General features: G+C 36.6%; 2 protein-coding genes across 2 annotated transcripts; one reads left to right on the forward strand and one right to left on the reverse strand.

The window, feature by feature from the left end:
- Positions 1-7,646: 7,646 nt before the first annotated feature.
- Positions 7,647-27,972, forward strand: PROX2 (prospero homeobox 2). The gene is made up of 5 exons (XM_074236278.1): positions 7,647-7,840; positions 16,706-18,355; positions 22,321-22,428; positions 24,515-24,709; positions 26,572-27,972. Exons 2-5 carry the CDS (start codon positions 16,994-16,996, stop codon positions 26,755-26,757), a joined length of 1,851 nt encoding a protein of 616 aa, XP_074092379.1. The 5' UTR covers positions 7,647-7,840; positions 16,706-16,993; the 3' UTR covers positions 26,758-27,972.
- A 15,143-nt stretch (positions 27,973-43,115) lies between these two features.
- Positions 43,116-107,197, reverse strand: YLPM1 (YLP motif containing 1). The gene is given in 23 exon segments (XM_074235715.1): positions 43,116-44,614; positions 44,979-45,162; positions 49,764-49,894; positions 55,125-55,176; positions 58,437-58,517; positions 59,836-59,919; positions 60,973-61,056; positions 61,145-61,321; positions 61,595-61,714; positions 62,566-62,628; positions 63,478-63,632; positions 65,329-65,474; positions 65,947-66,142; positions 70,483-70,572; positions 75,003-75,387; positions 76,290-76,419; positions 82,747-84,966; positions 90,408-91,465; positions 92,276-92,455; positions 94,113-94,346; positions 106,209-106,499; positions 106,501-106,539; positions 106,541-107,197. Coding segments are annotated over 22 exon segments (6,603 nt in total). The 5' UTR covers positions 107,081-107,197; the 3' UTR covers positions 43,116-44,614; positions 44,979-45,015.
- Between the last annotated feature and the right edge of the window lie 931 nt (positions 107,198-108,128).

Here is a 108,128-nt window from a genome sequence, read left to right on the forward strand (position 1 = left end):
GCGGGCTGTGAACAAAGACCAAGGACTATTACTTTTAATTTAGAAAAAACCCGTTATCTTATTGTCTGATCTTATCTCTGGTACTTTGTGTTTCTTCCTGAAGGATGTGATTTCTCTCTGTCTCACTCAGTTTGGATCAAGGTACAACAAGGAAACAATGTAAAGACCCACAAATTGCTTTCTGTGGGGGGGGGGGGGGAAGTAACACTGGGGGAAAACTGTAAAACGCAAATAAAATCTTTAAGAGGGGAAAAAGGGGGGGGGGGGGGGCTAGGTGTCGTAGTGGATAAAGCACCGGCCCTGGAGTCAGGAGGACCTGGGTTCAGATCCGGTGTGACACTTGATAATTACCTAGCTGTGTGGCCTTGGCCAAGCCACTTAACCCCATTGCCTTACAAAAACCTAAAAAAATAAATAAAAGAGAGAGAGAGAGAGAGAGAGAGAGAGAGAGAGAGTGAGAGAGAGAAGACTGAGGCGGAGCTAAAGCCTTCTCTTACCTCCAGCAATTGAGGGCAGGCACCATTCCTTATTTACTTTTTAATTTCTCTGGGTATCTAACACAGAGCGCTGCAAATAGTAGGCGCTTAATAAAAGTTTTATGGATAATTAATATGAGTGAATGGCCAAGAGAACAGCAATGCTGTCTTAGAACAATTGCCTGAATAAATCATTCTCTCCTTCACCTTCTCCTCCTTCACTGTCCAACCATTCACCCACCCATCCATCCATCCATCCCCTCCTCTTGGAAAGCTTTACTCCACTGGTCACCATACTAGTATATTCTTCTTCACCTTCTCCTTGCACCAGTAACAAAACTCAAGGCAGGTTTTTGTGTGTCTTCTCTTTTGACTTTTGAAGCACTTGACTGTCCAACCATTCACCCATCCACCCACCCATCCATCCATCCATCCATCCACCCACCCATCCATCCATCCCCTCCTCTTGGAAAGCCTACTCCACTGGTCACTATGCAAATATATTCTGGTTTTCCTCTCTGAAGGCTATTTCTGTCTTCACTACTTTCTCTTCCTACCCCTAAGAGTGGATGCTGATCTTTTCCATCTCCTCTATAAGAAAGGTTGCCAAATCTTTATCTGCAGCCCTAACTCTTCTCTTATTCTTCAGTTTTGTACTTTCAATTCCCTAGTTATATCTGGATTTCCCACTAAGTGTGAGGTTGTGGGAGAGAAGGTATTGTGGGGGTGGAGGAGGAGAGGTTGTACCCATGACAGCAATGAAGGCATTCAACTTTAGTTTTACTCTGACCAATCTTTCCCCTCCCTTTCTTGACTGCTTATGTTATTAGTCTTCCAGTCACTCAGATTCAAAACCTTGGAGTTCATCTTGATTATTTCTTACCTTCCTTCATCTCATCTCTACACTACCATATTTTCTACTCACATTCTTTGTTACCAGATTTTACTTATTCTGTCTCAAGAATGTTTCTCACATGTCCTTTTTCATTCATACTACCACCACTCATTTGAACTATTTTATTACCTTTCTAGTTTCCCTACCACCGACTCTTTTGTTTTTGATTGGAGTTTTTTTGATCATCAAGAACCATCTACTAAACACTTGCTAAGTACCAGACTAAGTGCAGGGCTAAGAGCTGGAGTTGTTACTTCATTGGTATGGTGAACATATCTGTACAGATCAATAACTATGTCTGATTATTTTATTGTCCTAGATGGCAGCTAGGGCACCAGAAGGGTCTTCCTCATCCAAAGCAACTAATATTGTTTTTTTAACTATCACTTTCTTTCTTATTTTGTTTTTTTTAGATTTTTTTCTGCAAGGCAATGGGATTAGGTGGCTTGCCCAAGGCCACACAGCTAGGTAATTATTAAGTGTCTGAGGCCGGATTTCAGGTACTCCTGACTTCCAGGGCTGGTGCTCTATCCACTGTGGTACCTAGCCGTCCCAAGTGTCACTTTCTTAAGAATTCTTTGACTTTATGATATTTATAAAATTAAATCACTTTCTACTTTTCTTTTCTCTCTTCCAAGTGATCCATTCTTTGTGCTACTAACAGAATGATCTTTCTAATTAATAAGTTTGGTCATGTCATATCTATGTTTAAAAATCAACAGTGGCACCCTATTGGCCACCAAGCAAAGTCCAGACTCCATTTTCCTGGTTCTGCAGGTCCTCTACCACCTAGTAGCACTTTACCTTTCCAGTCTTGTTTTATATTTTTTCAAGTGCTCTGCACTCAAGTAAAACTGCGCTACCCTCTATTGCCCAATTGTACTCTGTTCCACTCTCCATGCCCTTGCTCATACATTTCCTTTCGTCAAAATGTCCTTCTTTTCTATTCTCACCTACTGGATTCCCGCCTGTCTTTTAATAAAGATGATACAACACATGTAAATAAAACTTTTTTTAGTTTTAAGCCCAACTTAAATCTCATCTCTTTCATGAAGTGTCTTCTAATGCTTAGGTAGCAGTCTGCCTCCCCACCCAGGACTTTGCATCTCACTTTATTTGGCATGTCTCCAATGTCATTATCATGTACTTTCTTTATAGTATTATAGAAGTAGAAGGGATCTTATAGGTTATGTGGCAATGCCCTCCCCCTTCATATTCTGGATAAGAAAACTGAGGTCCAGAGAGGCTAAGTGATTTGCCTAGGGCCATACAACTAAGAATGTTTGCCCTTCATTTTCGAAGAAGACCACAACATCAGGGAGATGATGCCATGACAAGCACATGAACTGGATTTTGAGTGAGTGGCGTAATGGATAGAGTACTGACCTTGAATTCAGGAGGACAGGAATTCTGTCACTTACTAGCTGTGTGACCTTGGGCAAGTTACTTAACTCTGATTGCCCCATATCCAGGCTATCTCCACTTGTCCTGCTTCATACCTAGCTACTGAACCCAGATGGCTCTGGAGAAGAAAGTGAGGCTAATGACTCAGCACAGTATCCCCCTCACTCAAATCCAATTCATATGCTTATCATGGCATCACCTCCCTGATGTCCTGGTCTTCTTAAAAAATGACAGACCAACAATACTATTATTATTACATAGCTAAGAAATAGTAGAATTGGTATTTGAATGCAGCACTTCTGATGCCAAATCCAACACTCTTTGCACTTTGTCCTTTGTTACATTAACTCTTGTTTCTCAGTCCTACTATTTCCTAGCTGTATCATATTGAGCCTCTTTTTAAATTATGAAATAGGAGGAAAGTAGCTGAGAAAGTAGCTTGGGTAATCTATTATAGTTATTTATGTTTGTGTCTTATCTCCCTACTAGACTGTTAGCTCTAGCAGGGCAAGGACTCTGAATTGACTTTTTATCTCCCCCAGTATCCATTATAACATTCTACACACAGTAAGATTTAATAAATGTTGAAAGAATGAATAATTTTTTTCATTAATTTCCTACATAAAGCCTCTATTTTAATCAAATCAGATTTCCCATTATTATTTACTGTATTCGCATGTAGCAGAACACCTTTGCTCATACCATTCCCTTTTTCTGAAATGTCCAGTTTTTCACTCTCTGCTTAACAAAATCCTGACTTGTCAAGGATTTGAAATTTTTGTCTCAAACATACCTTTTCAAAAGGCATTTCCCAACTACTTGAGCTCTCTCTGAGGTCCTCTAGCACCCCAGAAGTCCATTTCACCAATTTGGAACATTCAATAAACATGAACTAAAAGTCAACTATAAGACATGTTCAATGCTAAGGGCTGATGATACAAAGAAAATATATTGTGGGAGACAAGAAAGTTCATGATGAAAGCTGATAACAGCTGATGGTTCCATTTGGTTGTAATGTACAATGTGGAAAGTAATAGAGTAAAAATATCAGATATGCTAATTTGAACTTAATGTTCCCCAAAGCAAAACCTAGCCCAAGACTTGAACAAGGTTGATACTTGAATATTTGGTAAATAAATGAATATGAAATTGAGTGAAATAGATTGTGAGTTCCTTTGTAAGTAAGGAATGATGGCTTTTGCCTCTTAATATACAGAGTACCTAGTATGGAACTGCATTCTAGAAAAGCTTACTGGTGATGATGATAACATGAGTCCATTAGATGGAAAAGATTTCAAATTGGATGGGTGAATTTAGAAGTATATTTTTAGCTTATTATCAACTCATTTTCAATCTAACTCTACTCAAAAGTTAGAGGTACATCTACCTTATAGAAAGCCATAGGTCATTGCTCACCTTTAGCTTACATCAATGAACATTTATTGAATACCTTATGTGTTCATAGTATGGTGTTAGGTGAGAAATACAATAAATGACAGTTCATACTTCATGGCTCTTAGAATCTACTAGGGAAATAAGAAAAGTGCTGTAAGCTGAGGACTATAACAGATAATGCAATAAGTGATGATACAAACAAGAATTGTTCAAGGAAGAAAAAGGAGATAGCTGTGATTAAGGTCAAGGTAAATAATGGATATTTCACAAAAGCAGTGAAGTCTGAGTTGAGCATTGAAAAATGTAGAGTATAGTGAACAGGAAGAGATAAGGTATTCTGAATAAGGGAAACTATAAGAAAAGGCATAGGGTTGGCAGTGTTCAATGGGTAGAAGAGAAATAATGAATAGACTAGTTTGACTAGAATGGACAACTTGATGGCTCAGTGGATAGAATCTGGGCCTAGAGTCAGAAGATCTAAGCTCAAATATGGTACCAGATATTTTTTAGCTACGTGACCTTGGGCTAGTCATTTGTTTATCATAGTTTTCTCATCTGTAAAAGGATCTGGAGAAAAAAAATGGCAAACCATTCTCCTATCTTTGCCACGATAAACCCGTGGACTTTATGGGTTGACAACAACAATGGCAGTTCTTGAATGCCATGGAAAACCATTAAATGTTTTTGAGTATGATCAAAGTGATACTTTTAAAAAGGATAACCTAGAGGAGGTACACAGGATGAATTATGGTGGGAAGGAATGGAGGCAAGGAAATCATCCATTCATTCCCAAGTAATTATTAAGGATTTACCATGTTTGAGGCTCTGTGTTTGACACTGTAGATACAAAGATGAGGAAGGAGATGCCTGCAATCAAGGTAGGAGGTAGTAAGCCTGATGCAGAGTGGTGACTAAGGGGAATGGGAAGAAGTGATAAACCTGAGAAACATGGCAAAGATACTCAATAGCATTGGACTGGGAGGAGGTTTTGAAATTGGTTGACTCAAAGGATAGTAGTTACCACCAAAAGAAATAGGAAAAGAAAGTCTGAAGGCAGAATAGGTTTGGTTTTTTTTCCCCCTTTTGTTTTAAGTCAGGGAGAAAGGAAGGACCATTAAGCAGTCTGGAATAAATGGCAAAAGAATCAAAGGGGAGATGAAGGTTTCTCAAAGAAGGGGTATTTTGAAGTCCTTCATTAAATCACCTCTGTTAACACAGGCCCTACATCTTCAGTTTTATATTTGCCTTTTTCCTTTTCACAGAAAAGGTGTGCTCCTTTAAGTTTCCTCTAGGTACTTAATAAATATTACTGAGTGAGAGTTTTATTGAATTAATGAAGGATTGGTTTTTTGACTAATAACACTGACTTTTTGGCTGAAGTTCTTTCATTTGATTTCTTGATTCATGTTAATCATAGTACACAGTGTCTGGCATATATCAGGTATTTAATAGGGATTAGATCAATTGATTCATTGAATCTATCTATTTTTCCAGATCTTTACCTTACTGCAATATACTGAAATCACAAGGTTACTAATGAAATTTTGTGGGATGGGTAGAATGACTCCTGAGGAACTTTTAACTGGTGGGGGGACAATGCATAAATATCAATTATATGCATCTTCACAACAGGACCAGATACATCCAAAAGCCCAAAGAACACAATAATCTAGTTTATACTTATGGAATGTTAGACATAGAAGAGATTTGAAAGGTCAGTGAGTATCCTCTTCGCCTAGAGAGATTAACTGACTTTCCAGAGATCACACAAGTCAATGGAGCTGAGATTAGAATTTAAAATTTCTGTCTCTTTTTCAGAATTGTCCTTCCAAGGAACTACTCATTTTTTAATTTTTAGTTGCTATTAATATTGATTTGAGGCAGCTGGGTGGTATAGTGGATAGGGTGCCAGTCCTAGAGCCAGGAAGACTCATCTTGATCACTTCAAATCTGGTCTCAGACACTTACTAGCTTTATGATCCTGGGCAATTCAAAACCCTGTTTGCCTCAGTTTCCTCATCTGTAAAATGAACTGGAGAAAGAAAAATGGCAAACCACCTCACCAGCTCTGTCAAGAAAACCCCAAACAGGATCACAAAGAGCTGAGTACAACTGAAAGAGACTGAACAACAACATAATGTTGGTTTGACATCTATTTAATTCCCCAAGAGATTTTTGCACTTTCTTCCCCTAAGAATTTTGTTCATGAGCCCAAAACAAGTGAGCTTATGATGTAGAAAATATGGTCTATGGACACATTAATATCCACACAAACACACACCCACACAAATCTTCTAGGGAGACAAATAGACTCCATACTCTATGGCTCCTATTCAGTTTCTGTTTTCACAAAGATACAATCTGCTGAGAAGGAAAATTTATAATGAATGTTGTACTATAGTTGCCAAAAGTTAATATTCCTTTCTTCTGGTACAACTGGACTCCCCCCCTCCGTGTGTGTGTCTGTGTGTGTGTGTACATATGCATATGTGCATTTGTGCAAGTATTAACCAATTACAACAGATAATGTTCCCCTAGAAAATTCAATGACAAAGACATTTTGCAATGCTCATTACTCATTCAATTTTTTTAAGTCAAGGAGAGGGTGATGAAGCTGAGGAAGCTTTGGGGATAAATATTAGAAAAGGCTTCTCCCTAATTCTGTTCCCCCCCAAAAAAATCCTCATGGTTGTTTTTTGCTCAGTTAGTTTCTCTACTCCTCCCATTCAGAGAACCAGATTCTGGAAATCATAGCATCTAGTCCTTTGAATAAATTTGAAATGGAGTATTTTGCTGAGGGATATAGACATATTTCTAAACATTCCAACCAGGACACTGAAGAGAAGTGGACATTGATCTTGAAGGAGATTTGCTTATATTTTCTGAAATAAGAGTATTTCATTTGATGTCATCAATCAGTAAGCATTTATTGAACTGCTACTGTGCGCCAGACCTCATGCTAGGTTTTGAGAATTCAAAGACACAAGTGAAATAGCCCACCCATATCTTCAAAGAACTTACCTTCTATTCATTGACTCAATTGAAAGGGCTCGTCTACCTTTCTCTCAGATAGTGTAGTATGGTGGAATTTGGAATTAGACAACTTCCTTCCAAATCCCAGACCTGCTACTACCTACCTGGGTGACTAAGGACAACCACTTAACTTCCTTGGTCCTTAGTTTTTCATCCATAACATGAGTGACTTAGATGAGAGAATAACTAAAGTCCCTTTTTGCTCTAAAGAGGCCTCCAGACGTTTTTGGAAAAGAGAGAGTCACTTTTCCAGGCTGCTATACTGAACTGAATTAAGCTGAGCTTTGTAGGCACCTGAGCATCACAATCATGGGCTGGGAAAGAGCTCAACTTGCAGTTGGCTGTACTTGATTTGCATATTCATAAGTCCCTCATAGCTGGTTGGCTGCTTTGGAAACGTCTCCTTTGCCTAGCCGTCTGTAAGAGCTTTCAGTGCCAGAGAAAGAGCTCCTCCAGGTCTGTATCAGTGGGCCCTGCCCTTCAGTCTACTTACCACACCCTGGGTAGCATCCCAATTCATCACAGCCACAGGGAAAGGACCTTACTGTGGGGGAAACAGAGGGCAGTTCCTTCTACATAAATTTTTAGTGGGGAGTTTTGAAGCTTCAAGATAGTCTCTCTGCCTCTTCACCTCTGGGTAAGTAATAATCTCTTACACTCAGTTATTTTTTTTTGTATCCTCACAATAACATTGTGAGGTACTTAAAATGAGGGGTCTGAACTAGCATGATTATGATAATGGGCAAATAGTAATATTCTTATTTTATAGGTGAGGAGAATAAGGCTAGAATTTTCATCTTCTGACTCTGTAGAGTCAGCAGAAGTATTAAGGAGGTAGTGTGGTATAATGATAAAATACTGGATTTGGGGTCAGGATAACCTGACTTCAAATCCCATTTCACTTACTGTGTTGCCCTGGAAATGTTTCTTAATCCCTCTCTCTCAGTTTCTCCATCTATAAAATGAGGACATTAGACACTCGATGACCTCCAAGTTTTTTTTCTGACTCTAAATATAAATTCTATAAGCCTATAAAAAGGCTTCAAAGAAATTCATCTCAGACAAGTTTGAAGAAGTCAAATAGTTCCTGACTGTTGATGTACCAATGAAATGAAAAAATTATATAAAATGCAGACTACACATTGCATAACTTCAGAATCAGGGATAAGACTGGAAAAGGCTCTGGGAATTTTGACTGCTCTAGGAACCCTCTAATCCTACATTAAACTAATTTAGTTATCTGAAACAGCAACAATCATAATTTCTAGATGGTAACTATTTCCATTTCCATCACTGGTTTTAAATATGTAAGTAAAATATCCTATGCCATCCAGTGAACTTATATTCTATTGACTAAATCAATAGAAGGAGTATTCTATTTTGGAAGGACCATTTGGAATCTGATTTCTATGTATCTCGATGGAGTTCTGACCCTGGATATTATTGAAAAGGAAAGTAGGTAGTTCCTCTGTGCTCTAAATAATTGGGAATTATAATATATAGAGCACCTTAGTAACTTGACCTTTGAAAATGAAATAGAATCTTAGTGTTGGCAGGAAATATGTCAATACAAATATATATATATATATATATATTTGTACATGTATGCATAGTATACATATGAGTATGTACACACAAACAAAATAATAAGGGTCAAAACTACTTAGCAAATTATATTTTGGTGGTAAAAGTATTTGTAATAGGGGCTAGAGAGGTTTATTTATACTAACTTTTTATAAAGTGGAAGACAAGTCTGGCCATAGGCAAAATTGTGTAATTGGCCAAATTAAAAGTCAAAGAAAATCAAAGGGTAGATAGGGTCTTATCAGTGATCTAGTATAAACTACTAATTTTGTCTATGTGCTCCAGAAAATTTCAAAGGTCATCTAGTTAATAAGTGGCTCCTAATTCTCACTCCTGTGTTCATTCATCCTCCTCTGATATAGATCCCAACTTACCTGAAAGCAAGTAGTCACTATGGTGTTAATGACTCAGTGTCACTAACTTGGAAATCTCCTAAGGGTGTTTTGCACTTATGGCATCTGGGGGAAAGTGAGAAAACTTTGGGATGAGGCAGTCATCTCACACCCCTTAAATCTTATCAGCCCATTCAATTAGGTAGATTCATAGCAGGACTTAACAGTAATGATGAAGCATTAAGACTTGCTCAAAACAGTTCTGGGAAATAGGTGCTATTATTATATACATACATGTTATAGAGGAGGAAACTGAAACAGAAGTTAAGGGACTTATCCAAAACCACATAGCTAGTAAGTATCTAAAGTTGAATTTGAATTCAGGTCTTCTTGATTCCAAGGGTAACTATTTGACACAGTAGATATGGTGCTGGGCTTGGAGTAAGAAGACTCAGCTTCTTGAGTAGTTCAAATCTGGCTGTGTGAGATAAAAATCCATTAAAAAAAATATAGGGACTCCTCTGAGCAAAAAAAAGGGTAGACTCCAGGTCTCACAAAGGTAGTGAAGATCAAGGAGCTGCCCCGAATCGACAGTCAAGCAAGATTATATGGCCTAATGCAATCCCCTCCTCCTCCCTATCGTCCCTCTCTGTCAACTCATTGGTTAGTCGTCAATGTTACATTCTACTTGTGAAAGATCTATCCCAGCAACAAAGAAAAGAATAAGGAATATTAAAGAAAGAAAGAACAAACTATTATTCTTAAACTATTTCTAGAAGCCAGCTCCTTGTCTTCTAAACAGGTGGCTCACTCTCCTGACTTTTGATAAGACTACTTTTCCCATGAGAAAAACCTTGCATTCCAAAGCTTATAAGACTCATCTTGTTTGATGATAAGTAGACTGTTCCTAGACCTTGTGACAAGTTACATTACTTCAATAAAATAGTTATAATCCTGAAGGTTATTCTCACCATCTGGATGGTGAGGTAATATTTTATGAAAACCTTTCATTCTTTTCTTTGTTGCTGGGATAGATTTTCACAAGTAGAATGTAACATTGACGACTAACCAATGAGTTGACAGAGAGGGACGATAGGGAGGAGGAGGGGATTGCATTAGGCCATATAATCTTGCTTGACTGTCGATTCGGGGCAGCTCCTTGATCTTCACTACCTTTGTGAGACCTGGAGTCTACCCTTTTTTTTGAAAAAAGTCAAAATATTTTTTTTTGCTCAGAGTCTCTTATGTTTCTTTTAAAGGAATTTTTATCCCACACATAACTATCTTATTGAAGTAATGTAACTTGTCTTGGAATGCAAGGTCTAGGAACAGTCTACTTATCTAACTAGAGGAGTCTTATAAGCTTCTTTGGAATGCAAAGTTCTCATGGGAAAAAGTCTACTATCCTAGTAGTCAGTAAAAGTATTCTTATCAAAAGCTAGGAGAGTGAGCCACCTTTTTGGAATACAAGGGGCTTTCTTCTAGAAATAGTTTAAGAATAATTGCTTGTTCTTTAATATTTCTTAACCCCAAGAGGACTTCACTAGGAATATTAACCCTGAAATGGTTTTATTGGGAATATTTCACTCATGACCTTGGATACTAACTCTATGATCCTGGGCAAATCACTTAACCCTATTTGCCTCAGTTTCTATTCTGTAAAATGAGCTAGAGAAGGAAATGGCAAACCACTCTAGTATCTCTACCAAGAAAATCCCAAATGTCAAGAATCTGACACGTTTCAAAATCTTCTAAAGTTTTTTGATTCTAGTTCTAGCATTCTATTCACTGCCCCATCTACCTGCCTGTAAGACTTGTTGAGAGCAAGGTCTCTTTGGAGAACTAGATTAACATAGGAATTGAATATGCCAAAAGAACTAAAGTTTTACTGATGAAAGTACATAAGGACTTGCACTAAACCAAAATCACCAAATCCTCTAAAGATCAGTTTGGACTGGTCTCTAAATGATGACAACGATTATGTTAATGATGACCACACAGACTCAGCACAGTCCTGTGCATAGCAGATATACAAGATACATTTGCTGAATGATTATAGGAAAAATAACAACAGATGGTACCTTTTATCCAAAGACTTCAAAGTATCTTGTCATTCTTTTTTGTTTCTACCTCAAAATCCAGAAGAGTCCTTGTTTCTTAAAAACCTACACACTCAGAAACACAAATACCTTCCAGTCACTAGAAGTATTCACATTTCTTGTAGTCCTGGCTTTCTCCTTTGGAACCACTTTAGCAGCAGTTCCCTAGTGTTCCTGTAGCCATAAACTACTTAGTTAGATACTTGCAGGGAAGTAACCTGGGGGAAGTTCTTTCTTAATGATGTTACTGCAGCTACCAGTCTAACCTTCTGGAGATCACAGCTGCTGTGGTTTGATATCTTTACCCTCAGTCAGACTAAAGGAGATTGTCCATTTAGTGTCTCACACACTCTGTGTGTGTCTGTCATTCCATTTCATCTGTGTTTTGCATCTGCTGTCAAGGAAAGCTTAATGCTGTTTTGTTGCTTGTTCATGAGTCCCAACCATTCTGTGCTAGTGGTTGAAATGTGGTTTTTGAGGACGCTACCTTCCCATTGTGCAGGGAATCAATCAAGTTCAACAACAAACATCAGTAAAAGGAAATGGTTTTTGTATCTTTGGTTTTAAATGCTCAAAGATTAGGGTTTTGCTGATAAAGGCAAGACTCATATTCTACACCCTTCTTGTCCTGTGGTTATATGCCCTGGAGAAGAATTATAAATTGTCCTTGTATCCTGATGTATGTTCAGATTTTTTATGTCAGAAAATTATGTTTTCTGTTTGATAGTCTCGCAAATGATTGATTTCCATGATGCTTCCCCACCCCCAATATAAAAAGATCCATACCTGTTCACAGATATTGTATTATACCATTTGTGCTGTCTAGAAAATGCCTATCTTTTCAAAGATTCCCTTTCAATTAAACAAACATTAATATATCAAATGTATGGTGCTAGCGGCTAGGGGAGGGATGAAGACAAATAAGTCATGGTCCTTGCTTTCAATGAATCAGTTTACACCATTGCTTCTACTTCCTTTACTTGAAGAGAAACAAGAACTTCTCAGTCTGGTTTCTGGTCTCATCATTCAACGGATACAAAATAAAAGTTTATTGTTCAGTCATTTCAGTCGTGTCTGATTCTTCAGGACCTCATTTGGGCTTTTCCTGCCACAGATACTGGAGTGATTATAGGTATAGATGTGCAGACAGATGAGGTAGAAATACAGGAAAATATTCTAAGCATATGGAATAGTGAGATTAAAGGTGTAGAGACAAGAGATTATGGCATGTATAAGAGACATTGATCAGTGTAGTATCTTGCTCAATTTGATGAATTCCCACAATCAACTGTATAAGGTTACAGGACATAGATCTTTGTCTAAATAGGGTCTCTTGGGGTGGCTAGGTAGCGTAGTGGATAAAGCACTGGCCTTGGAGTCAGGAGTACCTGGGTTCAAATCTGGTCTCAGACACTTAATTACCTAGCTGTGGCCTTGGGCAAGCCACTTAACCCCATTTACCTTGCAAAAAACCTAATAAATATATAAATAAATAGGGTCTCTCTCTAAAGGGTCCTCTTATGGTAACAGACATGTGATCTAACACTTTGCTTAAGGCAGTAGTCTCCAAAAGTTTTTGATTGAGAACACAATCAATAGATTATTTTTTTCCTAGAGAATACTCACTGAAGATGGAGTGATTATTTTAGCACCACCTGCATAACTGCTGTGGTGAATGTTAGATTATAATTACCCTGAAGGGTTGATGTCCATCTCAGAAGGGGGAAGTTTGGGAATATGTTCAGTTTAAAAATGAATGGAATGGGAATGATTTATGTGATTTTGTTGGAGATTTTTTGTTTCCATGGGGAGGATAGGATGTAAACCATGCTCCCAACAGATTAAAGATATGGAATCAAGTCATTGCTCTCTTGGGGAAGGGGGGAGGAAGATAATAGTACTCTCTCAGCCCCTGTTGAAGTTTAGAGGACAGAACAAACTCCTCTGATTGGGTCTCAGTGACTGAAGCTGCCTGTAAGATATTTGGTGACCAGTGTCACTAGATGGACAAGGGTGTGGGGTAAGGTTTAAGAAGCCTAGAAAGTAGGAGGGGGCCAGGTTATGAAAGGTTTTGAATGCCAAAAAAAGTTTTATATTTGACCCTGGAGGTAATGGGGAGTCATTAGAATTTACTGAATAGGAGATGACATATAGCCTTTCCCCTGATATTTTGACTATATAGGGAGTAAGGACAAAAGAGCATTTAACTCATATCAGAAAAACTGCTCTTACTCTGTAGTTTATAAAATGAGCTGTGAAATAGCTCACCCCTTTTCCTAGCACATTTTGTAGATTATCAAGTAAGGGGAGAAGGAAAATTTTTCCCTTTTTTGCATCCCAAAAAGGAAATAATGCTAATGTCCAGAAGAAGCATATAATAAACTTAAGAGTTCCACTACCTTCTTTTGTTTCATTCCTTTTCTGAGTAGAGAGGTCAAGATCTAGAGTTCTTTAGAATGAACTTTTCCCCATTTACTGGTTATCTTATGATTTTAAATTCAAGAGTCCTTGAGAACACTGGAACTTCCTAAAGGAAGATTTCCTCAGCAGTGTGTTCCTTGAAGAAAGACTGTCAATGAAGTTTCCACAGCTGAAGTATTGAAGTAATCTGTGGGGCCGAAAGGAGAGCTGAACCTTGTTATCATTTCCTTCATACCACCATGAGTTTCTAAGTCAGTAACAATCTGAGGTGAATGGAGATTACTTGTTTAGGAGTCTCCAAAGTGATTTTACCTTCAGAAGGGAATCTAATGAGCTATTTGAGGGATGTGTTTCTGTATTTGTTGTGGGCTTCTGTGAATTCTTTTCATCTTATGCATCTCCTACAAGAAATAAAATGAAGGCTATTGCATAAACAATACCATATTGTATACTGACTGTGTAGATGGACATGCTGCCATATTTAGGTAAACCTACATATGAACTGTATACACATTTGTTTTCCTGGTGTGCTCCAGGTTGGGGCATTAGCCAAAGAAAACCATCTTCTGAGTTAAAAAATGTCCCACCATAGTTAGATAGATCATTCAACCTGTCAGTGCTAAAAATAATATAATACTTCTGACCTCAGAGAGCATAAATGTGATGAATTCTGAGTAATAAAGTGAACCAGGGACATAGTAGGTACTAAAATGCTTCCTTATGCAAGGAAGGAAATTTGACCTCACAGGTATGAGAGACTTGGTCGAATGACTGAAATACAACTGTAGAAAGATGTGCCTTTTTCAAAAGGAACACATTAGATGAAAGGCGTGGGTGCTCATTTTCTTTCTGCTAAAAAACAAAAAAGCTGATATTTCATGATCCTTCCTAATTTTCCTCTTACAGTTGAGGGCATGACCATCCTCTTAGTTACCTAGGCTCACAACTAGGTGTTATCCTTAAGTTCTCTCATCTCTCTTAAAACCAATCTGTTGATTTTATTGTAATATGAGTCCAAAAGTCCATTGTTATTGGACTCTCTCCTCATGGTGAAGATTAATGCCTTGAGTTTGCATGATGGACAGGGCAGAATTGGCAAAAGCAGGAAAAGGGGGAGTGGTTTATTCAAGTCTTTGGACCTGCTTGGAATCTCTCCAGGCTCTTTGGGCTTTGCATGCTTTTGGCTTCCAGCTTCAAAAAAAGAAAATAGATGATGCCAACCTCACTTTGGCTTACTAAAGGGAAAAAAAAGAAGCTGGAAAGAAGTCAGAATCAAAGGAACTGGTAATTTTTATTATATCCCTATCCTCCAGCTTGCTGTACTAAAAACTTAGGGAAACTTCCCCTTGGGTAAGATCTAAGACTCTTTCTCTTGGGTGAGTTCGGTTACTTTGCTCTCAATGGGGAAGGCTCTTTTACTCTGTATTGTCTGTTTTCTTGTGTGTGTCTACACACATACACATCACATATAAGCACATATGTATATGTATCTAAATATATATATATATATATGTACTTTTTCATATGTATGAGAATACTTACCAGAAAATATAGGGAGAAAAAGCTTCCCCAATGGGAAGAAAGGTAACTGAACTTATACTTTTTCTTGTTTGTTTGACTTAGTTTGGTTTTCCTTTCACAATGTAACTAATAGGGGCGGCTAGGTGGCACAGTGGATAGAGCACCAGCCCTGGAGTGTGGCCTTGGGCAAGCCACTTAACCTAATTTGCCTTGCAAAATTCTAAAAAAACAACAACAAAAAACACAATGTGACTAATTAGGGAAATTCGTTTTGTATGACAGTAAAAGTAAAACCTATATTGAATTGCCCATCTTGGGGGGGAGGAAGGATGTCGAGAATTTTGGAACCCAGAATTTTAAAGAATGTTAAAAAAAAATTGTTTTTTCATGTAATAAATGAAATAGTAAATTTTAAAAGGGAAAGAACTGAGAAGTCCAGGTTTTAGGCAAAATAAAGGTAAAAGCTCATCTATCAGAACACAGAGTAGTTCTAGGGGGGTAGTTCTAGGATTTCTGGAGGAGGTGATGAGGCAGAAATTGACTGTCTTCTGTATCTGAAGGGATATTATGTAGAAGAGAGAGAGATTTATTTTCTTGATCCCAGAGGGCAGAACTAGGAATAATGGGTGGAAGTGAGAGAAAGATTTTGGCTCAGTATAAGGATATATTACTTGACTATCAAAGTTGTCCAAAAATGGAATGTGCTATTCTGTGATACAATGTGTTCTCCACAGGCAAAACTCTTTAAATGAAGGCTAGGTAATTATGATAAACATATTGCAGAGAAGATTTAAGTAGGAGACTGAACTAAATGACCTTTGAGATTTCTTCCAACTCTGAGACTGTATGATTTTTCAATATTGCTGCGGCTAGAGCAACAAAGGATTTGCCTTGAACACAATGCATTGTTGTAAACCTAAGATTTTCATGTTACAGAGGCAGTTAACCCAAAAGGGTGTGGAATAGTGAAAATAATCCATTTAAGTAGTGAATACGCAAAAGGTTTCATGAGGACTCAAAGAAAGGGAATTTCTTTTAACTTCCACTTGAAACTATATGAATTTTTTAAAAAGAACATGGGAAGAGGGAAGTTGGTTTATCTAGACTCTCAAGGTTTTTTTGGGGGGGGAGTTGGTTTTTTTTTAGGTTTTTGCAAGGCAAACGGGGTTAAGTGGTTTGCCCAAGGCCACACAGCTAGGTAATCATTAAGTGTCTGAGACCAGATTTGAACCCAGGTACTCCTGACTCCAAGGCTGGTGCTTTATCCACTGTGCCACCTAGCCGCCCCAACTCTCAAGTTTTGAGAAGGTTCCTAGTTGAAGGAGGACAAAATAAAATATAGCATACTCTGCAGAGCAAGACAAAATAGGTAACCACATCTAAAATTAATCAGGAGACACAATGCTTGTAATAAAAAAAAAAGAATTGCACAGGTATAGAAACCCAAAATACAGCTGGCAAAAAAACCTGAGCATATATACAAGTGGCCAAATAGGCTAAGTTTTAGGTGTCTCTAAATTATATTCTCTTTTTTTTCCATTTTAGGAGTTTTCAATGCAGAATTTGAAAACCTGGTCCTGTTATGGTGTTTCTTAGATCTCCAGAACTGAAGAGTCAAAGTTATCCTTCTGTACCTGTTCCCTATCATTCTTATAACTTCAAAAGAGAAAATTCTCTTGTTGATTGAACCAGTATATTACTGAGGATAATCTTACAAGTTTTAGCTCTGAGTACTTAGGAAAAGAGAGACTCTAATTAATACTTTGAATACTGTTGAGTTCTAAATTCCAGTGAAATTATAACTACTTGATAAGTTTGTGAGGAAACATCAGGATGGATCCAAATTTTCTATTTCTTTCTTCTAAGTCTCAGTCATATTCTCACATAGGAGAAACTATGAAAGAAGAAGGAAGCAGCCCATCTTCCAGAGGATGTGGACAAGATTCACCCATTCCTTGGGACCAAATCACCATTTCTAACTTTGTTGATTCTGACTGGTTTTGTGATGAACACATACAAGCTAAAAGGGCCAGAGTAGAAACTATTATACAAGGTATGTCTCTTTCACCAAACTCACTGGTGCCCTCAAGCAATTCCATGGAAAAGGATAGTAGGCACTCCACAGAAAAAAGCAGGGAGAATAAGAGGAAACAAAAACTTCCTCAACAGCAGAATCCCCAGAGGGGAGAGTGGTCAAGGGTCAACAGAGGAAACTGGAAGGAAGAAGGTCACCATTTTAAAGAACAACTTCAAGTGTTACAGGAGCAGCTAAGAAATCTTCAAGAGAGACTCTTCCAGCTTTCTGAGCACAATGTCTTAGCTCAAAGCCAGAAAGACAATGAAGGGGAAAAGGATTCTCTAAAACATAGGAATGGCTCAAACAATGGTCACTGGGCTGTAGACATTAACCAGTTCAAGGATTTCAAAAGGAACTTCAACAAAGGAGAGAAACCCAAAATTTCTGAAGATGAAAGTCAATCTAGGGTTCCCTGGTTAATAACTTATGAAGAGGAAACTCTATCAGAGATATTAAAGAAAGAATTAACTGGGGCTGTGTCACAGGTTGTAGACTCAGTCTTAAGAAAAGTATTATCAAAACCATCAGATCATCAGATTCAACTGGTAAATGGCACCCAAGTGCCAGGACAAGACAGAAAAAGTAGATATTCTACTGCTACAGGGAACACAAGAAATGATCAGCTTTCTTTGGAAGACTCCCAGAATATGGCACAATCACAAGCCGAGGCCCAAATGAGTGCTTTGCCATTGTCTTTGAAGAAGTGTTCAGATTCTCTAGGTCATCCAGTCAATTCAAGAATGACCCAGAAACCTTCCCAGGATCCTCCAGCAAATATAGCTATGACATCTCACATTCAAGAAAAACAAATTCTTAGCCAACTGTTAGGGTATGGACAAAATGGCCATTGGAGTTATAATCCTTCCCAAATCTCCTCCTCTCAAAATACTTCCTCTCCACAGTCTCTAGATCTATCTTGGGGCACTGTTAAACGGCAGACATCAGGCATAAGCCAGCAACAATATCCACTGCCCTTCACCTCTAGCCAAGTAAAAAGTCTGGCTCTTCTTCCAACAGTGAAGATGGAACATGGAAACCTGAAGACCAGCACAGATGCAATTCCTTTCTCTTCTATCCAGATATCCTTTACTGATCACAAGATTAACTTGCCATTATTCCAACAAACTGAAAAAATATAAATAATTAAGGGAGGTCCCCATGAGAAAGCTAACTTCTCTAATAATTTTTCTCATACCTTTTCTTCCATTCTAGTTAGTCTTTAAAGCAACTCAAAGCTTTTCATTGCATTCATAGTCGTATTTCAAAGATCCAGGAAGTCATCTTGTCAAAATAATTCTCTCCATTTCTTATAGTGCCTGGCATTCTGCCATTAGAAATTAAATTCTTTAGGTCCTGAAGAATTTTATCACTCAAAGTGTTCTATTAACACCAGTAGAGTTAATATCTTTAGGTTATTTATCAACTATTGCCCTAATATTTTTATTCAATGCCTTCAATCCTGGCAGCTGTACATAAAGATATACAAGGTTAAAATGCTAGTAAAAAAATCATCATGCATAGAGACAGCATTAATACTTGACAATTCACAGGCAAGTGGATCCTGATGGAACAAGAGACAGTGTAGTGTCAAGGGTGGTTAAGGAGCAGTCATAAGGGAAGGAAAAATGTGCTCAGACAAATTTTACATATGGTTGAATCTGATTACCTTTATCTTTGTAACAGTCTGCCATAGAATAAGTTGTTATTATTCAAATTTTATAGAAAGAAAAAAAGGAAATGATTTTATCTAGAGTCAGACTGGGGCAAAGGCAGCTAGATTTCTGATTTCCTTATCTGTTTACCCTGCTGCTCCCAGAGATTTTTCCAGGTGTAAATTTATTGTTCTCATATAGGCTTTAAGTAGTAAGATGCTTGCAAGCTATTTATATATAATGGCAGTTATGGCTTCAGATGACTCTCCTGGATAAAAGGAGTACCTAAATTCTTTTTTTTAGGCTTTTTTTTTTTTTGCAAGGCAAATGGGGTTAAGTGGCTTGCCCAAGGCCACACAGCTAGGTAATTATTAAGTGTCTGAGACCGGATTTGAACCCAGGTACTCCTGACTCCAGGGCCAGTGCTTTATCCACTGTGCCACCTAGCCGCCCTAGAGATTTTTTAAAACTGGAAGAGATCTTAGTTCTATTACTATTGTCCATTACAAAAGGGCAAGGGACATGTGAGTTGCCAAAACAAGAAAAAAAATTTGAAAAACATAATGAGAAAGAATTTAGGGGGTGGCTAGGTGGCGTAGTGGATAAAAGCACCGGCATTGGAGTCAGGAGTACCTGGGTTCAAATCCGGTCTCAGACACTTAATAATTACCTAGCTGTGTGGCCTTGGGCAAGCCACTTAACCCCATTTGCCTTGCAAAAAAAAAAACAACCTAAAAAAAAATCTCTATCTATCTAACCCTGCTATCTATAGATGCCAAATGGGCAAGTAATAATGACCTTGTTGAGAATCTTTCCCACTGAAGGGTTGTTGGTTTGATGAAAACAGGTAGTAACTTCAAAGTTTGGGTATTCTGTCTCCATGACAATGTCACAAATTAAATTAGGTGATGGAGGTAGCCTAAAGGATGACCCAAGTTAAACAGTTTTCTGTTTAGAAGTGTACAAGTCCATTAATGGAGAAGAGAGAGCATTACCAGCATTATATGAGAAGGATCCCAAAGTCTACCCTAACATGGCATTTTATAAAATCACACCCCTAGAAAATTCTGTTTCATGATGCTATGGTGAGAATGTAGAAGGATGGGAAGGAACTTTAGCGGCCAACTAATCCAACTATCTGGACATGTCAGAAGTATTTCTGAAAGTCTTAGATTGAAGAACACTGGTGGTGAGTAATCTACTCCCTCCTGAGGAAAATTGTTGAACAGCTCTAATGATTTAAAAAAAAAAGTATTTTCTCAGATTGGTTGAACTCACCTACATTGACCTCCTGGAATCAAGAAAATAAAACCTCTTTTCCTAATTAGTTAAAATTTTTCAAATACTTTCTTCAATCCATACATTTATAGTTCCATTCCTTTTGAGGATGACTTTCCATCCCCTCAAAGAAAGGTACCAATTTTATCTACATCTTCTGGATAATTGTTAATTGTCAATATCTCTCCTAAACCAGATATCCAAAACTTAATGCTAATACTCCATGTGTGGCCCAAGCTCAGAGTACTATTATCTCCCTTAGAATGGATGCTTCTATTAAAGATATCTGAGATTACATTGGCTTATTTGACTGCACATCTCACTGATTGCTTCTCTTGAGTTTACCATCCATTATAAGAGCTCTAGTGACATTTCTCCCAACTTTTTACTTAGGTAGCAGATTTTTTGAGGAGATACAAATGCTAAGCTTTCATGTATCCCTACTAAATTTAATCTAGCTATATTGACTAATATTGAGCTACTGAGATCTTCTTGGTTCTAGTTTTGGTCATACTTAAAATTGACAGAATTTCCAGGGCTAGCTTCATGTCAATACCTCATTCAAAGTAGCTGTCAATATGATAATATTCTGAATAATAACATTCTACGCCAGGATATTATAGAGATAAATGTAATCAGATTCATCCACATGTAAAACTTGCCTAATAACTTCTTACTTCCTCCCAAATATCTTCCCACACACACACCAGCTACCACACATTAGAAAAAATATATCCACTCATTAGAAAAAAGTATATTGTCTCATTCTCTTGGGTCCTGAAAATTTAACAGGTCTTAAGAATAGTCAAGTAACACATAAAAAACCTCTGACAATAGTAGGGTCTTAAACAATCTTTTACTAGGAACAATGTCCTCTAGGAGAAGAATAGGGCCCAGGTCAGTAAGATAGCATAGAGGACATTAAAATGAGATGAATACCAAAGAGAATCTATTAATTTCACTGTTTCAGGATTACACAAGGATTACTGTCCTTAGCTGACTTTCTTTTCTAAATTTGATCATAATAATTCTTTATTGGTCCAAAGGTCTTATGGTGGGGTAATTCAACTCAAAAGTGCCCCTTTATTATTATTATTCACTTTTGTTGCTTTCAAATTTTCTCAGAATTGATTATTCCTATATAAAAAAGGAAAATGCAAACATTTAATTCTATACCCCCCACCTGAATACAGGTTACTAATGCAAAATCAAGGTTTGGAACTAAAAGAAATCTTAGAGACTAACTAGTTTAACTCTGTCATTGCAGTAAGTGGAAGGGCAAAGATTTGAATACAGGTCCTTAGACTCCAAGTCTAGATTGGAACCGTTATTAAAATTTCACATTAAGTATCAATTAGACATGGGGGCCAGAATTAATGACTTAATCATTGATACAGATCTAATTTCAAGTTACCTGAATAAGAGCAGGCAGTCTAGTAGTGTCTAGATCTTAATTTTTGGTGGCACAAGTTTCTGAGCTAAATTCTGCATATACTCATGCTAGACTCAGGAAATATTAGGAATCTTAAGAGATCCAGAGTAAGCACTTTAATTTATATATATAAATTACCCTTTTCTTTAAAAGCAACAATAACCAAAAAAAAAGTCTCAAATAGTTTGTTTCTTTAAAAAATGATCAAGAAAACCACTTGCTTAACCTTTATTTTTTTATTTTTATTCTTTTGATTTTTGCAAGGCAGTGAGGTTAACTTGCCCATGGTCATACAGCTAGGTAATTATTAAATGTCCAAGATCAGTGCTTTATCCACTATGCCACCTAGCTGCCCCTTGTTTAATCTTTACTAAAGTTTTAACTATCAATCTTCCTTCTTCTCATGTCAAATGAGTGTTACAGACTTAGAGATGTGGCATCACATCAACCACTGTGTTTGTTGAATACATGAATGCTGAATACAAAACTGAATACATGAAGTAAAGTTATATTTCAAACTTCAAAATGTAAAATTATAAAATTTTAAAAATCTGCATATATAACATTAAACATAAGAGAAAAAATGATATTTCCCATTCATCTGAGTTGGGCAGCAAAGGAAGAGCACTCAATGGCAGGGAAAATAAATACCACAAAGCCAGAACAATTCACAAATAAAGAAGGTCTGATAAAAAATTATCTTTCCTTGACCATGGGGTAAATCCAGGAGGGGTTAAACCCTGGCCACCTGAAGAAAGCCAAGTTGATGTTTTTCTTCACCCGTTACCCAAGTTCCAACCTCCTTAAAGTCTATTTCCCTGATGTTCAGGTAAAAACAACTAAACTCATTTGCATGACTAATGCAACCAGTACACAATTTTGAAAACAACTGAATTTCAAAACTATTAAACAAGTTACTTTGCAAGGGAGAAAACTTAAAGCAGTCCTACTCTTGGAATCATGTACTTTAGCTCCCCCAAGTGGCTAGTGATAGAAACACATGGCTAAGTAGGGCAAAAGAGTTAAGAGTAGACAATAAGTACAAGTTTTAGTGAGCTTTTAAAAAAATTTATTTGAAAGTCTTAGAATCATAAACTATTAAGAGTTGGGAGGGATCTTAGGAATACGGAGCAACCTCCTCATTTCACATTTGAGAAAATTTACTGTAGAGGTCAAATGACAGGACCAAGACTGGAACTGGGACAAGATCTCTGGACTCTGGACAGTGCTCTTCCCACTACACACCACTCTAGTTCTAGTCATTTACCTGAACAGCAAAGTTACAAGAACACAGACAAAGATCGGTAGATAGCTCTGATCCAATCAGGGCTACATGCAGGAATTTTATATAGTGGGGTTACAGACATAGCTTAAACACAGAGAGATAGAGTAGTTTGAATTTTGAACCAAATTAACTAATCACTCTTGAGGAACTGTTACAGTGGCTGGCTGTCCTGATCTTGACTCACCACCAGTCAGAGTGGGGATGCAGGCAGGGCTGTGCTGGCTGGAGGCAGAAGCAGCCGACTTGAGAGCCAATTGTTAAATTTTCAATGTAGGCATACGTACCATGGATATTAGGGAATGTTACAAATCAGGGCTTGATCTAATTGCTTTGTTGATTAAGTGGTAATAATGCAGACTAAGCTAAAAGTATGTGCAATACACTTCTCCCTCTCCGCCCCTGACCCCACCCCACCCAAGAAAGTTGGTTGTTAATCATTTGCCCGCATACCCTTGGAAGAAGGCTATAGGAATGTAGTCCCCTAAGCCTTTGTGGATCAACCCCAGGTGGCCTTTGTAGCTATCTTAACAAATTCTCAAACTACTTAGTTTTCTGCTTTTGACTGGGGGTGGGGAGGTGGGGCAAAGGGGAGTAAGAAGGTATCCCAGTCCATATGTAGCCTCACATGGATCAAAGCCCTCAAATGCTCCAATAAATTAAGGTTAGGTCTAGTAGTCCCACTGAAAAGGTTCTAATCACAACATTGGGGAAAAAATGATTAGAAGACATAATATAATTGGTACCTTTAGCAATTTATATCCATCTCCATTTCCAGTGTTTCAAAATGAGGGTCAGTTGACCAATGTTTGTGTCCATGCATGCCAACCCTGACAGAGTAAAATGAAACCCTGCTTTGGTCTATTGAAAAATATTTGTTTTGTCAATCATCAAAGAAAAATTTATTGAGTGACCTATGTTCTTGACCCTGCCTGTGATAGAAAGAACTGTCAGTCTATCGTGAATTGTATGTCTGAAGCAAACCTCACTTACTGTTCCTTACATGCATTCATCTTGCAGTTTCATGTTGCTGGCAAGTTATTTCCTTGAATCCTATCCCTACACATCTTGTCCATGTCTTATTCTTTTTTTGGGGGGGTAGGTGTTGACAGCAGCCATGCAGTCTAGCTTTGTCCAAGACTGCAGGTAGTGGCTAGGTGGTGCAGTGGATAAAGCACCAGCCCTGGAGTCAGGAGTACCTGGGTTCAAATCCAGTCTCAAACACTTAATAATTACCTAGCTGTGTGGCCTTGGGCAAGCCACTTAACCCCATTTGCCTTGCAAAAACCTTAAAAAAAAACTGTGCTGGTGCTGATCTGTATTTTACTACCTCTATATCCCTAGTCACCTTGGGTACTAAAAACCAACAATAAAGAAGAGTCAGAAAGCCAAAGATAGAAGTAATTCTTTCCTAATGGGCAAGACAATATTGATATCATTCTATTTCTAAATTAAGAATATGAAAAATAACCATAATGCTTGTTTAAATAAAAAAGCAATGCTTTTTAAAAAAATAAAAAAGATGTTTGCATCATCTCATCATTCTGAACTGGGATGTTTATAGTTCCATATTTTAGGGCTTTGTGAGAATGGGGGAAACATTTTAATTTTTGATCTGATGAATTTTTTTCAGTTCAATCGCTGCATCACCTCCCAGCTAATCAAATGGTTCAGTAATTTTCGTGAGTTTTATTATATCCAGATGGAAAAATTTGCCCGACAGGCTATCTCTGAAGGAATCACAAACTCAAATGTGCTGAAAGTTCCCAGGAACTCAGAACTCTTCCGAACTCTCAACATGCACTACAATAAGGGAAATGACTTTGAGGTAAGCTGTCTCTTTGCTTTGTACAAGGTCTTATAGTCAATACTTGTGTGATGATATTGAGAGTTTAAAGGAATATGTTTCCTTCCTTACAGGTCCAATGGAATGATATTAATTTTAAATTATTTTGTCAAATAAATTAAGAGAATATAATATTGTCTTTCTTTCTAAATTTGTTTTTTTGAGGGTTTTTGCAAGGCAATGGGGTTAAGTGGCTTGTCCAAGGCCACACAGCAAAGCAATTAAGTGTCTGAGGCCAGATTTGAACTCAGGTACTCCTGACTCCAGGGCCAGTGCTCTATTCACTGCACCACCTAGCCACCCCTAATATTGTTTTTCTCAAGAGATCAATGGGAGATTACTAAGAATGATCTAGACATAGTTAAACCTACATATTACTGCTGCCAAAGACCAGGAATGGGAGTGGAAAAAAACTCCATTTCAATTGTCACACTGTGTTTAGACCTTTGTTTAGAAAACATCATGGGTCCAGAAAGAGAAAGAAATCTACTTTAATCTTAATGTTTATGCAATATTCAAATTCCCAATTCTTTAGGAACTTTTTGAAGAAGGCACTCTCTGTGGTATACCTTAGTGATAAAGCTGCCAGCACAGGTGCACAAATTGACCCTGTTTGACTCATGGTTCTGAACAAATTTCTTAAACCATTGACAATTCATTGACAACATGTTGTTTTCCCTGAGTCATAATTGATCCTGTAATTAATTCTCCCCCTTTAAAAACCACATTATTAATTATTTATTCATCAATCAATCAATCAACTTTGATCATGATTACAAGCAGGTTATCTTAGCTCTGGGAGAGGAGGTACTGACTTCATTTGGCAAGATACTGAAGAGTTTTAAAAAAGATTTTTGGAAACTAAGGAATTCAACTAGAATTTCTTTCTTTTGTCTCAAGTATGTCATTCAGTGCTATAATGGACTTAAGGAATCATCTCATCCAACTCTTTCATTTTACAAACAAGTTAACAGTTCCAGAGAAGTAAATACCTCAAGGTCATATAGAACTATCTTGGGAGCTCTCTACCCTCAATATTTTATAGATTCTCTTAAATTCTGACTGCTTCTCAATATATCAACTTGATTCTTAATAAGTTTGTTTTGGCTGGCACATGGAATAGTAAAGCTATTTCAGATGCTTGATTTATTCAGTTTACTAAAAAAACAAAGGAGTAAAAATGTATGTGAAAAAAATGTCACATCTCTATACTTTGGGAGAACCATTTGACAAGCAGAGACCAATGAAGCCCTGGGTCCTCAAATCCAGAATTAGTGGATGGGGCCTGCTCACTTATAGTGACATTTTAGGAATTTGGGTTCCTTTTCTGGCTTGAATTAGATTTCTGGGCTTGTCTCCCAGTTGGCATTGGGAACAAAGAATTCTGGAATACTCAGGTTAGCTTGGAAGGGAAGGAAATGGGGCTGAGGGGTAGAGGGTATGAACAACCAAGGAAAAAAACTGTTACTTTAGATATTTTTTTATATCAGATTTGTAAGAAACACTGGGGGGGAAGTCATGGCCTATGAACCACAGATTTTTATATGATAGCAAGATATTATACTTGCTTACTAAAATGCTAGCCCACCTGTAGGTGATTTACAAATATGATAATCTGGAAGGCTGTTTGTGTGCTCACAGGGAAGATTCTTGTGGCCACCTTTAGTTTGAAATTATTCTTTGGGGCCTATTGAAGGGGATCCTGGAGTTAATTCCCACAAAAGTCAAGGAGAATCTCCCTTCTTCAGTAGGCCAGTGATGCCCATCCCAACACTCACCATGGAATGTATATTTTGTAATGTATGTGGTAGCCTTATCATTCTTTCATTTCTTTGCCTTGGCAGGTCCCAGACCAGTTCCTGGAAATTGCCAGCCTGACACTGCAGGAATTCTTCAATGCTGTCACAGCAGGGAAAGACTCAGACCCCTCCTGGAAGAAACCCATTTATAAAATCATTTCAAAACTGGACAGTGATATTCCTGAGATATTTAAATCTTCCAGCTGTCCACAGGAGTTACGTTGGAATTAAGAGTCTACTAGAGTAAGAGAGCTGTCCTTTTTCAAGACAAGAAATGTGGAATAATGTGTCAGAAAGATAGTGGCCTGGACTTAACATGCATTTGTATTAAAGGGAAAAGTATATAGCTTTACTCACATGGGAAAGCAAAAAATAAATAGAACTATTACCATTTCTTTGCCAGTATCCTCTTCCTGAGTCTCAAAAGATTTAATACTATGAAATTACATCAGTTAAGTATAACTGACTGGCTTCACACATATCATGTTGGATTATTTTACATATGGTGTTTGAAATTTAGTAATCCACAGGATTATATCCTGGTCTTCTTGACATGGATATATTCAATGAATATATTCAATAAGGATCCCACCTCTATGGGATACTGAAACAAGATAGAAGTCAGTGGTATACAGCCATGGCTAAGGCCCCAGTACCTAGTGCTTTAGCTGAGGAATCCAAGCCACACTTACATAGCGTTTCAGGTCAACTTGCTGCAGGAACTTAATGAGACTTTACAGTGTCACAGACCTTAAATGCACTCACTACTATCAGCTGGAAAACAGCCAATCAGCCAGGGGCTATCAAAAGTCTCTAGTATCCACTGCAGTTGAGGCCCAAGGAGGTGGCTTTTGGTGATGGCAATCCCCCACTGCAAACAAGGTTTCACCAAAGATCTCAGGAGCTTGGCAGCACTGCACGCTTTGTACTACGGCATTCTCCAGACCACCTCTGCAATAAAGAAGAGAAAACCAGAGCTCAAAAGCTACTGCAATATACTGACTGGGTCCACCTGGTAGAAGTCTGCGCCACACCAGAAGTCACAACGACAAGGATGGCTTCAGCAGTTTAGTTTTGCAAATGGCAATGGAAGCTTGACTACTTCACAGGGATGCACTATTTCCTATCTTTGGCACAGACTGAAGAATTTATGAAATCAACCTTCTGGGCCACCACAAACTGCTGACTTGCTCAAAGCATAGAAGCATGTCCTCTGCAAGGCTAATCTTTTCACAAAGCAGTATAGATTCGTCACAGGTCTGTAAATCTAATGTAAATCTGTGACTTAACTATTTCCCAACACATACCCTGCCCCACCTCTAAATGTAGCCACACTTGGCTGCTGCTTCTGGCATTGTTGTAGCACATGAAATAAAAAACTGGCCATTGAGGCCAGCTTAAATATTTGGTGGATTTCTCAAATATAAAGAATTTAGGACCCCCTTTTTTTTTTGCAAGGCAATGGGGTTAAGTGACTTGCCCAAGGTCACAAAGCTAAGTTATTATTAAATATCTGAGACTGGATTTGTACTCAGGCCCTCCTAATTCTAGCCAGGATAGGTGCTCTATTCACTGCACCACCAAGATGCCCCTAGGACCCTTTTCTTTGAGAAAAGATAGATGAACTTCTAAAAAACTAATATTTCAAGGTTATATGCCTTGTTAATCCAACTGCCTTCAAATCTCTTGATGCTTTCCAGCTATAATACCTTTATAAAAACACATGCCAAATAGAACAGTTTAAAAATAAGAACTAGTATTACTCTGAGCATGGTCAATCATTCCACTTTATATAAATGGTGCAACAGAACACAATGTCTACTGAGAACTTGCATTACAAAGTCATTCATGGGAAATGATTCAATTCACATGACTATCTCATTTAGAGAGGTCCTGTTTTGAATCCCAAACCTGAAATTCATTAGCATTAAAGACTAACACAAAACTACCTCTAGGGTAGTAAACCTTGTCTCTGAAATGATTCAATTAGATGATGTGTACGAATCAAAATTGAAACCATTTCTGCACCCCACAGTGCTTCCTGGAATTATTCCATAACCACAGAGCTAAGAAAAGAAGAATGTATAAACATATCTACTAGGCCAACAGAAGAATTCAATTTTATTGCATTTTCCTTTTTTCTGCCATATAACGTTCTCTGTTGGGAACACTTATTAAGTGTGAACTGAGCAGGTTATGTTCTTCTAACAACCCAAATACTGCTAATGAACAGCTCATTCTTTCCATTAAGATATAATAGGCAGCTATTTTCTCCCAAATTGGACATTTTTACACATACATACTTTCCTCAAACATTTTACATTTGTTAATTTTTTTAACCACAACTTTCTGGTCTCACTGGTGCTGTTTATTCTGATTTAATGCTCAACTAGGAGTTAAATGATGGTCTGTGCAGGAAAAAGCTTATTACAAAGAACATTTATAAAGACTTGTTTTCGAACAGCATGTATAGCTGTAAACATGACCTATATAATGAGGCTGACAATCACCTCCTTTGATCTTATTAGAGCTCTTCACTTTCCATTTGAGGAAGGCAAAATATAAAATGTTAAGATGACAGTTTATATGTTCCTGTTAAAAAAAAAATCAAACCAAAAAAAGAGACCAATTAGGACCTTCTCGATTTGAAAAAAAAATCATGTTTTTCTAGGTTTATGCTGGCAAAAATCAGAGCATTTCAACCAACTTCTTGGATCCTCTTCTGCTGCTCTAATACTTTAAAATTTTGATTTCCTAGGTGTGCTTCTACAGATGCAGATTACACTTTTTTGATAACTTAAAGAGTTGATAGGGTTGAAAAATTCATCACTGGCAGGCATCGTGCTGATGAATCTCTCCAAATTCGTTTAGGTTGGTCCTCAGATGACCTAATCCATCCCTGAGCCCATAAATGAAGCTTTTGCAGTTTGAAAGTATCTACAGGAGCTTGTGCTCTGCTAGTAACTTCTAAAAACCCAAGGTTCACTTCCACAAGTTATTATGTGAAAGAATCTTCACATATCACCTAAATTTCACGGCTAATGGACTTATCTTTTTCTGTGAAACTAATCTTTATTGTCTGCTGAATTGGACATTCAAGTCATGATGCTTTTTTAGTATTTTGTGTTTAACTGTCTAGAATCTACTTCAATAGCAACATCCTCAATGACAGCTGTACCAATTTCTGATCCTCATAACCTCTGTTCTGTGTCCTCCAAAACACAGACTGGATTCAGGAACACAGAAATCTACGTTTGACTGCTGTTTCAAAACTCAGTGAATAGATGTACAGAACCCACACATTGCAGAATAAAAAGAACATGAGAAACAAGAGGAGAAAGGTATACAATAATGGAAAGGGTTGGGAGGAAAAAAAAGGGGGGAAAACCCTGATAATTAGGCTAAAATCAGAAACATATTCCTTCCAGAATGAAGGTGAACTTATGACTTTTGTTAGTCAAGTGTGTCAAAATAATTGATTACTGTTTCAAGAACTGACATCTTGGTTAAAATACCTAGTTTGTGGCAGTATGTCAAGACAGTTGTTGATTGATTCACTTCAAGATAAGTTAAAGATGTTTCTAGTTTCTCAAAATATTCATTTGGAGGAAGGGGAGAGGGCTCTGACCATTCTATCTTGGAGATCGGTGTATAGTCTAGTAGATAACAATGTTGGAATTAAGCAGACCTTAGTTAAAATCTTGTGACACAGATAATCTATATGATCACTGAAGCCACATCCCTTAAACTTATTACATTATAGATAAACTCTGATCTGGATTAGTGTGGGAATTACCACAATTTTCACAGATCTTTGATATAAACTGTACACATGGTAGTACAAGGACATCAGCACTAAATAGTCAACAGCTTAAACATACTGTTTGTGTATTACTCTGCATGTTAAAACAAAAGAAATATGCTTCCTTGAAGGTAAAATTTGTTTGACAATAAACATGGCCCAAGTTGCAGCTGCTTCTGAAATCCACAACTCTTTAGTGATCAAAGTCCAGGTAGTCAAATTCAAATGTCAAACACTTATCCTATTTGATGAAAAAAAATTGATGAAATTTTGAGTCTAGGCAATGAAAAGAGAATTCAAAGATAAGACATTTAAATGATTAGCTGAGATTATAGAAAACTGTGGTCAGGAACTAAGGCTTTGTGATTTAACAGTTTACTGATTTTTTAAACTAAAAAGCATTTTGTCAGGTCATAGGTTTAGTACATTAGTCTACTTTTCACTTTCCTCAATTTTTCAGCTATTTCTTTCCTATTCCTGCAGAAACAGGAATTAATTCTTACTCTCTCTTTCCCACTATGCAACTTTTCTTGGGAAAATATCCTAATCATGATTTTATTTCTCAAACACATTTTCATTGCTAACACCGTTTTCAATTTTAGCTCACAAATTGAGCTGCCTTCAACTCATAATTTTGAGGATCAAACTCCTTTAGTTCTATATCTTTGCTTTTCCTTCTCAATGAATTCCCTTCTTTTTATTTCTAACTTCAATGTTTACAGTACATATCAGCAAACAAAAACCATTAACTAGCACTGATTGGAATTAAGAACTGGACTTCTGTCCTTGTTTTGAAATATTAACTATATTTGTTAGCTTAATTGAAATTAAATTAGGAGAGGCAGACTCCTCTAGTGGACAGAGCACTATATTTGGAGTCAGATAACCTGGTTCAAATCTTGGTTCTGCTACACCTGTATGACCCCACATCCACTGAATAAGCTGATTTGGTTGGATTATATTTTTTTCATCTTTCTATGATTAATTATCCTATCAGCAGTACAATTGAAGTGATTTGGATCTTTAAAAAGTTGGATCAATGCTTTTTTGGTTCTAAGTTTTTTTTGTGTTTACAAGGTTCAAATTTTCTTCTATCTGGTTTCAAAACTATCTTCACAGAAAAATTAGCTTACAAGAACTATTCTCTTTCCCAAAGTACTTCATTTTATTGTCACTGTCACCAATTTATTCTAAACCCAGCTTCCTGAGTGACTTGTATTTAAATATTCTGACTCCCTTATTCAGAATATTTATAACTGCATTACATGGTTGGAGGCTAATCAGTTCCTAAACAGATTAGAGAGTGATGAAGATATCAAATGCTTAACTAAGTTCCCACTATTTTAAATCATAAAAAGATAAACTGCATCTGGCAGTATTCACTATTTATTCTTTACTTTCTCAATCTGCCTTTGGCATTCATTGCAATCTTGATGTTTTAGCATCTCCATACATGGCACTCCCCATGTCCCCATTTTTTGGCCTCATAAAGGAATAAATAATGTCATTGAGGTTGGACTTACCATTACATAAATGACAGAAATTTTTTTCTCTACTGGGAGAAAGCCAATGCTATGCTTTGCAAAAGGCTAAATGGTGACAAGATTAATTTCTGGGGAAGATGAAATGTCGAAACTTTCAATGAAACACACAAGTACATCATTGCTAGATTGTACTTTATTGGCATCAACTAGATATCGTTAAAAAAAAACTTAAGAGCTAGACTTACCATAGAGAAACACCTAGTCCTTACTTATGTTGATTTTCTTTAATTATTGCCCAATACATTTTTAGTCTATAGAGCGGTAGTTCAAAAGGTACCTTTCTATCTTAAGCACTATAGCATGTATTCTCAAATATGCTTAAACATCTTCATTCCTTGTATATAGTATGCAAATACATATTGGTTGTGAGATTAGAAATATACTTTAGAAACAATAATTTTGAAAATTAAAAAAATTAAAATTTCAAGGAAATCAACATTTAAATGTATTATGTCATTGCTACTAAAAGAAAATCTTAGTGAACATTTAAGAGGTACTATTTTCTTAGCTTTTTCAAACACATTTATGACTTCATTTTTAGAGTCAAGAATTAAATGAGTTTTCTTATACCTACCATGCTAAACAAACACCAACATTGACCACAAAGCATTCAGTGTTAACAACTCATTTTTCTGGAAATCCTGCAGGGTTTTTAATGTTGAAAAAGTAGGTCATTTTTGTATTTTAAGTGAGTATTTGTCAAGCAGCTTTCAGGTGACTGAAGGTTCCCAAGGATAGGATACCAAGGCAGTCCACCAAAAATATTTGTGGGAATGCTCAATCATGGTTAAAGTACATGTTTATCAGGTAATAATTTATGATGTGGTTTAAAAATAAATATTTTGCTCTTCCCCTATTAGTTCTTCTCCACCTGTACAAAGAACAGTCTTTCATATAAAAGCAAAGATGACTGACAATGAAAAATTTTCAAAGTTGGTGCCAAGGTTAGTTGATGAATATATTGAAATACTTGCCTCCTTTTCTGCTATTGGTTCCTGCTGTCCAATTTCTGTGTAGTCAGAAGTCTTGGAGACAAGATGACTACTAAGAAAAGCTAATGTCATGTCTTGGGGGAAGGAACAATTGAGTCTTCATTGCCATCGATGTACTCTTATTAAAATCCTTAAACCACAAGCCTCTAATATAGAATTGTCTCAACAAGCTACACTTTAAAAACATTCTTTGATGTAATCCATATTATCACATTGGGGAAAATGGATGTGGGTTGGCCAAGAATACAAAGATAAATAACCCTATCAGACAACAGTTCTCTTCTATAATCAAAGATTTATCTGGTCCTCTGTGCTCTTCCAAGATGTGGCCTTGGGCAAGCCACTTAACCCCAAACAAACCTAAAAAAAACTACATAGCTCTAAAATTGTTTTCAGGTTGGGGCATACACATGGTCTGGATAAAAAGGTAAAATTAATGGTTGGCTTTATTTGGACACAATAAGCCAGCATCTTACTTTGCTGAAATTATCCCTTAGCTAATAGACCCTTTTAGAAGATACATTAATTCTTTCAAGACTATGTTAGTTTTATTTAGCATAAAACTTTTGACTTATTCAGTAGACATAAGAGCTGAAGTAATTCCATTTATAACAGGTACCTAGAAATCAGAAAATTGGCCCTTGAAAAATTCAAGCCAATAATCCACTCTGGTTAGAGCTGTAATGAGAAACTTCAAAGTCTGTACCACAGATAATGTTTTATGAGCTTTTTATTTCTTATCATTTCCTTCAAAATATTTCCGTTGGAATCACGAAGGGATGGTGAGTCAGATATGGATTCTTTTAAAGATCTGTGATTTCTATGTGCATCCTCTGAACAACAGATGATGAAAAATGCAAAAAGCTTCCTTCTCCTATCCTTTCAATGAATCCTCCATAAAAAGTCCATTCATTCAGTGTACTAGAGACCTTCTTGTTTCACTCTTAGTATCAGTGTACAGCACCATTTATCCAACTGTTTGCTCTCATCCATGATAGAACAACCAAACTTTTCTAGTCAAACATGACTTACATAATGAATGACTCTGAGTTACATTTTTAGTTTCCTTTTCATTAGTGTTATAGTAATTTCATAAATACTGGCCTTTGTTCTTCATCAGTTTGTCAGTCTTCTAATGTCTTAGAATTCCTGTTAGTCATCATTTTTTAGAGTAGCATGCCACTATAGAATATCATTTGTTCATTTCCCAATTAATAAGCAGCCACTGATTCCAGTTTTTTGCTTTCTGAAAAAAATCCTGAGGAGTATTTTGGTTTAGGTGAGTCTCTTCTGTCTTCAAATTCCTTGGAATATATGTCCAAGAATGAGATCACTGGTTCAGAGTATGACCAACACAATTTAATGGCTTTTCTTGAATAATTCAAAATCCACAATGTATCAGTGTCTGCCTTCTCATAACTTTTTAAAAAAGATTTTTGAGTTTTACAATTTTTCCCCTAATCTTACTTCCCTCCCCCACCCCCCCACAGAAGGCAATTTGCCAGTTTTTACTCATAACTTCTCCAACACTATTTCTCCTTTATCATCTTTGCCAATTTGAAGGATGAGGTGAAATCTCAGAGCTGTTTTCATTTGTATTTTCTCTTATGTGCTTCATAGTGTTAATTTCACACTTTGAAATTTTCTTATTGCTTTTCTTACATCATAGTAATTTTTAGTTATTGGACTCACCATTATGCCTCTTGCCCTTAAGTTAAACAAAAACTTACTCATTTAAAATTCTTCTGTATTCTCATAATCTTCTGTATCCTCATTTCTCCAAATGAAGGCAGTCTATTTATTTCTTTAGGGTCAGTCATTATGATTACATAGGATTAGACAATTTTTATTTTCTTTTCCATTTCTCCAGTTATTCTTTATATTCCTGTTTTCTTCACTCTGCATCAATTCATACAAGTCAATCATGTATTTCTTTGAATTCCTCACATTATTGCTTATTATATTCATTATTCATATGGCATAATTTATGCAGCCACTGCTCATTCTGTAAGACCCCACTCAGTTCCTTGCTACCATTTGGCATTTATAGGACAATTTTTCCCCCTTTGATTTACAGTATTTATGCTATATGCTGAAGAGTGAGATCTCCAATTTAAAGGGTAAGAATAGTTTAATCTCCTTTCCTACTTAATTACAAATTGTTTGCTGGAATGGCTGAACTAATTCTTCATTCCACCAACAATGCAATGCTATGTCTATCTTTCCAGTGCCCCTCCAACAGTGAAGATTTCCTTCTTTAGTAACTAACAATTTGGCCAGGAGGGTGTGAGACAAACCTCGGTTAAATTTTTTTTCACCTCTAATTAAGATTTTGAGCAAGCTTGCATATGATTAATGATGGTTTGCAATTCTCTCCCAGGAAACTTTTTTCTTTTCATTACTCTACTGGAGAAATGACATTTTGGCTTATATGTATGTCAATTTTTCCATATTATCTTGGATATCAGACATTTTTATTAGAGATGTTTTAAGCAATTTTTGCTTTATTCAATAGCTTCTCATTCAATTTGCGCTAAGTTTTTACATAAATCATAAATATTTTTCTTATGAACACTTTTGATTCCTTCTTTCATTGAAAAATATCCATTTAATCATATTTATTAAAGATACGTTCTTTTTATTTTCCCCTTCTCCTTTAATACATTGTGATTTTGTCACTTATCTACTTCAAGTCTATTATATAGTATATGGCATAAGGAACAAAATATTTTCCTGTTTTCCTAGCTTAACATATAGGGTGTCATTTCCCCAGCAGTATGTATTTATAGGTTTATCATACTGGAATACTAAGTTCAATTACTTTTGCATTCTTCTTGTTTGGTTTTCCCCCACTGATCTAATTTTCTATTAATTTTCCTTAAGATTTTAATTATATTAGGGGCGGCTAGGTGGCGCAGTGGATAAAGCACCAGCCTTGGAGTCAGGAGTACCTGGGTTCAAATCCAGTTTCAGACATTTAATAATTACCTAGCTGTGTGGCCTTGGGCAAGCCACTTAAACACATTTGCCTTGCAAAAAACCTAAAAAAAATTTTTTTAATTATATTTATTGTAAATTCTATGTTATTTGACAGATTTCTTCAGAAATTTATATTTTTCTATCACTTAACCATTATTTTTTATTAAAAATGCATTGAACAATGATTATTTGAGGGGATTTTGTATTTTATTGACATTATCTTGATCAGTTATCAGTGATTTTGGGATCTTTTTGAGCTTTTGAGTTCTCCCCTCTTTTGTCAAGGTTGATACTTTGTCTCTTGCTTTACTGCTATAGCTAGCATTTCTCCTACTATGTCAAATAGTAGTGGAGATAGAAAGTATTCTTGATTTACTATTGTACTTATTGGAAAAGTTTCAAATATTTCTCTGTTGTCCTTGGCTTTAAACATATACTTTTGAACCCTGCATCCATTGAATAAATTCCACCTGGTCATAACAAATAACTTTAAGGGGTTATATTTCTGTTGCAAAAAAAAAATTGCATCATTATACCGATCTCCTGCTGTAAGGTTTCTTTTTTTTGCTTTATCCCAAGGGCCAAGTCCAGTGCTTTTCACCACAGCACTGATTTGATTCTTGATTCAGTTTTTCTTAATGGCCACCTCTTACATCTATAATTTTTAGTTTATTTTTCTTTTCAAACTGCTTTAGTTTTCTCATTTAAAATTTGTTATTCCTTACAATGTATTACATCACTTCTCATGTCCAAGCCATAACAACCTATCTAGGTTCACCATTCATTTCTTCTTTACCACTAGCTTTCTGAAGTTTTGAGTGTCTCAATATTATGAAGTACAATGATTTGCAGGCACCCAGTGCATCTCTATAGGATTAATCCACACTTTTGCTGGAGATGGAAAAAAGATATAACATTCTTCACCCATTTGTACCAACCACTCCTCCCCTGCCCCCATTACGGCACAGAAAAATTTGGGGGGTAAAGTTTTTTTTCTCTTGGGTAAAGTATCAACTGGGATTTTTTTTTTCGATTTAAAATAAATCCCTTCAAGATATCTAAAAACAGATTTCTGAAGGTTTTTAAATTGTGTTGCCTCTAGTACCAATTTCTTCTGGATATCTTTGATCAGACCTTGCTATTCTTCCCTACATCTAAGTACTATGGCTATTATCTCATAGTATACTAAATACAGAGGTAGCAGAGTCAAAATATGTAATTCCCATTGTTGTCAACAGAAATAGATTACTGAAAATTACTAGAGATTTGTTCCATAGTGCAGCTGTTTATTAAAATGCCCTCCTGGTGTCTTCTTTAAATGCTCTCTGGATGAACTGAGTTGGCTGAATCTCAGGTGAAGCTTTCTGTAGGCTCCAATTATTTCTTAAGGTACTACTGTTCATCTTCCCCCATATTATCTCTTTTAATAAAACTTTTACTAATTTCAAATCTGTCCATCTGCCATGCCTCTTGACTTTAAAATGTTAACATGTTTTCTGACTGGAACAGTGTTTGATGCCTCAGGGCATCCATCATTTACAGAGCTGATAGCTTATCTAGTCAATTTTGGGCTACTCTGATCAATTTTGTTGTCCATCTCTAGCCTTTCTTCTAATTTGATGACTGATAGTTTCTATGTTGATAGCCAGCTTCTTTCATGATGTTTTTCATGCTTGTCCCATCCAGTACTTTAAATCTTTCTTTGAAAGTATTTAGACATGACTTCCTGTTGTATAAGCATGAGATTGATCATAAAATCATTATCTTTTCTTCTTATTCCTTAGTCCAGAGCCACATTTCCTATCAAGGTTTTTTCCTTGTCTTCCCTTTGCAATGAAATAACTAAACACGAGTTTGTTTACTCATTTGGAAGACTCTTGTCACTTTCTTCATGGATATTTGTTATTTTCTGTGAAAATGCTGGCACAAGAACTGCAATTATCTTCATGGAGATCTGACTGTTCATATTCACCATATGCACTACAAAGGGATATGGTCAAGTGCCACTATTATTTTTCCTTGACTTTGGACACATGATTAAACCAATTCCATCCACTCTAGTATAGTCTTCTAAAGAGGATCTGAAAAAGAGACTGTGCTATTTCTTCACTTCAAACTTCTTTAATTCTTAGTAAGAATGTCAGTACAGATGTGGATGGCTTCCTAAAATAGTCTAACTCCTTGGTAAGACTCTACTCTGATGTTTCACCATCATGGGATAGAGACACTCTCAAAGCTCCCAATGGCTCTTTCAGAGGATTCCAAGTTCTAGTTAATATAACCAAGCAGAAAGAATTTTGAGTATAGGCCCTGAAATAGACTGTGTCTGTAGTCTGAGGGCAAGTTAAGTATGAAAATGTTCAAGTGGTCAGCAATCAGGTCATGATATTTTTGGCTACTTCATGTGATAATATTGACTAAATACAAAATGATCTCAGTCTTGGGCAATCCTCCGGCTTCTTCAGTGGTGATAGCAATAGGAAAAAGGGTAGAGACTACTAAGAATTAAACAGTTCTTAGGTCAACTACAAACATTAGTATAACCATTTCTTACCATACAATAACTGTCCAGCAACCTTTGAGTTGACATATAGTACTAGAGCTTTATATATTGAACACTTTTTAAATCTCAGAAAATTTTTACACTAACAACTTACCAATTCAGGTGAGAGAACTAGGGTCAAAGCTTCAGTTTATGAAAAAAATGAATTTCTGATCTTATAAACTTAAATCCTTTTAAATCAATAAGACACATATACAATGAATGATGTATGCTCTGCAGAGAAGCAGAAAGCTCACTGAGTATTTATGTCTTGGCAGATCAACTCTAATTGGTAAAAAGTAATGAACATATATGACTCAAAGAAGCTTTTCATTATTCCACTAGCAAATATCCTGAGTAAAGAATTGCCCCACTTATTAGAAATCCAAATTCAGGGGCATAGAACAAATTACAACATTAGTCAGGAGGAAGCAGTCACAAAGGGAAAATAATGAAAAAAGACACATTACCTGAAATATCTATTTTTTCCAGTCCATCAAAACACAACACACATCTACCCCAAACCATATTTATTTTAATTTAGTTATTAATTTTTTTCAGTCTAAAATATTTTCAAATCTGTTTTTATCAGTTATTACCGGAGACTTCAAAAGGAGGGCAGTGAAAGTTTGTAAGCTGCAAAGAATTTAAAGTTAGGTTCTTATACATACTCATACAATGGGAATTTATAAAATAGAAAACGAAGTACAACAAATCACAAACTTCAAGAAATACCAACCTTCAAACTGCTAGTTGCCAGAGCTTCCATTTTTCCAAGGCAGAAACAACATAAGAGAATGGCAATTTGACAGCAAAATATTGAGGTCAAATTTATATCCAGGCATAGGTCGGAGCTGCTTCATTTAACCAAAAATATTATTTTCTTACTTTAGAACAGGAACATGCCTATTTACTAGAGAGTACTGATAAGTTTCCTTCTTAGATGCAGAATGCTATAACAAAGTGTGTGTAGAATTGAGACAACTGGAGTAAACACCATTAAGACCCTTAACAGTATTTTCACACTAAAGGAAGCAATGAGCGAAAGTATCCTACTGCAAATTCTATGTTAAGTGTTTTTTTGTTTTCTGGCACTTAAGTGAAACAAAATTTATCAAACCCTGTGATATGAAGGAGAAACTGCTTTTTTAAAAAACTCAATTTGCACATTGTCATTTCTAAAATAACTAGAATTATATTATTTCTCTTTAACCTTTCTCTCCAGTGTACACACACACACACACACACACACACACAGCACTTAAACTTGTCACCTCTCTGATTCATGCACTTTCAGACATCTGAAGTTATTACTATACTGAAAAGGGGAAAAAGACAAAATATGGAGAATTTTTAAAGTATCTGTTAACTAACCTCTAAGTGTTAATTTTGCAATCAAAATGTATCAAGCCACTGAGTGAAGTGGGAGAAAAATATATGATAAAAAGACATGGCAAAAAGTGATTACATTAAGAAGTTGGGTATTTGCTTTTCAAAACTAAGCTACCTGAAATGCTGTTATGTGCATGTTATTCCATTTGATTTTTCGATATGAAATCCACTAGGTCTATGATTTGGTGTTATTATGAGGAGTAAATATCAGAGATTTTCTTAAATACGCATTTATTAGGTGATGTATTAAGAAGTAGGCCCAAACATGTTATGTTTTGGGAGACAATCACGATATCATAGACTTGCCATAATATCTCAATCTATATTTTGAATATTGCAAAAACCAGTCTTTTGGTAAATTTATAAAAGGGAGTCGACTCAAAAGCAATGTCTTTCCTAAGTAAATCAGTCTGGACTAATGTTAAGAACACTGGACTAGGAGATCTGAATCCTATTCTTGACTTTACTACTACTTAACTATGTGACATCAGGTTAAGTTTTTTTTATCTTTCTGAACTGAATTTCTTACTATAAGATAGAGGAGGAGTAGAGCTAAAAGGTTACAAAGATGCCTTCCAGTTTCAACATTCTTTTTTTTTTTTAGTTTTTGCAAGGCAATGGGATTAAGTGGCTTGCCCAAGGCCACACAGCTAGGTAATTATTAAGTGTGGGAGGCCAGATTTGAACTCAGGTACTCCTGACTCCAAGGCCAGTGCTCTATCCACTGCGCCACCTAGCTGCCCCCAGTTTCAACATTCTAAAGAGAATATGTCTATTGTGACAGAAAACTGAAGTAAACATAGCAAAGTCCTAACTGTCTTTTCTCTGTATACAGGGAAAAAAAAGAAAAAAAACAAAGAAAAATAAATTCTAGTTACATCTGGAGGGGACAGAGACCCATTCTGTCAAAAACAGAATAAAAGTCTCTTTCAAGAAAGGAACATTAATTAAGCTGGAAATACAGATGATTTCAAATGCTCAAATACAGTAGAAGATTCTTCATATTTTTTTTTTGCAAGGCAAATGGGGTTAAGTGGCTTGCCCAAGGCCACACAGCTAGGTAATTATTAAGTGTCTGAGACTGGATTTGAACCCAGGTACTCCTGACTCCAAAGCCAGTGCTTTATCCACTAGGCCACCTAGCCTCCCCGAGATTCTTCATATTTGAGAGACCGTATTACTGACAGGATTGACTAGCTTAAGTAGCAAATATCTACCTCACGTTCAAACCTGTAGGCCCTTTTTGGAATTAGATCTCAAGGTCAGGGGCAGAGGGTTATCAACAGGGCAGGATGAAACTGTAGAAGAAAAGAACAATGCAAACCCTTATGGGGCATCCAAGTGGAAGGTTTACAGTCCAAATGGAAAAATTCAGCTGCATATCTTGGCTAATTCATTTTGAAATGTGGCATTTCTACAGCACTTGCTCCCAGAGTTAGCATGCACTTTTCATCATTGGTAGAAAAGTTGGAGTTAATGCATTCCTAAAGAAAGGAGGTGTGAGGAGGGACATTAAAACTTCTCCATTTCTCATCCATTTGTGAACAAAATATGTCAAATATCAGGTTCAAACTCATAAAGAGGAAACAAACTTCTAGTAAATTTTGAATAAAATGGATGTCAACATTAAATTGGTTAGTGTGGACAAATGACTTATGTCATCCATCAGTCATTAAAAGATAAGGGCAATACCAACCTCTCAGTAATTTCTCAAAAGAAGGTTAAGATTTCTACTCTAACAAAATTTATTCAGAGATTTATTACATGTGAGATTAAATGTATAGCTAAGTAATGGACTACTTAATTCATTTACAATTTAAAGATGTTAGGATTTCCCATCCCCCCATTCAACTTATTTTGCATTGTGTGACATTGAGAATCCATGTAATAAACTGTATATATCTCTATCTATCTATCTATCTATCTATCTATCTATCTATCTATCTATACACATGTCAGATTCTTAGGGCCATAGAGATTTTAGAGAACTCTATGAGAGGTAGTATAACAACTTGAGTGTAAACATCCAAAACATGAAGACTGGGGTTTTAAGTCTTTCATGTACTAGTTGTGTGACTAAGGAGATGTCACTTAATCTCTAACTGCCTCCAGATAAATCTATTAAGACCATAAATAGGAGACACTCTTGAAAGGTGAAAAGAGATTCTTCCCTAGAAAAATGAAACACAGATCTAGATCCCATGATCCCTTCCCCCTTCTCTCTCTCTCTCTCTCTCTCTCTCTCTCTCTCTCTCTCTCTCTCTCTCTCTCACACACACACACACACACACACACACACAAAACACACACACACAAACATCACACACCCCTTCTCCCAGCCAAGGGTACCAGAGAACAGGGTCTTGGCACATATGCTTCTTGTTGGATTAAGTGAATGTAGAAAAATTTAGGTCTTAGCTCAGTCCTTTCCCAAATATGTTAATAAATCTGAGTTAGCAACAAAGTGACACACACACCAATTTCACGTTATATTTAATGTATTTTCCAATACATCTATGGCTGTTTCTGATTCATTCTGCTCGCATTCATAATGCATTCATTAAAACTTTCAATTTTTTTCTATTATGAACTTCACAATCCATAACACATTTTTAAGGCAAATGTTATATGAATTTCCTGTGGCTAATTGGAAAACATTCTAAAATTTGAAGAGTAAAGCCACAAAGTCAGTTTACTTCCTCCCCCATCAATTTTACTTTCTTTTAAGTGCAGTTATCTGATCTCTGACATCTAAATAAACCTTTGCACTAACCTCAAGTGAATTAGGAAAGGCTTTGCCATTAATGATTAGTGATTTGGGATCATTCCCCAAGGTCATTTTTAACTTATCTCTAGAGAGCTGCCTTTTTCTGATCCTGCAAGCATTTTGAAGCAGGAATGTTGTTGTTGTCTTGTTTTTCATTTGCATAAGACGACATAAGCACAGAAAGAGAACCATGCCTGCAAGGACAAATAGGGCCCACTCTGAGATATTGGCAATTGCCACTTTTTACTCTGTACACAATAAAAAAGAGTGGATCACAACACAAAAATAAAAACCATGGCATTAGATGAGTTTAGTGAGAATAAGGTAAGCCTATAAAATTCTTCTGAATTATAATACCCATTCTGGATGCTTTATTTTTTTATATGAAAACAGACACTGGGTAGAAATGGTAAACTGTAAAATAAACACCAAGTCCTTGAACAAACATTGAAATATTTTCTATTATTCACCCTGTGAAAAATTTTTCATTGAAACATAATGAAAACGGCTGAAAGAGTATGTTAACAGAACTGTATCAGATCAATAAGCAAACAGAGAAAGGATTATTAAATACTACAAACAATGGTTCTTTTTTAATGTAGCAATAATACATTCAGTATTGACTGGTTAAAGAAATTAGAAGCATCTTAAGTTTAAACATTTAGCATTGTAGATTAGAGAAGAGTACAGAAAAGGATTTCACCTTAAATTAGTGTTTCAGGGCTACAATTTCAAGTATATTAATATCTTGTCAAAAAAATGGTACTATCCAATTGCCAGTCAATTATTCTTTTTATACCACATTGAATGTAAACAAGCAAACAAAAGAATTCCTTAACTGTAAATGTAAAGGAAAATAAATCTAAATATTCAAGTTGTTTTAGAAATAAACTTACGACTTGCTGTGTTGGATTGTGAAATGGGAATGCTGTTTGGGAAGAAAGCTCCTCTCCAACTCCCAGGCTGAAAAATGACTTTTCTTTCCCTTTATTTAAAAAAAAAAAGGTAAAAAAGAGGTCCTCTTCTCTCTGTAGACAGGAGGGGTATTTGGGTTCTAGCTTGGGAAATCTCCAGGTTATAGCCTGGCATACCTATAATAAGATTAAGTTTTGTGTTGGAGGCAGAGTTTATTGATGAGGAGTCATCCAGTAAGGACAAAAAAACCCAAACATTTTAGGGTTGTAATCTAGAAGAATCCTCATCACTTCATACCATTTTCTAGCATTCTGTTTGAAAAAAAAATCAGTACTTCAAGCTCAGCACTAAGGCAACAACCTACTGAGTTCCATGGAGCATATCAGTCCTGGTCACTAAGATTTTAAAGGACACACCGGAACAGAAGAAAACAAAAAAGAAAAACATTATCTTATAGAACAGATATTCTCCAGGGAGCTAATGAGTAACTTGATTAACCACTACCAGTCATCAAGAGGCAAAGATAAAGAATTCATCTACGAAGACAAGAATTTATGATCAAACATTGAGCTTGTGTTTACAATATGTAGGTCCTACAGAATCACTGAGCTCTGCAACTGTCAAGGGAAACAGGTTTGGTATGTAAAGCTAGCACACATTAAGGACACACAACATTAAATACAAAAAATAAAATAAAAAAACAAAAACAAGAGAAAGGGGCCCATGCTGTATAGCCCATGAACCTCATTGGCTTTATAGTGAAAGTTTATTGTTCTTAATACTAATACAATCAGCTACCAATTACATACAGTATAAAAAGGAAACGGCCACAAAGCAATGATGACACAGTCTGTGACTTTGTACAGTGGGGGAAATCTTCCTATTAGATCTCTCCCAAGATCCCACCCTGGCTTTAGTAGCTAAGCTATCAATCCCTCCCTTCCCAAAACAGTTAAAAAGAAAACTCGCATCTTGCTCAGGTACAGCAAGACTCTAATACCTCTTGGGGGACACTGGAGATCATCTGCCAATATTTAGAGAAACAGGTAAAAACTAAAGCAGCAGAAACAAAACATAAAACTGAACTTGGAAGCGATGTGACCCCCAAAGGATCTCCATGAGTCCTTGACTTCAGAGTGCCTAAAAGCAATCATCCTGCAAAGAAAAGAAAGGGGTGTCATATAGCATAATTTAACAGGAGAAAAAGTTCAGTCCTACAAAATTAAGGTACTACATTATTATATCTTCTTGAAAAGTCTATAGTGGATCTAAATTTTTTTTTTTTTTGGTGATCAAGCCTTGAGCAAGGGGCAGGGGGGAGTTATACAAATTTGATTTCCTTTTGAACCCAATTTATAGGTTATCCCCCACAAAGATAAGTGATTTGTTAGTATGAGCAACTATTATAGAACTGGAAGAGTATGCTAGGAAGATTAAATCCTCTTAGGAAAAGAGGCAGTCATTTTTTAAAGCAGAAACAATTACATAAAAGGATGTTTAAAAAATGTTACATTCTTACCTTACAGGCAAAAAGGACTCCATTCAATAGCTAAATCTCAAATATATTTGGTGCGATTGAGGGCTCTTTCAGCAAGGTGACCACTTTCATCTGTGATCTTCTCCCAGTCAGTTTGTCCAACCACAAAACCTATGGCCCTTTTCCTATCTGCATCTTTCTTTTCTTCCAAGTCTGCCCATCTTACCTACAAAGAACAAAGCATTAGACTGGGCCTTTGGAGAAGTCTATTAGAATGAGCTTCCCCCCCTTCCCTAAATAGCCAAATATGGGGGAATGAACTTAAAATCAGGAATTTAAACAATGAAATCTATTTAAAAATTTAAAAAATAATACCAGGAAAAATGGTAGAAGCTCTTCTGTGAATCACAGGAGAGACTTAAGACAATAACTTTCCCTTTAAATAAAGTATGGAAAAATGGTCATAGAGACTAAGTGCTTTCTGTTCTAACTCTATGATTAAAGAATAAGAGAAGATATACTGAATAAACCTTGGTATAATAATTGTCATATCAATAAGATGCAATGTTTAGTATCTTGCCTATACTACTTCTGATATGTTCACATATCTCACTTGGCAACTCAAGGACATAAATAGAGAGAAAATAGTCACTACCAGTTCTATTTAAAGAGAAGGAAAGATCAATCAAACAACAAGCATTCATTAAGTGTCTATACTAGGTCTGGCCTAGGCCCTGAAGATACAAAAACCAAAAAGAAACAATCCCTATAGGAGCTTAAATCCTATCAGGAAAACAATATAAGTAAAAATGAAATGTGTGTGTGTGTGTGTGTGTGTGTGTGTGTGTGTGTGTGTGTGTGTGTGAAATAAACCAGTGAGGGAGTGGGGGTGGGGGTGGTGTGAGGCATGGCTATGATTAAAGGTAATAGCGGGGATGGAAATCAGACAAATCTCATGCAAGAGGCAGCCCCTGAGCTGAGTTATGAAGGAAAGTCAGTCCCTGAGGGGCAGCATGTGCAAAAGTCCAGAGATGAAGGACAGAATGTTGGGGGAAATGGAGGCTTAGAAACAGTAGTCTGGGTCATAAGCCTGGTTAGTGAGGCTGCAGCCAGATTACAGGGTTTTAAGCAGCAAAAAGAAGAGTGTGAATTTTATCCCAAAGACATAAGGAATTGCCCAAAGTTTCTGAGCAAGAGAATAATCCAGTTAACTAAGGCTTTTGGAGGTATAACTTAAGCAGCTAAGAAGAGATAGAATTGCAAAGGAAGTTCCTCTGGGAAGGGAGATCACTAAGGAGGCTTATTGTAACAGAACTAGAGAGAAATTAAATGACAATGAGTATGATGTTAACTAATGGTAAGATTTGGCCTTGGAGACAGGAATCTTACTTCTCCTAAGCCAGTAACCCCTCTGGGAGAGTAGCCTATCATGTGGCAATTACAAAGAATATTATTAACAAAGCTTCTCCAGTAGAATGGAATCTCCTTGGGAGCAGGAACTGTCTCTGTTTCTATATCTTTGGTGCCCAGCACACTACATCAGACACAGGAGGTTTTTAAGTTGCTGTTCTAATTCTTTCTATTAAAAACATGTGGTATAATAATTCATTGTGTAACACTGACATTAGAGTGAAGGTGAAACAGCTTCCACCACATCAATTTCTACAATTCTTGTGCTTAGTAAAGCTATCTGTCATAAAAGACTGTAAAACAGGAGACACAAAAGATTTCTATTTTGACTTGGGAATTTCTTACATTTTCAGCTGCTTTCTGCAGAAGTTAGTATCATAATTATCATCTAAAAATGATACTGATATTAGTTTGCTCTCCACAAATAATGCTTGATACAGAAAATGACAAATAGCCAGGAATATTCTGAATGGCAAAGAATAAAACAGGAATAAAAATCTACACAGGTAAATGGTGCTAATTATTTCTGATTATCTGCTGACAAGTTAATTTTCAAAGTATGGAACATTTTGTTCAATCTCCTCCTCTGACTTTGTTTTTTTTGTTTTTTGTTTTTGTTTTTAGTTTTTGCAAGGCAAATGGGGTTAAGTGGCTTGCCCAAGGCCACACAGCTAGGTAATTATTATTAAGTGTTTAAGGCTGGATTTGAACTCAGGTACTCTTGACTTCAGGGCCAGTGTTCTATCCACTACGCCACCTAGCTGCCCCTCTCCTCTGACTTTATTGAAAAGCCTAGTGAATAATCCTCTTTTCAAAAACTTACATGTAGCTTTAAATTTATTCCACGAAAAATGTTGGATTTCTTTTGATCCATCTGTAGTCTTTTTTGTTCAGTCTCCCTCATGATTAGGGACATTTCTGTGAGTCAACTGACTGGACTTACTAGATATAAATAACTCACCCATGAATTGAATCCATGGCTTTGGTATCCTCAACAGAGTTATCAATTCATCTAGACTCACAAGATGACAAATTTAGAGCTAGAAAGTCACATAGCTGGGGTGTGGGGGTGTGGGGGGGTGGAGAGACTAGGTGCCACAGTAGATAAAGCATTGGTCCTGAATGTCAAGGAGGACCTAAGCTCAAATCCGGCATCACATACATACTAGTGTGTGGCCCTGGGCAATTCCCTTAACCTGTTTGCCTCAAAAAAAAAGTCACAGAGAGTTTCAAAACCAAGCCTCCAAATCCAGAGTCCTTTCCATTGCAATGTACTGCTTATTTGGACCTTTTAAAACTGAGTTCAAACAAAAAAAAAAAACACCCCTCAATTCAAAAAAGGGGTAGAAAATAGAATAAGATATATAATCACTTATATTAAGAAATATAACTTAAAATAACTGCTTATCTAAGTCTGAACATATTGAACAATAAAAAACAAAAGATAAAACTATTAAATGAAATATCCTTTTATTAAACGAGTATCTGTGTCACTGAGAAGTAATTTTATGGAAATTTAAAACAAATTTCAGTTTAAGTAAACATTTTGGTAAAATAAAATGATAGATACCATGTATTACCTAATTATTTTGTGGCATAATTTCAGACTGAAAAATGCTAGAAATCCTATTCATAGGACCCAAGACCTGGTATTAAAGTCCAATTGAAGCATACTTTCTCTATAGGGTTGGTCTCCAGTAAGGAAAAGAGAAATGTGGTGTTTATGTCATGTATGTCTTCATGCCTTTGTTCCAACTAGATAAGTGATTTGGACTTTAAATGGTTGGCATGCTTAAGGATACAATGAGAAGCAAGGAAAAAGAGTTAAAAGGTTAACTTCTATTTAGTAGTAAGAAAGAATAATGAAGAATCAAAGTGAACTTTTTGCTTACGGGTCCTTGTAATAAACTATGTGATGACATACAGGAATATGGAAGCTTATGGCTATGCCCATGACAATAAAAAAACATATAATCAAATATCTGTATTACAGGGAACAAAAAAAAAGATGCTGGAGAAAATATTATTCATTATCACCAGATTTACAATAGTATCAAGGGGTCTCCCCAGTGAATAAAGTTTTTCCTAAAGAAATACTTTAAATTGGGCAGCTAGGTGGCACAGTGGATAGAGTACTAGCCCTGAAGTAAGGAATACCTGAGTTCAAATCCGGCCTCAGACACTTAATAATTACCTAGTTGTGTGGCCTTGGGCAAGCTACTTAACCCCATTTGCCTAGCAAAAACCTAAAAAAAAAAATACTTTAAATTTACTGAAAATTCTACAATACAAGTCACAATGTAGGAGGATGAGAGATCCATTCAGTGTCTAATGTAGACATGGCTGGTGGTCCTATTCCCTTCTCCTTTATGAATCCCCACAAATCTAAAAGAAGATTAGGGAAACAGACAATGGCCTGGAGATCACCTCAGGCAGGAAGTTCAACTATAGATCATCCATTAGAACTTAAAAATAGTTCTATTACACTCTTTCTTTCTATGCTAAATACTGTAAAATGGGGTTTGTTGATAAATATATAAGTACATATATAAATATATGCACATATTTTTACATGTACATATGTATTATATATGATGTACATATATTTTCCAATTACAATAATTTTTAAAAAGCTTTATAATGTTCCTATTGATATTCATGTTTTAAAATAATCTCATTGAACAAAGGATTCTCAATGCACAGAACATGAACTCATTTTCCTCTTAAAGCCAATATAAAAAAATCCTACACTTTGCCTATTTATTAACTTAAAAATTCTGACTATTTTTCTAAATATGTTACACCAGGGGCGGCTAGGTGGCGTAGTGGATAAAGCACCGGCCCTGGAGTCAGGAGTGCCTGGGTTCAAATCCGGTCTCAGACACTTAATAATTACCTAGCTGTGTAGCCTTGGGCAAGCCACTTAACCCCACTTGCCTTGCAAAAAAAACCCCCAAACTAAATATGTTACACCAACCTTTTCTTTTTAGCCTTCCACTAATGTCAATAAGCATATTGGCAAGAATGAAATAAATATTTAATAAATGCTTCTGACTTGATTTGAACAGGATATTTTGCAGAAAGTATAGAAGTGAGATGAAGAAAGCCAGGGAAGCTAGGAGACATCTTGGAGAAGGAGAGAGTTCCAGGCAGAGGGACAGGAACTGAAAATTAGGGAGATGGAAAGGCATATACAAGGAATAGCAAGATGTCTAGTAGTACACTCTATTCTCAGTGCTTTGAAATAATTCAAGTGTTTCATCTGGCAGTTCTTTGGGTCTCTAGTATTTTGGATTACATATACAAAAGCATGTGGCTCAGTAATATAACATTCACTATTAATTGTCTAATTATTTCTATTAAAATAAAGTTGAATCTTTTAACACAGAGGAAAAAGTAACTGACGCATTTTTTTACCCTCTTTTTTCCAGGTTCAGAGGCTCGGGTATCATAGTCATCAGGAAGCTGAAGATAATCCTCCATCCTACTGGCAATTGCTTCCCAGTCCCGCTTCCTCTTAGTGCCAGTCCTCAGGCCATCCAACTTGTCTGAGGGACAAACACAGAGCCGAAGTGTTAACGGAGACAGAGTGAGTTTGCAAAAAGCACATAAACAAGGGAAAAGGCTGGAAGAAACTGTCAGAAGATATCCATATTTCTGAAAGCAGCATCACGTGTAGATCCAAATTGTCTTCAGGGTTGTAATAACATCAGACTCTGAGCAACCTCAGTCTTTTGTTTTTCACAGTGGTTTGGCAGCCATAACGATGTCAGTTCAGTGGGTAAATATAAGGAAAGGAGAGGAAATGCCCAAATACTCATAGCATTTCATCTATCATGTTCTGAAGGCAAAATGAAATGATTCAGGGAACTTTTGAGGGTGATCCCTTCTTTTTGGTAGTTTAATACAATATTAGAGCCCCATAGTCAATCTGGAGTCATGTCAGTATTGGGTTATATCCACATAAAAATGCACTGCCAAAGATAGAAAGAGGACAGCTGGTGTATGAAATTATTTTAGATCAAGTTTCTATAGATCACAGAATCCTGGGTTTCAAAAGTCAAAATGATGATTTTTGGTAAAATGGGGATTCTCCAAGGATTTATGTTCTATAGATACAAGTCAATATGAATCACCATTTCCTTCTGTTTCTTAGTCAAGTACTGTTTGACTGTGAGAGAAGAGTCCAGGCAAATAAAATGACCAAGTGTTGGGTACAATTTCTGGTCATTCAGTTCCAAAGATGTAGGATGCTGTGGATAAGAAGTTTGTGATTTTAAAATTATGTATGTCAGCCTAGATAACTTCAAGAACATTACTTATAGAAAATGTTAATAATATTTATTCCTATCAATTCAGAATGCCATGTGTGGAATCATATGTTATATTAGGTATATTTGTAGTCACATGTGGTACTATAATCAAGAATCAAAATTCTTTTAAAAGTTACATTACTGAAAACACTTCAATTAAAAAAACCCACCATATCATACTAACATAGAAGATACTCAAACTTCAGAAACATCTAGTCATACACAAACATAAAAATTCATTTAGTCATTGGGCTGCATAGAACTTAAGTCTGAAAGAGAAAAGCGATCGAGGCCTTCAGAGACAAAAGGAGAATAGACAATTTTATGTTGGTTACAATAAAGTTTAACATTAACTCTCTATGAATGCATTACAAGTAAGCTTCAAAAGTCAGTAATATTCTGTATATTTGGCACAATTTGACCTTCCACATCACGGTATTCTTGAAAATCAACAACGCAAAGCAATTATCTGGTCTACTAGATTGCACACAATTACCATTTACTCTTTACAAGAAAAAAGACATTTCTAGCATCTCCCTATGGTGAAAATCTCCTGGGTCAGTCAGCTAAGTTCAGTAAGAGTATATCCTTTTAATCACCACAAAAATCAACACTGTATTCACAACAAATTCATATAAGTACAAATTAGAGCAGATCACAAAAACCTCAGAGAAATAAAAACTCCTTGACTCGTGAAGGGGCAAGGAATATGCATTACCTTTAAACACAAACATACAAACACATAAGCACAAACACACAAACTCATGCACCAATAAAGTTCTTCTCAGTACAATAGTATACAGTATTATCAGAAAAGTAGGACTGCCCAACACAGAAATTAAAAGAAAACCCCAAAGGACTTTAAGATTTAGGTGAGTTTTGATATTACCATATTTCAAATCCCAATTCCAAGTATCATGGCTTCAAAATAGCACAGAAGAGCACATTAAGAAATAAGAGAACTTTTTCCACATGGGTTATCTGACAGGAGATGTAGATTGAAAATTTGAGATTTGCAACATGGACAAAAGAACAGGCATTATTTCCAGTTGGCACATTTAATTGAAAACTTTAGCACTTCACAAAATGTTTAAAAGTTTCTTTCTTGCATCTGAAGAAAAAATTCACACCCTTCCATAGAAACCCAAAATACAAAGATGTGTGTCACGAGAGAAGTAAAGAAGAACCTGGTATGGCAAATATAGAACTATAATAAGTAGATATACTTGACAGTAATGGCTTTGGGAAGTCAAGAGTTTCAAAGTGGTAGGAAGATGAAGTTATAAATATGTATCTAAAGCAGATCACAGACTCATACTGTATCTTCAAAGGAAGTTACAATATGTAATAAAAGGGAAAAATTCTCTTCAAATTAAATTGTGCTTTCTAAAAGTAAATGGCATTTCTAAAGAATTTATTATTCCAGGTGCATAAAAAAGCAGTTATAAGACCAGAATCAAAGTATTACATTCTAAATTGAGATATGGTCTGCTTCTTTTTGGAGTATATGAAGTCAATACACAAAAAACTATCAGCATGGGCAAACAGCATTGAGGCAAAAAAAGTAACACTGGTAGAAGGCCAAAACCTGAAACAGAATGTTGATTGATGGCTAAAAATACTTTGGTTCTCATAGTCTTGATGAGAGTTTACAATTGTATTATTTTATCCAGTGAAATAGGAACTTCAAGCCCCCATGCCAAATCTGCACAAAATCTGGACTGGCATCTTTATACCTAATATGAAGCAAAATGCTCAAGTCACCACCTGTGCAGAAGTCACAGTTCCTATTATGAGATGGCAAGGGAAATGTTCCCAACAATTTCAAAATATGACTAAGTATAACCTGCTTTAAATTATTCTAAAATTATATCACTGCAAATAGAATTTAGGAATACTTAAAACATCAAAAACGTTTAAAAAGAGTGTAACTTAGCATGTACCTCAGGGGTTCTCAAATGTTGTTTACTCCTGGCATAATTTTCTTCTTTACTTTGAGGGATCAGGAGACTCACACGTGTGATTGCAAGTGTAAGTTCCATATAAATCATGGAAAACTCATGCACGTCAATGCCCGTGTGAATCCACATGCACTTGCAACTACAAGTATAATCTGTGGTGCTCTCAGCCAAATTTCACAGCATGTTCTCTGAGAACCACTGGGGAACTTAAATGAGTTGTAGGATGAGAAGTTCAGCAAGACCCTTAACTAACTGCTGAAAAGCTTTGGGTTTTAACCAATGACTTATTTGTAAACAGTCCTGTTATGCTGTGACACTGGTAAAATTTACCATGAGGAAAGGGAAATCTGTCTACCTAATGCATAAGAGTACTTCAAGAATACTTAAAGAATATCTGTGGAGCACTCAGAAACAAAAACTGTTCCTGGTAAAGCAATTAATGTGTGTATTTCACAAACACCTACTACAGAATGCTGCAACATTCAAGTAAATGATAACAAGAACACGTGTTCTCTTAGTTGCCAAAGTCTCACCTCTTAGAAATAAATTTCATTTCCTAGGCAGACTACTTGCCTCCTTGATTAAGATTCAAAGAGGTAAGCACTTCCAAGACTGCACATATTTAATCTGCCTTCCACAACTGGACCATCTCCCAAAAAAGCAAGGTGGTCTGAGATGAAAATTGTTAAGTGGTGAAGAGTATCATTATCACTCTGCTTTAAAACAATAAAAAACTAATTACAAACATGTTGGTACTGATTTTCCAGATTCATAGCCAGTTCTTCGAGAGACAATTAACAATTTCATTTCTGAAAATCACAATGTAAAAAGTCTTCCCTTAACATCCACTGAATATCTATAATATGTGTTTTCTGATAAACAAATGGTAGACAGCCCAGAATTTTTCCAGGAATTACTTCCAAGTTCAATACAGAACTGCTTGGAAACATGTCAAGACTACAATTCATTTTCTTCAGTGTTTTAGAAATCTGAAAAAAATAGATTGACTTGCAGAATTTTATCCTGGATTATCAACTTAGATCACATGCAGTTTTTAAGGAATGTATTAACTGATATTTACCAAATTTTTAATATTCTTCTGTTTAATTTTTTTCTCTCCCTGTCTTTACAGAAAAAGATAGTCCATTATTAAAGAAAGGGAGAGAAGAATTCCAAAGTCAGCAAAACAGCCTAGTCAAATAACATAAAGAAGTTTATTTCATTTTAAGGTAATTTTTAGGTGAAGAACAGGTTTAAAATGTGTTTAAAGAAATATGTATTCATGTACCTAACCATTCTTTTAAACATGTAAATAACAAATAAAGACAATTGCAGCTGTTTGAAAAATTAAAGGAAATAGCTGGTTCCCATTATGACTCCCCATGCACAGAAAATATAAGATGATGCCAATGCCTACCTGTATTTTTCAAGCCACATAAATCATGTGGTTCCAGTGAATTTTTCAAGATATTACAACAAAGTACCTGACCTGGTATAATAGTACTTACAGAGCTCATGAAAGTGTACTTTGATTACACAATTACAATTCATCATTTTCTTCAAGTGTTTAATATGTTTAAAAGATATGTCAGGCAAAATAAAAAAAAAACAGTTTTTAGGCAATTGCTTGTAACATGGATCATTCTGATCCAAGCAATCAGCAATCCATACAAGGTCTGAATAACCTGAATGTTGTTCAAATAGTAAGACAGTTCAACAGTTCTGAAACATTCAGCTATTACCTTCCCCACTGCATCAGCAGTATAAAAATAAAAGAAAAGCAGAGATTTACAAGCATTCTTAGTACCTTATACACTAATGCAAGATGCATCATATTCTCCTGTATTTGTACAAAACCTGATTTTTTTTTCAAAAACCCAAAATACCAAAACACTTCTTTGTGATGGCAATTAAATGCAGCAAGAGTCCCATTTTCCCCCGAACCTTGCACTGAACCACACTGTATGGTGATTCTGATAGTCATTTCAAGCAGTTGTCTCCTTTCCACTTTCAGGGGGGGTCCTATAAGGAGGCTCATTCTTTTCAGAGACTTGAACTTCGAAAAGTGCCCTTTCATTTTACTTTTACTTAAGTAGAAACAAGGGTTAAGGTACTTGGAATGAAGTCTATTGTTGGACTGTAGTCACATTACACTTTAAAAAACAGAAATCCCGTCGGTACCAATGTTACTGATCTATATTAAAAAGCATATAAAAGAATCAATTTGTGAATTGGCAATAATGTTAAATTTATTCTCTTTAGTTTAACATGTGGCATTGAAACTATTTCATTTATAATACTGTTCACATCTGTTTATTATTTTCAGGTATCAGAATGGCTAAATTGCAGGCTATGAGGGATATGATGGAAGGGGTTGTGTGTGTGCCAAAAAAGTTTCATTGATTAGAGACATACTCAGGGAAACCCACTTTTTCGATAGAAGATTTATGAAAAATACCACCAGGTACCAGACATATAAAAACAGGAAAAAAGGGAATACCCACCTAGCTTTGCCTCAGATGTGTCCATCTCCCATTTGCTTTTCGGAATGTAACCCTAAATCGTACACAGAAAGAAGCTCGAAGGGTTAGAAAGAGACACATACATGCATATCATTTTTGAATTGGAAACAGTATTAAAACTGGGAATAGATTCAAGTTCCACTCATTAGCTATAAACATTGCCTTGGGTAAACCACAATATGAATTATTAGCAGAGGAAACTTCTCAGTTACTGAATTCATCAAGCTTGAATACTTAGTTCATAGAAGTCTCTATGGATGATCAGGAAGACCCTCTGGGGGCAGCTGTAGTACAGACCTAACAAAAGTAACCTGAATCACAGCTGTATAGCACAAAAAACATGAGCGCGTGGATGATTTCCATATTGATAAGGCTCAAAGTAATAGAACTTGTAATACATAGCAGGAGCTAGGTTATTTCCTTAATACAACTTTAACCCTCAAATTAATTAGACATATTTTCCCAAGAGTGTTCCAAGTCATGGTTTGTTTCACTGCAGCTTTAAATACTCAAAAGAAAGGAAAAAACTTAGTTATCACTGAACCCAAGGGTGAAGTGCAAGCTCATTTTTAAAAGACTTGGTCACTTACCAGGTAAATCTTAGAAAGATTAGACTGTACTGAATTAATATTCATTGAAGTAATGAATTTTAAAGGACATTAAAGCACATTTTATCAGTTAAAAACTATGCAGTAATGCATGTTTTATTAAATCCAGAGCCTAGTATAGTTGACATTAAATGAATACTTGATCAAATTATTAAATTACAATTTCCTTTGTAAGTCAAATATCTAGTAGATTAATTTACTGAATATATTTCATATGTAATAAGCAATTATTTTATGAAAGTATTTCAAAAATTTCAAGGTCTCCAGTATATCTATTTAATCAACTTGTTTTAAGATATTTTGCTTAGTAAAGCTGGTTTTTTTTCAATCTTATTATGAAACCCATTCTCCTTTATTTGATATTTTGTTATGTGTTATCTCCTGACATGCAAACTTTAATCTAATGTTGGGGTTTATTTTAGAGTATTTAGAGTAATCTATTTTTAAGAAAGAATGGCATCTCTCCCAAGAATAATAAGACCCTGCTATTTTAAATGTTCAAGTTCGAAAAACCAGATAAACAAACACAATAAACCAAAATATTTGTGACAGCAGCTCTTGGCATCAGGGTATATATATACTACAGCACAATGCTTTAGAAATCCTGCAGGTGCTATACATTTCTTGTTATTAGGTAACGCCAGCAGCTTAGTTTCATTTTTACTAAATGTTAGGTCAGAAATTATACTAGATTCTCCACCAAACACATTTTTAAAATAAGAACAAAACCAAGACAAAACTCTGCTGCAGTGAATGTACTAAAAAGTGAAAAACCAATCCAGTTTGTACAATTATACCTTAAAAACAACTCAAAACCTTGGCATCACCAGAACAATGAATTGATTACTGAGTCACACCTACTAGCTTCACTGAAGTGCTAAGATGACAAAATAGCATCATACTACTAATCAAAGGAAAAAGATTGAGTCTATTAACTTAACCAGTTAGCTTAGATCTTTCTCAAATGGAATCAATTTGGACAGTATGCAAAATGCCAGGTACTCTGTATGTTCCATTTATATAATTCAACTAAAGTAAGACTCATTTTTAACCCTTTGGATGCAGAACAGTTGGATTTTTCCAAGGATCTTTTAACATAATTAATTACAATAGGCCCTCACAGTAGAGCTAACTTCTGCTTTATTTTCCAATGGGTTAACAGAAGTCTTGTAACATAGCAAATTCAAAGAAAATGAACAGGTACTAATTCCATCTATGGTATGCTGATACCACCCAGTTCTTTCCTGTGACTCTGATCCCCCCAATCAATCTCTCATTAAGTGAACCAACTTGGGGACAGAAGAAATAATACAAGGAACAAACTCTATGGTATCTCTTACAGTGTCTCTGAAGTGAAAATAGTAGTACTACTAAGATGTTCTCCTTTTCAGACAAAATATATTCAAGTACAAGTTTTCATCTAGACTCTTGCTAGTCAAAAGTCTCCTTAAATGAACTGCACATATTATCTCTTCCATCAGGAAGTTTAAGTTTTTAAAAGTTAAATGTTTATGTACTTTATGTATTAATTGTTTCTCAGCAGTTGACTGTAGAGAACAAAGGTTAGCAGTCAAATCTTAGTCTTTAGTATGGGCCTTTACCTGAATTTTCCACCTTCAGTTTAATTTAATTAAGTCCAAACACAGTTTAGTGAAGAAAAAATTATGTCTTAAAAAACAATGCAGAACAAAACATGCTAAAACTCATATACCATAACTTTAGAGCTTATTTTTTCATGCACATTAAGAATCTATGAAGTGATTTCTAGAGATTGACACCATCTCTATAAATTCACAAGTTTTCCTCAAATCCTCTAAATCACATAAGGGCTCCATGGCCTCACCTAAAGATCATGAATGTACACTAACACTTTAGACTTTGGGGACTGGAAGAAGGGTTCTTACTTTGCAGATTTTTCAACAGAGTATAAAGAGGGGCTCAAATGAGTCAAGGAGTTGAATAAACCTAGCAATAGTTCAAAACAAGTTTTTCATGCCATGTGGACTTGCCAAGCTATTCTACAGATCATATTTCTATAGATTGAGACAAGAGGAAAAAGGGTTGTGTAAGGTGCATAGGGACTTTTGATTCACTCTAAACAAGCCTAACAGGAAGCAAACAATGTCACTGACTATATAGACAAGATACATTTTCACATAGTTTTTAATAGAATAGAATTTAGAAGAACAAATCCAGCAGCAAGTGGTATTAAACTGCTACTTCATCTAGTAACAGTTCTTAAGCAAAAGTTGATGTGAAACCAATTTTGAAACCTTGTAACAAGAACAGAGGGTTTATGTAAATGATGGTTAAGCTGACTGTACCACATACCTGCTGGAATGTAATTCTACCTTACCTCTTGTGATCTCAGAAAATTCAAATGTAGAATTCCCTTGAAAAGCACTAGTCCACCAAAACCTACATACTGCAGGTGCATGTGCAAGGAGTTTAGATGTGCTCTGTTAAGAAATTACTTGTTCTATGAAGAAAGACAGCAGAAGTGTCTTAGAATTTTTGAAAACAGCAATGAGTTTCTTTAAGTCTTCTTAGGCTTGTTTGCATATGGAATCTATTAAATGCTTTCTATTGTATGTAGGGGAGCCACAGTACTGGGAATGGAAGACTGAAAGGTCAATTAGGCCCTTCTAATATACAATCGGTTCAAAGTGGCTGATCATTCTCCTACCAGTTCGCTTTCCTCTTCTTCTGCATCTTTCTTTTCTTCTTTTTGCTCTTCAATATTTGCATCAAAATCTTCCATCTCCACCTGGATGCCACACACCAAAAGTGTTTATATGTTAACATTTACAAAAATAGTTTATTTTAAACTATGACCTGGGAAAAGAACACAGGGTAAACTGCCATCTCACAATTAGAAGATCAGAAAATTAGTTACTGTTAATTTTCAATCTAGCAGGAGGAGGCTAAACTTACAAAGTGAGGCAGAACAAATTTATTTTGCCAAATCTTCCTTCATTTTCTCCTTCTGGAATGCCCTATGTTACCTACTTAAATGGTATGCAGAGTTCAAATATATACTATTGGTCTTTAATAACAAAACAATCACTCCAATAATATAAAAATCTTAGAATTTGAGAAAGCATTTTAGTACCATAATGATAAAAATTGGTGAAGACAGATTTTTCCATTATGAAATCAAGGAATGACAATGAAGTCTAGTATAATTTTAAAAAACTTGGTTTTTTTTCATTATAATATGATGCTTTTTAACTAGACTAGGCCTTTCAGTATGGTTTCAGTTTAAATGAAAAGGGAAAATGATTTCCATAAGCTCACCAATTTTGATGTGGAAGGGTCTTTTTTTAAAAACATTTTAACATTTTATTTGTTTTCCAATTATATATAATAGTAATATGTACCCATCATTTGTTCCAAGGCTCTGAATTCTGCAATTTCCTCCCCCTCCCTTCCCCCCTCCCACAGAAGGCTGTCTGACAATCTCTACATTGTTCCCATGCCATACATTGATATAAATTGAATGTTACAAGAGTAAACATAAGAGTAAACATAAACCCCCTCCCCCCAAGAAGATGGGAAACCTCAAGAACAGAGAGAGAGAGAGAGAGAGAGAGAGAGAGAGAGAGAGAGAGAGAGGAGAATTTACTTCCATCTATGTTCAGATTCCAATGGCTCTGTCTCTGGGGTGAGTTGCTTTCTTTATTATAAGTCCACCAGAGAAGTTGCTTCAATATTTTTTTGTGGAAGAGTCTTAATGGTCATCTGAGTTCTGATTCAAATCCTCCAACTCCAGATCTAACAGTCCTTTACAATACTGTCTCCATTAAAACCAGAGAAGTTTGTTCTCATCTTTGACTATTCTCAGATGATATAAGGATAACTTTTGTGCTTTTAATGAACCTTACAGTGTAAAGGCAACATACAAACTCCAGAAAGTGATGACTTGCATATCCCTCTATAATTTATTCATTGATAAGTTTAATCCATATCTCCTATAACAAGGGCCTAATGAAACTAGAAAACTCTAAAACCCTATTCTTCCAACTCTTTCCTTATGAAAATTCATGTTTGTTTTGCATTCAAATCTAAGGACATGTTGTAGATACCTCTTCAATAGCAGCATCTTGCAACAACGATCGAATATCCAGGCGCATCATATGACGAGGTGCAGTCTCCCAGTGATCAGCCATCTATGGAGAGATTTAAATGGTCAGGACATCTGGAAGAAGTAGCACAGTTGGAGGAGAAATGAACTCTATAATAGAAGGACTGGATTTGAGTCCTGCCTCAGTCACTTAATAGTTGTGGAACTTCCCTGAGCTTCAGGTTCCTCTTCTGTAAAATCAAAATGAACTAAATGTCCGAGTTCTTCCAATTCTCAAAGTCTACAATTTCCATTTAAATATTCAAAGCTTGCTTGAGTAGAATGGGAAACACAGACACATACACAGTCCATGATAACAGACTATTATTTGTGATGCTACAAATAATAATAGCTGACATTTAGATAGCATTTTTACAGCCTAGCAAAGTTCTTTATATACATTCTCCCATTTAATACTTAACAGCTCTGTGAAATAAACACAACAGGTATTATTATTATTATCATCCCCATTTTACAGATAAAAAAACAAATTCAAAGAGATGTTGTAATATCTCATGGGTCAATCTATCCTGCAAATAGATGAAGGATGATTTGAACCCAAGACTCCTAACTTCAGGCAGTGAACAATGGATAGAGTGCCAGGTCTGGAGTTGGGAAGATTTATCTTCCTCACTTCAAATCCAGTCTCAGATACCTATTTGACTTTGAGACCCTGGGCAAGTCAATTAACCCTGTTTGACTCAGTTTCCTCATCAGTAAAATGAACTGGACAAGGAAATGGCAAATCACTTCAGTATCTCTGACAAGAAAATCCCAAGTGGGGTTGCAAAAGGTCAGAAACAACTGAAAAACGACTAAACAACTCCCAACTTTATTCTTCATTCTATACTTACTACACTGTTTCTTAGAAGGTAAGACTGAGTTCTGAAGTCTAATTAGTCACTTCCAAGAATTAACAACACCTTTCTTACTGAAACACAATGATAGCTGCAAAGATCTTATAAAAGATAAAAAGGCATTCCCAAGGCCAACTTTTATAAGCACATATCAATGGCGATCTGATGCAGCTCCACCAACTACCTTCAAAAGTTTATGACTAAAAAAAAAAGTTTACGACTATATATTTTAAAATAATCACCTTATTAATTTCCTTAAGTTTTCTTCCATGGATGTTTCTTTTGCCACAAGTCTGGTTGTCTGCACTCATTTCAGCTAAATATACCTAACAAAGAAAGAATTAAAGATCAGGCAATCATTCAAGTAATTAATGTGATAATATAAGCTATCATGAAATTAACTTATTGCTATACCTCGAAACCCTTGGTTTTTGCTGCACTCCAAAACTGTTCAAAGTGCCTAACTCTGTCATTAATGGCATCAAGAATTATGAAGGGGAAAAAGCCATCATCCAAGGTCTTCTTGAAAGTTTTGAACATGCTGGTACGGTAGGTCTCCTCCATATCGGCTTCATATTCATATTCCATCACCTGATTTAAGGAAAAATTAGAACTTAGAAGAAATAAAGGAAGAAGTTTAAACCTGTCATCTGAATAGTAGTTGGACAGAATCAGTTACTAGCTCTAAGCACATCTCTAAACTTTCTAATAATATTTCCACACACAAAAATACTATTACATATGGCTAGGGAAGCAGTAGGAACAATGTTTTTTTCTTTCCTCTTAAAAAAGTTTCTTTCCCTAAATATATCATTCTTAAATGCCACCCCCAAACCACAGAAGTCAGGTGGAAATATATCATACCTTCTTTTTCACCCTCTTTCCAGTATCAGGGTCTTTCTCTTCTTTTTCCACTTCAGTAATAAAGTAATCATCCAGGCTGAGCACTCTAGGTGCAGGTCCCCCACACTCCACTTCCTTATCCTAAGAAGCAATTAAAAAAGGATTATTTACCTCTTTTTTAAAACAAAGCCTAATCTTTAAAGGCCAAGGAATCATTCAAGCTTCTTTTCCTAGTTGAGAAACTGGAAAGGCAATTTTAGAACACATCTAGAAAGGGGAATGATAGACCACAAATGGAGTCCTGTGTTTAGTTGTGGGAAACACAATTTAAGAAAGACATTGAAAAAGTGAAGTATATCCAGAGAATGGCAACTATAAAGGGACTGGAAACCAATTCAAAAGAAACTGAAGCTATGTAGCCTCAAGAAAAGACTTAAGAAGAACAGTGATTAAATTTTAGAAGAGATATCACATGGAAAGAGGGACATATTCTACTTGGTTCTCAAAAACAGAACTAAGCATAATATATAAGATTTCTCCTTGACAGAAGGAAAAACTTCCTAACAAATAAGTGTTTGCTCAAAAGTGGAATGGGTTACCTTGAAAAGCAATAAAGTCTTCAAGAAGCAAAGATTCAATAAACATTTGTTGGAGATAATGTGGGGATTCTCATTCAGGCATGCGTTAGATTCAAATTCTTGGATCCTATGAAGTTTTATAAACTGCATCATTGAGCTTCTTGGGTTCATTATTATCAGCTAATACAGTACTTTTAGTAACAACAGTGAAATGCTTGAGTAAAGAAATCAAAAAAAGTTCTAGACAATCTGAGAAGAAAATGCAAGTGCTTTCATAATATATGACTTGCATCAGCAACCAGAAGCACTGGAGATCATCAGAAACAGATAAAAGAATCCTATCTCAAAATAGCATGCTGCTAAGAAAAAAGGCTAATCATAATAATCATTATCTTTGTCTTTTTTTGAACTTACACGAATAAGTTTTGCAACATGTGTCTTTCCACTTCCAGGTAATCCTCTCATTATGACAACTATCTGAAATACAAAAAACAAAGGGGAAAAAAAATTAATCTTTCACTCTAAAAGCAGGATTTCTGGGCAAGAAAAACTTTAGATTAACTAAGAACCTGACTGCTTTATGAATTATGAATTACAGAAGCATATATTACAGTTCTCTACAATTATCAGCAAAAAAATAAGTTAAGAGCTGACTATTTCAGGGTACAAAAAGATTTTAGCATACACATTTAGAGGGGCAATTTGGAAAATAAATTCTTTTCCTTAAACAATCTTATCTAACAAGACCCCAGCTTTTTCCCCCCATTTTCCTTCATATAAAAAGAAGTTTGAAAGCCAGGTCTCCCATTCTTTTTTTTTAAGAAAGATTTTATTTATTTTGAGTTTTACAATTTTTCCCCCATTCTTGCTTCCCTCCCTTCACCCAGGTCTCCCATTCTTAATCTCCACTTAAAGTTCACTTAAAGTGTTTTCACAAGGCACTTGGAAAATTTGCTAATTATGGGTTATTAATAACTATTTAAACTAAATCTTCTTTAAGATTTTCCAAGTGCTTAAAGAAATTCTGAAACAATATGACTTCAGAGAAGGAAACATTTGTCATGCTATATTTTGCTATAGGAACTTAAAAATATTTAGGATTTGAAATGGGTTCCTTATATGGTTCTAGATACTATATAACATCATAGAAAACATATTGGGTTCTTCAAAGACTAAAGTTTCAGTACCAAGTCAGTCACCACATTTATGTCCCTCAGCTTCTTGATTTGTGAAATGGAGATAATGATTCTTGCAACATTTAACATTTAGGCATACTTTGAGCAAAGTGCCAAAAAGTACAAGGTAATCAACTTCCATGCTACTCACTCTCTCAGGTCTACTCTCTCGGCCAGGTGGTTTTAGAATATCATCAACATTCTTAGATTCAGGTTTCTTCTCTACTCGAGGAGCTGGAGGTGGCTGGTGACTTAGTGATGGTGTAGACATAGGCATCCGTTCCTCAGGATAAGTCCTTCTGTCTCCTAGAATTCCAGTAGTTGAATATTATTTTTTACTTAAACAACAAGCTTATGTCCCTTCTAGCTATCGAAAGGTAAATTAAATCAACCTAAAGATCTAGAAACTATTTTAAAGATTTAATTGGATCAATTTAATTCTTATGCACACTTTAGTTAATATAAGTATAAAAGGAGGGAAATGAGCAGTTTTAATTATTTCCCAGGCTTCTGGTTGCTTAAGTGCTTAATTTATACTGCTTTATAGTAAATAGTACATCTTTTTTTTAAAGGAAATGAGATTCAAAGGAAAATATTATGTATGTTCATAGTTTGATCTAAAACTTATGCTTTACAGTTTTAAGAGTAAATTCTTTTCCTTAATGGGTGTCTGAACTATCTTGAAGGAAGCCAGGAGCTCCAAGAGGTGAAGGTAAAGAGAGAGAGAGAGAGAACTTCAGCTATGACAGATTGCCAGCCCAAACACAAGAGATAGGAGATGGAAGATGGAGTGCATGTGTGAAGGGTCAATACAGTTGGGTCAGGGAATGAGTGAAGAAGTAATGTGAAAGAAGAATGGTAGGGGCGGCTAGGTGGCGCTAGGGGCGGCTAGGTGGCGTAGTGGATAAAAGCACTGGCCTTGGAGTCAGAGGTACCTGGGTTCAAATCCGGTCTCAGACACTTAATAATTACCTAGCTGTGTGACCTTGGGCAAGCCACTTAACGCCATTTGCCTTGCAAAAACTAAAAAAAAAAAAAAAAAGAGGAAGGATGCAGATTGTGTTCTAAATATAAATATAGCATGTGTATGTGTGTGTATACACATATACATACATACATACATATATATATATATATGTAGGTATTTAAAAGTTGTCATGGAGATAGAAACAAACTTGAAGATCTGACAGAATTCTTGGGGTAAGAGAGGGAAGAATTAAAGATTCTGTAAGGCTATAAATCCAACTAGAAGGACAATGAATGTCCTTGATAGTAAAAAAAGAAAATTTTGTAAGAAAAAGGTTTGAGAGGGGAAAATAAAGAGTCTGTTTTAGACATACTGAATTTGAGAGCTTAGAATCAGAGCATCACAGATTTAGAGTTAGAAGATACCTGAGGGGCCATCATGCTACCCACTTCAGACACAAACATATAAGACCTCTTCAACAAAAACATCTGGTCAGTTACCAAATCCAGTTACCAAATGCCTTCATTTTACAGAGAAGAAAAAAAAGGTCCTATGGGACATCCACTGGAAAATGTCTAAGATATTACTTGGTTTGGAAGTGAATATCAAAAGAGAGACTAGGGCTAACCTATAGTTGCATAGAGATGCCAACTGAATCCAATTCAGGGAAAATACAGAAACAGAGAAAGAGGATTCAATACAGAATCTTGGGGCACACACAGAGTTACTGGGTAAGACAGTAATGATCTGGCAAAGCAATATCACAAAAACCCAAAGAAAAGAGAATTCAAAAGAAAAGATTAATGAAATCTCAAATTCATAGAGAAGTTCAGAAGGATAAGAAATAAGAATAGGCCATTAGATTTGGCAACTGGAAGATCACTAGTAACATTAGAGAAACCAAGTTCAGTTGAATGAAAAGAGAAGCGTTTGAATAAACTTTATGCTTAGAAAGTTAATGTATGTTGATAATGAAAAAGATCTCCCAATGGTAACATTTTCAATGTCCTAGTATTTGCTGAGGCATTTCGTTACCTCCAAACATGGAAGGTCCATGGTCATAAGCTGGTCTGTCAGTTTTCCGTTCATATGAAGGTCTATCAAATCCACCACGTCTGGATGAGGAGTGCTCTTTTTTATCACGATAAGACTGTGTCCGAGAAGGTGTTATTGGAGGTGCCCTGATTTAACAAAAAACAAAAAAGACAATTAATTGGTGGCACTTTTGCTTCTTAAATAGCCATAATTCTAAACCTTCTTTACCATGGATGCTTCACATGTCAAATTCTCAAAGTCTTTATACTGCTTTACAATAAAGATGAGTTTCACATATTCATTCAAAAAAAGGTTAAGAACTGCAAAGGTCATCTGCCTATTTAAACACATAATGGACTACCTTTTTTTTTTTTTAACAAGATTGCCTCCTAGACCTGGCTTATTATTGCAAAGAATTCCATGAAAACATAAATATTTGCTTAACAAAAAAGACTTTTTCATGTTATTTTGCCCACTCAAATAAAGTTACATAAGAATCTAATTATGCAGTTAATTAAGTTTCTGTAAAGACTGAATGACCAGTGGTCCTGGGTTTATAGTATCTTGCATTACTAACAGTCAGGAAATTTTATGAAAAGAGAATTTTCTATAGCATACCGGTCTTCCCGAGGACGGCGATCTCTGTCAAATCGATCACGATCATATTCAATAATGGCACGATCACGGTCTCGATCTCTGTGTGTTTCCCGATCTCTTTTAAAATCTCTATGATCTACCATAACATTGCTCTGACGATCAAAATAAGGTTCACGATCCCTATCTCTATCATAACGGTCCCGTTGGCCTGGGTGCTCTGAAAAAACAAATTAAGGTGAAATAAAACAAAACAGTCTCAATCCTAAAATAAAGATTAAAGATGAAACTGGTCTACAGATTGCTGTCAATTAAAATTTGAACTCCTTTTAGATATTACAAAGGCAGGTACTAGAAAAGCAATTGTTTGCACTTTTGGTGCAGTTGTGAACTGATCCAACCATTCTGAAGAGCAATTTGGAACTCTGTCTAAAGGGCTATAAAACTGTGCATACCCTTTGATCCAACAATACCTAGTAATGGCAAAGAATCGGGAACTGAGAGAATGCCTAACAATTGGGGAATGGCTAAACAAATTCTGGTATATGAATGTGATGGAATTCATTGTTCTGTAAAAAAATCACAGACAGGTAGGATTTCAGAAAAACCTGGAAAGAATTATGTGAAATGATGCTGAGTGAAGTGAACAAAACCAGGAGAACATTGTATATATTAACAAAAATAAGATGTGATGATCAACTACGATAAATTTAATTCTTCTCAGCATTACAATGATCAAAGACAATTCTAAGAGACTTGTGATAGAAAATGCCATCCACATTCAGACAAAAAACTATGGACTCTGAATGTAAACCAAAACATACCATTTTTATTTTTTTTTAATTGGTTTTATGTTTTTTCTTTCTCACGTTTTTCCTCTTTTGTTCAATTTCTTCTTTTACAACATTAACTAATATAGAAATGTTAAACATGACAGCACAAGTATAACCTATGTCAGATTACTCACTACTGTCACAGGGAGGGGGAAGGAAAGGGAAGGAGGTAGAAAAATCTTATAGAATCTTACAGAAAATGAATGTTGAAAATTATCTTTACATGTAATTGGAAAAAACTTTTTTTTTTTTTTAACATTTTTGCAAGGCAATGGGGTTAGGTGGCTTGCCCAAGGCCACACAGCTAGGTAATTAAGTGTCTGACACCAGATTTGAACTCAGGTACTCTTGACTCCAGGGCCGGTGTTCTATCCACTTCAAATAGCCGCCCCGAAAAAACATTTTTTTAAATTTATTTCTTATTCTCATTTTGTACAAATGTTTTTCTTTACATTAATAAAATATACTTGTTTACAAGTAAACAAAATACCCCTCCCCCATGAATATAGATAGACTTGCTTGGGCAAAAAAATAAAGGGGGGAGAAAAAAAATTAAAATTAAAAAAATAATAGTAATAATTGTAGCTATGGCCAGGTGGTGCAACGGACGAAGCACCAGCCCTGGAGCCATAAGCACCCGAGTCCATATCCAGCCTCGTAAACCCAATGATCACCGAGCCATGTGACATGCAAGCCACCCAATCCCCACTGCACTGCAAAAACCAAAAAGAAGAAAAAAGAAAAGACCCAAAATAAAATAAAATAGTAATAATAGTAGGGATGGCTGGGTGGCAGACAGAGCATTGGCCCTTGAGCCAGGAGCACCTGGGTCCCAATCCGGCCTCAGACACCCTAAGATCATACCGCTATGTGGCCCCAGGCAGGCCACCCAGCCCCACTTGCCCTGCACCCTCCCCCAAATAATAATAACAAAAAATGTGTTTCAGTCTTTGTTCCAACACCATCAACTCTGTCGTGAGTGGATCACATTCTTTATGATAAGTCCATCACAAAAGTTACTTCCATATTTTTCCAACGTTGCCATTGTTGATCACAACTCCCTCCTTTCGTATTTCTCCACTACCATGTACTATATTTTCTCTCTCCTTTCACTTTGACTCTGCTGTAGGGTTGCTGAGTGGCACAGCAGACAGATCCCTGGTCCTGGGGCCAAGAAGCCCTGAGCCCCCATACCACCCCTTAGACCCAGAGTCCACCTGGCCCTATGATCCTGGGCAGGCCATCCAATCCCAGCCCCTTGCAAGTAAAAAAAGAAAATTTGTTATATCTGACCACTGTCCCCCCATGGTCCATCCTCTCGTCCTTTATTCACATCGCCACCCCTTCCCCCTGCTCCCCCCTACTTCTTACTCCAGTTGTCTATACCCCATTGAGTATATTTGCTGTTTCCTCTCCTAGCCATCTCTGATGAGAACAAAGGTTCCCTCATTCCCCCTTGCCTCCCCCCTTCCATATCATTGCAATAGCTCATTGTAATAAAAAAAAAATCTTATTATGTGAAATAGCTTGGACTATTCCCCCTCTCCTTTTTCTTTCTCCCATTCCATTTCCCTTTTTTTCTTATTGACTCCATTTTTACGCCATATTTTATCTTCGAATTCAGCTTTCTCCTGTGCTTCAACTATAAAAGCTCCCTCTACCTGCTCTATTAACTGAGATGGTTCATATGAATATTATCAGTATCATTTTTCTATACATGCAGTTCATCCTCATTAAGTCCCTCATATTTCCCCCCTCTCCTCCAATCTCCATGCTTCACCTGAGTCCTGTATCTGAAGATCAAACCTTCTGTTCAGCTCTGGCCATTCCAAAAGGAACCTTTGAAATTCCCCTGGTTCATTGAAAGTCCATCTTTTTCCCTCGAAGAGGACATTCAGCCTTGCTGGGTAGTTCATTCTTGGCTGCATTCTAAGCTCTTTTGCCTTCCAGTATATTGTATTCCAAGCCCTACGAGCTTCCAATGTAGCTGCTGCTAAGTCCTGTGTGATCCTGACTGCAGCTCCACGATATTTGAACTGTGTCCTTCTGGCTGGCTGCTTGTAATATTTTCTCTTTGACTTGGGAGTTCTGGAATTTGGCTATAATATTCCTAGGGGTTGGTTTTTGGGGATCTCTTTCTCGGGGGGGATCGGTGGATTCTCTCCATTTCTACTTTGCCCTCTGCTTCTAGAATATCAGGGCAATTTTCCTGTAGTAATTCTTTGAAAATGATGTCAATGATCATGACTTTCAGGTATTCCAATAATTTTCAAATTATCTTTCCTAAGTCTGTTTTCCATATCAGTTGTTTTATCAATGAGATATTTCACATTTTCTTCTAATTTTTCATTTTTTTGGTTTTGAAGTATTGATTCCTGATTTCTGGTAAATTCATCAATCTCCCTGAATTCTATTCTTTGTCTGAAGGATTTATTCTCCTAAGAGAGTTTTCTTATCTCTTTTTCCATCTGGCCAATTTTGGTTTTTAAAGCATTCTTCTCCTCAATAACTTTTTGAACTGTTTTATCCATTTGACCTAAGCTGTTTTTTAGCATGCTATTTTCTTCAGCATTTTTTTGGATTTCCTTGACTAAGCTGCTGACTTCATTTTCATGTTTTTCCTGCATCTCTCTCCTTTCTTTTCCCAGTTTTTCTTCTAACTCCCTCATTTGATTTTCAAAGTCTTTTTTGAGCTCTATCATAGCCTGAGCCCAATTTCTGTTTTTCTTGGAGTCTTTAGTTGCAGGAGCTTGTGCTTCCTCATCTTCAGACTGAGTATTTTGATCCTTCTTGGGCTCATTTGCAAAATATTTCTCAATGGTCTTCCTCTTGTTTCTTTGTTCATTTTCCCAGCCTAAGCCTATTTTTTTGGGTACTTCCTGAGCTTTTGGGACACTCCCACAAGGGTCTCAGTGTGTGAGGCTCTGTCCTCCCTCCTGGTCTATGAATGACCATAAGCGCCCCCCTCTGCCACGGGGCTGAGGTGGGGGGGGCCTGCTGTTCTATTGGGGGGGGCCTAGACTGGGGTCAGGATCTGAATGTGGTCAGAGCTCCAGAGTCCTGTTCCAGGGGCAGAGGACAGAGCTCTGCAGTCTCTCTTCACTCCCCTCCCTCAGCTCAATGGGCTCATGCCCTGGGGGCTCCTGCTTACTGGCTCCGCCTGCTTCTGTTTCAGGGTCTAGGCTGCAGAAAGACCAGGCTGCTGGCTGTATGTCCTGAGGGCTGGGCTCCACGTGCTCACTCTGGCAGAGGTTCCCCCCCCCCCCCCCCCCCCCCCCCCCGCTGTTCCCCCACTTTGTGCCAGTGCTCCCCGGGGTGCAGCTCAGGAGACTCCCTGGCTGCTGTGAGCTGAGGCTCCCAGCGGCCTGAGGCTGCCTCTGGGAGGCTGAAGTTCTTTGGCTCTGGCGGGCCACCCCTCTGGCGGACTGCCCCTCTGGCCCCCCCTTTCTGCTCTTTTCCAGGTTACCTTGAGTAGGAGAACTGCCTCACTGGGTCCCTTTGTGGGTTCTGTCTCTGGAAACTTTAGTTAAGAGTCCTTAGTTTATGAGTTTTTATCAGAGAGCTCCTAAGACTCAATCCCTTCATGTTGCCATCTTGGCTCCGCCCCCCCCAAAAAAACATTTTTTAAAAAGAAAAAAGAAAAGCAACTGTTACCTAACTCAAAGGGAAAAATACAATATTCATATCTTAAAAGGTTTTAAAGGGTCCATTTCAGGGTATTTCTTACCTGTCTCAAAAGATCTTTCTGGTAGGGGGTCAGGACGCAGCGTTATTCTCTCCCCATAAGGTATCTGTTCAACTTTATTGGTGGATATGTCTAGTAAACAAGATTAGGAATAAAAACACTCAATGTGATACTTATGGTTGGTAAGTGACCTGGTAAACTTTAGATGCTATAAACTTTCTGGATGAGTTTAACACACTGACTTGTATGTATATGACTTCAAGACTTCTGGGTTTATATTTTATAACTACAGCAACAAGAAAAGAATAAAAGAGTTTAATAAAGACTCTTACTGACATGCTACCCTTTTCTGACACAAACATATAGGACCTCTTCAACAAAAACATCTTACTTAGTTACCAAATCCAGAATGTGAAAAACCTGTTTGTGAAAGCTAAAGCCTTTGGGGGAAAATTAATTTTTCTAGAAAAACAAAACAATTTGGTTCTTATATGTTAAATATATCTGCCAGTTAGCTTCACTTCTTAAAATATGGGATTCAGAAATGAATTCACAAAAAGTTATGCATTTAACAACAACTTTTGAAATGTTCAAGTACATATTTTTTTAGGGTTTTGTTCAAGTTCATATTACATTGTATTTCAATGATCAGAATACCTACAATAGTATTATGAGCACAAAAACAGAAAGATTAAATTATGCTTAATAATGTAAATTTGAGGAAAGAAAAAGTAGACGAGACATAAAAAAGAAAGGCCTGGCACAAATAGGGCTTGGTAACATCTTTTTCACTATATTGCTATGCTAATGCCTCAAGGTGGTGAGAGGGTAGCCTGGGGTTTTCACAACTCTATCAATGGCAGGCATGCTCTGGAAGGCTCCATCATAGTAGAAAGGTTTCCAGGAGGGTTATAATTTAACAACCAAGGACCAGTCTAAATATGAAGATACTCATCACTAGCAAGTGGGTCAATTGCTGATTTGTTTGGCTATGGCATTCTATGAAATTAGAACTTAAAAACCAAATGCATAAAGTTCTTATTCTCAATGTCTCTGTTCCTCCAACAAAAGATTATGACTTGCCCTTGACTGTTGCCAAACCTAGAATATAACACATCTGATTTGCAAGAGGTATTAACCTTTGGTAAAAATTTTTTCTAGTAATATTTTAGTTACATGATTCTTATATAAATAACAGCTGGATTGGTGTCATGGATAGAACACTAGACTTGGAGTTAGGAAGACCATATACACAATCTGCCTCAGACATGAAGTAGCTCTATGATTTGAGTTGGTCACTTCATCTCTGACTCAGTTTATTTTCAAAATGAAAATAATAGCACCTACTTTATTAGGTTGTGAGGATTAAATAACAAATAACATATACAAAAATGCTGAGTAAATATTGGCTATTACTTTTTCTAATGATTTGATACATTGTTTAAAGAGGATTTATTATTTTCCCTATTAATTACCCATTATAATGAAGTTTCTTTGTTTTTTTTTAAATAGGAAGTTAAAAAATATTCAGCAAAAATGTTCAACACATAAAAAAGAAAAATCTGATAACATGCAGTCTTGTACATTCCTAGCTCCCCTCTATATTCACCTGTCCCCCTCACAGAAGTGAAGAGAGGTACAGTCTCACAGCTACTGTTGCAGTTATTAGCATCATAAATCAAACACATCTGCCAGCTCTGGTCTTTAATCCTGTATTTAAATTGTGTTTTTTTTTTTGCTGTTGCTGTTCAGTCATTCATGACTCATGACTCACAGACCACATTACTCATGGGGTCTTCTTGGCAAAGATACTGGAATGATTTGCCATTTCCTTTGCCACTGGATTAAGACAAACAGTGTAAAGTGACTTGTCCAGGGCCACACAACTAGTACACACATGTCTGAGGCCAGATTTGAGCTCAGGCCTTCCTGTCTCCAGTGAGCGGTCTCCTTGTATCTAAATACTTTGTACATCTTCTCTTTATATGTACTCCCTATAATGTACTTGCTTGCCCCATGAGAATGTAAGCCTTTTTTGGAATATGGATAGTTTCCTTCTTCATGGCATGTAGGAGTTGCTTAATTAATAAATGCTTCTTGATTCACTGAATCTTTTCACTAGATAGGTCAACTCTACACATAAATACTTACTTATATTGACAAGTGTCCCTGTACAACATCATTTTACTAAGCAATACTGAGGAATGTTACCAAGTTACACAAATTGATAAACAGGAAGAATGGCAATATTTTGCCTGTCAGATTTATGGATAAGGGAAGAACATAAGACCAAATAAGAGACAGAGAGTATTACAGAATGTAAAATGTATCATTTTGAGTACATCAAACTAAAAATGTTTTACACAAACAAAATTAATGCAGCCAAGATGAAAATGAAATACCCTTTGATCCAACAATACCACTACTGAAGAGGTGATGGAAAAAAGAGTAAAAATATCACTTGTACAAAAATATTCATAGCAGTCCTGTTTGTGGTGGCAAAGAATTGGAAATCAAGTAAATGTCCTCCAATTGGGGAAGGTTTAGCAAACTATGGCATATGTATGTCATGGAACACTACTGTTCTATTAGAAACCAGGAGGGATGGGAATTCAGGGAAGCCTGGAGGAATTTGCATGAATTGATGCAGAGTGAGATGAGCAGAACCAGAAAAACACTGTACACCCTAACAGCAACATGGGGGTGATGATCAACTTTGATGGACTTGCTCATTCCATAAATGCAACAATCAGGGACAATTTGGTGCTGTCTGCAAAGGAGAATACTATCTGTGTCCAGAGAAAGAACTGTGGAGTTTGAACAAAGACCAAGGACTATTAACTTTAATTTAGGGGGAAAAAAAACTGATGTCTTATAGTCTGATCTTGCTAACTCTTATACTTTATTTTTCTTTCTTAAGGATATGATTTCTCTCTCATCACATTCAATGTGGATCAATATATACCATGGAAACAATGTAAAGACTGGCAAATTGGCTTCTGCAGGGAGTGGGAGAAGGGAAATAAGATTAGGGGAAAAACTGTAAAACTCAAAATAAATAAAATCTTTAAAAAAAAAAGATGAAAATTAAACCAAGAAATAGGAAAATTTTTTAAAGTATGTTTCTCAAACTGTGGTATATGAATATGATAGAGCATTAATATTCTATTAGAAATCACAAGGAAGGGACTTCAGAACAGCCTGGAAAGAACTGCATGAAATGATGCAGAGTGAGTGAGCAGAAACATTAGAAAATTGTACACACTAACTGCAACATTGCGTGATGATCAACTATGATGAATTTATATATTTCAGCAGAATAATAATCGAAGACAATTCTATGATGATAGAAAATACCATATATATTCAGAGAAAGAACTGTGGAATTTAAATGTAGAACAGCTTATTATCTTCAATTTTTTAAAAGTTGTCCCGTGTATTTTGTCTTTTTTTTCCTCTCTAATAATTTTCTTTTCCCTCATTTGGATTTGATTCTTCTCTCACAACATGGTTAATATGGATTTCTGTTTAGCATCATATATAGCTTATATGAGATTACTTTCTGTTGGGAATGGGGGAGGAGGGGAGGAAGAGAGGGAGAAAAATATAAGACTCAAAACCTTGCAAAACACTGATTGCTGAAAACTACTATTGCATGTAGCTGATAAAATAAAGAAAATGTTCAATAAAAAAATAAGTATGTTTCTCTGATAAGTCTTACTTCTCAAATAATAAGAGAACTGACTCATTAATATGAATATTAGTCATTTCCCAAATGATAAATGGTCAAAGGATATGAACAGTTTTCTGAAGTAGAAACTGAAGTTATCTGTGGTCATATGAGAGCATATATATCAACTTTGCAACAGATAAACGAGCTGTGATATATGACCGTGATGGAATACTATTGAACTAGAAATGATGAGCAGGATACTTTCAGAAAAAACTAGAAGACTTACAGGAACTGATGCAAAGTTTAATGATTACAACCAGGAGAAAACAGTACTCAGTAATAATACTGGACAATGATTTAGCAATTCTAACAATACAATGATCCAAGACAATTCCAAAAGACATATGAGGAAAAACGCTATCTCCCTCCAGAGAGAAAATGGAATGCAGATTGCAGTGCACTTTTAAAAAATTATTATTCTTATTCTTAAGGTTTTTGTCTGTGTTTTCTTTTGCATCACAGTTAATACGGAAATGAACTCTATGATTGCACATGTATAGTTTAAACCAAATTGCTAACCTTGTCACTGAGAGGAAGAGAATTTAGAACTCAAAATTTAAAAAGAAATACTAAAATTTTTGTTTATATGTAATCTAGAAAAAAATTAAATGTCAAAAAAATCTAAAATAGTTCAGTAAGAATAGAAATCAAATGTCTGAATTTTAAAACTAATCCCAAGTGCTTTGTTTTACAACTTAACAGCAAGGAAAAAGCTAAATATATTGTAATAATACGATTAAGTTAAAGTAGAAGTTGTATCAGGCATATATTATGCTTGAGACTTTTCATTATTTACTACTAGGGATACAAGTCTATCATTGTTACTTACCTCGGCCATGGCCATAATCCACTGTCTGCTGCACTGGAGGGGGTTTAGACATTGCCTGCATAACCACAGGAATTGGGCTTGGAGGGGGTATAGAAGAATGAATAGGTGGTGCTTTCATTGTAACAGATGGTGGGCCTGTTTCTGAGGTATATTCTGAATTCAGTCCTTTATCTTCATTTGTATCCCAGAGTCCATGGAAAGAATCTTCATCCCAACGTTCTTGTTCCATAGCAGCAGGCTGTGGTTTTACCACAGGTGGGGGAGGTGGGATTGGGACAGGGGGCCTCGTTAAAGGAATAGATGGTCTTGCTGATGGAGTAGACTGTCTCATACCTGGAAGGGGTGGTTTACCCATAGGAGGAGGTGGCCTGTAGGATCCTGGAGGCTTTACAAAGAATAAAAGATTGACTAAGTATACAAATTGCTTCCATACTTAAAGACACTTGGGTTGTCATCAACAGTGAAAGTGTTTGTGATAGATAATAGTCTTAGCTCTGCTGTAAATTTATGGCATGGACCACAAAGAAAAGCAGACACCTTTGCCCCTACTGCTTTCTTTCTAAGAATTATCACCCCATTTCCTTAAAGACCACACAGCAGCTTTAAGTTTGGTCAAAAGATCTATCAAGAATATATGTTGGGGTGGCTAGATGGCGTAGTAAGGGGCGGCTAGGTGGTGTAGTGGATAAAGCACTGGCCTTGGAGTCAGGAGTACCTGGGTTCAAATCCGGTCTCAGACACTTAATAATTACCTAGCCGTGTGGCCTCGGGCAAGCCACTTAACCCCATTGCCTTGAAAAATCTTAAAAAAAAAAAAAAGAATACGTTGAGGGGTGGCTAGGTGGCTCAGTGGATAGAGCACCAGCCCTGGAGTCAGGAGTACCTGAGTTCAAATCTGGCCTCAGACACTTAATAATTACCTAGCTATGTGGCCTTGGGCAAGCCACTTAACCCCACTGCCTTGCAAAAAAACCTAAAAAAAAAAACAACAAACCCAACCAAAGAAAAACACAAACCATATCTTGGCCAAACTTTCTTTCTTCTCCCCTACTATGCTCCAAATCCTTATAACATATTCTGCGCAGAACAGAGTTTATTGTCAAAGTGTGGAGGAATCTACTAAGTAATCACAAATTACTCTAATAGTCTGAGCTTGGGCTGCTCTTTCATTTATCTTGAGTAAAGAGACCAAGGAATGAAAGAAAAAAGACAAGATGCCAACCACTTCATGGTTCTTTCCCTCTTTTTGCTAAGCTTATAACCTGAAAAACAGATCTCATTTCCTACCTGAAAGATCCCAGGTGGCCGAGCAGATGCAGCCTGCAGTCTTGAAGGCTCAGGTGGTGGCGGCGGGAGGTCAGGTGCTTGTGGCTCAGCAGCAAAATCTTTGAGTTTCTGAAGTTGTTCTTTCTGCTCTCTGCATGGACATTACCAGAAATGGTCATGTCCTATCTTAATCCTTTTATAAAGTATTTAAGACTGATGCACAAAGAGAAGCTTTACAATACTCACTATATTTCCCACAGGGGAAAGAAAAAACCATAACATCCCAACTGAAAAGGACTTCAGACAGTGATCTCTGCCTCAAGTGGGTCAATAGCTAAACCAATGAAAACCAATGGTTATGTTTTCTTAAGGCACCATTAAAACAGAGATTTTATAATCTCTATATGCTTTTCAGTGTTTCATCATTTAATAATCAAGTGTTATCTTTCTGGTTTTGAGCCTTCATATTCTTAAGCCTATTTATTCTTGTTTATCTTTATACCCAAAGATTAAACATGAATTGCTTTTATCCCATGATATATTTATATATATATAAAACATTTTCTGTAGCTACAGAAAGAAATTCATGCTTCAACTGATAATATTCATACCTTTCTCTTCTCTAGTCTAACCAATCATATTCCTTTAATCTTTCCTCACAGAAACCTTATCCTATCCATTTGATTTTCTTTGTTCCCTCTCCAGTTTCTCTAAATATAGTGCCCTCAAACTAAACATTACAACAAGGGACTAGTTTACAATCCAGTGGAAAAACTTTTAGGTCTTCTAAACCATATTTTAAAAATTTTACTTATTTAAGGCAATGGGGTTAAAAGTGACTTGCTCAAGGCCACAAGCTAAGTAAGTATTAAGTGTCTGAGGCTGGATTTGAACTCAGGTCCTCCTGACACCAGGGCCAGTGCTCTATCCACTGTGCCACCTAGTTGATCCCATACTTTTAAAATATATCCAGTGTTGTTTTGACTTTCCACAATAGCAATACAATTTTTAATTGTATTATACATATGTATTATAATTATTTCTTATATTGCATTATATGTTTGGATAAGATAAACATAACTTTAATTACAAGGAGCCGAGATGAAATTAGCAAATAAATTCACTATAAATTTAGTATTTCTACACTAAATACAGAGAAAAAAATGATTTTCAGGTAGAGTAAAACTAATACTACTTTTCAGAAAAAAGATGAACAATTCAGTATGACTGATAGATATAGCAATAAGTGAAAAATATTTCATGAAAACACTAAAACAGCCATTTTCCAAATGCTAAGAGGTCAAATGATATAAACAAATGATTCTCAAAAGAAAAACTGTAAACACTTATAAGTAACCATTTGTAAGAATGATACAAGTCTTTAATGATAAATGTAAATCAAAAATAACCTTGAGATTTCAGAGTGGAAGATTGGGAAATTGGGAAAGATGGCAAAAGATAGGAAGAGTATTTAAGGGGTTTCAGGAAGAGACATACTGATATGTTGTTGGTAGAGCTGTGAATCAATACATTCCATTTCAGAAAGCAATTTAGAATTATGTAAACAAAATGATTAAAATGTCCATGCCTTTGACCCAGAGATGCCACAGAAAAATCCTCCTATCAATGGATATGAGAGGATCAGTATTTACTTGTTCTTGTCACAATTCTGAAATGCTCTATCAATCTTAACACATTTCTCATAGTTAAATCTCCAAGATTCCTAGATTTCCTGTTGTGGAAACTTCAACCTGAACTATACTTGTAAGTGGCTACCTTTATTTGAGGTTATGGTTTTTACATAATATTTTCTACAGTGGAATAGAAAACAGAATCCAACTATTTTGGCTCCAAGTCTAGTAGTATTATATATGTACTGAAATTTGTACTCAAATATTTATAATAGCATTTTTTATAACAAAAAAACTGGAAACAATGTCCCATCAATTGAGGAATGCCTTAAAAACTGCATTATGAAAATGAAATGAAATATATCTGTCTCATAAGAAATGACAACTATGATGACTATATAGAGCATAGAAAGATCTACATGAACTGTTGCAGGGTGAAGTAAGCAGAGTCAAGAAAACCATGTACACAAATAACTATAACAACGTAAACAGAAAGAACCACAAAAAAATCAAAAGTGAATGCTGTGTTTATGACTAAGGAAGAGTTGGAGAACATCACCAAAAACCAATTAGATGATTTCGATTACATTAAATTAAAAAGCTTTTGCACAAATAAAACCATGTAACCAAGATCAAAAGAAATGTAGTAAATTGGGAAACAATCTTTACAACTAATGATTCTGACAAAGGACTCATTTCTAAAATATACAGAGAACTGAGTCATATTTTTAAAACAAAAAGCCATTCCCCAATTGACAAATGGTCAGAGGATATGCAAAGGCAATTTACAGATGAGGAGAGCAAAGCAATCCATAGCCATATGAAAAAAATGCTCTAAATTATTAGAGAAACGCAAATTAAACCTTCTCTGAGGTACCACCTCATACCGCTCAGATTGGTCAATATGACCAGGAAGGATAATGATCATTGTTGGAAGGGTTGTGGGAAATCTGGGACACTATTACACTGTTGGTGGAGCTGTGAACTCATCCAACCCTTCTGGAGAGCTATTTGGAACTATGCCCAAAGGACAACAAAAATGTGCATATCCTTTGACCCAGCAATACCACTACTGGGTCTATACCCTGAAGAGATGAGGAAAAAGGATAAAACCATTAGTTGTACAAAAATATTTATAGCAGCCTTATTTGTGGTGGCAAAGAATTGGAAATCCAATAAATGTCCTTCAATTGGGGAATGGCTTAGCAAACTATGGTATATGTATGTCATGGAACACTATTGTTCTATTAGAAACCAGGAGGGATGGGATTTCAGGGAAGCCTGGAGGGATCTGCATGAACTGATGCTGAGTGAGATGAGCAGAACCAGAAAAACACTGTACACCCTAACAGCAACATGGGGGTGATGATCAACCTTGATGGACTTGCTCATTCCATCAGTGCAGCAATCAGGAGCAATTTTGGGCTGTCTGCAAAGGAGAGTGCCAGCTGTATCCAGATAAGGAGCTGTGGAGTTTGAACAAAGTTCAAGGACTATTCCCTTTAATTTAGAAAAAAAACAAGATATTTTATTGTATGATCTTGTCACCTCTTAGATTTCTCTTCTCTTCTTTAAGGATATGATTTCTCTCTCATCACACCCAATTTGGATCAAGGTACAACATGGAAACAAAGTAAAGACTGACAGAGTGCTTTCTGTTGGGGGGGAAGCAAGATGGGGGGAAAATTGTAAAACTCAAATAATATCTTTAATAAAAATGAATTTTAAAAAAGTGAATGCTGCAAAATTACAAAGAAAAATTATATTTCCACCAGTGTGGAAAAACACATAAACATTATTTTCATATTTTTGTAATGTTTTGCTAATTTTTTTTTCTCATTCCTAAAAATACTGCTATATGAGGTGACTCTTTAGAAAGGGAATTCACGAAAGGGGAAATTTTAATAGACAAAGATAAACACATTTCTTTAAAAAATGAAACCTGGTTAGGGTTAAAGATAGTGCAAAAAGAATAAGCATGTATTATCAGTGTTCTATAACATATATCTCCTTTTCTCTCCACTTTCCAGAAATTCTGAAGGAAAAAGATTTAGTCCTTTCTTCTGGGAAAATATACTTTCAAAAGTCTATAATATTACTTTCTCAGACCCATGGTGTCTATAACAGATTTCTCTAACTGATAATTCTGTATGGGCTCTTCATTTTTTCCTATTGTGATATTATCATATCAATATTACTCTCTTGTCCTAGAACTTCAGCTTTATCCTCAACTAGCATGATCTATAACTGGTAGCCTGGATCAGCAACATTCAGGGATTGCTATAAGCTTCTTGAGGGCAGGAACTTTTTTTTTTTAGGTTTTTGCAAGGCAAATGGTGTTAAGTGGCTTGTCCAAGGCCACACAGCTAGGTCATTATTAAGTGTCTGAGACTGGATTTGAACCCAGGTACTCCTGACTTCAAGGCTGGTGCTTTATCCACTACACCACCTAGCCGCCCCTAGGAATTTTATTTTCTACCATTAACTGTATTCCCAGCATTTAGAGCACTCAGTACTTTGGTACACAGTAGGCACTTAATAAATGTTTAATGGATTACTCCTTTATATAAAAGGGCCCAGAATCTAATAAAAATTTTCTGAAGAATTACTAAAAAGACTGGATGAGCTGCTATTAACTTCTCAGTTCCTACTTCATAATCAGGACAAATGTTTTAAAGGTCTAAATTACATATACACACAAATATATATATAATATTAGTCTTGGAGTCAAAAGATTTGGATTCTATTTTCTATTCCACTGCAAAAAATATTTTACAGTGTAAAAAAATCCATAACCTCAAATAAAGGTAGCCACTTCCAATTATGGATATGGTTCAAGTTTTTGATTTCCAGAAAATCAAAGAATACTGAAGATTTAACTATGAGAAATTTGTTAAGTTTGATAAGAGTATTTTAAAATTATGACAAGATCTAGTAAGCACTGATTCTCTCATATTCAATTTAATAGAACTGACCCTCTATCAAATTATTCATTAGGGGGGAAAAAAGACAAAGATGTCATCACTTTAAGAAATCTGAGCACTGAAAAGTCAAATATACAAAAACATAGCTGGCAAGAGATCTATAAAGACAAAATAACAACTTTTAATTTTTTAGGGCAGAAACTTATAACTCACATGTATCAGTTCAATTCAAAGGCTCATGAAAGGTGTTAGGGATGAAAAATGACAGTCCTTACCCTTTAGTTTATAATCCTAGGGGATGGGGGGGTGGGAAGAGGAGCACAAAAATTGTCTGAGACAATTAGAATGTGAAAAATGCATTGATGGCGTAAAAAGCAATATTTTAGAGAATGAAGAAGGTTATGCATAAATGGATTCTCATATTAATATTACTTTCTTCTCCTAGAGCTCAAGGTTGAAAAGGACAAGTAGTCATGACTGCCAAAAAATCCTTATTTTTTAAGTAATCACCAAAAAAACTGTTTAAGATTTTTGGAGCAAAGGGACTGACGTGGTCAGTTAAGATTTGTACCTTATCAGACTCTAGTGAAGCATGGGAGGAATTACAGGAACTGATGTTGAGCAAAGGGAGCAGAACCAAGAGAACATTGTATACATTAATAACAACATTGTGAGCTGATCAACCTTGATGGATGCAGTACCTCTCAGCAGTTCAGAGAGCTAGGACAACCAAATTAGACTGGCTATGGACAATGCTATCCACATGCAGAGGAAGAAAAACAAAACAAAACAAAAAACCTGACAAAATCTGAATGCACACTATATTCACGTTTAAAAAATTACTCTTACGTTTTTCTTTCCTATCTCATGGTTTTCTTTCTTTTCCCTCAATCCTAATTCTTCATACAGAAAATGACTAATCTAATCTGTAAACATGTTAAACAAATGTCTATGTACAATCTTTTACCAGACTGTTTGCTGCCAAGGGGAGGGGGATGGGAAGGGAGAGTGGAAAGAAATTATGTAATTTAAAAATACGTATATGCCTGCGGATCAATGTTGAAAAACTTTTATAAGATGTAATTGGAAAAATAAAATAATATATCAATTAAAAAAAGATCTAGGGGCCGCTAGGTGGTGCAGTGAATAGAGCTCCGGCCCTGGAGTCAGGAGTACCTGAGTTCAAATCCGACCTCAGACACTGTGTGGCCTTGGGCAAACCTCTTAACCCCATTTGCCTTGCAAAAACCTTAAAAAAAAAAGACCTATATCTCAACAAAATAACTTTAGCAACAATGAGATTGGAAGGCAGATTAGAAGGCAGAGATTCAGAAGCAAGGAATCAAGTTAGAAAGCTATTACAACAGTTTGGGCAAGAGGTAAAGAGGCTACATTAAGGGTAGTAATCACAGAAATGAAGCAGAGGCAAAAGAGATTGTAGTCAAAAGTAAATAGACAATCACTAACCTCACTTTCTGTTCAAATGCCTACAGTAGTATTAAAACATCATCTCAAAAAAAAATTTTAAATAATAATAATAATGAAAAAAAAATCATCTCGGGGCAGCTAGGTGGCACAGTGGATAGAGCACTGGCCCTGGAAGTCAGGAGGACCTGAAATCAAGCTCAGCTTCAGACACTTAATTGCCTAGCTGTTGACCTTGGGCAAGTCACTCATAACCCCATTGCCTTAAATAAATTTTTTTTAAAAAATCATATCATCTTCAATCAAGTCCCACCAAACAACTAACTGGGAATATATTATCATACCAGGAATTTTCATCTTCCATAAAAATGACAGCACTGAATGCCAAATTAAAACTACTTGAAAAGAACTAATAATTCCAACAAAGTAGATTAGATCATTCTGAACAACTTTAAATGCTTTTTTGACTGAAGAAATTATCTTCAGTTGTTAACTTACCGTAACATTTTCAGTTCCTGTGCAGCTTTCAAAATTATTTCATGCTGCCTTTGACTAAGGACCATAACCCCTCCAATAGACTGATCAGAGTCCAAGTTTCCTTCTCCTCCCAACATTTCAGAAGAATGGTGTGATGGAGGAATAGGTGGCATATGATCCCCCATAGGGGAATGTCTATCCACATCAGATGGGTACCATCTGTCTGACAAGCGTTCTCTTTCCCAGTCCATTCGCTCAGGAAGGTAATCCCGTTTTTCTCGCCACGTTTCTCCTCTCTCAGGATATTCTCGAATTCTCAATTCCCCCCTGTCACGAAGGTCTCGATCATACATGTGATCTCTGTCTCTTTCATCTCTCCATCTATCATCACGATATCTATCCAAAGGTGGAAGTGGAGGCAGAGGTGGCAAAGGTGGAAGGGGGGGAATATCACGTTCATGAAATTGTGATTCTTGGTCATCCATTGGTCTCATGTAATCTCTGTCCCATTCTCTATCCATATCTCTATCATACATATCCATAGGTCTTCCCATTCGGTCCCGGTCTCGGTCCCTGTCCCGATCCCTTTCCATGTCCCTGTCCATATCCCTGAAGTCCCGATCCATATCCCGATCTCTATCCCAATCATCCCACCAAGGTCCTCGCCGATCGACATCATGGGACCGAGAAGGTGGCAATGAAAATCTGTCCTCTCTGTTGTAGGGATCTACATCATCTTGATAATCTGGTTCACATTCTCTCCAGTATCTCTCTCTATCCCAATCATCAAGTCTTTCTCGCTCTAAAGGAGGGACGTTTCTACCATCTAATGCAAAGTCTTCATGCCCTCTATCTTCTCCATGATTCCAGGGAGCTCTAGGTGCTTCATCTCGATGATAAGGGGGCATTTTTTCCCCATCTCCAATCCTAACTGATTTATCTACATTACCAGGTTCTAGTCTCGGTATACCTTTATCCCGACCAAATTCAGGTCTGCCCAGTCCCCTTTCTCGACTTCCAGGTCGTCGAGGTGGTCCCCTTTCTCTGCTCCCAGCCCTGTGAAGTGGAGGTCCTCTCTCTCGGCTCCCAGCCCTTCTAGGAGGTCCTCTCTCTTGACTGTTGGCCCTCCGAGGAGGTCCTCTTTCCCGGCTGCCAGCTCTACCTCTGTCTTGGCCATCTGCTTGACCACCTGGAATTTTCTCCCTACCACTTCCAAGCCTCCCTAACCCTCTATCTCGGCTGCCTGATCGTCTTCCCATTACCCTCTCTCGACTGCCTTCTTGCCTGCCCATCTTTTCTCGATTTTCTTCCCTTCTGCCTAACACCTTCTCTCTAATGTCTTCTGGTTTGCCCATTCCAGGGCCCTGATTGATTATCTGTCCTCTCCCTCTGTTTGTCAGACCCTTATCCCGCATGTCTTCAATTCTTCCTTGTCCCCTACCTCTGTAAGATGAACTACTACCTCTATTGCCTTCTGGTCTATGATCTCTATTATCTAGCCTAGGCAAACCTTTGTCCTGGTTATTTTCTAATTGGGGGATACCAACACCAACAGATTTTAAATCATTATTTGTAGTTAATGATGACATAGGTGGTGGTCCTCCCCCATCCATTCCTCCTGTTCGTGAGGGAAAAGTTGACTGAATAGATGAAGATTTGTTTGAAAAGGGTTTCTGACACTGTGCAGATACAGGCTGACCAGTCTTATCTATTTGTTTCTCCATATTTTGAGAATTCTGGCTCCAGTTTGAAGGATCATTAGGTCCTGATTGGACTTCAGTTTGGGGAACATCATGTTGAGTATCTTTTAGTTTCTCATTGGACTGAAATGACTTTGAATCCTTAGCATCTGCAGTAAGAGAAAATGGAATTGGAGACATTCTGTTGTTTTTTTGTTGGCCACTGCCAGAGTCTGTTAAAGGTTCCTTGTTTCCAAGATGAGATTCTGCTTGTGATTTGGGTGGATGCTGCTGTTGCTGATGCCCATAAGGTGGCTTGGAACCTCTCCACTGTGGTCCACTCTGTCGAGGACCCTGAGAAGTATTTGAAGAAATATAAAACTGAGATGCTGGCCCTCGGGGAATTGTCCCCCATTTGCTCTTAGAGGCACCCTCTGAGTGGTGCCCTTCATATTTGGGTCGTGGACCATCTGAACGATGTCCTTCAAAGCGAGGTCCTTTAGGTCTTGGTCCTTCACATCTTGCCCCTGGTGCATCGAATCTTCCTCGAGGACCATCAAACCTATAAACAAAGTAAGATATTTTAAGGAACTTAAATCATTAAGGTAGAAAAAATCCTACATATGTAAATCATTTATCTTATAAGTGATTTAAGACCATATTTTTTTCCTTAATAGCTTCAATAAAGCTAATGAAATAAGTTCCATCTTGGCACCAGTGCTCTAAGAAACAAAGGCTGACAAACTATGGCCCACAGGCAACTCTATTAAATAGGTCTTAAGACAGATTTTTCAAATCCTGATACTATCATCCAAATTTTCTAGAAAATAAATATCATTATACATATAAACAATAACTAAATAATAGAGAAATTTATGATTTACAAAGCATGCTAATAACTAAAAAAGGACAACTTAAAGAATAAATTTATATAACAGCAAAGTTCTCTTATTTTAAAAATAGCAATCTTTAGTAATATCTCTTGAATTACTACTGAAACAAATAGGAATTAAAAGTTAGATGATTTTTCATACTTTCAGCAATACATTATTTTATTATGTCTTAAAAATAAAAATGTCAATGGTTTAGCACTAAAGTTTTATTTGGTATGTTATTTCAAAAAAGAAAAGGCTTAGGAAACAGTTTAAGTCATTTCATATATATATAGCTCAGAACTTTCAGATAAAGAGGACAAGGAACAGGATAGATAATATTTCAGCTGGTTATAAGGAAAATGTTACTTTGTTTCAGAAGTTAAATTAAATTGACTCTCTTTAAAGCAGAATCCTTTTGGTGAAGTTTCAAGCACATTTAACCCAAGAACAAGAAATGTTACTCCACAGGGTCATAATCTTACAAAGCTGGCATCTGGCAGAGCCCCTATGATAAGGAAAAAGGCAATTCAAATTCAATTAATATTCATGAGAGGCGATGTGGTAGAATAGGAGTTAAGAGAAATGAGTTCTGATCACGATGGGTTCTGATCTTAAGTTGTAAGAACCTGGACAAGTCAGTTAAATTCTCTAGGTTTCAGAGGGACTGTACAATAAGATGATTTCCAGAGCCTTGGTCACATCTAAAATTCTATGAATGTAAAAAAAAGGCTAAAATACAATTTTTATAAGCCTGGATTAGTAATGAGACACATAAAAGGAGTAACAAAATTATGAAATATAATTGGATCTACAATGTAAATTGTGCTTGAAATAATGATCTTGTTCAAGAGTTTTACTTTAAACAGACTTTGAAAGTAATTTTTAACTTTTAGTTTGGAGAACAGAGAACAAAAACTTTGTTTTCATAACACTTTCCTAAAGGTGATGATCACAGGTACAGAATGCTCAAGTCTGTTTCAAATGATTGTCACTAGGAAAAGTTTAATGAAGAGAGAGCAGTATAGTTCAGGAAATGGCAATGTGGTAAAGGAAGCATCAAGACAAAAAATAATAAAAAGTAAAACTTTAAAACTGTCTTATTTATAAATATTTATTCAAAATCAAAAGGTGCTTTTTCCCCTTTTCTAAATGAAAACTATGGTTCAAAAAAAAAGACATGTTTTTCTGATTGACGAGGCAGAATAAATTCAGAAAGTAAAATTTTACATACATGTTCCTTGTCATTATTGTGGATCTGGAAAAACCAAGCAAGCCAACAATGGATTTTCTAGCTGTGTGTTTGAAACTGAAAAGTGATAAAGGAACATGAAGAGCCCAGAGGAGCTGTGGCTATGGTGATTGGTTTTTTTTTTTTTGCAAGGCAAATAGGGTTAAGTGGCTTGCCCAAGGCCAAGCAGCTAGGTAATTATTAAGTGTCTGAGACTGGATTTGAACCCAGGTACTCCTGACTCCAAGGCTGGTGCTCTATCTACTGCGCCACCTAGCCACCCCCCACACACTCATTTTTGTTTTACTGTTCTTTCCACTTAAGTTACTGTAAGCAACATGACATTGTTTCTTAGTTCTTTTTAGCTGCATTCTGGGTCAGTTCAGAAATCTGCCTATGGTTCTCTAAATTCTTCACATTCATTGTTTTCTATATTAATATTCCTCTACTTTTTTGAGTTCTTAACCTGACTCATGAATTTGTTCTTTACAAATATTTTGATAACTATATTTCAATATAATTTATAATCTTACATATTTTCATTGATACAAAAAAGATTAAGAAATTCCTGCTTTACATTCATATCTCAATTTGTTTAGCTATTCTCCAATGAACAGGTACTTAATTTATTTCCAGGTCTCTGATAACGCAAAAAGTTCCACTAAAAACTTCAATTTTTTGGTTTACAATAGACCTTTATATCTTTGAAATATAAGCCTATCTGGATCAAAAGGTATGAGCATTTTAGTCACTTCTTTAGCATATACCAAAATTATTTCCAGAACTGGAAACTGCTTATTAACAGAATAATAGCACTCCCATAGCCTCTCCAGCAATGTCTTTTCTATTTTTTATCATCTTTGCCAATATGCTGAATGTGATTTTGCATTAACTTCCCATTCAGTGATTTAGTCATCTTTCTTAGGGTTATTATAGCTTTGCAATTCCCCCTTAAATACCATTTATTCACTGGGGCATGGTCCTTATCTTTTTCTGGATCAAAAGTCTTAATTCATTCATAAAAATACTCCTTTATCAATGCAGACCTACACCTTCACTGTTAGAAAAGGTGCCGTATAGTACCAAGAGCAGCCGTATAGTACCAAGAGCAGCCAGGTAGTGAAGGAAGTCAGAAAGACCCAAATTCCAATCTGACCTCAGGTATTTACTAGCTCTGTGACCATGGGTAAGTCACTTAACCTCTGCTTGCCTTGGTTTCCTCATCTGTAAAATGGGAATGATGTTAACAGCAACACCAGAGTTGCTGTGAGGATCAAATGAAATAAAAATTGTGAAGTGCTTAGCATGGTGCCTGGCAGGTAGCAAGTGTCATATAAGTGTAAACCAGTTATAGGAATGTCAACTATTACTATATTACAAGAATTGTGTTAACTTTCTATAGATGGCAGCTAGTTGGCAGAGTACCAGACCTGGAATCAAGAGGAGCTAAGTTTACATCTAGCCTCTAAGGCTAGATGTACAAGTCACTTAACTCTATGGACCTCAGTTTTCTCAGAAGTAAAATGAGCTTCAGAAGGCAATGGCCAACCACTCCAACTGATGGGAAAAAAATCATTTATAGCTCTATGCTAAATAATAGTTCCTTACTTATTCTTTATGTGTTAGCTAGATTCGTACAGAAATTTTTCTAATTTTATGTAATTAAATTATATATGTTTATGTGATCCCTTTTATCTTTTGTTTGGCTAATAATTTTTTCCTTAGCCATAGTTCTGAAATGTACTTGACTTTGATGTTCTTCCCAACTGTCAAAATATTTTCCAGTTTTCACAGTAGTTGCCACATAGTGAGTTCTTTCCCAAGTACTTAATATGCTCAGGTTTATTCAATACTTGTTTATTGAATTTGATAGTTTCTGACCTTGCTTATCTAGCTAGTTCTCTGATCTACATTCCTACTTTTAAACCAGCATCAAATAGTTTTGATGAATACTGATTTATAATATAACTGAGCTCTGAAAGTACTATCCTCAGACTTCTTCACTCCTACTTTTTCCTTTACTTTGCTTGAAGTTTTTGACCATTTGTTCCTCCACATGAAAAAGATTGTCTAACTCACCATATCCATTTAATTGGCTGTCATTTTAATTTTAGTGTTGCAGTTCAAACATGAGCAATGAATGCTCCTCCAATTTTTCATCAGTATTTCTTTAAAAATATCTTGAAATTTTTTTTATCAACTATCTCTACAAGGCAATGATACTCAAAATCTCAAAATAAAGAGAAAACAAAGGCAAATGACCAAGAGTCATTTCTCAATGGAGAATGCATATAAACAAACAGTTCTCAAATGAATTCTAACATTCTTCACATACAATATTAAAGAAAAACCACAAATGCATTTAAAAGATCTTTCCCCAAAATAAGCATTTTGCATTTGTAATTATGTCCTCAGTGTGTTCACAGGTAAACTTTCAGTTATTTTGTATTTTCTGTAGTTATTTTGAATGTGATTTTCCCTTTCTATTATTTCCTCCTAGATTTTGTTACTAAAAACAACTGTCCTATTTGTCACAGATACACTGGTGTTTTCTGTGAATTTATTTTGAAACTTCTTCCTTCATTGAAACAACTATCTCAATTAGTTTATTTGATTCCCAGTTGTTTTTAAAATAAATCATATTTCCTCTTTGGAAATATTCATGCCTTCAATTTCTCTTTCCTTCTTGTTAGTCTTTAACACTTCTGTATGTGTCTTTAAAGAATAACACTAGGGGCAGCTAGGTGGCGCAGTGGATAGAGCACCCACCCTGGAGTCAGGAGTACCTGAGTTCAAATCTGCCCTCAGACACTTAATAATTACCTAGCTGTGTGGCCTTGGGCAAGTCACTTAAGCCCATTGCCTTGCAAAAACCTAAAAAAAAAAAAACAAAAAAAAACACTAGAAGTAGAGCAGCATTGCTTTATTCATGTATTAAGTAGAACAGGTTCTAATGTTTCCTCATTGCAAACACAGACAGCTTTAAGAGTTTTAGATATGTACTCTTTACATTTTAAAACTGCCTATGCCTTTAAATTTTTTATTATTATTTGATATATCATCATTTAAGTTTTTTTAATAATAAGGGTTATACTTTGGGGGGAGGGGCTTATGCTTACTTTCACAAGATTATTGTATTAAAGTAAAAATAAATAAATTATTAATAAATGCAGTAAATATTTTGAAAAATATTAAGGACTGTACTTCATCAAAATCAGTTTTTGTAACTATTGGTATAATCATTTATTTTAAATGATTATTTGTTTACTTAACATTAAACTAGGGGCAGCTAGGTAGCACAGTGGATAGAGCACCAACCCTGGAGACAGGAGCACCTGAGTTCAAATGCGGCATCAGACTTAATAATTAGGTAATAATTACCTAGCTGTGTGAACTTGGGTAACCAAAAAATAACCAAAAAAATCCCCCACTAAACTATCTTGATATTACTTGGTATAAGTCAAACTGGATCACAGTGGAATTTTTAAAATATATTTTTCTATTATCTATTTCTATTTCTAGGATTCTATTTAAAATTCTTGAACAATGTTTATTGTTAGTATTGGTCTGGAGTTCGTTTTTGCCTTATCCCTCACCAGATTGAATAACAGGACTATAGTTGTCTCAAAAAAAGAAATCTGGTAGAGTTTTTCTTAATTTGTGGAAATAATTTATATAGAATAATAGTTGCTCTTTAGACATCTTATAGAATTAGCCTATAAATCTGGATAGAACAGATTTTTTTCCTTTTAAGCAAATCGGTAATTTTCAAAGGCAAAAGTATAAACAATCCAACAACAAAAAGACAACAGAAACTACATATTATAACTAAGTTAATGGAGTTTTTAACAACATTAGTCCCTATACAAATCATAATCAGGAAAGAAGCATCACACATACCTAGGACCTCCCCTTGGACCTTCCAAATAAGCACTTCTAGGAGGATCTGGAAGCAGTCCACCTGATCTCACTGGTGGATCTTTAATTGTGTTACCAGGCTGGTTTGAAGCAGGTGAAGATCCTGTAGTAGGAATTTTGGATTCCATATGTTCAGATGAGAAAGAACTGAACGGCAGAGGAGCTTTAGAGTTCACTTGTTCTGAAGAGCCCATGGATGATTTTATTGGAGGATGGTAAGGTGGAGGTGAACCAAAGGATATAGGAGTAGGAAGTAGTGCTGGTCTAGGTTTGTCTGGAGGTTTTGAGCTTTGAGAACTTGCAACTGGTGGAACTGATGTGGTAGTTAATTGAGGCGGTAACCCTTGGGGGAGAACTGCTGAAGTAAGATTTGGGGGAGGCATTCCTGGAGGGGGTGTTGCTGATGACAAAGGTGGGGGAGGCAAGACAGGTGGTGCTGCTGTTGAGGAAAGGGATGGAGGGGGAAGAACGGGTGGAGGCCCTGTTGAAGAGAGAGAAGGTGGAGGAAGAACAGGTGGAGGCCCAGTTGAAGAGAGAGATGGTGGAGGCAGAACTGGTGGAGGTCCAGCTGAAGGCAGAGATGGAGGCACCCCAGGTGGGGGAACAGATGTTGGTAGAGGAGGCATCACTGGTGGGGGCATCACAGGTGGTGGCACTGTGGCAGGCAGAGTAGGGGGCATCACTGGTGGCGGTAATGATGTTGATAGAGAAGGAGGCAATACAGGTGGGGGCATTGTCGGTATTGCTGGAGGCATTTGAGAATATGGAACAAATGGAGGTGGGATTGTCATGCTTCCCATATACTGATTTTTCACATTCTGCAGTGTGCTCACTTTCTCCTGAAGGTTGGACTGAGTAGCTTTTAAATGTCCCTGCCATGAGTTCCACTGCTTCTCATACTCTTGAAGCTGATCTTTGTGAGGATAGGTATGGAGTTGATCCTGCCACTGCTGAAACTCTCGTTCCCATTCTTTGAAAAGATGCTGAAATTGCTGCTGTTGCATCTCATAATGCCGCAGCTGCATATCTACTGACATAGTCTATAAAACAGAGAAAAAATAAAATTTCAATTTCATAATAACTAAATTAAAATAGTTAAGATTTAGAGGTTTCACTGTAATCAAGAAACTAAGCACATGGGAGAAAGAAAAACTATAAAGATTTTAGAAAAGTATGCTTATTACTTTAAAAAATAATTTTTTTTATTATTGATAATTTATTTAGCATGTCTTCCATTTACCATTTGCTCAAAAAACCAAATAAGCAGAAAATCACTAAAGGAAATATGTACTTCCTCAACAAATTGAACTATACTGACAACTAAAATATTTATCTCCTTTTATAGTGCTTTTGCATAGGATTCCAGAAGAAATATAGTAAAGTCAATTTTCTAAGATAATCCTAATAGATGGAGACCACTATTTGACACCTTTAGTCTGGAAGTGGACAAGAAACTGCATAGTACAGAACCACCATGGGGTCTTTCAAGTTCTATTGCAAAAGCAGAAACCCTTTCAGTCATAAGGAAAAGTGCTAGGCAATTGGAAACCACGGCAGAAGCTGCTAGTTTTCACTTGAAATTTTTGGTACTCTCTATAGCTTAGAAAGAAAAGAACTAATAAAGAAAAGGCATAGTACTGTGGAAAAATGTTGGTCTTGGAATAAGAGCACCTCGGTTCAAACTCCATGCTGTGGGGCCCTGCTTCCTTATCAACAAAATAAGAGTTGTTGGAGTAACAAGTTTATCAGGGTCTTTTATGGTCAAAATCTATTATCCAATAATTCTGTGATCTTAGTCCCTAGGAACAAAGCTCATACTCTTTACACTGAACAGTTAATAAGAAAGTAACCTGTATGTGTGGTGGTTGCTGTATGATCTGCTGGTACTGTTGCAGGATCTGCTGTAGCTGAGCATGCTTCTGCATTATCCCCTGATACTGAAAGCCAACCCGATGATGCTGATGCTGCTGCCAGTGTGCTGCTGCAGCCTGTAATTGCTTTAATCTAGCCTCTTCTTCAGGGTCTTCAGACTAAAGAAAAAAAAGAACACAAAATCAAGGTTATTACATAATACACACACATATATAAAAAAATTCCTAAGATATGCATAGCATTTTAAAATTTCCCATAGAGCCCTGAGTCCTCAAAATTTGTCTAGCTAATTTAGGCCATCTTTCTTACCAAGTATGCAAACTGGTAAAGAAGAACCTCTACTTCATGGTTCTTCATAATAGCAATGGCCTAACAAGGTTCTTTTGAAGATCAAATGAGGCAATATTTGTAAAGTGCTTCACACAGTGCCTGGCCTATAGCAGCAACTTGACAAATGTTTATTCCCTTATGCCACAAAGGCATACTCAATCATGAACATGGCAGTAATTATTCTCAAAATTATTAGGCAAAATCCTCAGTCCTTAATCAGAGAATGAACTTATATATTAATGTATTTACTTTCTTTTTCTCATATAAAAGCTAAAAAGAGTTACAATCCTTTTCTTTCCATTTATTGCAACTTTTATAACAAATGGGACCAGGAAACTATTATACTGCAACAATTTCTTGATTTAAGCTTTCTGGGGGAACTATGAGCTTTGGATTAGCACGATTTCTTCTCATTTTCCTAAACTAGCACTTAACTGTACTTTGTACTCAGGATATATCCCTACATTGCAATGCTAAGAACATACTGCTATATAATACAAAATAATTTAGAAATAACTTAAGAGTAAAATAAAAAAGGATACAATGTTTGACATCTTTCAAACTTTGAAAAGTCTATAAACTACCCAAATAACTCTTCAGCATCTAGAAGTACATAGTGTAGACTAAAGGGTCTATCATCTAAAAACTAAGCCAAGAGAAAAGATACTTTGCTTAATCTACTAGATAGTGATGGATGTAGCCATGCATTCATTCTTCTCTAAAAGGTTATTTTTTGTGGTTGGTACATTTTGTTTTGAGACAACAGACATATTCCAAACTGCTCAAACCATCTGCATCCCCGCTTATCTCCCCCCTCTCAATTAAGGAAAATCACCTAATAGTATGCTTAGAATTAATATCTATTTTCAATTTTATAAGCATGCCAATTGTAAACAGAAAAGGAAGGATGCATATTTCAACTCTGACAACATGGTATTAATATGATCTATTGTATTTGACTTGATTTTTGTTGCTTTTTAATGCTATCTTTACACTGTTTTTTAATGTTAGGAAAGTATTTTATTATACAATAATAACATCACAGAAACTTTAAAAGACTTGAGAACTCTATCCACACAATTAAGAACCACAATTCCAGAGGACCCAAAAGCTAAAGAATAATAACATCACAGAAACAAATAACTTTAAAAGACTTGAGAACTCTATCCACACAATTAAGAACCACAATTCCAGAGGACCCAAGCTGAAGTATACCACCCATCTCCTGCTAGAACTGTGATGGACTCAGGATGCAAACCAAGACATATATTTTGCGGATATGGTCAATACAGGAATCTGTTCTGCTGAACTATCAAAACATGAGTTTTGTTTTTATTCTCTTCTTAAATTTTTAACTTTATATTGCTAAAGTCATTGCATATACTGTTCTTTTGGGTCTTTTCCTCTCCAAATTATACATATGCAGGCTACATTAAAAATTAAAAAACCTCTACCTAATGCCAAAGAATTAATTGTCTGGTTTACCTGGGGCTCATCAGGAGGGAGAGGAGGTGGCACCTCTTCACTCGGGGGTGGTAGCGGGGGATCCTGACATGAAGGAGGTTCAGGAATTTGATTGGTTGTTGTTTCTTCTTTTGTTGGCTCTGGTGCATCTTTCACTACTCCAGGGCCTTTTAGTGGTTGCTGTCCCTGTGCATGTGCTTTTGCCCTTTGCTGTAGGCTAAGCAAGTGCTGTTTGTACCAATACTGCTGTTGTTCCTACAAAGGAAATAATTTGAGAATCACTTATACAAGCTACTTACCCTGGAAAAAAGTAAGTTTGGGGGGGGAATAAAAGTGTGTGTGAATGCGTACAGTATATGTGCCTGACTTTTTCAGAAAGGACAAAGACAAAACATGGTAAAGACAAGTAAGCATTTGTAAGTTTTTGCAACCACAAACAAAACTTCCTTGGGATATATAAAGTCAACACCTCTAAAAATACCTCCTCCACATCTCTTCCTCCTCTCCCTCAATCTCTTTTTAATGTTCCTGCTGCCATCAGAAAGAGTACTGATGATTCTTTTAATATTCACTTAAGATTAATCTTTAATCCATGTTTATGCATTTTTATCTTGCCATCTTATACCCAAAGAACACAGTAAATTCCATTTCCTTCATGAAGCTACTCCAACCTTTCAGTGATCTCTCCTTTCTCTGAATTTGCTGCAATTAGACTGTACAAGACTTAACCACTTTCTTTTATTGCTTTCTAATTGATTCAAACCTGTTGATCATATTTTCCCCTAATTAAATTAAAATCTAAGTTACTTAGGCACATATTTTCATCCTCCTCTCCACACACTCCTGCCCCCAATGGAGTCAAGTATAGCACTGAGGACAAAAACCCTGAAGGGTAAATAAATTACCTCTCCTTTCTACAGTCCCAAAACTCTCTGTTATCCATTCCTCTACTCAAAAGCGTCAAAGGCTCCCTATTTATTTATTGCCTCTAATACTATAAACAAACTCTTCTGTCCATCAAAGGAGGCCCTCTACAATGAGGCTCCTACCTACCTTTCCCTACTTTACTTAACATTGCTCCCCTGCACAAAATCTGTATTTTCAACACAATGGAATATTAATTATTTTCTTAAATCTGATCTCTGACTTTTGTGCAACTAGTACCCTTCCTCTAAAAAATTCTTCCTTCATGGCACAACTTTCATGCCCCATGATGCCTTTAGATTTTAATGCTCACTTTCTCTCCCTCCTTAAATTACCTTGGATTTACTTTTCTGTGTAAGTATTTCACCTCCTCAGAAACAGTTTCCCGGAATCAAGAGCTATTTTTGTCTTTCATCCCCACAAACCAGAACACTGCTTTGAATGTAGAAGATGCTTAATAAGGGATTTCTGATTTGAAACAAAAATAGTGCAACTCCCTATCACTAAGGAAATTTAGTCCATAGCTTACTTCAAAAGTTTAAGAATCTGTGATTTTCCTGTTATAGGTACTCCTTCTACAGATGAAAATAACAGCCTCTTTATAACTCAAGTAAATATAGCTTTTTCAAGACAGCCAAAAAGTTTTTCACCATGAAGCCAACCTGGTGGGAGAGTAATTTCAAACTTCACTAGGATGCTCTTTTGACAACCACCAGACTGTCAAATACCTTAAGACTTTCCAGCTGGACAAGACCCACTAGAATTTGACCTCATCTGCCATAAGCGTTCAGGAGCCCATGGTCATCACCAAGTCAAGTGAGGCATCCAGGGAGGACTTTAATAGAAAAAGTATTTTCAACTTTCTGTGGAAAGACACTTCAGTATAGAATGGTACAATTACAAATAGGCAAGCATAAAAGTCATATTGATGACTAAACATTCAACTGATGTTCACTATAACACACCTTCAACTTTCTTCAAATGCTTCAGTCATCCAAAAAACAATAGACAGACGCAGTCACTGCATAAGATGCTGCTGTTTAATTGTTTGTCTGTTTTAAAGGGAAGAACTCTGAAGAGGAAGAATACTGAAATGACTAGGAAGTAAAGACAAAACCATCATTGAAATGTTGTTTTTTAACAATAACAGAAAGAGAAAGACTATAGATCCATTCAGTAACACACACAAAAAAAAATCAACAAATTCTACCCTTCAAATACTGAAAGAAGTTGAAAATAAGATCAATCTACAATTCTAAAATCAGCATTAATTAATGCTACTCTTTAATTAAGTTAATGGCCAAAGGTCTAAGGACATGGACCTAATATTGTGAACCTTACTGAACTCTTGATTCTTGTTGATTCACTATCTTGTTTAACTCACTGGATGGGGATCATTCAGTTCAACGATAAGAATGTCAACATAAATGAATGATAAAATGATATTATCCTTCAAAAACATACTCAGTTAAATAAGTTTCTATTTTTTCAAAATTTCTGAATGTGAATTTTTAAAAACCCATGACATATTAAGTACACTCAAAATTATTCAAAATCATAGAACTAAGAGCCAGGCTTCCTGAGTTTCTATTCACTATCCTATATACCAGACCAGTCCTGTCTCACATGAAAACTTAGGTTGATTCATAATAAGAAAATCATAAAATAACAAAAAAGGAAAATGATCCCCTCCTGTGTGTGTGTGTGTGTGTGTGTGTGTGTGTGTGTGTGTGTGTGTGTGTTGTGGGGGGGGTGCTGAAAAACTGAGGCACTAATGCACTCTTGGTGTAGCTGCAAACTGATCCAATCATTCTGGAGAGCCATTAGGAATTATTTATTGCCTAAAGGGCAATAAAATTGTGCATACCTTTTGATCCAGTTACTGATCTATATCCCAAAAACATCATAAAATAGGGGAAAAGACCAACACGTACAAAACTATTTTATAGCAGTTCTTTTTGTAGAGACAAAGAATTGGAAAATGAGGGAATGCCCATCAACTGAAGAATAGTTGAACAAATTATAGCACAGGGATGTGATGGAGCTATTGTTCTGTAAGAAATTATGAGTGAGTAGACTTTAGAAAAACCTGCAAAGACTTGCATGAACTAATGCTAAGTGAAGTGAGCAGAACCAGGAGAACACTGTACACAATAACAACACTGTGTAATAATCAGCTATGATGGACTCAACTTCTCTCAGCTTTCAGTAATCAAGGACAATTCTAAAAGATTTGTAATGGAAAATGCCATCCATAGGAAAAAAACTATGGAGTCTGAATGCAGATCAAAGCATATTATGTTAACTTTTTTAAATGTTTTATATTTTTTCCTTTTTCTCATGGATTCATCCCCCTGCATTTCTGAATCTTCTTTTGCAACATGACTAATATGAAATACATTAAATATGATTATACATGTACATCCTATATCAGATTGTTAACTGTCATGGGGTAGGAGGGAAGGGAGCAAGAGAAAAACATGGAACTCAAAAGCTTAGAAATAGGTGAATGTTGAAAACTACCTTTGCATGCAATTGAAAAAATAAAATAACATTTCAAAAAAAAAGGAAGAAAAGAAAGAAAAGAAGGCCATAACTTAAGTGATAAAGCATGGGTCACATTTAAAAATAAAACTTAGCAGTTAAAAGACATTTGTAGGGGCGGCTAGGTGGCGTAGTGGATAAAGCACTAGCCTTGGAGTCAGGAGTACCTGGGTTCAAATCTAGTCTCAGACACTTAATAATTACCTAGCTGTGTGGCCTTGGGCAAGCCACTTAACCCCATTTGCCTTGCAAAAACCTAAAAAAGAAACCCCAAAACAAAAAAAAAATTGCAAATCAAAACCCTGAGTTTTACCTCAGAGCTTGCAAAATGGCAAAGATAGTAAAAGAGGGCAATAGGCAATGTTGGAAGGGCTTTGGAAACAGTACATTACTGGTGGAGTTATGAATCTATAAATTCATTTCTCAATGCAATATGGAATTATGTAAATAAAGTCTTTAAAATGTCCATACTCTTTCACCTGAAGATTTGATTGTTAGATTTATCCCTCAAAGAGACCACTGGTAAGAATACAGTACCCATAAACACCAAAATATTTTTAAACACCACTTTTTGTAAAAGCAAAGAGTTGAAAACAAAGTCAATGCCCAATGAATGGAGAATGGCTAAATGAACTGCAGGCACACAAATGGAAAGGAATATTACTGAGTTATAAGAAATGATGAATATGACAAATAACAAGAACCAAGGATCCACATAAAGTGGTGCTGAATGTAGCAGAGACAAGAAGATAACATATACAACCATATAAATGAAAAGAACTACCAAAAATAAGGTGCAAGAAAATTATAAAGAATAAGTATAACTCCAGAGAAGAAAAATAAAAGACACTCTTCATTTCACCACTTTTCAAAGGTGGAAGGTCCACAAGGATATACTGAATGTATTTCCAGACTTCTTCAATTAGTTATGCTGATTTCCCTCGCTCTTCTTTTATCTATTTTGTTTTTAAAAGTGCTATTTATTATATTGGATGTCCCTCTAGGAGGTTAATGAGGAATTAGAGAGGAAACTATGGTGCTAAAAAAAAAAAAAAAAAGACATCCAGAAAAATGTGTATGTGCGTGCATTCATGCATGCGCGTGCGTACACTCACACACACACACACACAAGTCGAGTGAGCATTAAAGAAGTATACAAGGATTACTTTAATACAATTAGCACTTTCTCACCCTAAACTACCCTTAACTACCAAACTACAAATATATGAGAAAACAATCATGAAACCTCTATCGTGTAAAGAATACCAGATCTGCAGTCAGATAGATCTAAGTTCAAATCTACACTTACTGGTTATGTGACTCTAGGAAAATTATTTACCTGCTGGCTGACTCAGTTTCCTCATCTGTAAAATGAAGGTAACTACATATCTGCCTCTCCCAGGGTTGTTATGAAGACAAAATTTAATAATATTTATAAAGTGATTTCTAAACTTTAAAGCAATCTATCAAAGCTAGCTATTACTATATAACACTATTCTAAAAATATTATAAGATGCTTCTAGTCAAAGATGCACTATTTAAATTTAGTTTTTAAAAAGTGCTTTGTATAAACTGCTTCCTCCAGGAATAAATATGCAAGACCCTATACTATGGGCTAGTGATACAAATAGAAACACAAGACATTCCCTATTCTAGAAGACATTACAATATAATAGGGCAGAACAACATATAGAAGATTCATGTGTGAGTCAGGTCCACTTGTTCTGGAGAATGCAGCAACATAGAAGATAGCAAAACACCTTCTTTAATGTCATTTCCATTGAAAAGGCAAGAGCCTGCTTTTGATGTTGGTTTTACATCCTGATTACAGCTGGATAATATAAATTTTATTACAAATACATTATATTATACATGTAAATGTATTATATATCTTTTATATATAATGTAAGTTTATTATATTATTGGTGATAAATTTATTATCACTATTTAATACCCAATTTCTTAATATTCCAAAGCAAAGAACAAAGATATAAAAAATTTTAATTTATATTTGTAGTTCTGCTCTTAAACTTTAATCCATTAAGAGACTATATCTGAATTAGGTTCACTGATAAATAACTTTAAGACTATAAATATAAATAGCACCAAAATTCATGAATTATAAAATTCAAAATAAACAACAGTAATTGTTTACAAGGATTACTTGCCATATATTGGCACTGGCATGTTAAAAAAAAAAGTGTTTATAATATGATAAAGAGTTAAGTCTCTTGGTAATTAGAATTAATTTTAAGAATCACATCTGCCAAAAAACTTTTGTCCAAAATTACAATTTAATTGTCTCTGTAAGAGGAAGGCAAATTCAAGTGTACAGCAGAGGTCAGTCTGTAAATTGCATAGTGATTTGGAATGATTGTAAATTCAAACTTTATGTTTAGAAGACACTGGAATTCTAGTGGATCACTGTTATAAGTAGTCTTTCAGGGTAACTGTGACAGGAGAACCATAGAGGATCCTGTAGTTGGAATGATACTGATGTAGGAATTCTGAGCAGAAATATTTCTCCAATAATCTTGCTCTAATACCTAAAGTGCTTCTTTTTCCTGATTGCTTTCCTTTGTTCTAGAATCATAAAATTAAAAGCTGAAGAAACCTTTGAAATAAAATAGTATAATTCCCTCAAACTTACAAATGATGAAATCAAGGCTCCAGGAAGTTACATAGGTCGTAATAATAGTCAGAATTTAAATCTTTGTCCTTTGATTACAAATGCAGTGTTCTCTGCCAATATACCAAACTGCCCTTTCAATCCTTCTATAATCTATTTCTATGGGGAAATATGCCAGTCACAATTTCTCAAATAATGTGTTTTAGTGCTCAAGAGTCTAATGCTAAATTTCTTGGGAATGACATTACATGTGTGTCTAGGATTTGTTTCATCCTAATCTGTGACTTTACTAGAGTACAGAACTCCCAGTAAGAAAATTCTTCCCACTACTAGGTACTTAAAAGTCTAAAGGATATACCCAGAAGCACTAAAAAATTAAATACTAGCCTAGAATCATACATCCAATAGAACTAGCAGTCAAGTTTTCCTCTCTGTCATCTTGCTTTTCATGTTTATTCATATCTATTGAAAAATTAATTCTCATTTTACTCAAAAGTAATAAATGATGATGATGGTTAGAGTGTCTACTTAAGTCAGTCAATAAGTATTTATGAAATGCTTACCAGGTGTCCGGCACTGTACTAAACCTTCAAGAAGCTACCATTCTAATGGGAGAGACAATATTCATATAACTATTTAAGTATCTATAAGATATACATGAAATAAACTGGAAGTAATCTTAGCTGGGATACATTAGAATTAATAGAGGCTGGAATAGTCTTATATAGAGGGAATTTCAGCTGAGATGAAGCAAGTCAGGGAAGTCAAGAGATAGAGATGAAGAGGGAAAGTATTCATGGCATGGAGGACAGTCAGTGATGATGCCCGGAGCTAGGAGATGGAATGTTTTGTGGGAGGAATGGTAAGAAGGCCAATGTGAACGGATCACAGAATACTTAGATGGGAGTAATGCGTAGGGTTTTTTCCCTCTACAAAGAAAAAAAATTACCTTTGGATGGGAGAGGATAGAACAAAAATGGTTCAAGGGGGAGACAGGGTAAGGGGATACCCAAGATATATCAGCGGGTAGGAAGAGATCACCAAGCTGTCATACTCATCTAGCTCAGATTACCTATAAACTCAAGAAATGAAAAAGCTAGAGGAAGTGACTGCTAAACCAAGAAAGATCAAGAACAGATGTACTATCACAACTAGAAACTTTCAATGACTTGATATTTTAAAATGAGAAGAGAACAGTTTGTAAACTACAGACCAAAGAGACCAATTTCAATTCCTGTGAAGATTCTAGAATAGACTAAAGAAATCATTAACATTTAAAGAAAAGTCATCAGTGATCAAAGGAGTCAGCACTGGGTTTTTTTTTTTGGCAAGGTAATGGGGTTAAGTGGCTTGCCCAAAGTCACACAGCTAGGTTATTAATAAGTGTCTGAGGCCAAATTTGAACTCAGGTCCTCCTGACTCCAGGGCCAATGCTGTATCTACCGTAACACCTAGCTGTTTCAAGAACAAATCACATGAGACTTTAGGTTCCTGGGTGTCTCTAAAGGCCCAAGCTCAGTGAAGCAATGTCCAATTACTCTGCTGTGGCTTTCATATGCCTTATGAGCAAAAAAAATGATGAGGTCTGAGAATACCTACATCTGGTGGCTCCTCTTCCAACAGAGGTTCTGATTCCCCATGGTTAACGTATATATCCAACAGACCAGAAGAAGCCAGTCTGACATCTACCCTCACAAATGTTTTATCAGAGTATTAAAAATAAATTTTAAAATTTGATATAAAATAGTGGTAAAAGTAGTGACCAGAGAACAAAGATAAAGTGAATATGGCTGCTGAATTTTCTGGGATGCTAACATAGAAAACATTCATGATGTTTTAATGAATAGGCTGCGTTGTAGCTGTATTTGACTATTCCTATTCTTTGAAGAGCAGGGCAAAGAAAGACCATGATGGAATGTGAATTGGTTATATTTCTGGTTGACAATTCAATAAAACAAACATTTATATCTATATCTTGTTAAATAAAACAGAATGACTGAGAGTTTAGTAACTTCATCTTATAAGAGAAGTGGTAAGAGCCACGAAGTCTCATGAATAGACATCATATACAACTTATTTTACCTTAGACAAAGTACCAGTTTTCAAAGAATGGTAACAATGATTTCGACCTCCTACAAAGAATAGTAACAATGATTTCAACTTGTCTGGTTATTTGTTGCTGTCACCTACAAGTCACTTCCTCCGTTTTCAAAGATCATAGGAATATAGAACCAAAGCTCTGGAGGTAGAAAAGATCTCAGGGGTCCTCTGGTCTGACCCTTTCATTATACATTCATTATACACAGTACCTGTGCTCAGGCTTCCTTCCACTTCAATCCCTGTACTTATACTTACTTATACTTGAGGACTTCAGTATCCACACAAATGTGGATATAATTCATATAATGGACATAATGTCCCTTTAAATATCCTGGCTTCCAGTTTGTCACTCTTCAACTCCAATGACCTACCTCCCTGTTTCACCTCACCTCAGCTACCCCCAGGAATGGTCATAAAATAGATAATATCACTTCATGGTATTAACATCTGCTATTTTCTCTTACCATAATCTCTTATTTTTTCATCTCTCTATTTCACTTCTCCCTAAATTTTATTCTTCATCCTTACTTCCACCTTTAGTCTTAACACTATCTCCATACTTTCTCTAGGTTCATTTCTTGCCATCACAGTTTTGTTTAAGTTAAACTATGTATTATCCTCCATCTTAGAATCTCTTGTTCTTCTAGCCTTCCAACATTCATATCTGCCTATCATCAACCCTAAGTCACCCCTCCCACCACCACCACCACCACCACCACTAATGTCTTCTCTGCCCATACTTCGAGGGCTACTGATACTGCCAGACAGAAGTAGTCAAACCAACCATAATGACTTCAAAACAACTTAATGTAGTAATTAATTTTACTAAACTCCTCATTATTATAGGCCACTCCTTTTACTCTTCCCTGAATCATTTTCTCCCTGCAATAGCTTATAAATCATGTCTCTTTCCTCAAGCCCCAAAATCAATTCCACTCCCTCTCTTAGCATATAATTCACATTTATAAGAGAAATTCATAAATTTGAACTCCCTAATCTCCTCCTCAAATACCTTCTACTCACTATTATCTCCTCCTTTGTTACAATATAAGGAAGAGATTTCTCTTCTCTTTACCAATACTAACCCCTCTATTCATGTTATTTCATCACCTTCAAGAAATCTTCCCTATTATATCATTCCCTCCTTTATCACAAATCATTCCTTATCTAATGGTTCATTCCCCACTAATCTAAAAAAATTCTCAAACTTCATTCATGCTCACTGCCAAATTCTAGAGTAATTTATATTTGATGCCTCCTCTTCCTCACTTCTCAATTCCTGGCTTCTTAATCTTCCACTACATTGAAATCCTTTCTCTCTCAAAAGTTACTAATGATCTCAATTACTAAATCCAGTGACATTTTTTTAATCTTCTTTTTTGAATACTTTGCTATATTTGACACTACAATCAGTCATTCCTCGATGAATGCTCTTTCTCCTCCTCTGGTTTCCATAAATGTTTCATAAGATCATAAATAACCAACTGGAAAAGACATTAGAGATAAAGAATCTAATCCCTCTTTATGGATAAGGAACCTAAAGCCCAAGGGGCTCAAGGTAAAGTGACTTGTCCTGGGTTGTTGTTATTTGTCCTTTACTTTCAAAGAGGAGGCATGACATCATGTTGATGTCCTGACTTGCTCCTGAATTGGATTTAAGTTCGGGAGAGTTACACAAAGTTGTCAACTTCATTTTCTCTAAAATTTTATCATCATAGAAATCCAGACAGGCAAAGGTCCAGGATGTAGAGGATGATTTTGTTGTCTTCAATGTCTGACCAGCACTCCACAATGTCTATCTATTTCAGTCACCTTCAAAGTCATTAGAACAAATAGTTCCCATACTTCCATTCTGTCAGGGGAAATCTTCACAGGCCTGGGTTAGATACTCCTTTAATTTCAATAGGTTTGAAGCCTATTGGTTACCCTCAATCTGGTTTTGGCCTAATTTACTGGGGTTTGGCCACTGTGCCTGCCATTATCTTCTTGGAGCCACAGGGGAGAGTGAAATGCCAGGTGGATGAGCAGTTCCAAAACAGGGCTCACTCAATAAAGCCTCATATCTATTTGAACAATCCATATACCCCCGAGTTACACAGATAGCAAATAGCAAAACCACAACTCAACTCAAATTCAATCTTCTTTTTACCAAACCACACCCTTTCTTTCTCTTTATGATAATTTTTATAAAGCACTTATCAACCTTGTATTCCCTCCTTCCTAAACCTGTTCTTTGGTCTTTGGATGAACATCATAAATTTCTCATTCCTGTACATAGATGCTTCCCAAGGATTTGTTCCAGGCTCTTTTTTCCTTCCTTAAATCTCTCCCTTTCAGTTATCTTATCATCTACCCTTGGTTAATTATAATTATATCCCTCTTTTGTCCCTTCTTCCAAACTTCCCTATTTCCAATATTAGTGTTATCTTTTGACTCTGCTCTTTTCTCAACCAATACCACCTCTATCCAGCCAACAGTTGCTAAGTCCTGTTCCTTCTTTTGTGACCTCCTCCATGGCTACCACCCTAATTTTTGGCCTCATCTCCTTGGGCCAGAACTATTTTTGTCTCCAGTTTCTCTCCAACACCAATCTTTCCTTCCAAAAGCAGAGATCATAGTTGCTTATTAGATAAAACCCAACCCCAACCTATACTTATTTCATTTTATTTCACTTTATACAATATACATTCAGCCATGATGGAATACTAAGTGGGCTCTATACTTCATATTCTATTGTCACATGTTTGGAGATGCACCTTTCCCCTTCATCTCTGCTTTTCAAAATTCCATATTCCTTTGAGGTCCAGCTCAAACGTCAACATCTACGAAATCTTCTCATAACTTCAGGGTCCTTATATCACCATTGCTCGCTCCCAATCATTAGCATTTTCTCATTCCTCAAATTACCTTCTCTGTGCACAGCTTATACTCTCCCAACAATAACTCTAGTAAAATATAAGCTCCTTAAGGGCAGACTTTTTGATTCCCCAGTCTAGAGAAGCATCTACCTTGTACTTAATGTCTGTTGAATTCAACTGAATTATTTATGGCCAGCAAGATGGAATACATCTATCGTTGCACTGGAAAAATTAAATGAGTTTGAAACTAATTTTCAAAAAGGGCAAAGTAAATGCTCCATGGGAAGGAGTGATCAAATACAAAACAATTATCAATTACTTAACAAGTTCACTCTTGGCAAGACAATCCTCATTTTCCAAAACCAGTTAAGACTGGGCAGTGAAAAGAACCCAAGTTAGAAACTTAAATTGTTTTTATTTATCTATAAATGGTTTTCAAAATAAATTAAAAAATACAGCTAAAATTTTGCAAATATTACACAATCAAACCAGTTTTATCTTTTCAATGGAAAGTTTGGCTTCAATTACTAAGGGAAAGTCATTTTTTTTACTTTTAGCAAAAATCTTGAGCCTAGTAGAAACTTTTTAAAGAGTTAAATCTGAAATTTAACTGCGATAGCCTTTACTCATCTTACTAATTTTAAGGAATTAAAACCTTTAAACGTTAGCTGTTTTATAAACTATAAATCTCTCGGCGCGGCTAGGTGGATAAGAGCACCGGCCTTGGACTCAGGAATACCTGGTTCAAATCCGACCTCAGACACTTAACAATTACCTAGCCGTGTGGCCTTGGGCAAGCCACTTCATCCCGCTGCCTTGAAAAATCTAGTAAATAAACTATAAATCTCTCAAGCAGGGAAGCGGCTCGACAGCTTGAGTATCTCCATGGTCTGTATGCTCGGGTTTGATTGTTTTCTTCTTTAGAAGCCTTTGGATCCTGCTCATCACAGAGGACCCCTCCAGATTCCAACACATGCATGCTCCACTAAGGAACTTCCTCTCCTGCGTGAATCTGAAGATTCCCCCAAAGCGGCCAATCCTCTATCAAGCAGGAATGCTTACCTGTGGGGTCATAGTGGAGGGATCTGGTTGAGGAGCTGACTGCTCAGCACTTGAACTCTTGGGACCACTCTCCAATGGCTCTTGCTGGGCAGCTGTACTGGTACCAGAAGGGCTGGGTTGTGGCGGAGCCAGCTGGGATTTGGAATGGGGCTGAGAGGAGTGGGAAGGGGATGACTGGGACTGGGGCAAGTAAGGCTGAGAAAGGGGCAGGTAAGACTGCGAGGAGGTGGAATAGGAAGCGGCGGCCTGGGAAGGTGCGATGTAGGACTGGGAAGGGGGGGACTGGGAGGGGGGACGGTTGGGCCGGCGGCAGGTAGGACTGGGAGGAGGACTGGGGGGAAGTAGGAGGGCGGAGGCTGGCCGGGCGGCATGTAGGGCTGGGACGGGGGGCCGTAGGAGCCGGGGGGCACCGGGGGCGACTCGGGGGGCGAATCCAGCTCCATGGGCACGGGGCCGGGCGGCCCGTCGCGATGCTGCTGCTGGAGCATCTGGTGCTTGTACTGCTGCTGCTTCTGATAGCTCAGGACCGGCCCCGGCGGCGGGGGCATGGGCGGCGGCGGCGGCTGCCAGTCCCCGTAGCCCCCGCCGGGCATGACCGGCGGGGGCGGCAGGGGCGGCGGGGGCAGGTGATGGGGCTGCAGGACGCACTGCATCTGCTTCTGGTGCATCTGCTGCAGCTGCTGGAGCTGCGCCAAGTGCTGCTCGCGGAAGCTCAGGAAGCCCGAGGAGGCAGGGGCCGCCGGCGCCGCCGCGCTCGAGTAGCCGCCGGGCCCCGGGGAGGCCTCGGGGAGCCCCACGGGCGGGGGCGGCGGAGGCACCGGGGGCGGCGGGTAATGGCCGGCGCCGCCATACCGGCCCCAAGTCGGGTACATGTCGGAGCGGGGGGCAGAGAGATCCCCGGCGCCGTTACTCGTCGCAACCGACCCGGAGGGGGGCTGCAGCCGCCGCGACAGCCGGAACTCGCGGCGTCTCCAGGCCCCGGAGCGTGTAAACGGAGCGCGCCGGTGCGCAGGCGCCGAACGCCTTCGCCCGCGACTGCAGAGGCCGAGCCAGGGGCGGGCCGAACCCGCCGCGCCTGCGCGGGGACCACCGAGAGGAGAACAAAGGCGAGGTAGAGCGGCCCCAGCGTGGGTTGACTCTCGGTTGCCATCTGCCGGCGGGCCCCGGAACTTGCCTCCTGCCGTGGAACGTTACCATAGAATCGCCGACTGTTTAGAGTCCCCAAGCCACCCCGCGGGCGTGGGCCGCGTCACAAGTTCAAAGGTCAAGGGGACGTCCGCTAAGTTACTCCAAGGAAGAGGAGACCCCAAGGGCCGCGGGCCCCCAGCCTGCTGCTGAAAACTAGAGCAGAACTGAAAGGAAACCAGTCCATTTTGTTTAATCGATGGGTAAATCGGGGTGGATAGCGCACCGTCCCTGCAGCCGGGAGGACCTGAGTTCAAACCCGGCCTCAGACACTTCATAATTGCCTGGCTGTGCGGCCTCGGGCAAGCCGCTTAACCCCATTGCCTTGCAAAAAAAAAAAAATTAAAAAAAAGAATTTATGCTGTAGAACTTGAGGAACCATTCACATTTGGGTTTTGATTTACCCATCGATTCAATTTTTTTTTAAAAAAAAATTAAAAAAAAGAATTTATGCTGTAGAACTTGAGGAACCATTCACATTTGGGTTTTGATTTACCCATCGATTCCATTTTTTTTTAAAAAAATTAAAAAAAAAAGAATTCATGCTGTAGAACTTGAGGAACCATTCACATTTGGGTTTTGATTTACCCATCGATTCAATTTTTTTTTTTTAAAAAAATTAAAAAAAATAATTTATGCTGTAGAACTTGAGGAACCATTCACATTTGGGTTTTGATTTACCCATCGATTCCATTTTTTTAAAAAAAAATTAAAAAAAAAATTCATGCTGTAGAA

Source organism: Macrotis lagotis, chromosome 4 (genome assembly GCF_037893015.1).
Source record: "Macrotis lagotis isolate mMagLag1 chromosome 4, bilby.v1.9.chrom.fasta, whole genome shotgun sequence".
NCBI lineage: Eukaryota > Metazoa > Chordata > Mammalia > Peramelemorphia > Peramelidae > Macrotis > Macrotis lagotis.

What these genes read in the sequence shown, in the direction of transcription:
- PROX2 (XM_074236278.1), top strand. Translation starts at nt 16,994, where the DNA reads ATGGATCCAAATTTTCTATTTCTTTCTTCTAAGTCTCAGTCATATTCT. An exon ending in AGATTAACTTGCCATTATTC is followed by an intron (nt 18,356 to 22,320) that starts CAACAAACTGAA and finishes ACCATGGGGTAA; the next exon opens with ATCCAGGAGGGGTTAAACCC. An exon ending in ATAAGGGAAATGACTTTGAG is followed by an intron (nt 24,710 to 26,571) that starts GTAAGCTGTCTC and finishes TTGCCTTGGCAG; the next exon opens with GTCCCAGACCAGTTCCTGGA.